General features: G+C 44.4%; 4 protein-coding genes across 6 annotated transcripts; 2 read left to right on the top strand and 2 right to left on the bottom strand.

Moving 5' to 3' along the window:
• Nucleotides 1-2,362: 2,362 nt before the first annotated feature.
• D2HGDH (D-2-hydroxyglutarate dehydrogenase) lies at nt 2,363-35,381 on the bottom strand. 3 transcript variants are annotated; one of them, XM_040348892.1, is made up of 10 exons: nt 35,282-35,381; nt 25,940-26,229; nt 24,453-24,510; nt 21,616-21,755; nt 18,790-18,983; nt 18,533-18,701; nt 16,530-16,673; nt 16,305-16,447; nt 13,717-13,882; nt 2,363-3,013 (listed from the first exon to the last, which is right to left on the bottom strand). In XM_040348892.1, the coding sequence occupies exons 2-10, from the start codon at nt 26,220-26,222 to the stop codon at nt 2,751-2,753; spliced, it is 1,560 nt and encodes a 519-aa protein (XP_040204826.1). In that variant the 5' UTR covers nt 26,223-26,229; nt 35,282-35,381; the 3' UTR covers nt 2,363-2,750. The 3 variants fall into 3 exon arrangements, with proteins under 3 accessions (XP_040204826.1, XP_040204828.1, XP_040204827.1); XM_040348894.1 differs by having other exon boundaries at nt 35,261-35,378; XM_040348893.1 differs by having other exon boundaries at nt 35,268-35,378.
• An 18,186-nt stretch (nt 35,382-53,567) lies between these two features.
• Nucleotides 53,568-74,189, bottom strand: ING5 (inhibitor of growth family member 5). Its single transcript, XM_040348890.1, has 8 exons — nt 73,979-74,189; nt 69,063-69,134; nt 67,435-67,601; nt 58,707-58,818; nt 58,513-58,600; nt 56,360-56,495; nt 56,071-56,132; nt 53,568-54,861 (listed from the first exon to the last, which is right to left on the bottom strand). The coding sequence occupies exons 1-8, from the start codon at nt 74,013-74,015 to the stop codon at nt 54,825-54,827; spliced, it is 711 nt and encodes a 236-aa protein (XP_040204824.1). The 5' UTR covers nt 74,016-74,189; the 3' UTR covers nt 53,568-54,824.
• Nucleotides 74,190-74,327: 138 nt separating this feature from the next.
• DTYMK (deoxythymidylate kinase) lies at nt 74,328-107,786 on the top strand. Its single transcript, XM_040348891.1, has 5 exons — nt 74,328-74,560; nt 77,465-77,573; nt 81,389-81,479; nt 93,509-93,706; nt 106,486-107,786. Exons 1-5 carry the CDS (start codon nt 74,431-74,433, stop codon nt 106,606-106,608), a joined length of 651 nt encoding a protein of 216 aa, XP_040204825.1. The 5' UTR covers nt 74,328-74,430; the 3' UTR covers nt 106,609-107,786.
• Nucleotides 83,488-85,223, top strand: LOC120936497. Its single transcript, XM_040348889.1, has 2 exons — nt 83,488-84,967; nt 85,184-85,223. Exon 1 carries the CDS (start codon nt 83,576-83,578, stop codon nt 84,962-84,964), a length of 1,389 nt encoding a protein of 462 aa, XP_040204823.1. The 5' UTR covers nt 83,488-83,575; the 3' UTR covers nt 84,965-84,967; nt 85,184-85,223.
• Nucleotides 107,787-121,896: the final 14,110 nt, after the last annotated feature.

Genomic DNA, 121,896 nt, shown 5'->3' with positions numbered 1-121,896 from the left:
GACCCCTCATGCTGACACGTTTCAAAGGACTAGCCTTCTTCAGAGGCTCTGAAAAAGGCCAATCCTTCGAAATGCATAAGCCTGAGGGGGTCTCAATCACCAAACCTGGGAGTGGGGGGTCCTGGATGAGACCCCTCATTCTGATGCGTTTTAAGGACTTGCCTTCTTCTTCAGAGACAATTTTGAAAAAAACTATATTTAAATTTTTTTGCTATAATAAATATCCCCCCCCCCCCCAAAAAAAAGTCTTCATCAGTTTAGGCCAATGTATATTCTTCTACATATTTTTGGTAATAAATAAATATCGCAATAAGCGGATATTGATTGGTTTGTGCAAAATTCATAGCATCTGCACACTTCGGGAAAGATTTATGGCATTTTTATAATCGGACACTTTTGACACATTTTTGGGACCATTGACATTTATACAGCGATCAGTGCTATGAATATGCACCGATTACTGTGCAAATGTCACTGGTAGGGAAGGGGTTAACACTAGGAGTTATATATGTGTTCCCTCAGTGTGTTCTAACTGTATGGGGATTAGGACTGACTAGGGGAGGAGACATATCGTTTTTCCTACTTACTAGGAACAAACGATAGGTCTCCTCTCCCCTGACAGGACAGGGATTTGTGTGTTTGCACACACACACAAAAATCCATGTGCTGGCTCTCGTGCACGAGATCGCACGCGGCGATCGAGATCAGGCTCAGGTAAGTATAGGGGGGATCTGGAGGGGAGAGCTGCACTAAGCAGGTTTTTTATATTATATAAGTAAAAAACATTTCAGCCTTTAGAACTACTTTAACCACTTGCTGACGGCCGTACGACTTTGTACGGCCTCAGCGCGGCTCCCAATTTCTAACAGGCCGTGTTTTTACGGCCTCTCCTTTACACGTTCCCCGCGCGCGCTCCCGAGCGCGCGGCGGGGAACTTCTGTACTGGCCGTGTCCCTTGGACACAGCCAGTCACAGATCGCCGTGAACGGCCAATCGGAGCGGCCGTTTCCTAGGCGATCTGTGCGGCCAATGAGAGATGATCTCATATGTTTACATATGAGATCATCTCTCATTCCCGGCTCTCGCAGACAGCGGTGCTGTCAGGGGAGAGAGGAGACGGATCTGTGTCTCTTCTACATAGAGACATAGATCGGTCACCCCCCCCCCCCAGTCACCCCCCCTCCCCCACAGTTAGAACACTAATTAGGGTACACATTTAACCCCTTCCTCACCCCCTAGTGTTAACCCTTCCCTGCCAGTCACATTTATACAGTAATTAGTGCATATTTATAGCACTGATTGCAGTATAAATGTGAATGGCGCCAAAAATGTGTCAAAAGTGTCCGATGTGTCCGCCATAACGGCGCAGTCCCAATAAAAATTGCAGATCGCCGCCATTTCTAGTAAAAAAAAAGCATTTATACAGTAATTAGTGCATATTTATAGCACTGATTGCAGTATAAATGTGAATGGCGCCAAAAATGTGTCAAAAGTGTCCGATGTGTCCGCCATAACGGCGCAGTCCCAATAAAAATCGCAGATCGCCGCCATTTCTAGTAAAAAAAAAGCATTTATACAGTAATTAGTGCATATTTATAGCACTGATTGCAGTATAAATGTGAATGGCGCCAAAAATGTGTCAAAAGTGTCCGATGTGTCCGCCATAACGTCGCAGTCCCAATAAAAATCGCAGATCGCCGCCATTTCTAGTAAAAAAAAAAAATTATACAGTAATTAGTGCATATTTATAGCACTGATTGCAGTATAAATGTGAATGGCGCCAAAAATGTGTCAAAAGTGTCCGATGTGTCCGCCATAACGTCGCAGTCCCAATAAAAATCGCAGATCGCCGCCATTTCTAGTAAAAAAAAAAAAAATAAAAAAATAATAATTCTGTCCCTTATTTTGTAGGCGCTATAACTTTTGCGCAAACCAGTCGCTTATTGCGATTTTTTTTTTTTTTTACTAAAAATATGTAGAATACGTATCGGCCTAGACTGAGGATAAAAAAAAAAACGTAAAAAAAAAAATTGAGCTATTTATTATAGCAACAAAGTAAAAATATTTTATTTTTTTTCAAAATTGTCGCTCTATTTTTGTTTATAGCGCAAAAAATAAAAACCGCAGAGGTGATCAAATACCACCAAAAGAAAGCTCTATTTGTGGGGAAAAAAGGACGTTAATTTTGTTTGGGAGCCACGTCGCACGACCGCGCAATTGTCAGTTAAAGCGACGCAGTGCCGAATCGCAAAAAGTCCTCTGGTCAGGAAGGGGTTTAAGTGCCCAGTAAGGAAGTGGTTAAACACTAACTCAGCTTCCTCTAAACAAAGCTTAATGATACACATTATGAAATTCACAAAACAAAAATGCAAAAAAATATTTATTTTACACAAAATAGTAATATAATCACATTTTCGCTATACATGTCTGATATTTTTTCTTTAGCAGTTAGCATTAGGTTGGCTTTACACTGCTGTGAAATATCAAACAATTAGAAAAGCATTGTGTTTCTGATAATCAGACTTTGTAGGAGTTCACATGTTGAAAACAATTTTTGCATCTAGGTGTTAATCGTTTTCTATAGAAACACACACATACTGCATCTACCCATCGGTCCACAACCAGTTGTTTCTCAGTTAAATTCTGGTGTGACAACTTCCACAGGGAAACATTGCCCATTGCACTAGATCCCCTAACAAATTTACATGAATCACATAAACAGCAGCTGGAAGGTAACAAAAGGACACCTGTCATCTGTCAGTTGTAGGAATGGTCTTGTAAGGGTTCATTATGCCTTTTGGATCCAGCATGTGTTTAATTTTCTGCATTAACTGCACTGCTTCTCTAGATTTGCTGTAATAAATGTGGTCCCTTTTCTTAAATCCCAAACCATGCTCAGCGCTGATACTGCCATTCTGTTGAGAGGTCCATTCATATACAAAGGGCTCCAATGCAGCCAGTATGGTATCACTGTGTGCCTGTGCTGTGATGTTTAAATGCAAGTTCCCATCACCTAAAACATTCAAGACAAAAAAGGGAAATGATTGTTGGGAAAACATCTATATATTTTGCAACCATAATTTCAGAAAAGTTGGGACGCTGTGTAAAATCTACATAAAAACAGAATGCAATGATTTGCAGATCTCATAAACCCATATTTTATTCACAATAGAAACATAAAAATGTTTAAACTGAAAAAATTGTACCATTTTCCTTATCGGTAGGTTGATATTGATAAAATTCTCTGCCCGAGTTGAGGGACCACTATACAGATTTGTGATCTTAACCACTTCCCATCCAGGCCAATTCTGATACTTCGCTCCTACATGTAAAAATACCAATTTTTGTTGCTATAAAATTACATAGAACCCCCAAACAATATATATGTTTTTTTTAGCAAAGAGAATACAATGGCAGTCATTGCAACTTTTTATCCCGCATGGTATTTGCGCAGCAATTTTTCAAACGCATTTTTTTGGAAAAAAAAACGTTTTGTGCTTTAAAAAAAACAAAAACAGTAAAGTTAGCCCATTTTATTTACATAATGTGAAAGATGAAGTTACACCGAGTAAATAGATACCTAACATGTCACACTTCAAAATTGCACACGCTCGTGGAATGGCGCCAAACTTCGGTACTTAGAAATCCCCATAGGCGACGCTTTAATTTTTTTTACTGGTTACATGTTTTGAGTTACAGAGGAGGTCTAGGGCTAGAATTATTGCTCTCGCTCTACCAATCGCGGCGATACCTCACGTGTGGTTTGAACACCGTTTTCATATGTGGGCGGGACTTACGTATGCGTTCGTTTCTGCGTGCGAGCACACGGGGACAGGGGCACTTTAAAAAAAAAATTATTGTTACTTTTACTTCAAATATTTTATATTTTGACACTTAAAAAAAAAAAAAAAAATGTGATCACTTTTATTCCTATTACAAGGAATGTAAATATCCCTTGTAATAGAAATATGACATGACAGGTCCTCTTTACAGTGAGATATGGGGTCAATAAGACCCCACATCTCACCTCTAGGCTGGGAAGCCAAAAAAAAACAAAAACGATCACCACTTCCTAGTCGAATCAGCGCATTTTTTTTTTAATGCAGAGGCCAGGCGTGATATCATAACATCACACCCAGCCTCCGACGATCATAGAGATTCCCACGACAATCTGGTCCACCAGAAATCTCTATGATCAGCATCTGGGGCCGGCGGATCCCTTCACCAACTCACTGACCACACAGGTGAGTCGGTAGAAGAACCAGAGGGCGACGTCCCCTTTCGCCGCCCGTAAGAACAATCAAGCGCCGAAACAGCCGCTATGATCATTCTTATGGTGTAGGGAATCGCCGGCTGAAACCGGCAATATCTGAATGATGCCTGTAGCTGCCCCAATCATTCAGATATACCACCACAAAGCCCAGGACGTATATATACGGCCTGCGGATATGAAGTGGTTAAGAACGACTGACTTCTTTGTTATGGTTGTACGATTTTAATAAACATATTGAAACGGAAAATGTAAAATTTTAAGAAAAAAATAGGTTAATTTTGAAATTGATGGCAACAACACGTCTCAAAAAACTTGAGACAGGACAACACAAAGCTGCCAAAGTAAGTGGTACCAACAAGGAAGAGCTGGAAGAACACTTTGAAACTAATTAGGTTAATTAGCAACAGGTCAGTAACACGATTGGGTATAAAAAGAGCATCTTGGAGGGTAAAAGTGTCTCAAAAGGTAAAGATGGGCAGAGGTCTAAAAATTGTAAAACAATGCACTGCACAGCCACACTTATTTTAAAATGTGACAGTGGCTGTGGGGGACAGGAACCCCACGCGCTTGTCACAGGGGGTGAGAGGGGATACTGCATAGAAAACATATTACACCCTAAATACAAGTGTAACATGTAATATGTTACTAAAGCTGAACCTTAAATGATATCCTTTAGTGGTATGTACTGTAGAAAAAGATCTCCCTGCTGCAGGCTACAGCTGCCGGTTGCGAAGTAGTCCCAATTATTTTAATGAAGTTCTTTGTTTTGTTATAGCTGTTTGATAAGTGCAAAAAAACTGATCCCGACAGAAATTCAGTGAGCGGATACCTTCCTGTGTTCTCTGCCTGTATTGTACTAATCAGTCCTGTATAGATCACTTCTGTTGATTACAGTACACCTATTTTGTTATTGAAACAAAGAGGGGGTATTCTGTAGGCCTAATGTTCTTTTTATTTTAGGGTGGCAACACTGCTCAATATATTACAGTGCTTGAGCACTGTTACCCTAGGACAGGAATTGTGTTACTGGCCAGGAAACAAGTCTTGAAAAAACAACACTAATGCAGCCACCACATCTATAGCGTGGTAAGCTGCAATATTTGACCTATTTGTTCTTGGTTTTAAATACACTTTAAGCCAATATGAGAAATCAGAGTTACTATAAAGGCCCATACACACGGTCAGACTTTTTGACAACAGCGGTCTGACGGACGGGTTTTAATCGGACAATCTGACCATGTGTATGCTCGATCGGACAATTGTTTTCGGTTTTTCAGCGGACAAATGTTCGCTGTGAATGCTCTCAAACTTTCCGGCAACAAATGTCCGATGGCGGATAATCCGATCGTGTGTACTAAAATGCAAAGTACAAACACGCATGCTCAGAACCAATGCTAAAGATCAGACAACAATAGCAGAAGTTGCCCAAAGGGTGGCGGTAAAGAGCTGAAAAACCACGTGATTTGGTGAAAGTTGGCTGAAAATGTTCTGCCGTGTGTATTGCAGAACAAATCACGGCCAATGCCCATTCGGACAAAAATCCACGGAAAAGTCAGATGGAAGTCCGATCGTGTGTATGAGGCTTTAGTGCAGTGGCCTAAAGAGAAGACCAGCTGAGTGGTTCCCATCAGGTCACATAATGAGGCCCTCAGAAAGAACCAGGAGGAGATGTAGATACAATTAGCTAGATTCACATAGATGGCTGCAACTTTAAGGCGGCGTAGCTTAAGGCATTTAAGCTACGCCGCCGTAAGTTAGCGAGGCAAGTACATGATTCTCAAAGTACTTGCCTGCTAAGTTACGGCGGCGTAGCCTAAAGCGGGTGGGCGTAAGGGCGCCTAATTCAAATTTAGCTGAGGGGGCGTGTTTTATGCTAATGGAGCTTGACCTGACGTTTTTGAAGTTTTTTTTTTCAACTGCGCATGCTCCGTGCGCCTACATTTCCCAGTGTGCATTGCGGCTACGTCCGCCGCACGGGCCTATTGATTTTGACGTGGACGTAAACGACGTAAATCCCTATTCACGGACGACTTACGCAAACGACCTAAAATTTTCGAAGCGGGACCGGCGGCCATACTTTAACATTGGCTACGCCACCTAGGGGGCATCTTTAACTTTAGGCGGCCTATCTCTTACGTAAACGGCGTAAATGTACTGCGGCGGCCGGGCGTACGTTTGTGAATAGGCGTATCTACAGATTTAAAATATTCTACGCCGACCGCAATGGAAGCGCCACCTAGCGGCCAGCCGAAATATTGCAACCTAAGATAGGACGGCGCAAGCCGTCGTATCTTAGATATGTTTAAGCGTATCTCTGTTTGAGGATACACTTTAACGTAAGTCGTCGCAGATTCTGAGTTAGGTCGGCGTATCTACTGATACACCGACCTAACTCTAGCTAAATGTTTTCTAAGATGATGGTGGTTTAAATACAATGAGAGGGGGTTAGAACTTTGTGAGACGCATGAAATAAAAAAACTTTATGGAGGACAGCAAGATCTAAACAAAGGCTATAACACTTAAAATCCAAGCTGCAAAAGATAATTTTAGGAATGCTGCTGGTGAAAGATATTATGGTTCTATTCAGGGATACACAGTTCAATCCACTGACTGAACAGCTATTCCTTGAGTGTATTTAGCCAGTGCAATTGTTGCTACTAGAAATACAAATATGTACTTTTTACAGAAAGCCGTTGTCCTGTTTAATTCAAGGCCCCATTATGGTAACATTTTAATAAAAATGGAAACTTTGCTGAGTTTTCTAATTCCATCTTTGTTTGTACTGATTTTTTCATCATATGCTGAAATACTTGTAAACCTTAAGGAAAAACTTGCAAACAGACAGGCTTTTTATTACAGAAGAGACATACTACGAGGGGCGTTCAAGTCAAACCTTTTGAGTTTATATAATAAAAGTAATTACTGCATTTATTTTTCGATATAATCCCCTGCTACATTTATCTACTTAAAAAACAACGTTTAATACCTGGAAAGCTTCGTCATAGAAATATTTGTCAGTACGCCTGAACCATCCTAGGACAGCCTGCTTCACTTCATCATCAGTGCTGAAAGGCTGACCTCCGAGGAACTCTTTGAGGGGGCCAAACAAATAGAAACCACTCAGAGCGAGGACAGGGCTGTAAGGTGGATGTAGCAATACCTCCCAGCCGAGTTGCTGTAATGTGCACATAGTTTGGTGAGCAGTATGAGCTTGTGCATTGTACTGGAGAAGCAGGTCACCCTTAAAGTGGATGTAAACCCAAAAAAATGTATTTTTTTTTTGATGTCACAATGTAGAGAATAAGATTTCCTATCATCTGTGCCCAGTCTTGCCACACAGAGTTAATCCAGCGCTGAGCAATCCTCTTTTTATTGTTCAGTGAAATAAAACGGACTTCCAGAGAAAAAGCAAAGTCCTTGCTTGAGTGACAGGTTATTTACATATCTCGTGCACTAGCTTGCAGACATACACAGCTTTTGTAAAAAGTGCACAATTCACATCCCCCTCCCCTCTCCCCTCCAGCTCTCCCATGATTGGCTGCCTGTCCTGTGTTTTGATTAAATATTTTCAAAATATGGGGAGATCCACAGTTCAGTGTGAACAGCCATCAGAATATACATAGACAAGTTATTAGAGGAGATATATTTAGTCCAAGCTTAAGTGATCTTCTTATTATTGTTATATTGAAGTGTGTGTGTCTGAGGTCACCTGATCACATATGCAAAATTCCTATATTACCAGGATGTGTTGTGTGGGGGAGGGGTGGATTTCTCACTTTTTATACTTACACCCAGTAAGGCTGAATAAGCTTAGGGCTGGTTCACATCACATGCGATGTCTGTCGAGTGCGATTTAAGCCATACAGATAGTATGGCTGATATCGCACCGCATTTGGACCAAACACGCACAGGACCCTTTTTTTGGTCCGCACCAGAATCGCATAGGTGTTCACACCTATGCAATCCGATTAATGTATTTTTTTTTTTTACAGTAAAAATCCGATTAATGTCTTAACTGTCCGTTTGCAGTGCGAGCGGAAATAGGGGCGTCATTACCATTGTATGACACTCCCCAGCAACTCGCATATGGCAGTGTGAACTGCCGTGCGAGTCAGGTGCGATGTGTGAACCCACAGTGGGTTCACAGGGTTCCCGAATCGCACCAGTGTGAACCCAGCCTCAAAGCATACAGCCTACAAATGTCACCTGACTGCTACCACCAAGGCTGGGTTCACACTGGTGCAATTCGGGAACCCTGCAAATCCACTGTGGGTTCCCACATCGCACCCGACTCGCACGGAAGTTCACACTGCCATATGCAAACTGCTGGGGAGTGTCATACAATGGTAATGACACCCCCATTTCAGCTCGCATATCGCACTGCGAACTGACAGGACATAAATCAGATTGCATAGGTGTTAACATCCATGCGACTTTGGTGAGGACCAAAAAAAAGGATCCTGTGCATGTTTGGTCCTAATGTGATGCGATTTCAGCCATACAGTTTGTATGGCTAAAATTGCATCGCACAGACATCGCATGTGATCTGAACAGCAATGCGGTGCCAATCACAGGAATGCGGAGTGTACAGTGTAGGTAGTACGTGCAGGATGGTGTCAGGCTAGTGGACAGTGTCAGATAATTTTTTTATTTTACAATTTAATATTTTTTTTTCCAAGGTTTTTTGGGACCAGTGGATTTTTTTTATTTTTATAAATTTTTACAATAAAATTGTTTTAATTATTTTTTTACTATTTATTTTTGTACTATTGATGGGAGGGCAGGGTTTTATTTTTTAAATATATTTTTTCACAGTGCTTTTGGGAAAGGGGGTGGGGGGATGGGGTATTGGTTGGTGTAAGTGGGGTAGTGGTTGGTGTCAGTGGACGGTGTCAGTGGGATAGTAGTCGCTGTGAGAGGACGATGTCAGTGGGGTAGTGGTCAGTGTCAGTGGACGATGTCAGTGGGGTAGTGGTCGGTGTCAGTGGATAGTGTCAGTGGGGTAGTGGTCGGTGTCAGTGGGGTAGTGGTCGGTGGACAGTGTCAGTGGGGTAGTGGTCGGTGTCAGTGGACAGTGTCAGTGGGGTAGTGGTCGGTGTCAGTGGACAGTGTCAGTGGGGTAGTGGTCGGTGTCAGTGGACAGTGTCAGTGGGGTAGTGGTCGGTGTCAGTGGACGGTGTCAGTGGGGTAGTGGTCGGTGTCAGTGGACAGTGTCAGTGGGGTAGTGGTCGGTGTCAGTGGACAGTGTCAGTGGGGTAGTGGTCGGTGTCAGTGGGGTAGTAGTCGGTGTCAGTGGACTATGTCAATAGGGTAGTGTCAGTGGGGTAGTGGTCGGTGTCAGTGGACGATGTCAGTGGGGTAGTGGTCGGTGTCAGTGGGGTAGTGGTCGGTGTCAGTGGACAGTGTCAGTGGGGTAGTGGTCGGTGTCAGTGGACGGTGTCAAAAGGGTAGTGTCAGTGGGGTAGTGGTCGGTGTCAGTGGACGGTGTCAGTGGGGTAGTGGTCGGTGTCAGTGGACGGTGTCATTGGGGTAGTGGTCGGTGTCAGTGGACGGTGTCATTGGGGTAGTGGTCGGTGTCAGTGGACAGTGTCAGTGGGGTAGTGGTCGGAGTCAGTGGACAGTGTCAGTGGGGTAGTGGTCGGTGTCAGTGGACAGTGTCAGTGGGGTAGTGGTCGGTGTCAGTGGAGTAGTGGTCGGTGTCAGTGGAGGTGTCAGTGGGGTAGTGGACGGTGTCAGTGGGGTAGTGGTCGATGTCAGTGGACGATGTCAATAGGGTAGTGTCAGTGGGGTAGTGGTCGGTGTCAGTGGTCTTGGGGCTCTGGAACGTGACGGTAGGGGGGGGGGTTGTGGTGCGAGTTGTTTTATTTTTTCAATTTCATTTTTTATTTTTTACAATTTTGGATTTTTTTTTTTTATCAGCCCTGTTGGTGGCATGTCAGGGGTCTAAACAGACTTCTCTGTCTCCCATTTGAGACAGAGAAAGGGACAGAGGACATTCATTCCCCAGTCCTTTTCTATGCACAGAAGATGAATGGAGAGAAGACAGCGTGTCCCCTCCATTCATAAACTGAGCAGAGTAACACACAGGTTACTCTGCTCAGTTGTCACAGGACACACAGCGCTCGGTAACGAACGCTCTCTGTGTCCCATTCAAAAAATAATGGGGCCGGTAATTGGCCCCTTTCTCCGCTCTTCATCCTGACAGATTATCACCTGGGGTGGAGGGCATATCTTCCATCAAAGTTGTTTAGGGGGAGGGGGGGTGCTGCCGCGGGACCCCTATAATCCATGTTGTTCAGCGGGGGGTTGCTGGTGCTGCCGCGGGACCCTGTTTTTTTTAAACCCAGAAATCAAACTTGTTGGGGGGGGGGGGGGGGGGGCGACGCACAAAACATGCACAGAAGCCATGCTTGTTGGGAGGAGAACTATAAAGGGGGCTCTGGAGGAGGCAGATGATCGGGGTCGGGGATGATCTGTGTAGCAGGGACAGCTGTGAACACTGCGATCCCCCATACATGGCTTGAGAGAACGAGAAGCGGCTGATGAAAACCATGCATGGGGGATCGCGGTGTTCACAGCTGTCCCTGCTGCACAGATTATCCCCCGGGTGTCCCTGGACATACACATGTGTGCAGAAGTGACAGGGGGCGTTAGCGCGCTATGCTTCTTCACAGAACGCGCTCAGTCACACATGCACCCCAGTCTCAACAGGCGCGAGGCTCGTCCTCGCAACACTGGCTGGCCGTGGGAGTGTAGTGGTGGGCGAAGGAGTCCTGTGACATCACAACATCACGACTCACCGAGAGCCAGGGAAAAAAACGCCCACAGATTCTGCAATTTTGTGGGGCTTCTGACAGGTGAGGGGGTGACATTTAAAATATATAGATACATGCAGGAGGCATGTATAGCATTATAGATTACAGCAGTATAAATAATTTAAATTTGATGACAGTGGGTTTACATCCACTTTAAGGATCCAACCAGGCCGTTTTTTTCTGCAGACACGTATACACATCACGTAGCACACACAAGTAATATTCACTGTTGATAGTGGCACCACGGAGGAGAAAATCCACATGAATAAAGCCACGTCTGTCCCAGAAAACACTTCCCATCACTTTACCTGCAGATGCAATTGATCGGAAAAAAAATTGTGGTGGCGAGTCCGCATAATTCCACTGCTTTGACCCTCGTTTTGTTTCCGGAGTGAAATGATGTGCCCAGGTTTCATCACATCTTTTAATGAAACGTTTACACCATTCAAATGTCTTACTGCGGCTGAGGGTCTCATCACCGTACCGTGCATGAAGTCTTCAGTAGATATCCGTGGGTTTTACACCTTCATTCACAAGAAACTTCATCACCACACGCTGGTTCCATGCACGCACTAAAAAGGCTGTCTGCGATCTTAATTAACAGTCTCTGGACTGGACTGCGACATGTGCGCCGCCTATCAGTAATAGCACACACTTGCCACTTACTACTGCATGTAGTACAGCCACGCTAGCATTCCTTTTTATACCTATAAAATTAAAAATCACTGGTTGACTTGAAAACCCCTCGTATACCTCTTCTGCAATAAAGGATTCTTACCTGTCAGTTCGCAATCTTCTTCTCAATGTACACAGAGCTTCACATACGCAGCCCAGTGAACACTTTTGGCATCTCCCGGGATGAAAGAACTGTACTGAATGAGTGTCATCTTGGCACAGCCAATCAAGATAGCCTTAGATACTGTACCTGGTAGACAACTGGGTGAAGTTGCCTACATTGACTAGGGAGCTGGCAGACATTGCATAGAAAAAGAGGAGATTTCACTTTAAGAGCATTCATGTTGAACGGCACGCCAACACACCTGCATTGCAGAGTACAGCAATGCACTACCATGCGTTGTTTTGCTGCATTGCTTAAAATGGTGCAAGTATGTGTTCTGGTGTGTTTGTATTCCATTTAATTGAATTGAGTTCCTTAACAGAATGCACCAGAAAATGGAAGTGTGGGCCGTCAGGGACTCCACTATCAGGAGGTATAAATGGTTAATTCTATAATGGTGATCACAAACACTGACAAGCAGGCAGCCCCTCAATGAGTTTAGCTTCAGTTTATATAACAAATGACTAGGAATAATACCAGATGTGCCTTGTTCATTCTACCATTTTCAAATGACTTTCTAGAATCTCATATCAATTCAGAAGGTGGGGAAGGACTTATCTTCTGCAGATGCTGCCTGCTTGTATTACAGAACATACTACAAATGAGAGCCTTACATTTGCCTGCTTTGTATACAACACAGGGTATAATACATTTACAAGCACAAAGCAGCAAAGTAATTACAGAGAAATATATTGGTAATGGTAAATTGTAAACCTAGAAAGATATTGTATAATATAGGAATGCTACTCAAGTACAAAAGACACTGTTAAAGTGGAGTTCCACCCATAAATATAACATTACATCAGTAGTTTTAAAAAAATGTCATTAGTCCTTTAAGAAAAAAATATTTTTTTTTAGATGCCTTCAAAGTGTTGTTGCTAGGCAGAATAGTTAATCTTCCCACTTCCTGCACCTAGGTGCTTAAGCTTCCTAACCTACACCGCACAGACTCCTGGGAATGTAGAGGGTGTAACTTTCCAGGAGTCTGTGCACTCCCCAGTCTCGAAGAATCATGTGACTTGGACAGTACAGGTGCTGAAACCTGATCTGAAACCTATTACACTGCTTGTGCAGCACTGAGCATGTGCGAGATCTGCAAGGCTGAAATCCAGGAAGTCATACAGTCTGGCTTCATGATGCCCACACTTAAGATGGCCCCAGTCAATTTCTATTTTATAAAGTGTCTAAATGCTGTAACAACCTAACAAAACAGACCTTAGTTTACAGACTAACTTTACTAGAATACATTAAGCTTGTGTATTACAGGGGTATTTATATTTAAAAAGTGAAATTGTGGCCGGAACTCCGCTTTAAAGTGGAGTTTCCATCCCAAAAATATTTTTTCATTACTGTGCTCATTAGACCTAAAAAAGAAAAAAAAAATGTTTTACTCATCTGGAAATGCCTGTTGCTATGCAGTCCCACGAAATCTGCCTTTGGATCCACCTAGGATTCTGACATCATCTCCCTCTAGTGCTCCTGGGAAATGTGTGTCATCATTTCCCAGGAAGCAGTGCGCTACCCAATTATCACTCCCCATCCAAGATTTCCAGGAAGTAAGTGCTTGTGAGCTTCACAATGCCCACAAGCAAAATGACAACGGTGTGGACATAGTTTTATAAGCTATCTTTTTTTAATAACTATGCGGAGCGGCGGCGGATTGTAAAATAGTAAGTGACCGGATTTATATTATAAAAACGCATGATGAAAGGACATACATTCAAAAAATGCTAATTGTGGTTGGAACTTCTACAATAAAAAAAATAAGAAAAACTTCACTATCCTCTTACCTAAATGGCCATAACCAACCACAGATTCAGCAGAGGATCCCAAACGAGCCTTTGTTTCTTCAACCAGGGTATAGAGTTTCTCTACAGGAATGGATAAGTCATATTTGTAGACGTAACCATCATGTGCCAGAGCCTCTGTGATGCGCTCCCGAAGAGACCAGAGGGACTAAGTGGCAAAATACAAATGGTAAATTATACAATTAAGATGTGCTAAAAGGAAAACCCCACTTCAATAAAATCTCATAACAATACTTGCAAAAGAAAATTGTAATATTAAAAGTATAACTAGAGGCAAACCTTGTTTTATTTTTGGATAGTGAGGAGAGGGATTAGAACGCTTGTCAGTTTTTATTGCTGTATGTGTTTAGGTGATTCACCCTCTATTTGTCACATTTACCATTATCAATGAAAGTAAAAGAAAATCCCAAATTTTGGGTCACCCCCAGAAAAGTAATAAAGAGAGGTAATCTTCCTATGGGTTAAATAGTTCTGGAGATCTGGGAGCCCTAATGAATTCCCTTAATTTGCAGGGGCTTCCCCTCACTTCCTGTTTGGCTATGGGACAGGAAGTGAAGGGAAATCTCTGCAACAAGTCACAGATGGCGAAATAAAATCTGACAGGGGTTATAACCCTCCCTTATGCCATACAAAATGAAAAAAAAAAATGCCATTAGTTCTACTTTAAATATTTAGGACCAGATCAATTATACCGTATAGTATTTTGAGAATATCTTTTTTAGGGGTTTTCTGTCAGTTATAAAATTATATGAATATCAGCTTATTTTTATAAGCTTTTTATTGAAAATTAAAGTAGAGTTTGCATGAAACTTCAAGCTTTGCAGGATTCCACAAAAACACTAAGTAATGTCATCCTGGCCTAGTTGAAAGGACTGGAAGATGAGTGTAAGGGCCCTTTCACATGGACGTGTCCGTGTACAGGCTCCGCATTGCTCAGCGGGGATCGCTCTGTCGATCCCCGCTGAGCAGGCAGATGACAGGTCTGTCTCTGCACACTGTGCAGGGACCAACCTGTCAGAGCGCCGCTCTCCTCTATGGGGGAATCGGATGAAGACGGACCGTAGAGTCAGTTTTCATCCTATCCGATCCGCCAGACGGATGGAAAATAGGGTTTCCATCCGTCACACTTTAGCGGATTGGAGTGGGTCAGATGTCAGCGACATGTCACCGCTGACATCCGTCGCTCCGTGCACGGAGCGTCTGTTCAGCTCCGTCTAAAAACTGACAGGCGGACTGAACGGTCTGCCCGTGTGAAAGGGGCCTTAGTGGAGTATTTTGGCCCAGATTTTTCTGTCACTTTAAATAGTTTGTTTGGGCCATTTACGAAGAGATACAGCTGTGGTCAGCACTGTATCATACTGTGTGTAGAATCAGATACACACAGTATGCAGCACTGTGCTCCAGCAGCATCTAGTAAGACTTCCTGTCTGCTGCAACAAAATCGAGTCGGGCAGAGCTCTTCTCAGAAACTCAAAGGAAGCCTTGTATTTGTATCCATGAATACAAATCTTCATCTCATTGGCTGAGGTGGAGAAATGGGCGAATGATGTCACAGTCTCCACCTGTACAACTTTTCAATGCAGGGTTGCCCTGTCCTCTTCCTGCTGCTGAACTTTTGTTGCTGTGGGGGTTAACAGCTTTGGGTCTCCAGGCTTAGCTGCACTAAAAATTATCCAATGGAGATACACCCCATATTGCCTTTACTGAATTTTGTGACTAATCAGACTCTCCCCTATTCACAGATTGTATTACAGACAGTGTAGTCTGTGGATTATAGGTCAGGAGAGGGCATATGCCCCTTGAATTATCTTTAGTGTGGCTGAGCCTGGAGACCCAAAGTGCCAAAAGTTTAACAGCAGGAAGAGGACAGGGCAGCACTACAGTGAAAATTTCTATAGAATCTCTGCGCTAATAAACACAAAACCTACCCACAATGTGTGAAACTGTTATAAATCACAACCCAGCATTAAATAAAATGTAAAACGGAAAACTGCCAACATAAATACCCCCATACAGATATTAATAATAATATAAAACTATACAAGTAAAGTGCTTTACATGTTATAAATGCTTACGAAAGAAGAAGAAAGAAAGAAAGAAAGAAAGAAAGAAAGAAAGAAAGAAAGAAAGAAAGAAAGAAAGAAAGAAAGAAAGAAAGAAAGAAAGAAAGAAAGAAAGAAAGAAAGAAAGAAAGAAAGAGAAAAAGAAAAAGAAAGAAAGAAAAAGAAAAAGAAAGAAAGAAAAAGAAAAAGAAAGAAAGAAAGAAAGAAAGAAAGGAGGAGCCTATTCTGTTATGTCTGAATGTAATTTTACGACTTTCTTTTAAAATGCAAAGATTTAAAGTGAAACCGCAATAAATACGACTGCCGAAACTCTATTGGCTTTCAGTCAACCTAGAAGACTAGCAGTATCTGGTGGTGAAGAGAAAAAACTACAGAAATAGTTCCAGTTTGAAGGTGAGTTTTGCAGCATCGGATATCTCTTTATATTTTTTATGTTAAATGGGCTATACATTTTTAGCTGGAGTTCTCAAAACAAAATGAAGAAGCACTTATAGTTAAAGGACATACCGCTATTTTACCATGGTCTGTAGCCACTGTGCCAGAAGTCACACACCCCAAATCCAGAGCCTTCTCTAAAAATGCATTAAGTTTCTCTTCATCATGCTTTGCACAAGATCCAGATGTTTCCACCAAAACATAGAATGCATTCTCTGCAGTTAAAGGATATTATCAGGGTGATTATCAGATCGGCAATTACTTGTAATCAATATATAAATTAGTGTCAAGAATTACCTGACAGAGGGTTAGTGAGGTTCAAATGAGTTTCCACAAGCCTCATGCATTCAGAGTCCAGAAATTCACAGGCAGAAAGGATTTCCCCAAGTTCATCTCTGCACATGGTGAAGATCTGCAGCACTTTGTTGAAATTCTCACATCCTGCCACATATGAAAAAAAATCTATTTTGAAAGCCCTCATTTCGCATTATTGTAAAGATTAAAATGTCCTCAGAAAAGTCAGGTCATGATGTATTGAGACCAGAGACTATTTTCTCAGAAAATAGGTGCAGGAACTCAACCACGACCCTGTTCAGATTTCACAAACAGTAGAAGGGTCTTAAAGGGGCATTAAATACCAGAATTGCATTACATACAGAGTGCAGAGTTCAGGGGGGTTACACACAGAGTGCAGAGCTGTCACTTGTAAACACAGAATCCAGACTTCTATGTTCACAAGTGAGCAGGCATCAAAGGGTCTGAGCCAAAGGTGGTGGAACTAAGTTCCCCCAAGTTCCCCCTGAAAAAATTTGATTAAAATCTTCTCTGAGGCTAAATCTTGCCACAGATAGATAGAAATTCAGCTGGTTATGCAGGGGCCAGCCTAATTTCAATCCATCAATGGCTATTTATGTAAAAGTAGATCCAACGATCAATTTCTGTCGAATGGGAATGTTGGAAAACATAGTGATAAGCTGCTGATCAGTGTATTCTGACGTCAGAGGATTCCCTGCTGAATAAAAAAAACGATGGCACGGCAGGGAGGATTCCTTCACCCACCTCTAGGTGTGGATGGGACAATCCATTTTTTTTTTTTTTTTTTTCTTCCGTTTAGCCAATGAAAAAATGATTACTCTTTGGACAGCTTTAGTTTTAGTCTTTTTACACTTTTCTTTTTTTACAAAGCTCCAGCAGTAGGAAAATGTTACATTTCTAACAAACAGGATCTGGGAGAGAGCCTTCAAAAGCCGATATCTGTATCTGCAGATATCAGAGACTGAACAGCCCACTGGCCTCTATATCTTGTGTGGACACCACTGACAAGGGGCCAGATTCACGTAGCGGATTGTAATTTTAGTCCGGCGTAGCGTATCGTATCAACGATACGCCGCCGCAACTTTGAGAGGCAAGTGCTGTATTCACAAAGCACTTGCCTCTAAAGTTACGGCGGCGTAGCGTAAATCTGCCGGCGTAAGGGCGCGGAATTCAAATGTTAAAGATGTGGGCGTGTTTTATGGTAATTTTACTTGACCCAACGTAAATGACGTTTTTTCTGAAAGGCGCATGCGCCGTCCGTGGGGGTATCCCAGTACGCATGCTCGAAATTAACCCGCAACAAGCCAATGCTTACGACGTGAACGTCATTCTACGCAAAGCCCTATTCGTGAACGACTTACGCAAACAACGTAAAATTTTCTAAATTCAACGCGGGAACGATGTCCATACTTAACATAGGATATGCCTCATATAGCAGGGGTAACTATACGCCGAAAAAAGCCTTACGGAAACGATGTAAAAAAATGCGCCGGCCGGACGTACGTTCGTGGATCGCTGTATCTAGCTAATTTGCATACTCGCCAGCATAACTACTTTGTGGATCTGGCCCAAGATCTCTGTACCTGTGTTTCCAGCTCCTTCCACAAACCAAGTGTTAAAATTCTCTATTGTCTATTTATTTTTAATGATGTAGAATAGGTGTGCTAAGGATTTAAAACTAAGTACTTCTGACAAAGAGATCTTACTACTGTGAGATAACCAGCAAATCATTTGTCCAACCGAAATCAAGCAAATATTGAAAATCAGTTTTAGATAGTATTAGCTTTTAAATGTTTACTAATGCAGCCATGTTTCTTTCTTTCTTTTTGCAGATAAATAATTGTTATATATAATATAGCAATTTGTGTGAAACAGGAACGAAACTGAACTTTACATTATGTTAAACAAAATAATAAAATTACTTGCTTCTATATTTTTTAATGATATATTTTTAATGTTCACAAAAATGCCAGAACACCCCTTACCCAGAAAGGCTACATTGACAGTGCTGGGTTTGCGTGGACACAGTATAGAGATTGCAGTTATGATACCAAGAGTTCCTTCAGAGCCAATGAACAGCTGCTTCAGGTCATAGCCTGTGTTGTCTTTGCGCAGAGAATTCAGACAGTTTAGAACAGACCCATCAGGAAGTACCTGATAAAAGGGGAAAAAAAAAAGTACAAAAACAGTACAGAAACCTCTGTATACACAAAGACAAAATGTGATAAAAAAAATCTCTCACTGCTTCCAGTCCTAAAACTGTCCCACGTAGAGAACCATATCGGAGAAGCCTCAGGCCTCCAGCATTTGTAGCTAGGTTGCCTCCAATGTGACAGCTTCCTTTTGCACCAAGATCTAATGGCATGATATATCCTCGCTCTCCCAGATATTGGTTCAGAGATTCCAAAATGCAGCCAGCCTGGCAAACCAAGGCCCCTGTAATTCACAAAAGCACAATTAAACAAAAACCTGTCAAAAGAAATATGTGCAATGCAATGCTGCACTGCTCTCATTCTGATGCCCCATTTTTTTTTTAAAGCGGAGCTTCACCCTAAAGTGGAACTCCCGCTGATCGGAAACCCTCCCCCCTCCGGTGTCACATTTGACACCTTTCAGGGGGGAGGGGGGTGCAGATACCTGTCTATAGACAGGTATTTGCACCCACTTCCGGCCACACAGTCTCGGGCAGACTGCGAGCATGACGTCACCTCCCGTCGTCCCCCCTGTTGTGTTCTGGGAACACTCGGCTCCCAGTACACAGCGGGAGCCAATCAGCAGGCGTAGCGAGACTCGCGCATGCGCCGTAGGGAACCGGGCAGTGAAGCCGGAGCGCTTCACTTCCTGGTTCCCTCACCGAGGATGGCGGGGGGGGCAGCAGAGTGATGAGCGATCACTTGTCCTCTGCTGTGGACGGCGCTGGACTCCAGGACAGGTAAGTGTCCTAATATTAAAAGTCAGCAGCTACAGTATTTGTAGCTGCTGGCTTTTAATTTTTTTTTTCAGCGGAGCTCCGCTTTAAGTCGTTGACCCAAAACAAGTATGCAGGACTTCTGAACGTTCTGGATGCATGCTTTTTTCTGGGTTGATGACTGAGGATAAGCATGTCGGACAGATAAATAGCTTTTTCAGAAAAATGCCCTTATCATATGTGATCTGTCACAATTCGAATAAGCACAGGTCACCTTTAGAAACTGCTTTTAAAATAAATAATTCATAGGAAGCTGAAGCTATACAATATGCAAGTGTATCATGACTGGTAATTTTTGTTGTACTTGAATATTTGGTTTAAAGCTTTCTGGCAGAAAGGAAATTTTTTTTTTTAAAGACAAAAAAAGTTATAGTAGCCACACACTTTACATTGTGATAGTACCATATCTATATAGCGTATATACTTGAGTATAAGCCGACCCGAATATAAGCCGAGGCACCTAATTTTACCACAAAAAAAATAGGAAAACGTATTGACTCGAGTATAAGCCTAGGGTGTCCATCTCCATGCCTCACTGTGTCCATATGCATGGCTCACTGTGCCCATGACTAGACTGACGTTTAACATGGAGTATATGGAAGGGGTGCCCGGGTTTCAAAAATCGGTACTCCCCAGCTGTAGGTTCCCCAGATTACAAACTTTGCACACTTGTAGAGGAGAAATGGGGCTACATGTGTTCCAAGTTCTGGGTCCAGCGGACCTACGACCGGACAGTACCGGGTCTCCAAAGTCACCGGAGAAATTACCGTTTAACATTGGAGTCTATAGAAGAGGTGCCCGGCTTTGAAAATTTGGTGCTCCCCGGCCGTAGGTCCCCTGACAACAAACTTTGCACACTTGTAGAGGGAATGGGGGGCCACATGTGTGCCAAGTTTGGGGTCCAGGAGACCTACAGCCGGCCGGTACCGGGTCCCCAAAATCTGGGAGATCAGGCGCAAAAAGGTGACTTGAGTATAAGCAGAGGGGGGCATTTTCAGCACAAAAAAAATTGCTGAAAAAAATGTGCTGAAAAACTTGACTTATACTCGAGTATATACTGTACGGTAATGCCCATTAAGTTTACCAACAACTATGTAGTATTATGACGTGTACACACTCCATCGGAGTAAAATAGAACATGGAATTCATCAGAAACTCCGATGGAATTTATCAGAAATTCCAATGGAATTTCTCCAATGGGGCATACACATGGTCGGAATTTCCTATGGAAAAAGTCTGTCTGTCTGTCTTTAGGGCCTGCCTAATAAAATAAAATGAACAGTACAGCAACAAACGTGAGTTCAGACAAACACAGACTTCCACTACTCTAAACCAATTTTAAGAAGGTTCATGTACTAACACAGTGGTTCTCAACCTGGGGGTCGGGACCCCCTCGGGGGTCAAATGAGGATTTACCAGGGGTCACCGAATCCTGGGCTGTTCCTGAAGCCCACACGTCCTTGGAGCCCACCACCAAGGAGTAAGAGAAGGAATAAAAATAGAGAATACATGGAAGGGAGAGGAAAAGGGAGAGGAAAAGGGGGAGGAAGGGAGAGGAAAGGGGGAGGAAGGGAGAGGAAAAGGGGGAGGAAAAGGGGGAGGAAAAGGGGGAGGAAAAGGGGGAGGAAAAGGGAGAGGAAAAGGGAGAGGAAAAGGGAGAGGAAAAGGGAGAGGAAAAGGGAGAGGAAAAGGGAGAGGAAAAGGGGGAGGAAAAGGGGGAGGAAAAGGGGGAGGAAAAGGGGGAGGAAGGGAGAGGAAAAGGGGGAGGAAGAGAGAGGAAAAGGGAGAGAAGGAATAAGAGAAACAACAAGAGAGGGATGGGGAAAAATGGATAGAGAAAGATACAAGGGAAAGAAAGGAGAACAAAGAGAGTGTGGTACATCCTAAAATGTACCATAAGGGGTTTTAACACTGTACGAGTGGGAGGGACTCAGGGAGCGCTAAATGTCTGTGGGTTAGGGGAGCAAATTACTTGTCTTGCCACGCAAAATAATTTTAATGTTAGGGGTCCCCACAACTTGGGAAATTCTATCAAGGGGTCACGGCGCCAGAAGGTTGAGAACCACTGTACTAACACAAAAGAGAAATCCAGTCACTTACCTGAAATATTATCAAAGCTAATCACCTGGTCCATCAATGCTGTTGAAACCAGGATCTCATCAAAGACAGGGACACTGCCACCAACTAAGCCTGTGTTTCCACCTTGGGGAGTCACAGCCAGGCTTCTCCTGTTACAGTACCTGCAGGAACAAGCACAAGATATAACAACCTAAGAGAAGTAGGCCTTGTTCACACAGGCTTACTTAAGCGTACAGCCATGTGAGGGTGTGCAGCCGTGTGTTGCATGCATCCGTGTGCAGGCCGCCCCATGCAGTCTGTTTCCATCTGACTGCCCCATATAGAACAATGGGTTGTGTCCGTGTCTGCTCTTCATAGCAAAGTGGACACGGACCTGTCATCTGCCTGCTCAGCAGGGATCAGCGGAGGAATCCCTCATTGAGCAGGCCGATCTGCTTGGACAGATTCTGCCCCGTGTGAAAGGGGCCTACGACTATTACAAAAGAAGAAAATAATCAAATGCTATAGCAGGTAGGACTGTAAAGGAGTTAAAGGGCAAATGAATAAATATAAATATTGTAGATATGTTTATGTACGCTCTTATCTAAACTTTCAAGCCCTGGGGCTGCACATGTGACATGGCTGGTGTCACATGTGCAGCCCCATGGCAACTGTAGATCTAGATTGAGTTTAGGATGGTGCTGTGTTTGACTGCAAAGGATATGGGGTTTAGTTAAAAAATGTTTTGCTGAAATGACTGTTTACAGGGTATAGAGACATAAAAGTTAACTGATTCCTTTTAAAAATGATTCAAAATAGATTAAATTCAATCATATAATGTGCCTCTAGTTTCACTTTCGTTTTTAAACTGGTTTCATGTTTCATGTTTCTGTGAATTAAAGAGACCCACAGAACAAAAACAAAGAAATCAAGGGCAGTGTTTTGTTTTTAAAATGAATCTGACGGAAAAAGATGACGCTGACCCGACGCCATACTTAACATGCATACGACGGACCTTCGTAAACTAGCCCCTCATATAGCAGGGGCAAGTTTACGCTTACGGAAACGTCGTAAATTCACTGCGTCGTCCGCGCATACGTTCGGGAATCGGCGTAAATAGCTAATTTGCATAGACGATGGGGAAAACGACGAGGCGACACCTAGCGGCGGGAAAAAAAATTGCACCTAAGATCTGACAGCGTAAGAGCCTTACGCCTGTCAGATCTAAGGGATATCTATGCGTAACTGATTCTAAGAATCAGTCGCATAGATACGCCGGTCCAGATTAGGACTTACGACGGCGCAAATGGTGTTGCGCCGTCGTAAGCCTTTTAAGAATCTGGCCCTAGGTGTATATGTATTTTAGGAAAAGGTGCACTTTTAGAAGCGTCAGTTCTGTTTGATTCAGTAGTAAGCCTCTGTTGGCCAATTAGGCTGTGGATGGGCCTTCCATTGAAGTATAGCCACTTGACCTCATGAAGATTTACCCTCCTTCATGACCATGCCATTTTTTGCTGAACGGCACTGCATATTTTAACTGACAATTGTGCAGTCATGCAGTGCTGTACACAAAAAAAATGTATGTCATTTTTTTCCCACAAACAGAGCTTTCCTTTGGTGGTATTTGATCACCTCTGTGTTTTTTATTTTTTGCACTATAAAACCAAAAAAACCCTGACAATATTTTTTTACTTTCTGATATAAAACATATCATTTTTTCATAAATTTAGGCCAATATGTATTCTGCTACATATTTTTGACAATTTTTTTTTCCTAATAAGCAGATATAGATTGGTTTGCACAAAAATTATAGTGTCTACAAAACTATGGTATATATACTGGATTTTTTTTTTTTTACACTAGTAATGGCAGCAATCAGCGACTAATAGCGACTGCGATATTGCGGAGACAATCTGACACTGACACTTTGCGGGAACCAGTGACATTAATACAGTGATCAGTGTTTTTGTGTTTACTGTGTGGTGCTTTTACTAAGAGATGTGCTGCTTTTGTCCCCCCCTGCTTAGCAGGGAAAAAAATCCAGCACACCCCCACTGACAGGACAGAGCTGTCAGAGGCCTTGTTTACATAGGTAGAGCTCTGTTCTGTCTTTCTCCTCACAGATCGGCGGGCGCCAGCGGTCATCCACTGGCCGGCACCAGCTGATCGGCTTGTGTTGTGACCAATTACAGCACAAGTGGCGCGCACGTGCGTGCCCCCTACCCGGAAGCACCGGATCACGTACTAGGTTTGTGATCCGGCAAAGGAGAGCCACTTCAGCCATATAACAATGTTATGTGGTTGGCAAGTGGATATGGAGGCTACAGTGCCTGATGGCGGAGGTTTCTGAGGATTTTCAGCATAATCTGGGCAAAGCCTGACAGTAAAAATCTCATAATAGTAGGGATATATGCAATTATTACCTATTATAAAGTCATGTGGAGAGACGGTTAAAAAAATTAAGCCTGCATTAAAAGTGAATTTATCGTTGAATTTACCCTTTAAATGGGTCATTTCCATATCTTTCAACTTTTTATACCAAATCTTTATTTTACCAATAAATATTTAATACAGGATGCCCCCATGTCTAAAAAGACTGACCCGTGATAGTGACTCCTTTTGTGACTGTATCTCTCTAATTAAAACTCCATACAGCCCATTAGGAGCAGAGGAGGGAGAGAGTGACTACTTCTCCATCTCATTCAACTGCACAATTTTTTTTTTACGACAAAGGAGTTAAAGTTAGCCTAATAAACATTATAAGGAGCCTAGCCAGACATGCATAGTAATTATGAAATATTTATATGCAGCATTTTATAATTTTCATGTCAAATACATGACTGAAGTAAACTTTTTAGGTACAAAGCACAATGACTTACTTCAGAATTTGTGACACTTCTTCTGTATTTCTAGGCTTTAGAAGAACTTTGCTACAACCTGAAGTAAATTAAAAAAAAATAGTAATGCAAGTATAGAAAATAGCGAGTATAGAATATACAGTACATGCAGTGCTCTAATCTAGGGTTTGACAAATTTGCTTGGAATCTAGGAGCCAGCTAAAAAAGTTAGGAGCCAGAAAACGCGCCCCCGTCCCGCCTAGCTCGCGCGCAGAAGCATACGCGAGTAGCGCCCGTATATGTAAACGGTGTTCAAACCACACATGTGAAGTATCGCCGCGATTGGTAGAGCGAGATCAAGAATTCTAGCCCTAGACCTCCTCTAACTCAAAACATGCAACCTGTAGAATTTTTTAAACATCGCCTATAGAGATTTTAAAGGGTAAAAGTTTGTCGCCATTCCATGAGCGGACACAATTTTGAAGCGTGACATGTTGGGTATCAATTTACTCGGCGTAACATTATCTTTCACAATATAAAAAAAAATTGGGCTAACTTTACCGTTTTATTTTTTTCCCCAAAAAAGTGTGCTTGCAAGACCGCTGCACAAATACAGTGTGACAGAAGGTATTGCAACGATCGCCATTTTATTCTCTAGGGTGTTAGAATAAAAAATATATATAATGTTTGGGGGTTCTAATTAGAGGGAAGGAGATAGCAGTGAAAACACTGGGGAACACCAGTAGCATTGCTGGTTTACTTGTCAACGGCCACCACAAGATGGTGCCAGGTCACAGAAGGAAGCATAGGCCTGCAAAAGGCCGCAAAGCCGCGGCCTCAATTATGGGCCCAACGCGATCGCGCGGCAGAGGAGGTGGGGGACGCACAGAGACACAGGATTGGGTATCCTGTGTCTCCGTGCGCCCCCACCTCCCCTACAGCTTTGCGGCTTTCTGCAGGCCTATGTTTCCTTCCCCCGGGCGCCAGGTCACGAATTCTAGTCACAATTGTGTCCTGCTGCCCGGATTTTGTCGAGCACCTGCTCTAATCACAGCACCCTGAATATCGCTTTGAGCAATGGTCCAAATCTACAGCATACTACCTGGATAAGTCAACTTAACCCTAGCTGCAACACTTTAGTACATAAAAAAAAAAAAAAGATGCCCACGTCTATTATTGCATTTGCAATCTAAATACAATGCACTGGGGCCGATTCAAAATTGGAGTAAGGGCAAAAAATATTTTATAAATTTTCCCATTGCAAGTTACAGGTTACTAAGGCCAATGAACAGTATTCCAGTGTTCATAAGTCAGCCCCAATACTGTATTAATACTACCATGCTGGGCTGTCTGAAAGTCCAATTTGAAAGGCACACTATCAGATACTTAAAAAAAAAATCTGCACTAGCTAAAATTGTGAACAGCGAGGCCGCTCGGGATTTGTGGGATTTGATTCACACTTTAAAATTAATTTGCAAGTATTTTTATTACACACAAATACAGTTTTATCCAGGAAGATGAAATATTACCTCTCACTGTTTTCAGCCAGTCAATGTTATGTGATCTCAGGTCACCTTCATCCGTAATAACCCGACCAGGAATTAATTTCTGGAAGTGACTGAGATCCTCAGCTGTGACTTCTGAAAATGGAAGGCGGGACACGCTGTACCTCTCAGTGGTGAGAGGAGGGTCTGCAGGGGAGCTCATAGATCTACAACACGTTCTACTTCTCCATCTATGATTTGTCAGGCAGAGAACTCTGCCCGCTGCCTGTGATGTCCTCATATACAACCGGAATCCTGATAGACTCATGTCCAGCCTAATGGGACACATAAAGAAACAGATGATGCTTTGAGTTTCACTTTGTAATGACCAATGCAACTAGATCTAGGATGTTACTAAAAATCCATTATTACCTTTATACAGTTAGCTCGTGTATGAAAATATTTCACTTAAAGTGAACTTCATCCTAAATTAAAGTGGTTGTAAACCCATTTTAGTAAAAATTACACAATCCCCCTGTCTTTCATAATACTAAATGTCCTGTATATGTGCCTTATTTAAAAAAAAACTGTTTTACAGCTAATTTAATACCGTTGCACGACGCTCACGTGACCGGCCATCTCTCCTCTCTCCCGATCGGACAGCTAGAGCAGGAGGGGCAGAGATTCCCCTTTAACATTAATTTTCCCCCTCTTTTCTTTTTTTGATTTTTATTATTATACACTTAATGTGGTTGTAAACCCTTACAATCCACTTTTTACTACAGGTAAGCCTATAATAGGGCTTACCTGTAGCTACCCCGGTTATCTCTAAACCTGCACAGTTTAGGAGATATCACGTTTGTGCCTTTGCTTCAGCTAGTGTGTGGTTACCGGCAGCTCCCACGCACCTGTGCGGGGAGTGACGCCATTGCAGCTCCGGACAATCAGAGCGCCGGAAGTAACTCTGGGAGGGATGTTGCCGGCTGGAGCATTGTGCAGGGACCACAGCAGGGGCTTCGATCTAACGTGAGTATATCATAGTATGCTGTGCATACTAGCTCATTATGCCTTTGTCTTGCAGGTTTTTTTTTTTTTTGTGGGTTTACAACCCACTTTAAGACAGTTTTGTGCTTCTTTGTTTTTTTTTTGTTTTTTTCCTTAGGTGGATGTAAATCATCCACAAAGGGAAATATATAAAGAACACTTCAAACACTAGAGACACAGGTTAATATACACATAATAAACACAGATATATAGATAGCACAAATAAAATAAACCCGTATGGGTCTTTAAATTAATATATATGTAGGGAGGTACGTAGACATGTATGGGGGTGCGTGTATATACATACCAGTACACAAACCCCCCCCTTCTTTTTTTGCTTTTTTTTTTTTTTTCACTAGGAAATAGGAAACACTATCATGATAAAACACGATATAAACACGAAAAACACGATAGGGACACAGGAAGAGAAGAAAGGAGGGAACACCCAAATAGGGAACAGTTTCTATGGAGGAAGGTATATTAATTGATTTACTCCATTTCCCCCCCCCCCCTTTTTTTTTTCCTTCCCTTTTTTGTTTTTGTCGTGGTCTTTTTTTTTTTTATGTATCTGTCGTGTTTGTATTTATAAATGTAATGTTTATTGTCTTTGATGGAAGTTGGTTTTATATGTAAGTGATGTTAAGCAATATACAGAAAATGAAAAAAAAAAAATAATTATAAAAAAAAAAAAGACAGTTTTGTGCTACAACATAGCACTTCCACATTTTCCTAGGTGAAAATTATGTTTGAACTCAGATACCTGTATGCTGCAGGACTTCAGGTCCCTGCAGAGCACTACGAGACATCTGCGCATGAGCAAGGTTCCTGTACATGTGTGAAGAAGGGGCTTGTATGCAAGTCCCCCACATGTATGCAGGTGTGCTGCAGGGTTCTGTCCACATCCAAAGGCTGGACAGAGCCCTCTGGCATATCTGCACATGCACCAGAATGTGCATGTCCAGCAGCGATCACTGTACATGATCGCTGGCTGTACAGAGAGCCGTGAACAGCTGTTGCCGCAGGCGACCTGTCATTATATTGAACAGAGCCAGCAGCTGCACCTACCCGCTGACGCTGAGAGCCGCAGCAGGAACTGCCGCTACAATTTGCAGCAGCAATAATCGCCGGTGCGAATGTAGCCTAAAGCTGAACCCCAGGTATGATCTGTATTGCATACTTGCATTGCTCCAGCGCCCAGCGTTCTGTACAAAAAGACGAATGGGTCTCCTCAGCAGGAATACCAACTTTGCAGAGGGTCTAACCCTTCACTATACAAAAATGTTTTGCCTTTACATTCTCTAAGGATCACCATACAAGTTGTAATCTGGCCATACAATCAACTTTATATAATTTCCAAATCTACAGTATGTAATAGAAAAATCAAATCGTTGTTGGTAGATCTAAAGTACAGTACATTGTACGGTCAGATTGTAACGTGTGGTGAGCAAACGGGCTCATTTAAACACAGTCCCCTAATTTTTGTGGTTCCGCAAGTACAAAAAAAAAATCTATATTTAGTATGCAAACTTTTTTTCCCTAACCTTTGTGTACAATCTGTTGCATTTATGGGCACTTTTTTTAAAGAACTGGAACTGAACGCAACGGTGTGAAATAGGGTTATCTCGTGGCCCCGGTTGTTTTTGCTGTATGCTAGCCGGCAAGGAATTTTACACGCTAAACGTTTTATCTACGTAAGTGCAACCCTTTAATATTTAATAAAGTCTACTAAAGGGTTTTTAACCACTTGTCCACCGGGCCTATTTTGGCACTTCTCTCCTTCATGTAAAAAATCACAATTTTTTTGCTAGAAAATTATTCAGAACCCCCAAACATGATATTTTTTTTTAGCAGACACCCTAGGGAATAAAATGGCGGTCTTAAAGGGGTTGTAAAGGTACATTTTTTATTTTTTTTACTAAATAGCTTCCTTTACCTTAGTGCAGTCCTCCTTCACTTACCTCATTCTTCCATTTTGCTTTTAAATGTCCTTATTTCTTCTGAGAAATCCTCACTTCCTGTTTTTCTGTCTGTAACTCCACACAGTAATGCAAGGCTTTCTCCCTGGTGTGGAGTGTCGTGCTCGCCCCCTCCCTTGGACTACAGGAGATTCAGGACGCCCACTAACACACAGCTCGTTTCTCTTTCTGCAACAAAGAAAGCGTCCTGACTCTCCTGTAGTCCAAAGGAGGGGGCAAGCACGACACTCCACACCAGGGAGAAAGCCTTGCATTACTGTATGGAGTTACAGACAGAAGAACAGGAAGTGAGGATTTCTCAGAAGAAATAAGGACATTTAAAAGCAAATGGAAGGATGAGGTAAGTGAAGGAGGACTGCACTAAGGTAAAGGAAGTTATTTAGGGGGAAAACATGGTACCTTTACAACCTGTCCTTGAACAAACATCTTTGAGGAATACCCTGGCTGGGTTATTTGGCCAAATTGGAGGGTCCTAGAAAGTCGTAAGCGTGTTACTTGTTACTAAAGTGGTGGTTGTGCGGCTTGGAAGGTGCAATGGTGGTGATGGAGCTTCACTGCTTTTGAATTATTTATGAAGAGAATACAACTTTGAACCCTTACTTTGCACAATTTTTATTTTCTGCATTTGGACTTTTTATAAAGTATCCCTAAATAGGGAAATTTTGTATGGATACTTGGATCACCAAAACATATTTTAATATCACGGTTTTGCAGTGTGGCTCTTTTTGATATCTTAATGCAGTTTAACATGTTAAAAAAACGGAAATAAATGCCTCTGGTAGGGAAGTCGTTAAAATGATTATAAACGATCACCTTGTACAATTCAGGTTAAAATTGAAATGAAAAGCAAAACATTTGTGTATAGATAGAAAAAAAAAAGGTATATATAAATGATCTCATTCCCTCTTTTCTCAGCTGCATAAGAACTGGGGAGAGAGAGGCAACAGCACACTGAGCTTCCCAGTGAAAGGCTGTGCAGCAGGGGGTGTGTCAGGACAAGCCTGATCATTGGAGGAGAGAGCAGGCTGAGTTTCCAGCATAGCTAGAGAACTGACCAGCTGTGTTCTTCTGGCTAGTGCGGTCAGTTTTTAATAGGAAATCAGAGGAACTGACAGGAACACCAGTGATTTCACATGAAGGAAGCAATACAAAAAGAAAAGGGGACTTGTTCATACAAGTACATGGTACAGCAGGGCACATATCAGGACTATGAAATACTGGAGTAACACACACTTTAAAGTAGAACTACACTGCATTTGAGCACCACTTGTTTTTAGTTAATTAAAACGGTTTCAGGAGTTTAAATGGAGTTGTAGAAAACTGTACTTTATCAGAAGAGTCCCAGACATGCAGATCTTTCAGGCAGCCCCCAGCTCTTCTCTTAAAGGGCCCCTGTTATACTTACCTGATCCCTCGAATGTCCCGCACTCGGCCCCGACATCCTCTTCGCCGCTCAGCCTGGCCGCTGATTGGCTAGAGCGGATGGATTGAAAGCAGCGCAGCCATTGGCTGGCGCTGCCGTCAATCACATCCAGTGACGCGGCGCGCCGAGGGGTGGGGTCTAGTGATACAGTGAGTGGCCATGGATTATCCGACGGATGATCATACGTCTTTTTCCTGCATACTAGTCTCATATCGAAAATAAAGAGTTTACTAAAGTGATATCAATTCTTGTACGACAGAATAAAAAAAAATCGGAAGTGATGTAATGTGTTGTAGTGTATTTGTACTGTATTTTCAAACAATTGTACTAGTTAAACAAAAATCGGACGATCGGGTATCGTACAAGAATACATTTTGTACTTGTCCCATTTGGATAATATCGGATCAACTGTTGTGATCAGATCTCGAAAGCTGTGTAGAAACGATCAAATTATGGAATGAAAGCAGTATTTTTTTTCTCCGATTGTGTGTACGGGCCATAAGGGATGACTGTTTAACCACTTAAGACCCGGACCAAAAAGCAGGTAAAAGACCAGGCCCCTTTTTGCGATTCGGCACTGCGTCGCTTTAACTGACAATTGCGCGGTCGTGCGACGTGGCTCCCAAACAAAATTGGCGTCCTTTTTTTCCCACAAATAGAGATTTCTTTTGGGGGTATTTGATCACCTCTGCGTTTTTTATTTTTTGCGCTATAAACAAAAATAGAGCGACAATTTTTAAAAAAAATAATATTTTTTACTTTTTGCTATAATAAATATCCCCCAAAAACATATAAAACATTTTTTTTCCTCAGTTTAGGCCGATACGTATTCTTCTACCTATTTTTGGTAAAAAAAAAAAATCGCAATAAGCGTTTATCGATTGGTTTGCGCAAAATTTATAGCGTTTTTCAAAATAGGGGATAATTTTATTGCATTTTTATTAATTTTTTTTTTTTTTACTACTAATGGCGGCGATCAGCGATTTTTTTCGTGACTGCGACATTATGGCGGACACTTCGGACAATTTTGACACATTTTTGGGACCATTGTCATTTTGACAGCAAAGAATGCATTGTTTCCTATGAAAATCACATTTGCAGTTTGGGAGTTAACCACAAGGGGGCGCTGAATGGGTTAAGTGTGACCTCATGTGTGTTAACACACAATCGATGACAGCGCCACAGTGAAGAACGAGGAAGCCATGTTTACACGTGGCTCTCCCTGTTCTTCAGCTCTGGGGACCGATCGCGGGACTCTAGCGGCGAACGGGTCCGCGACCCACCGCTGGGCTTTATACAATCACGTACAGGTACGTGATTGTGCCCAGCGGTGCCATTCTGCCGACGTATATCGGCGTTAGGCGGTCCTTAAAGCGGGAGTTCACCCATTTATTAATTGTTTAATCTTCTCCCCTTAGATTCCTGCTTGTTTTGTCTAGGGGAATCGGCTAATTGTTTTAAAATATGATCCGTACTTACCCGTTTTCGAGATGCATCTTCTCCGTCGGCTTCCGGGTATGGGTCTTCGGGAGCGGGCGTTCCTTCTTGATTGACAGTCTTCCGAGAGGCTTCCGACGGTCGCATCCATCGCGTCACTCGTAGCCGAAAGAAGCCGAATGTCGGTGCGGCTCTATACTGCGCACCGACGTTCGGCTTCTTTCGGAAAATCGTGACGCGATGGATGCGACTGTCGGAAGCCTCTCGGAAGACTGTCAATCAAGAAGGAACGCCCAGTCCCGCAGCCCATACCCGGAAGCGGCGGAGAAGATGCATCTCGTAAACGGTAAGTACGGCTCATATTTTAAAACATCTAGCCGATTCCCCTAGACAAAACGAGCAGGAATCTAAGGGAAAAAAGTAATATAAACGGGTGAACCTCCGCTTTAAGTGGTTAAGAAGGATCGCTCCAGGCACTGACCAAGTGTATTCCCCATCTGGGCTGAGCTTACAAAACATGTGTTTGCCTATTCTGGAAAAAGATGGAAAAAAACATCCAGCGAGTGCAATTCTTGGAGTGTGGTGAAGGGACACCAGTGGCATAGTTTACACTGGGTAGACGTTGGAAGCTTTAAACAGTATATTGTCCCACATAACTTCTGGCTTGGACACTGATTTGTAATTTGTGTGCTTTTATGGACATAAAATCTCAATATATATTTTTGGATTTTGTTTTCATCCGATCCGCCAGACTGATGGAAAAGGTACATTAAAGCGGTGTTCCGCCCCAAAAAAAATATTTAAAAATAAATGGACACTTACCTGTCCTGGAGTCTAATGATGTCGGCACCCACAGCTCTTGCGGGTAAGGGAACCGGCAGTGTAGAGTTTCGGCTTCACGCCGGGAACCCTACTGCACATGTGCAAGGCCTGCTCCTCTCTCCTACTGGCCCGGCGGCCGGAGGAGGGAGCCCCGCGCTGATGTCACGGGCCGCGGCCCGAACTCCCGGAAGTGTCAAAGTCAGGTATCCTGTCCCTCCTCCCCCCGAAAGGTGGCAATTGTGGCACCGGAAAGGGGGGGTGGGTCCGATGAGCGAAATTTCCAATTTTGGGTGGAACTCCGTTTTAAATTAGCCTCATAACCTGTGTAATTCACATTCCTTCTCCACTCTATCCAAAATTAAAGAAAAGAGTGTTGAGACAAACCATTTGCCACTTACATTACAATGACCAGTTTTTATTTACCGTATTTTATCGGGGTATTGCGCGCTCCGGCGTATAGAGCGCACCCCTAATGTGGACCCGCAATTCCTGTTAAAAAAACATTTTAGTACTTACAGTTTTGGTGTCTTCGTGCGGCGTCCATCGGCGGCCTCGTCGGGTCTGGCGTCCGTCTGCGGCTTCGGTGGTGTCCTCCCGGCTTCTCCCCTGCTGTCTCCCCGTCTAATCGCCGCTTCCCGCACTCAGTTTGAATGCCTGCGCCGACATACACCGAGTGCAGTACACTCGGCCAGGCTCGGCTTCGCTCGCGCTCTGTGACGTTTATGCGTGAGCACGAGCGAAGACGAGCCTGGCCGAATGTAGCCGAGTGTACTGCACTCGATATATGTCGGCGCAGGCATTCAAACTGAGCGCGGGAAGCGGGTATCGGCATATATATTTTAAGGGGAAAAAAGTGCGCGGTATACGCCGATAAATACGGTATTTATTTATTTTTTTTCATTTTGGAGAGAGCAAGGGAGGGTTATAATTCCTGTCAGATTTTGTTTCCGCCATCTGTTTCCCAATGCAGAGATTTACCTTCACTTCCTGTCCCATAGACAAACAGGAAATGAGAAGAAATTCCTGCAAATGAAGGGAATTCCTTGGAGAACCCTGGGTCTTCAGAACTAGTGTGCCCATTGGAAGATTTCCCCTCTATTACTTTTCTGGGGACAACCCAAATTTGGATTTTCTTTTACTTTCAATGATAATGGTAAACGGGACAAATTGAGAGAGTGAATCTCATTAATGAGGGCACAGATAAGGGTTGCCACCTCATCCCTGTAAAACTGAACACATATTCATTATACAGGCTCTGCGGCTGTTTAAGGTGGTATCTAGTATCTTATCTACCGTATTGATCGGCGTATACCGCGCACTTTTTTGGCCTGAAATTCAGGGCAAAATCGTGGGTGCGCGATATACGCCGATACCCGCGCCGAGTTTGAACTATTGCGCCGGCATATACCGAGCGCAGTACACTCGTGTATAGTCGGGCAGGCTCGGCTCCTCTCGCAGTCACGTCCTGGACGTACAGGACACACAGGACGTGACTGCGAGAGGAGCCGAGCCTGCCTGACTATACACGAGTGTACTGCGCTCGGTATATGCCGGCGCAGTAGTTCAAACTCGGGAAGCGGTGATCGAGCGGGGAGGACACCACCGAAGCCGCAGACGGACGCCGGACCCGACGATGGACGCCGCGCAAGACACCAAAACTGTAAGTACTAAAATGTTTTTTTTACAGGAATGCGGGTCCACTTTAGGGGTGCGCGCTATACGTCGGAGCGCGCAATACCCCGATAAATACGGTATGTACAAAAACTGTTGTAACTGCTTATGCCCCATACACACGATCCGAATATTGTACGACAGATCTTACGACTTTTTTCGCTTAATAGTCGCAAGTAGAAATTAAATATGTTGTTAAAGTCACGAAAATTCTCGTACGATAAAAATCGGAAGTGATGTCATGTGTTGTAATGTATTTTAGGATGACAACTGTACTGACTAAACGAAAATCGTACAATCTGGTATCGTATGAAAAAAAAATTGTGCATGTCCGATAAAATAATATCGGATGAACTGTCATGATCGGCTCTCGAAAGCTCTGTACCAACGATTTGATTATCATACGATTGTTCCTCGGACGACATTTTTCGTACGATATTCGGATCGTGTGTACTTTCTGGCCAATGCCAACACGCCAAAGCTCATCGAACAAATGCAGCCACCACATCTAATGATTAGTAAGCTGCAATATATTACATTTTTGGTTTTAATAGCACTTTTGTAAAGCTAAGCTATTTATTTTTTTGAATGGACACAGCACAGTCGTCCCCCATCCCCCCAACAAACTACTGCAAGAAATCTGCCCTGGTCTCCGGCAATTGGTTTTATATATGATCTGGCTGCTATAGGATGCCAATGCTGTCATTATAACCAAAGCACATTCACTGGCCTGCACATATACATGCCAGTCATAGCAGTGTGGGCTCTGAGCAAGCTAGGAGTAGATGAGAAGTTATGAGGAATGCATCACACAGGACAGCTATCAAAGTCATATAACTTTGTGCTGTGTACAGACTGCAGTGCCAGCAAACACTCTCCCCCTATATTATATCATCATCTATATTTTCTGTAACATATTTATTATAGACTGCAGTCTATAGAGACTCCAATATAATAGTATAAGATCCGCACACATACACAATACAAACACACCTATAACCTGGCTGAGCTTACTGTCTCCGCAGCTACTTCCGGGGGGTGGGGAGGGGGCGGAGACAGAGAGCTATGACATAAGGCATCCCTGATATCCCTTCAGCTGTGCAGGCTCCTTCCTTGGCTGGGTGCTGGAAGGAAGAGAAAGCAGGACCAGAACATTACAAGTCCTCCCACAAAACATTTCCCAATGGTGAACACTATCTTTAACCCTGCATTGTGCGAACACCTAGAAAACAAATGTAGTTACTAGAACAAAAATGTGCAAACATAGGGAGGAATTAATAAAGTTTGGCACACCAATAAGAAAATGTTTTGAAACAAATATATCTTTATTTTTCAAAACAAATGAACAACAATAGAGGGAAACCCTCCCATCAATTGCCAGAGGAAATTATTAAATGCATACTTGTTGCACGACAACCCATTATGTTGCATAAAAGCGGTGCACTGTTCGTGCATACACATCCACCTCCTCTCCCTCCTGCAGTGCAATCCTTGCTGCCCATCCATACACATCCACCTCTCCTCCCCCTCCTGCACCCTGTACATTACACACTCCTGAACCCTGCATCTTGTACATTACACACTCCTGAACCCTGCATCTTGTACATTACACACGCCTGAACTCTGCATTCTACATTAAACACTCCTAAACCCTGCATCCTGTACATTACACACTCCTGAACCCTGCACCCTGTACATTATATACTCCTGAACCCTGCATCCTGTACATTACACACTCCTGAACCCTGCATCCTGCACATTACACACTCCTAAACCCTGCCCCCTGTACATTATATACTCCTGAACCCTGCATCCTGTACATTACACACTCCTGAACCCTGCATCCTGTACATTACACACGCCTGAACTCTGCATTCTGCATTAAACACTCCTAAACCCTGCATCATGTACATTACACACTCCTGAACCCTGCATCCTGTACATTACACACTCCTGAACTCTGCATTTTACATTACACACTCCTAAACCCTGCATCCTCTACATTACACACTCCTGAACACTGCACCCTGTACATTATATACTCCTGAACCCTGCATCCTGTACATTAAATGACTCCTGAACCCTGCACCCTGTACATTATATACTCCTGAACCCTGCATCCTGTACATTATATACTCCTGAACCCTGCATCCTGTACATTACACACTCCTGAACCCTGCATCCTGTACATTATATACTCCTGAACCCTGCATTCTGTACATTACACACTCCTGAACCCTGCATCCTGTACATAACACACTCCTGACCCTGCACATTATATACTCCTGAACCCTGCATCCTGTACATTACACACTCCTGAACCCTGCACATTATATACTCCTGAACCCTGCATCCTGTACATTACACACTCCTGAACCCTGCACCCTGTACATTATATACTCTTGAACCCTGGATCCTGTACATTACGCACTCCTGAACCCTGCATCCTGTACATTACATACTTCTGAACCCTGCATCCTGTACATTACACACTCCTGAACCCTGCATTCTGTACATTACACACTCCTGAACCCTGCAAATTACATACTCCTGAACCCTGAACATTACATACTCCTGAACCCTGCATCCTGTACATTACACACTCCTGAACCCTGCATCATGCAAAGCAGCCCCAGACCATCACACTACAACCACCATGTTTGACTCTTAATATGATGTTCTTTTTGGCAAATGTGAGATGAGCCTTTATGTTCTTTTTGGTCAGCAGTGGCTTTCGCCTTGGAACTCTCCCCTGGATGCCATCATTGTCCGGTTTCTTTCTTGTTGTTAAATAATGAACTTTGACCCTAACTGAGACAAGTGAAGCCTGCAGTTCTTTAGATGTTGCTCTATGTTCTTTCATGATCTCCTGGATGCGTTGTCATTGTGCCCTAGGAGTAATTATGGTAGGCCAGCCACTCCTGGGAAGGTTCACCACTATTCCAAGTTTTCTCTATTTGTAGATAATGGCTCTCACCGTGCTTCGATGGAGTCCCAAAGCCTAAGAGCCCTTTCACCTTACTAGCGCAGCTGCTAGTTTTAGTGGCGCTTTTAACTCCTGCTTAGCGGCCGAAGAAAGGTTTAAAAGCATCCGTGTAGTGCCGCTGCTGAAGTGCTTTGCAGGCGCTTCGGCAGTGGTGCCTATATATTTCAATGGGCAGGGGTGGTGGAGGAGCGGTGTATTCACCACTCCTCCACCTTCCCAAAGATGCTGCTTGCAGGACTTTTTTTTAACGTCCTGCCAGCGCAGTGCCCCAGTGTGAAAGCACTTGGGTTTTCACATTGGGGTGGCAGGGGAGGCGTTTTTCAGGCGCTTTACATGTGCCATTTCTAGCGCTAAAACGCCTGAAAAACACCTCCAGTGTGAAAGGGGTCTTAGAAATGGCTCTGTAACCCTTTCCAGACCAATAAATGTTAATTACTTTGTTTCTTATCTGTTCTTGAATTCCTTTAGATTGTGTCTGAGATCCTTTAGCGTGCTTCACTTTGTCAGACAGCTTCTATTTAAAGGAGTTGTAAACGAAAACGTTTTTTCATATAAATGCATTCTATGCATTTAGGTGAAAAAACGTCAGAGTATACCGGTCCCCCCCCCCATTATACTTACCTCTTCGCCGCTCAGCCTGGCCACTGATTGGCTAGAGCGGATGGATTGAAAGCAGTGCAGCCATTGGCTGGCGCTGCTGTCAATCATATCCAGTGACGCGGCGCACCGAGGGGCGGGATCGAGTGATACAGTGAGCGGCTATGGCCGCTCGCTGTATCACGGGAGCGCGCCCACAAGGACTACACACAATAAGAGCTCTCTCGCATTAACGTGTGTAGTTTGTGCGGGAAGCACCAGAGACAGCCGCCGAGGGATCCCAGAAGACATGGACAGTGAATGAATGAATGAATGAATGAAAAACGTATAAAGCGCGGCGCATGCGAACTGAATCGCTTCTGGGCGCTAGTTGTTCGTGTCTCATGACATCAAAAGAGCAGAGTTTTGATCTGTCTTCTGAAAGTCAGGTGGTTTTCCTCCAACCGAATGCTGGTTGGTAAAGCGTTCCATAGTCTAGGACCCTGAAAAGCAAACCTTCTTTCTCCTTTGGACTTGTATTTGGTTTTTGGTACCCTGACCAGATTTTGGTCGGTGGATCGCAGAACGCGATTCGAATTGTGAGGTTCTATCTTGTCGCAAAGATATTGCGGAGCCTTCCCATGGATGCACTTATGTGTCAGGCAGAGTGCTTTAAATGCAATTCTGTCTTTTACTGGCAGCCAGTGAAGGGTTCTCAACGAAGGTGAGATTGATTCCCATGTTTTTTTCCCAGTCACCAGTCTGGCGGCCGTATTCTGAACGACTTGCAGACGGGAGATTTGGTACTTTGGGAGTCCGAGGTACAGGGCATTTGCATAGTCCAGTCTGGAGTTCACGATTGTTCCCACCACGACTGCTACGTCTTCTTTGGGGATAAATGGAATAAGTCTGCGTAGTAGGCGCAACAGATGGTGCGCTCCGCTGACTACTGACCCTATTTGTGCGTCCATTGTCATGAAGGTGTCGAAGATGACCCCGAGACTTTTGACTTTGGAGCTAGGGGTGATGATTTGGCCCAGAATGGGCGGGGGTGTCCAGGTTGTTGCCAGTTGACTCTTTCGGCTGGCGTGAAACATAAGGAGTTCTGTTTTTGAACTGATGAGTTTAAGATAACTCTTTGTCATCCAGTTTTCTATCAAAGAGAGACATTTCTCTAAACTGGGATGATGATCCTTTTTGTTGCAGATGCGAAAATACAGTTGCGTATCGTCTGCATAAGAGTGATAGAGTAGTTCTTGGCTACTGATAATATCAAAGAGAGGGCGAAGATAGATGTTGAAAAGCACCGGTGACAGGGGGGATCCTTGGGGGACTCCACATGACACCGTGCGCTTTTCCGACGTGAAAGAACCCAATTTAACTGTTTGTGATCGGTTTTCAAGAAAGGAAGAAAACCATGGTAAATCACCTTCTGCGACTTCTGCTACCTTGGCTAGTCGCATCAGTAACAGTTTGTGGTCTACCGTGTCAAAGGCTGCGCTTAGGTCCAGCAGAACCAGGAGACAAGATTCTCCTTCGTCTGCGGCCTCGAGGGCATCGTCCCATATTTTGAGTAAGGCCGTTTCTGTCCCGTGTCCGGGACGGAAACCTGATTGTAATGGATCCAGTAGATTGTGGGTATCTAGATGCTGTTGCAGCTGTTGTACCACTACTTTCTCCATTATCTTGGAGAGAACATTTAGGCCTGTTATGGGACGGCGGTGAGTTGGGTCCTTGGGATCCAGGTTAGGTTTTTTCAAGATGGGCTGGATTGTGCCCTCTTTCAACAGGGATGGCACTGTGCCTTCCTTAAATGACTGGTTTATAAGCTGTGTGATGGGTGGTGCCAGGATGTCGGCACATTCCTTCAGCAGTTTGGTGGGGATGATATCATTGGGCGATGTGCTGTTCCGCAAAGCACCAATGATATTTTTTGTGGTATCGATGGAGATCGGTTCCAGAGTGAACTTTGTTGATTGTAGAGCGTTTCTGTGGGTGTTTTGTGGTTGATTGACGGTGGGGTTGAGGGGGGTATTGTTTTGCAAGATGATTTCCCGGATTCTTTCAATTTTGTTGATGAAGAAATCCGATAGTTCATTACAGAACTCTTGGGTGTCTGAGTTGGGGACTTCAAGACATCCTGGATTCATGGTCTGGGTGACCATCTTGAAGAGTTCGCGGGGGCGGTTTAGGGCGCTGTTAATCGCCATAGAAAAATGATGTTTCCTGGCTTTAAAGATTTCTTTATGATATCGTGTTGTTATTGCCTTGTAGATGATGAGGTTATCCTCTGCAGGGCTTCTTTTCCAGGCGGCTTCCGCCCTTCTGCGCTCTTGCTTCAGAAGCGACAGCTGGTTGTTAAACCAGCCAGACTTTCTTTTTCGGATGCAGGCTTTGCGTTTCGGTGCTACTAAATCGGCTGACTGTAGCAGGGCTGCGTTTATGGCATCCAGTGTATCTGCGGCTGTTTGATGTGGATGGATTGTTTTGATTCTGTTTCCCAAGGTAGATTTGAAGAGTTCCGAATGGAGCTTCTTCTGAGATCTAGCCCAGTGTATTGTCACCGGCTTGGGTGCTTTTATCACTGGGGGAATTTTGGAGATTATGAAATTAATTGCATGGTGGTCTGTCCATGGCAATGGTTCATTTTCTAAAATGCTTATTTTCAGATTTTGTCTGAAAATTAGGTCGAGTGTGTGACCTGAAGCATGTGTTGGCCCGCATATAAGTTGCTGTAGCCCTAATCCCTCCAGGTGATCGATGCAGGCGTCCGCAATGGGATCCTGTGCGGAGTTGGCCCACAGAATAAAGTCCCCGAGCAGCAAAAGATGTTTGCTGTTAAGGGTATAAGTGGATATGAACTCCGTTAAAGATGGCAAAAACTGCGATTTTGGCCCAGGTGGCCTATAGCAGAGGAGAATGTGAACAGTCTCCTGGGGGGAAGTTTGAAGTTGAAGAGTAAGGGTTTCCATGAATGGAAGAGGATTTTGAAGGGCTGGCTTAGTGATTGTAATGTGATTCTTGTGGATCACCGCCAGGCCTCCTCCTCTTTGCCCTATTCTGTTTTCCGTTATAATGCGATAGTTTTCTGGCACCAATTCTCCGAGAATGGTGTTGCAGTAGTCTGAGAGCCAGCTTTCTGTAATAAAGAGGCAGTCTAGATCATTTTTTAGTAAGAAATCGTGGATTTCTAATAGGTGTTTTACTGCCGATCTTGTGTTGATCAAAGCACATGATATGTGCTTGAGCTGGGTTAAATAGTTTACATTTTTGATGGTCGATCGTCGATCGAATCTCAAAAGTTGCTCTATTTTTAAGGCCTTTTTGGTGACGGCTGGTAATGCTGTTGCGAATTGTCTCAGACCCCGAATAGAGTCAGCAGAGTATCGCAGATTAGCCATTGTCGTCAGTCTTTCCTAATTGCGGCGGCCGCGAATGAGGCCTGGTCTGGCGCGGATGCGGGAAGAGCCGCGAGACGCCGGACGTGATGGGTGGAAGACTGTCCAAGTGAGCCGTCACTCGTTGAGTCTTCTCTCCCCAATTGGTCCAGAGGAAGGCGAAAAACCCCAGGCGTGCTGTGCCAATCTGCAGCGATCGGGGAAAAAATTCCTTCCTGACCCCTTAACGGCGATCGGTGCAACCCTGGATCAATTGGCTAGGGGGGTGTGGGGGTCTTAGTCCTGTTTTTTTGTGCTGTGTCTGCAGCAGCCGAGAGCTGGGAGGACCCTGCCTGGCTGCACTATCCCTGGGGAGAGCCGACTCGTTTGAGAGCGTCCTGCTCTCACTATCCCTGGGGTGAGCAGACTAAGGTGAGAGCGTCTGCTGCACCGCTGAATCTATATAGCAAGAGTTCCAACTTTATTAGCTGCAAGCTTGTTCTGGATCAGTGATTGAAAAAAAAATAATGAAGACTCCTGTCTTACCTCCTGTTTCAAACTCCTGGTTTTTAACTCCGGCACTCCGACAGTGGAGGTAAGTATAACATGTTTGTTATTTTAAACAACATTTTTTTTTTCCTTTAGTGACTCTAAGTGATTTCTTGATGCAACATGTCTGGCAGTAATCAGGCCTAGGTGTGGCAAGTAAAATTTAACTCCTCTTTCCAAAAAATGTTGTTAAGCACAGTTCATTCATGATTTAGCAAATTAAATCATCATTTAAAAACTGCATTTTGTATTTACTTGGGTTATCTTTGTGTAGTATTAAAATTTGTTTAATGACCTGAATTATTTAATTTAGAATTACCTTATTTTACTTTTTGGATTTTGGGGGGACCCCCACACCATTTTTTCAGCGTAGGGGGTTCCCCTTAAAATCCATACCAGAACGAAGGGCCTGGTATGCTCTTGGAGGGGGAACCCATGCCAGTTTTTTATTTAAAATTTGGCGTGGAGTTCCCCTTCAAGATCATCAGAGCACAAGTCACATGCCAAAGTCGGATCATGCAAGACGGCAATCCGACTTCAGTGATATTCAATAGGCTGAAGTAGGAACAAAGCCGGACCAAAAGTAGTGCAGGGAGCATTTTCAAAGTCGGACCAGTTAAGACGGCTCCCATAGGGAAATATTGATTTTCACACATCATGCGACATGAGCTCCCAATGTCAGAGGGTTTGTCGTACCAGTGTGAACCCGGCCAAAAGGCTTTTATCCTGTATGCACAGATCCTCCCCCTCCTGCATTGTCTATCTGGTGAAGGCCAGCTAACACAGGCAGAGTAGCCCATCTGCACATGCTCAGTTTTGTCTTTGATGCTGGAAAGAACATTTACTTGTTCTCAGAGTTAGCCAGGTCACATATCGGCATCACACATGTGGGTGTGTATACAGACTGGAGTAGAAATCCCCTCCTACCTGAACTCCCAGCACTGAAGAAACTGTGCAGTTTATCATGTAACCGTGGCATACAGATCATCCAAAAAGGTATATAGTGGCAGTATTTTAATGTAAAAACAAGATTTATAAGCTATTGGCACTATAGGGGGGGGAGGGTGGATGAACTATTTTCATATTACTGGGTTTAGCAACACTTTAACTCACCTTTGTTGTGACCTTGAGGCCGGGAAGTCTGTCCTGGATTAAATTACATTGTCCAGGTGGCTAGTTGTTTAATCAACTTAATAAGATTTGATCAACTCTTGGAGGATCCTCTGTGATAGGATTAGCCATGAATCAGCTCTACCTCGTTACATAAACCATTGTGTGATGTTTTGGGTAAACATTTGGTTTTATTGTTCATATGGTGACTGCCATACTTTAAGTGTAGAAAAAGCTTGTATTTCTGTTCATTAACCCCTTAGTGCCGACCGTAAGCACATATCGGCTTTAAGGGGTTATACCAGGATGATGCCTGCAGCTGCAAGCACTGGTCGGTCAGCTCTTCAGGGATAACTGATGTGGCTAAAAGCAGCTCAGCTGTTATCCCTAGAGGAGATGCCCGCCGCTGTTCCCATGCTTACTGTCTTACCAGGAGACCCGATGCGCGATCCGCCGGCTAGAATGAGACTGCAAGGAAGCTGTAAAATGACTTTCTTCTAGTCTCCTTCGTGTAAACGACATCACAACGTCACTTCTGGTTTACTCGGCTGCCAATGGCGCAGTAAAAAACAAAACAAAAAAAAAAAAACAGACAGTTTTGAGAATCGCAGTTTTTTTCCGATCTGAATATTTTGAAGTGCAAAAGAGGAATTTGGGGTCTTTTAGACCCCTGATCCCTCCATAAATAGTACCTGTAACCACCTTCCTTGTCTTTGTGACAGCAATAAAAGTGATCACATTTTTTTTTTTTTTCAAAAGTGACAAAAAAAAAAAAAGGAAAATACATTCGTAACTCTAACCTGTTAACCGTTTTTTTTTTTTTTTAAGTGCCGCCTGTATAGATTTTAAGGTACCGAAGTTTGTCGCCATTTTTTAATTCATGAAAGTGTTTTTTTTTTCCTAAAAAATTGTGTTTGAAAGCCTGCGACATAAAATATTGAAACGATCGCCATTTTATTCTCTAGATGATTCTCTGCTAATATAAATAAATATATATATATATATATATATATATTATATATATATATATTATATATACACAGTACAATGTTTGGGGGTTCCAAGTAATATTCTAGCAAAAAATATGAATTTTAACTTGTAAGCAACAAATGTGAGAAATAGGCCTAGGAATGAAAGCAATTCCTTTGCTTTTTACATCACATCTAGTCTGTGTACGATGTTTGGGGTGAAAAGGACTGGCATTAGCTCTCGATTTGCTAGGAACGGTTTGGAGGGTAGGAGGCGCTGGTTGGCAGACGAAAGCACCCAAGCAGGGGTGCCCTAGCCCAAGTAAATGAGAACATGGGCGGGGATAACACAATGCTGATACAGTCCTGATACTACATATCCCATGATCCTTTGAGCCTCTGTAGTTTCAAGGCAGGTGTTCCGTCAGATATGACGACCCATCAGAATTGGTAACGGAAGTGACGTTCCGTCGCTGCCATCTTGCTACACCCCGCACTCCACAGTAACGATACACCGAGAAGGGGGCAAGTGGACATCTTGTTACAGCCACCAGAGTTTTGCATTTCACAGTTATTTTTAACAGTAAAACTGAGTTTATAAGGTTAAATACAGTATTTAGAAATCCGGACGGATGGTTTACATGTTTAATTTTAAAAGCAGGGGCAAACTTGCTGATCTCACAGGTTTTCCAACGTGACAGAACAGCACTGCTTTTATAATTCAACATGTAAACAGTTCGATGGATTTCCAAATCCTGTCTTTCACCATATATGCTGTTTCCTGTTAAAATTAACTGTAAAATACAAAACTCCAGTGGGTGCAACAATATGTCCGCTTGCTCCCTTCTCGGTGTATCGTTACTGTGGAGGACTGCGGGGTGTAGCAAGATGGTGGTGACAGAACATCACTTGCATTACTAATTCTGACGGGTCGCCTAATCTGACAGAACACCTGCCCTGAAACTAGAGAGTCTCAAAGGATCATGGGATACGTAGAATCAGGACTGGCAGAGAGAAGGGTTCTGATAGAGAAAACTAATGCAGGTGTGCCACATCCCAATGGATATAGAATAAAGAAATGGGGGAACCCCAGGGGGCGGGACTTTAAAGGCACTACCATATGGTAGTGCCTTTAAAGTCTCGCCCCCCAGGGGTTCCCCCATTTCTTTATTCAGGACTGGCATAGCAAGGGAATAGGAAGTCAGATTTTAGAAATTCAGCCAGGAGTGACATCACAGACGCAGAAACCTGCTGTAGACAGCTTAATGAGGTAAGATACAAAGAAACTGATAATGGGGGTTGCGATTCATTTACATGCATATTGTATTGTAACTGTACTGTCTGCCCTCATGTTGTAAACTGCTGTGCAAACTGTCAGCGCTATATAAATTCTGTATAATAATAATTTGGTTTGGGGAGGAAAAGCTGGAGTTCTGTTTAAACCTGCCATAAATGGCCCGAACTAGTTGTAAAATGGTTGGCTAAACAGTGACTGCAGCCCATCAGATGCAGTCTTTGTTGAGTATTCAGACAGCTGTGGGTACAGTAGGGGAGATCCCTCCATGCACACCATTTAGTGTGGATAAAAATATCTAAAATCTGTATGTATGGCTAGCATAAGGAGCTTTTATATACACACACACACACACACACACTCTTGACAAATTGCTCCTTAAGATGATGTGGATAAAGTAACTTAATAAATGTTTATTATAAAAATGAACAAAAATCAGTAAAAGAAGAAACATCAATAAGGTATGCGAGTTTATGTAATTCATATTAACATTTATTAACTCCAAAGTTTGCATTAACGTTCCAGGTAAAATATGAAGTGAAGTGTTCTTAGAACTGCAACATGCAGCACTATTTAAATAGAACATTTACATGGTTTACGAAGTCATAAATTAAATAACTCCATTATACAGATCATTATCAGTTTCATACATCAACAGTTTGTAACCATCTATAAAACCTGGAGAAAATAGAATACCAAAATACACATATAATACATTCTGTTATCTGAGCTACTAGAAATGGACAAACCATCACACCAGTACTTTGGTCACAGTTAAATCGGGCTTATATTGATAACTTTAAATATATATTCATATTCACAATCATGGCTACATTCAATAAAAACAGTTCATAGAAGAAAAAAAAAAGTGGATTCCCATAAATTAGATTTGACTAACCACTTCATGTCCAGCTCAAGGGTACTTTCAGGTAAACAATGGCCAGCTGCTCCTTGCACTCCCTACCTTTTACCTTACACAGCCTTTTAGACCCCTTTCACACTGAAGCGTTTTTCAGGCGCTAAAGGGCTAAAAATAGTGCCTGAAAAATGCCTCCCCTGCAGCCCCAGTGCTTTTACACTGGAGCGGTGCGCTTGCAGGAGTTTAGAAAAGGTTCTGCAAGCAGCATCTTTTGGGTAGTCGGGGAGCGGTGTAAACACTTGCTCGTCCACCACCCCTGCCATTGAAATCAATGGGCACTGCTGCCGAAGTGCCTGCAAAGAGCTCCTGCAGCGGCGCTTTTAATCCTTTATTTGGCCACAGCAAACACCCCAGTGTGAAAAGGGTCTAACTGCTCTTGCAGCGAGTTAACTAGCTGTAAAGTACTGTGCATAAGTTGGCTTCCTAGAATAAAACTAAGCAGCCACCCATTCGTTTGGCCCAAGCTCTGACCAGAGCAGGTTTCAAATTCTGAAGAATGGGCAGTTTGAGAAGTGCAATTTTGTTACCTACCTAAACAAGGTTAGTCGATTTTTTTCTTGGGGAGGTAGGCAAATGGGGCTTTTACGATTTTTTTTTTTAAAAAAAAGGGGGGGGGGGGAGAAGGACAAAAGAGCGAGGGAGATTTACCAAAACTGGAGCGTGCAAAATCTGGTGCAGTCCTGCATAAAAACGAATCAGCTTCCAGATTTTGTCAAAGCTCAATTGAACAAGCTGAAATTAAAAGCCAATTGGCTGCCATGCACAGCTGAACCATATTCTGAGTGCACCAGTTTAAGTAAATCTCCCACTATAGGTCTGACATTTCAAAAGGACATGTAATGTAGCTTACAACAATTTGTGTAAGCATACCACGAATGGACATAAAAGTGGTTAACAAGTTTGTAGTTAAAAAATAAAAATATTAGGACTTTTCCAGCCCTTATAGGAACAATCTATTGTCTTGTGCGTACATACTACAGCTTTCACAACCTGCAGCATCCTTCTGTACATTTTAATTGAAAACATCCATATTCAGGTTTGTCTGGGATACAACAGCTCTGATTCACTGTCTGCATAGTTCTCTAGAATCCAGAAATCATCTTTGTGCTCAAGACGCATAAATATAAAACAGGAGGAGGCAGATAAAAAAAAAGAAAGGGGGGGGGGTGCAACCCCATAAATCTTGTGAGCTTGTGGTTCAAATGATAAAACATTAGAAGCTGCAAAAGCATAAGAGATTGCACTAAGGTCTTTATTTGAAAAGGTCAGAGCATGGTGCAATGTGTAGAACCTATTACCACCCTTTTGGTAACCCTACTGGTCCAATTAACTGCTGGAAGTCTATTTTGGGTTGCCAAACTGAGTGTCTTTATGGTAAATATTGGGAAGCAGTCAGCCTTCCTTGCGGAAAACAAAAAAATGATTTAATTTGATATTCCTTTGGAGGGAGAACACTTGCACTCCTTGAAGTGTATGTAAACTAGAACAATATATTTCACTAATTTTCTCCTTCTTGCTCTGTTAAAAATAGCATTTTAAATATATTTGTTCAACAAGTGCAAAAATATATAATAAAAAACCACCTCCCCTCTTTATGGAGAAGAGGAGGACGTGTTACATAGTCCTAACACACTCCCTGTGATAGAATGACAATGCTGCTCAGTATGCTTACCACCCTAGGATAAAATGCAAGTTATTGCCAGAATTATCAAGTTAAAATAAAGGCTTAAAAAAAAAAAAAAAAAAAATGCAGCCACCACATCCCAAGGACAATACAATATATATATATTTTTTATTGTAGTTTAGATACACTTTAATAGTATAGGCTACCCAAATAGGAGTATATGCACTAAAAACGCCTGTTTTGATCAAAACCCGGCTTAATTGTTTTCTCTTTGGCCCCGTACACACGACCGAACAGGTCTGCTGAAACTGGTCCGCGGACCAGTTTCAGCAGACATGTTCTGTCGTGTGTACGGACGAACGGACAGGTTTCCAGCGGACATTTGTCCAGCCAACTGTTTTCCAGCGGACAAATGTTTCTTAGCATGCTAAGAAACATGTCCGCTGGAAGCCTGTCCGGTCGTCTGTACAGACTCACCGTACATGTCCGATCGGCCGCCATCCCTCGCATACGTCTAAGTGATTCGACGCATGCGTGGAAGCTTTGAACTTCCAGGGCCGCGCACGTCGCGGCCACGTCAACGCGTATCGTGTACGCGCGGATTTCTGTCTGATGGTGTGTACAACCATCAGACAGAAATCTCTGGGCATCTGTACGAGGCCTTACGCTAATATGCCAGATTGGTTGCTATGAGCAAAAGGCATGTTTTCTTCCATTTGCTTTAATAAAATAGGCCAAATTCTATACTACAATCATCAGCAACCACATATTTAAGTGTTCAGTTGAATCCTAATAAAGGAGATTTATACTTTGTTAGAGGTTACTACATTTTGCACATTGCTCTTGGCCGTATAAAAGTGACCATGGTAGTCAGCAGTTAGGACCTGAAACTTGGTTTGAGAAGGCAAACTGCATAGCCATGCCTTCTCCATTCTGCCTGAATTTTGTCACAATAGGATGTGATGCACTGCTAGACATTTACTGCGACTTCTGTTAGGATGCAGTTTACACGCAACACAAGAGTCATCCTCCCCTAAAAAAAAATGTGAAAAAGCAGTGGATTATCACAATGAAAAGCAATAAAAATGTTCATCTGTGTTCACCCATTGAACTAGGTTCAGATTACCTCTGTTGTATTTTCACTGAACCAGAACTCTGTGGCTGACTCTAAACTGGACAATACAGATACAACATACAGTGAGAGCAAAGCGGTTTTCCTGGTAACACAAAAAATTACTATAAGCATGCATATATTCTGAGTAATATAATAAACTGTAGCTGCTATGCTGTGTTTTAAAAAAGAGTAGTACAGCTCTTATAACTGTTAACACAAAAAGGTGTGGAAGTAGAATCTGGACTAGAAAATGGCTTTTGTGACTAGACACCTCCTCTGTCATATAGAGACATAATATATTCTACTATATAATCATCATATATATTAAAAGTATTTCTTTCTATAGCGGATTCATATAATTTGTGGAAGATCTACAAACGTTATTTATTTTTTATAACAATATTGGGTTCCGAAATTTGACATAAGTGCATTTTTTGCAGCTTGATGTCCTGAACACCCCTGTGCTCTGAACCATGTAGGGAGGAGCGCCATTTATCTCTCTGGTGAACAGTAGATACCACCATAGGGAATACAAGCGCAATGGACTTTCACAAAGCATTGCTGTTCTGCTTTTAAAGACCCAACTTAAATCAATTGCAGGTAAAAGCACTGAAACATCAAATCTTTAAAATGCCTACTTGCTGGGTTTTTCCTTCACCATAAATTATTTGTATTCACATGCAATGTGCCTTTAAACTTGATAGAAATGTTGACAATTCCAGGAAGAGTCCATTTCCTAGCACAGCCCCCTTCCTTGTTGCACATCATAGCCCTCATCTTCTGGGAATGTCTAAGGCCCCTTTCACACGGACGGACCATTCAGGTGGACCTGAACAGACGCTCCATGCAGGTCTATGGAGCGACGGATGTCAGCGGTGACATGTTGACATCCAATCCAATCTGCTAAATTCAGACAGATGGAAACCCTATTTTCCATCCGTCTGGCGGATCGGATAAAAACGGACTCTACGGTCCGTCTTCATCCAATCCCCCATAGAGGAGAGCGGCGCTCCGACAGGTCCGTCCCTGCACAGTGTGCAGGGAGCGATCTGTCATCTGCCTGCTCAGCCGGGATCAACGTAGCGATCCCTGCTGCGCAAAGCGGAAACCGTACACGGACACGTCTGTGTAAAAGAGCCCTTAGTCTCTGCTGGCCAAGCGCCTTTTCCTCTACCCTCATTACATAGCCTTTTATGTAGTGCCAGGAAAAGAACGAAGGGGAATACTGTAGCGTCTGTTGACATCACATTCAAGATGACAGCACCCTGCAGCTGTTTCAAGGCTTTTGGGTGTCTACACAAAAGGGAGGCTTTTACAGGTATAGAACATGTAAAATAATTTTAGACATGCCCCGAAATTTTGGCGGCTGAAAATGGCATTATCGGCATTTTGCCGATAAGAGAAAAAAGGCACTGAAAATGCACACAATTTTACCATGCTTATGGTGTGTTTTTCATAGGAAATGGGATTCAAAAACGTCATTAATCCTTTATTAGTGGATTCTTTCTGCGTGGGATGGGGGTATTACTGATCACAAATGCAGAAAGCAGGATTTTTTTTTAAAAACACAATGGAAGCGAAACCAACCAGTGTGAAGACATACATAGACTTTAAAAGGGATGCATTTTTCTTGAACATTTCTTGCGCTAAAAAGTGCCAATAATGGCTGACAAATATATATTCATTTGAATTTGTGATATTAAAATTAAAATATTGAATATATATATATATATATATATATATATATATATATATATATATTTTTTTTTTTTAAACTGTCATTTTCTAACAAGTTTATCCTACCTTTTTGTTTTCGGTACCAAAATTTCCATTCGGTGCACCCCTACTTTTAATGCACATATAATCTGCTGGAAAAGCATAGGGGAATACAGGGCTTCAAGATGTCCCTTAGAATATGCCTTGATTCCCACACATGTGAACTATTGAATTTATAGATTAGAAAAATACATTGCTACATTACTGAGCATCTGGAGCTTTTTGAGACAAAAAAAAAAAAAAGTCAAAATCTGACTTGTGCCTCCGTCTGATATAATAAGGCTTGCCAGTATTCTGGGATGGTAATCTTTAAAACGCCCAGAAGACCACAATCTGCTGTCAGGCACAAGTGTGCAACTCATGGCTGTGCAGCCAGCCCAAAATTTAACTGGCACCTCTAAAAAACGATTAAACATCTATGCAACCAATCCTAAAAATTCATATATTAAAGTTCTTCATTCAGTAGGATTCTCTCAATAACACCACATTTATACATATAATCAGATCTCCATATAGTTATACTTCATTTTATTTTATTTTTTTATGTATTTACATTTAGAAGTAAAAATTGCCACTTTAAAAGGGCAATTCAACTTAAACCCCAGCAGCAAAGAGAATTATTTGAGGATTTGTAGAAACAAAACATAATCTGTATTCATCATCTTTTTCTCTATATATATATTTTTTTGTTTAAAATATATCTTGAATTGGATTTATTTTAAGTATTCTTTGGCTCTAATTCTATAGTTAACTATACCAAGTTGTGATCATCTACGTCGGTTATAATTACATCATAACATAAAAAAGGGACACGGTTATGCTATGTAAGATCCATTATGCATATTTTGACATGGTTATAATATGCATTTTATTGCTGTCTGGTTTAGTTTCGACATACAAGCACTGAAAGAAAACAAGCAGTGCTTAAGCTTTACAGAGCAGTTATATTGCCCAGCAGAGCTAGGTCAACAATAGCAGCACACATCACTTGTTAAATTATGTCATGGGTTTACAATTGAACAGTTATATGACCATGTACCCACAACACTCTGCGATATACCTGGGACAGACATTTTTGGCTTTAACTGGATAATTCTAAAGCCTCGTATACACACACACAGACACACACACAATGAGAATATCGGATGAATTATATGTTTTTGGGGTTTTTTTTGCACGTTAGTCTCATATTGAAAAACCAATATAGGTTACTAAAGTGACGAAAATGATCAAACAACAGAATACAACTTTGGAAGTAATGTAATGTGTCATTTGTCACTTAATTTTGCATGAACTGTCATGTTCAGCTCTTGAAAGCTGTGTACTATCAGATTATCGTACGATCACTTTGAAAGCGATATTTTTTAATCGGATTTTCTCATCATGTGTACCAGGCATTAGAAAAGTACACTAAACAACTTACCAAGAATCAGCAGAAAGGCTTATATATGCTGGGTATGGCAACTGTACACTGACCAAGCAACTTATTTTAAAACGTGTTAGGCTGGTAGCTTGTCTTTTAAATGAACACTCAGAATTCATACACAAAATTAATCTTAAAATTAGATTATAGAGGACGATTCATAGAACAGGTGGAATGAGTACACCTTTTCCAAAACAGATTTTAGAGCCAAAAAAAAAAAAAATGTAAAGCACAACTTAATTTAAAACTTTTTTCACCATTTATTAGTTTTGGACAACCGAGAAGGAATAAAATCTCTGCCAGGTATGTGGTTTCTGTAACCATTTAGAAGATTGTTCCCTCTTCCTGCACAGTCACCAGAACAGGGTATGTGCAAGCTCTCTCAAATAGGGTAATAGAAAGAATACTCTTAAGTAGAGTGGTGAATATGGAGAATTTTTTTCAGGTTTTTGTTGTGGTCTTTTGTCTCTGCTGGCCGATCTCCTAATTTCCTGTTTGGTCACCAAGACAGAAAATGAGGTGACATCTCCCACAAAGAGACACAGGTGGCAAAAAAAAAATCTGACAGAGGCTATAATCCTTTCTCAAGTTAACCAAAAACAAGTTTTAGATGGTGTTGGGCTTTAACATTTTCTTGTAGCAGAGAAAGACTTTAAAATTATGCTTTAGATTGAAAGGACAACTGTACATACTTAAAAGTGAAAGAAAAGTCAAAATCTAACATTTTTTTTTTTTTTTTTTTTTAAATGTCCCCCCTCAATTATCTTCATGTAAACTGCTGCTGGTAAACAGACGTTTAGGAGCATTTGGGTGTTTTTTTTAGCTGCCCCTGAACTCTCCTCTGTTATCTTATCAGTACATGTACACAGGGTCGTTTATAGTCCTTTCTAGGCAATTGAGTTTAGAAGCTTTTTTTGGAAAGAAAATAAAATAAAAAATAAAATGCGTTCAGGACGGATGTTCAGAGGCATTTGAAATGCCAAACGCCTGTAACAGCTTGTAAACGTGGTAACTTGTGTTTAGCCGCACTTCGTTTACAGGCATTTTTGACCATTTGAGAAAAAAAAAAAAACAACACACACACACACACACACATTCTTCTAAAAATGTAAATGCGGCACGACAGACTTCCCGTGTAGATTAACAAAAACGTCTCGTGTACATTAAGCCTTACTTGTATAACATTAATCCACCCTGGTTACATGATCTCAGAGCTCTAGCCGCCCTGCATCAGCGAGCGGCTGCTGCAGGGAGCACTGACAATGGCTGGGCCATTGAACCACATCGAAGATGTCACAGCTCCCAGAATTCCTAGCCATTGTAGACCAATCCCTGAGCAAGAGCTGCAGGATCACAAGACCAGAGCAGATAAAAAAAAAAAAAAAAAAGGTAAATAAACTTTTTTTTTTTTTTATACAGGTTAGATAAGGGGGGGGGGGGCATTTTGAGGAAGAGTTAGACTTATGCCCTGTACACACGATTGGACCCTTGTCCGACCAAGTTCTCATAGGAATTCCATCGGAGTAAAATAGAACATGCCCTCTATGTAAACTCTGATGGAATCCATCGGAATTTCCGATGGGGCATACACGCAGTCGGAATTTCCGATGGAAAAAGTCAGTCGGACTTTTTCCATTGGAAATTCCGATCGTGTGTACAGCACTTGAGGCTTTCATTCCACTTTGAAATGAAATGAGAACCTTGCAACATGCAAGGTTTAGCAAAAGAGGTAAATCTAAAAAAGGTACCTTCCAGAAGATCAACTTCAACCCAAGTAGACTGCCAGGTACCCCCTACTTTTAATTATTTAAACACACTGATGTAATGGCTGCACCTGGTTCATACACGTGGGCTGAGGATACAAAATGGAATCTTCCGATTAGAAGTACCTGCTTATATTTACATTTTTTTAAATATAATTAAATGTACAGTACAACTGTCATTCAATGAATATGTGGATTAAGGGACAGGCGTTTTTTGCCATCTTAAAATTTCAGCACATTGCATACATTTTCCATACATTTACATTATTAACACCTTTCTACACTGGAAGAGGGGAATCTGACAACTTAGTTCTTAAAGTGGAACTTTATGCTAGATAACGAAATTGGGTGGACAGGCAGGGTTTTTAATGCAGATGAGACATGCTTTGACTCTTCTGCATTAAAGCTACTTACCCGCCTGCTCGGACCTGTACAGTTCACTTCACAAATTTGGCCATGCTGAAGCCGACGGAATTCCCATGCACGCCAGGTGAGGTTCACTTTAAAGCACATCTCCAAGCTAGATGTGTTTCATCAGAAAATCAACACTGAACGCACTATAGGGGTCTGCTGGAGGTTGGGTCCCCTTTGTGTTACTAACTTGTGGAATCCTAATAAAACAGGAGCTTCAACTCCAGTAGAGAGGTACATCTTAGAAATGATATTAGAGCACTAAACTCTTCCCAGAAATGGACTGTTAAACTAATCATATCAACCAAGTTGCATGAGCAGCACTCATCTAATATTTCACACAACGAATGTACACCAAGTTAATTTAGTCCATCCAGTATAAGTTAATGTAAAAACATTGTTTGGGGGGGGGGGGGGGGGGGAGAGAATAAAAAATGGGATAACTGAAACAATGTATGTAAAATTAAACTTGTACAAACAACAGTACCAATCCCAAAGTGCAATCAATACTCCCCCCAAAATAATGGTTGTACACTGAGCACAACCTGACTTGCTGCCTTCTGCTTTTGAAAGAAGGCAGACCAGTAGCAAGACAAATGGCAGGGGTGATACATGAAACATAGAACACAAAAGTAGACACATTTTATAACGGATACAAGTGCTGTAATCATTTCCTCCGTTCCTGGGTACAGCGGGGACAGAACCTAGAAATGTAAAGTTATATATTGTTAAGCTTTCCAGATATACATTGTTATTAAAAAAAAAACATTAGGAAACTGGTTTAAAAGGGAAGGTACAAAGCTCCTTGCCTCCCCTTTCTGAGGTATAATGCGTCATTCACACATTTAAAGAAGAAGTTCACCTTTTAGAACAGGTTACACTTATATTCAGTGTTTAACATAGAATGAATGCACTGGCCCCTGCAACGCGCCCCCTCAAATCCCCGCTGCGACAGCAAGCCAGGAATTTTATGCCGTGTCTGCTGCTACCAAAAAAAAAAAAAAGAAGGAGGTGGCCGTGCGGGGCTCTGCCCACCTGGTCACATCACTCATTTACAGTCCTCTGTAAATGGAAAACTACAAGGTCTGGCAGTCTTTGCGGCTGTCGGCTTGTAGTTTTCAATAAACTACCATGGCGCTGTAAAGCTCCTAAAAAATTTAAAGACTTAAGTGCACTAACTTCACTAAAACCAGTTAACAATTTCACAAACTAATGTTCAAAGGGTGGTGAGCATTTATAAATATTGCAAGTATCTGACAAATCAAGAACTGGGTAGGTCTTTTTCCACCCCTTTCAGATATGCCAGGGGTCTCCAAACTTTTCAAGCAAAGGGGCAATTTTTTGTCCTACAGACTTGAGGAGGGCCAGATTGTGACTAGCAGGGGCAGAAAATGTCACAGACCCGGCATGAGTGAGAATAAATATGGCCTTAGGGTTGGTGGTCAGTAGGAGTAGTGTCCCAATTAGTAAGAGGAATAGTATCCCATCATTGGTATCAATGGAAGGAATAGTGCCCCGTTTTTGGTGTTCGTGGGAGAAATAGTGCCTCATATCAGTGGGAGAAATAGTGCCCCAAGGGCCAGCAAAAGGCCACATCTGGCCCTCGGGCCACAGTTTGGAGACCCCTGAGCTATGCCATTACGTTTTTGCATATTGTATGTGTTTGGCAGTCAGAGTAACATAGCTTTGTTTTACAGTAGGCCTTTGTCTCCATTATATGCACAATAAGCTAAAAACCGAGGAAATGGTTTTCTTAGCCTAGGTGACTACTTATTTATGGGAGCTTTCAAATTTGAATGTCATTAGACATTATTAGATACATACTGTAGGTAGCTAGTCACAGGCAATTTACAGAAATCTATACAACAATCTATAGACAATCCTATACCAATTAGTGAAAACTTAGTACACACCATTTTCCTTTGGGTTTAGTGGTGAGATCCACACATGCAAAATGAAACCACTCTATGGGACACTAGGAGAAAAAAAAAAAAAAATTATTACCTGGTTGTACTTTACAAAATAACAGATTATAAATCACACAAAAAAGCCAGGATTACAGCTAAAAATAAATTAAAATTAAATAGAAATAGCTTCCAGGATTAGTCAGTAGTCAGCAACCAAAAAGGTAGACCTTTCAAATGAATACTGAAACAATTTTTTTTTATTGAAAAAGTAATATATTTTAATAAAAACACTTACATCTGGATTGTCACAGCCAATCATTTCTCCATAGGACACCTGGTGACACAAGCAGTAGGTGGGTTCGTTGGGGTCTACGGGCATATCAAGGACATCAGAAGGATGAACAGACAATACTGCCTCTGAGAATGCTGGACTGCAAGATAAAAAAAAAAATATATATATATAAAAAATAAAAAAAATTACATGATACAAAATAGGTGTTTAGTGGTCGTAATAAAAGAATAAAAAACAAACAAACAAAACACACACAGCTGATCTTTACAAAAGGGGGGGGGGCTTATTTATTCCATCTGTTGGAATCCTATGGGCTCTGTCTTTATCTCCTGAGTGAGGCTATTGTACACCGAACCGATGGTGAGATTATGGATAAATGGCATGATCTCGGGAAGCCCTTTCAAATTTTCTGGGGGACTAGACAGGGGTGTCCACTGTCACTCTAGTCAGAGCCCCTCGCTGCCAGGTTGCGGTCAAGTACTACCTTTTCCGGCCTTCGGGTGGGGCGATTGGAGAAACGCGTCTCATATGCGGATGACATGCCATTATACTAACAGGACCCAGGTCCCTCACTCTCGGTAGCCTTTGGGCGGATCCAAGAATTTGGTGACTACTGTGACGGTTTATGAAGATTGCCCCATTCCATTGTCTGGATCTTTCAAATATTTGTGGATCCTAGTGCAGCTCCCCATTTCTAAGTTTTTGGAGGCAAAGATAAGGTCTCTATGGTCTATGGTGACCAAATTAATAGCTGACAAATATATGCTCCCCCTTGCGTTGCCTATTGGGAATTTTTGACCAAGAGGAGTGGGATGTGTATACCAAATTATTCCTGAGGATTCTCTTTTTTGGGGATCGGAAACTCATAGCTAGGAGGTGGATCCATAGGGAACAACTGATGTTAGGGATGTGGTTGAAGATAATGATGAGCTCCGGCGTGTTCACACACCCCACATGCAGAGCCCACCAGGAAGTCGGCATTGCGCTGCCCCAATCACAAGCGGCAAGATATTTTACGATCTCTGCAGCCGTGCATCGGGATAAGGTCTCACTGCCTGTGATTAGAGCAGCGCAGTGTCGACTTCCTGGCGGGCTCTGCACGTGGGGTGTGCGAACACACCGGAGCTCAGCCTTAGTTGAAGATAGTGAATGCCAACATTCTTCTATACCGTATGAAGCCCGGGGATCCCCCAACAAGTTTAGGAAGGTGTGGTTTCGGTGGGTGGACTCATAGGATATGTTGGAGGATGTGGATCACTGACTGGTTAAGGGTTGAGGAGAGGCTGCAAGATCAATGTTTTCAATATCACTCAACTGAAGTTTGGGGGGTACAGGTACAACACACTGTTATAAAAGATGGGGTTTTAGAGTAACATACTCCATCTGCAAATGCCCATTGTTTCATGTATATAGCTGTCACCTGAGGGGGAGGTTAGCAAGTGCCTTTGTCTTGCTGGGGTTTCGGGGGCCTTTGTGGGAGGGAAGGGCATTCTGCTAATGTCCTACTGTTGTCATTGTTGGGATAAACTGTCTTGTTGGTTCATAATTAAATGCACAATAACAGATTTCCTGGATTACCAGGTCTGGATTTGGAACTCTGGTTGGAGTATATGACTGGTAGTGTTGGCCCTATTGGCCGGTTTACTGTGAAATGTATAAGGTGCTACAGGTTTTTCACTTGCCTGCCATTTTGTATATGAATTTTTTTTTTATGCTAAATGAAAAACAATTCAAAGAAAAAGCTCTGAAAGCTGAAAATTGGCTTGGTCGGGAAGGAGGTGAACGTGCCCAGTAAAGTATCTTAGTCAGAAAAAGCTAGGCATTTTCAGGAGCCAAAAGGCCTCCACTGGCTGTTTCCCAAAACAGTTTTTTTTTTTTTACACTTTAGGTATGCTCATATATCAGTAAAAAGTAACATTCAATGCAATCATGTTGATTGTCACACATCACCCACTTCATACTAATGTCTGGTAAATGGTTTAAAGTAATTACATCAGAACAACCAGGCACCTAGTATGTCCAGAAGGTGGTCAGCAATAGCATCCTCCACATTTCTATTGGTAAAGAGGTATGCACTAGATCTTTTCACTTCATACATGGCTAAATATTTTGAATTCATTTGTGTGCTTGATTTGTTGCTCCTGACATCTCCTCACCCTCCTTTTAATTTCTTCTTCTTTACAGTGTCCTCTTCTGATACCCTACGGCCTCTGGAACCTCGTTTGTCTTTTTGTGATCGATTCTCTGCAAAAGGAAAAAATAAACATTTTATGTACTGAAATAAGAATAATCCATCATGCAGATCTGGTAATAAGACAAGGAGCATATTAAAAAAAGAATAAACACTTGCTTTTTATTCCACGTCCAGATGGGCTGTCAAACTCTGCTCCTTCCAATTTTTCTTTGAGATCAGCTTCAAACCGTGCCAGGTCTGCATCTAGCCGTCTGATGTGTTTATCCACCTTTTAAAAAATAAAAATAAAGAGAATAAAGAATTGTAAATGGTGAAGGGGAAAGAATCAAAATTGATCATACAAGTATCCAAAGCACCCCCAATTAATCATGCATGCAACACCAAGCTGGTGACGATAATGCCAATATCACACAACTTTTATTGCATTTATTAGCCACTTCATCTGTTTGTTTGTTTTTTATATGAAAAACACATACTTATTAACCAATTGGTCATGCTTCCTTTACTTCAATACCAGGCACTTCTACACCTTCCTGCCCAAGCCAATTTTCAGCGCTGTCGCAATTTGAATGACAATTGTGCGGTCATGCTACACTGTACCCAAACAATGTTTTTATCATTTTGTTCTTACAAATAGAGCTTTCATTTGGTATTATTTGATCATCTCTGCGTTTTTTTGTTTTTTTTTGAGCAACAAATAAATACAATAAAAAAAAAAAAAAAAAAGACTGAAAATGTAAAGAAAAAATAAAATGTGTTTCTGTAAACAAGTATTTTTTCTTCAACAACAGGCACTGATAAGGTAGCACCGATGGGGTGGTAATGATGAGATGGCACTGATGGGTACTCATAGGTGGCACTGATAGGTGGCATGGGTGGGCACTGAGTGGTGGCACTGTTTGGCATCACTTGTTTGATCTGGACCATAATGTTACCAGTCAGTGCCCATTTTTGGAAACTGACTGGCATCTATTGTGCATATTTTTTCATATGTGGATGGCCATGGGGTACATACCTGGCCATCCACATGTTGGGGGCTTCCTTGGTGGTCCAGTGTAGGCATCCGCAGGGGGGATGTGCTGATAAACAATCAGCGCAGACCCCCCCGTCAGGAGAGCCACCGGCTGTTTAATGCTGGACACCATAGGACGTCATATAACGTCCAGTCAGGATAACTGAACCACCGCCCGGCTGTCATTTTTCTATAGGACGGGCGTCAAGTGGTGAATATCCAAGCCAAGACCTGATGAGACTACCTTAGTGGTCACCAAGGGCCTTCAGTTGGTGGACCCAGAATCAGGCTCTTAGTAACAAACTCAAAATACTTTAACCACTTAAGAACCGCAAGGATTTGCCCCCTTAATGACCAGGCCATTTTTTTGCAAAACAGCACTGCGTCGCTTTAACCACTTAAGGACCAGGCCTATTTGTCAAAATTGTTGTTTTCAAGTTGAAATCAGACACTTAATAAAATATATATATATTATACTTATATAGCGCTATCTATAAAGATAAAAAAACACCCTAGAGAATAAAATGGCAGTCATTGCAATACTTTATGTCACACTGTTTTTTGCACAGCGGTCTTACAAGCGCACTTTTTTTGGGAAAAAAAACACTTTTGAAAAAATTTAATAAATAAGACAGCAATAAAGTTATCCCAATTTTTTTTTTATATTGTGAAAGATGACATTACGTTGAGTAAATTGATACCAAACATGTCATGCTTCAAAATTGTGCCAGCTCGTGGAATAGTGATAAACTTTTACCCTTTAAAAATCTCCATGGGGGACGTTTAAAAAAAAAAATCTACATGTTGCATGTTTTGAGTTACAGAGGAGGTCTGGGGCTAGAATTCTTGCTCCAACGACATGTGTGGTTTGAACACAATTTCCATATGTGGGAACTACTCATGTATGCGCTCGCTTCTGCACGCGAGCTCAGCGGGACGGGGCGCGTTAAAACATTTTTTTTTTTTTTTTACAGTTCTTTAAAAATAAAAAATAATGTCAATTTTATTCTTATTACAAGGAATGTAAACAGCCCTCTACCGCCCCGATAAACGTGATCTCGCGGCAAATGAATACTGGGGTTATGGCAGCTAGCTATTCTACTTCAAAGAGCCGGTGACTTGTCCTCAATGTTCCCCTATGGGGGAAGTTCCACAACCGACTGCGCAGTCTCCGGGCATGCGCAGTAACATTCTACGGGCAGGCTACGGAAATAGCCGAACAAAACAGCTGATCGTCAGCTGTGGAACACGGAATCGGCAGCTAGCTGCTGAGACAGGAAACCCGGCTTGTGGAGCGTACCAAAAGTCAGCAGGGGAGGACGGAAAGCTTCACTGCACCACACCGTAAACATTTCCTCCAGACATGTATATTTATTACATCATTTACATTTACATTATCATTTACATCATACATTTACATCATAAGCACGTTGGGTTTGAAACGGATCGTAGAGGGGGGGGGCTGTGTGCGGCTCTATGGGGCTGACGGAGCAGGAGGAGCTCACTGACTGACAATAGAGCGGCCCATCCAGGGCACCAGTCAGCGAGCACCCGGGCGGGGGAGGCTTCAGGGAGGGAGGAGGAGAAGATGACCATCGCCGAGCTTCTTACACAACCGACTGCGCAGACTCCGGGCATGCGCAGTAGCAGGCTACGGAAATAGCCGAACGCAACAGCTGATCATCAGCTGTTAAGTGGAACAAATACCATAGGTGGAACCAGCTTGTTAAGTCACCGGCGTATGGATGTTGTACCCAAGCAGAATTTATGTCCCCTTTTTCCCCACAAATAGAGCCATCTTTTGGTGGTATTTGAAAAAAATAAAAAAGTTTTATATATTATATATACACACGAACACACACACTGCGTCAGACAGAGCGGACACTTGACACTTTTTGGGACGATTGACATTTATACAGCGATCAGTGCTATAAAAATGCACCGATTACTGTGTAAAGGTCACTGGCAGGGGAGGGGGTTAACACTAGGGGGCGATCAAGGGGTTAAGTGTTCCCTAGGGAGGTGTTTTTAACTGTGGGGAGATGGAACTAACAGGAGGAGGAGAGAGATCACTGTTCCTAATCATTAGGAACAGTCAGTCTCTCTCTGAACATTTTTTACTTAACCGTTTACATTGACAGATCCCCGTTCTGGCTCTCTGTGGAGTGATCGCGGGTGTGGCAAACAAAGCCCTCCAGCTGCACGGGCTCCCGTTGTATGAATGGCCAAGCCGCAACTACCTCACAACCACGAAACGGAGCTCTGAAGGGATGGCACGTTTATGATGTCACCAGCTGCATTCCATTTGGATATCTCCTAACAATGCATGTTGAGGAGATATTCACAGTACCTACAGGTAAGCCTTATTATAGGCTCACCTGTAAGTACTGTACAAGTTAAAAGTTGGACTTTACTACCACTTTAAGATTAGTTGGCTCCATCCTAAAATTCAACCTTAAGAGACATGGTAGAAGTTAAATTGGTTAGTAAGGCAAGAACACATCCTCTGAGAGTCTGATATTAGGAAGGACTTTTTATGAATATTTTATATACCCTATATACGCCGAGTTTTTCAGCAATATTTTTGTGCTGAAAATGCCCCTTCGGCTTACACTCGAGTCACCTTTTTGCGCGTGATATCCCAGACTTTGGGGACCCGGTAAACTTGGCACACATGTTGTCCCACTCTTCCTCTACAATTGTGCAAAGTTTGTTGTCTGGGGGGGACCTACGGCCGGGGAGCACCGATTTTTCAAAGCCGGGCACCCCTTCCATAGACTTCCATTAGGGTTGTCCCGATACCGATACTAGTATCGGTATCGGGACTGATACCGAGTATTTGCGGGAGTACTCGTGCAAATACTCCCGATGCCAGAATAGAATACTTTTTTTTTTTTCCCAGTGCGGGTGGAGAGGGGGTGGAGTGCAGGCGGAGAGGGGGCGGAGAGCGGAGCAGAGCAGTCCTCGTATGGGGGAGAGGAGAGCTGCTGCCACCTTAGACAAAGCCGAGTCAATCCCCCTCCCCTCCCCCCGCCGCTGCCGACATCTACTGTAGTTACTATGCGCAGGGGGAACACAACAGCTGACATTTGCATTTGAATAGCTGGGTGTTCCCCCGCCGTCATGTATAGCCCCTCCCCCTTGCCCGGGCACTTTGATACGACGGGTGAGCTGTCTATCAAATTTCTCGGCAAGGGGGAGGGGCTATACATGACGGCGGGGGAACACCCAGCTATTCAAATGCAAATGTCAGCTGTTGTGTTCCCCTAGCTGGAAGTAGTGAGAGAAGAGGAGAGCCTGGGCTGGATTGTCTGTGGATGGTTGGGGATCAGGGGTTCTGCTGCTGCTGCATACATTGTGCACCTATGTCACCTATACTACCAGGAGGAGGAATGGGTCACATTGCGGGATCACTGCTGCTGCTATCACTGACTGTCCTCCACACACAAGGTATGGCTAAGGAGCCTGGACTCAAGAGCTAGCAATCTGATGCTGGGTGACCGTTGTGCTGATGTTGTAACATGTCTGTGGGACATGAACCTTGAGCTGAGGAGGAGGATGAGCAACATTGTAGAAGTTTGATGGAAGATTTGGAAACATTTTCTAGTTGTTTGTAAATAAGTTATAAAGTGGCAACATCTCATCCAGCACTGTGTGAGATGGGGAGAGGGGGCACACTGCGACCTGGAGAAAGGGGCCACACTGCGACCTGGAGAAAGGGGCCACACTGCGACCTGGAGAGAGGGGCCACACTGCGACCTGGAGAGAGGGGCCACACTGCGACCTGGAGAGAGGGGCCACACTGCGACCTGGAGAGAGGGGCCACACTGCGACCTGGAGACAGGGGGCACACTGCGACCTGGAGAAAGGGGGCACACTGCGACCTGGAGAAAGGGGGCACACTGCGACCTGGAGAAAGGGGGCACACTGCGACCTGGAGAAAGGGGGCACACTGCGACCTGGAGAAAGGGGGCACACTGCGACCTGGAGAAAGGGGGCACACTGCGACCTGGAGAAAGGGGGCACACTGCGACCTGGAGAGAGGGGGCACACTGCGACCTGGAGACAGGGGGCACACTGCGACCTGGAGAAAGGGGGCACACTGCGACCTGGAGAGAGGGGGCACACCGCGACCTGGAGAAAGGGGGCTCACTGCCCCTTGCCGAGAAACTTTGATAGACAGGTCACCCGTCGTATCAAAGTGCCCGGGTAAGGGGGAGGGGCTATACATGACGGCGCGGCAGGGGAACACCCAGCTATTCAAATGCAAATGTCAGCTGTTGTGTTCCCCTAGTGCATAGTAACTAGATGTCGGCAGCGGTGGGGGGAGGGGATTGACTTGGCTTTGTCTTAGGGGACACAAGGCTGCATTAGGGACATGGCTGAATTCAGGGAGATGGATGAATTTAGGGACATGGCTGCATTAAGGGACATGGCTGCATTAAGGGACATGGCTGAATTAAGGGACACAAGGCTGCATTAGGGACATGGCTGAATTAGGGACATGGCTGAATTAAGGGACACAAGGCTGCATTAGGGACACAAGGCTGCATTAGGGACATGGCTGAATTTAGGGACATGGCTGAATTTAGGGACATGGCTGAATTAAGGGACACATGGCTGAATTTAGGGACATGGCTGAATTTAGGGACATGGCTGAATTTAGGGACATGGCTGAATTAAGGGACATGGCTGAATTAAGGGACATGGCTGAATTAAGGGACATGGCTGAATTAAGGGACATGGCTGAATTAAGGGACATGGCTGAATTTAGGGACATGGCTGAATTTAGGGACATGGCTGAATTTAGGGACATGGCTGAATTAAGGGACATGGCTGAATTAAGGGACATGGCTGAATTTAGGGGCATGGCTGAATTTAGGGGCATGGCTGAATTTAGGGGCATGGCTGAATTTAGGGGCATGGCTGAATTAAGGGGCATGGCTGAATTAAGGGGCATGGCTGAATTAAGGGGCATGGCTGAATTAAGGGGCATGGCTGAATTAAGGGGCATGGCTGAATTAAGGGGCATGGCTGAATTAAGGGGCATGGCTGAATTAAGGGGCATGGCTGAATTAAGGGGCATGGCTGAATTAAGGGACACAAGGCTGCATTAGGGACATGGCTGAATTTAGGGACATGGCTGAATTAAGGGACAAGGCTGCATTTGGGGACACGTGGCTGCATTTAAAAAAAGTATCGGTATTCGGTATCGGCGAGTACATGAAAAAAAGTATCGGTACTTGTACTCGGTCCTAAAAAAGTGGTATCGGGACAACCCTAACTTCCATGTTAAACGTCAGTCTAGTCATGGGCAAAGTGAGGCATGCAGATGGACACCCTAGGCTTATATTCGAGTCAATACGTTTTTCCATTTTATTGTGGCAAAATTAGGTGCCTATTTTTTTATTATTATTTAACTACTTGACATCCAGCCGCCGCAGTTATACGGCGGCAGGTCGGCTCCCCTGCGCAAGGTCACGTAGATCTACGTCACCTCGCAAAGCGGCCACTAGGGACGCGTGCGCGCCCCCCGCTCGCCCCTGATCCCGACACGCATGCCCGGCAAGTGTGATCACCGCCAGGCTCCCTCGATCGCTCGTTACAGAGCGAGGACCGAGAGCTGTGTGTGTAAACATACAACATACAATGTATGAACAGCGATTTGTCATTTCCACATGTTAGTCCACCCCCCCTTCAGTTAGAACACACCCAGGGAACATGATTAACCCCTTCCTCGCCCCCTAGTGTTAACCCCTTCACTGCCAGTGGCATTTTTATAGTAATCAATGCATTTTTATAGCACTGATCGCTATAAAAATGCCAATTGTCCCAAAAATGTGTCAAAAGTGTCCGCCATAATGTCGCAGTACCGATAAAAATCACTGATCGCCACCATTACTAGTAAAAAAAAAATATTAATAAAAATGCCATAAAACGATCCCCTATTTTGTAAACGCTATAACTTTTGCGCAAACCAATCAATAAACGCTTATTGGGATTTTAACTAAAAATATGTAGAAGAATACGTATCGGCCTAAACTGAGGAAAAAAAAAAAATTGTTTATATATTTTTGGGGGATATTTATTATAGGAAAAAAGTAAAAAAAATATTCGTTTCAAAATTGTCTCTCTATTTTTGTTTATAGCGCAAAAAATAAAAACCGCAGGAGGTGATCAAATACCACCAAAAGAAAGCTCTATTTGTGGGGGAAAAAAAGGACGCCAATTTTGTTTGGGAGCCATGTTGCACGACCGCGCAATTGTCAGTTAAAGCAACGCAGTGCCGAATCGCAAAAAGTGGCCCGGTCATTGACCAGCAATATGGTCCGGGGGTGAAGTGGTTAAAAAAAAATAAAAAAAAAAACACACACACACACAAACACATTCACGGCCAAAAATATTGGCATTTCTGTTAGAAACTTGATGCAATTACAAACGTTTAGGCATTCCCATGTATATTTCGTAGGTTTGTGTTGGTATAGCACAAAAAGCCAAATCTGACACATTCAACGTAAAACTCCAAAAATGGACTGGACAAAATTGGCACCCTCAATTTAATATTTGATAGCACACCCCTTGGAAAACATTTAAATCAATTGCTTCCTACAAAGAATGGGTTTCTTTTCCCTCTCTATTGGAATTTTGGACCACTCTTTCGCCAACTTGATTGGAAGGGTTTCTTTTCCCAGCTGCTGTTTTGAGATCTCTTCACAGGTGCTTTATGGGATTTAGATCTAGACTCATTGCGGCCAGTTCAGTACTCTCCAGCGCTTTGTCTTAAACCCTTTCTGGGTGCTTTTTGACATGTTCTTTGGGTCATTGTCCTGCTGTAGGACCCATGACCACTGAGGGTGACTGTATATTTGTTATTTAAAAGGCCTCATTTATTTTTCTGAAAACAGTAGCATGATGGGCTTTACCAAAAATCAGTGATTTTGTTTAGTCTGTCAACAGCATATTCTACCAAAAATATTTTGGCTTCCTCAGGTATGTTTTGGCAAACTCCAATCTGGCTTTTTTCTGTTTTTGTGTCAGCAGTGGGGTCCCCCTGGGTCTCCTACCATAGCGTCCCTTTTCATTCAGGTGAGATCTGAAACAGTTGTACCCAGTGTCTGAAGATCCACTTGAATTTGCCTGGAAGTTGATCGAGGTTCTTTAGCCACCATTTGAACAATCCTTTGTTGCATTCTTTAATAAATGTTTCTCTTTCATCCACATCCAGGGGGATTAGATACAGTGCCACGGGCCGTAAGCTCATTGACAATGTTGCGCACAGTGGACACAGGAACAGCAAGATCTCTGGAGATGGACTTGTAGTCTTGAGATTGTCAATTCTTTTCTTCAATATTTGCCCTCAAATACTTAAAAAAAATATTTGCTGCTCTATTTTTTTTCCATACACACACACACACACACACACACAACAGAAAGGAGGTCGAGTCCATTTTTCCACCTTTTTAAACGGTGTTGTCAATGTGATTTCCATATTGTCAGTTAATTGACACAGGTGAGTTTAATTAAAAATTACAGGACCATCACATTGCGTGAATTTGGAATGCAACGATTTCTTACAATTTTGAGAAGGTGCCAATAAATTTTGTCCAATCCATTTTTGGGGTTTTGCGTGGAATGTGTGAGATTTGGCTTCTTGTTTCTCCACCTTTTTGTTTATACCAATACAAACAAAAGAAATAAACATGAGAATGCCTAAACATTGTAATTGCAACAATTTTCTGGGCGAAGTGGTGCATTGTTTGACAGAAACGCAGGGTTGCCAATATTTTTGCCCATTAATGTATATTAAATAAAATAGTGACTACCAGAATTCTAATAGCCACAGCACTTTAACAGCATTGCTCTGATACTTACCATCTCATATGTCTGCATGGCCAACTGCACTTTATCATCACTGTACTCCTTGCATTTGCTGTAGGCATTTTGAATGCGCTGTAAATGTTGCACTCTCTGTTCAGGGGTAAAGTCTCGTACTTTGTTTATGTATTCGCTAGCCAAGGCATCAATCTCTTTCTTTTTATCTGTTCCAAAAGAAAATAACCTTCATACAATGCATAAAGTCCATGATATCACCACAAATATTCCAATAAACCTGCCTAATATCATACACCTGAATAACCCTGCAGTTTCGCTGTCATTGTGCCCTTGCTGGACATCACATGCCATGCCATGCCATGTGAGATGGCTCCCTCTAGGCATACCTGCCCTTAATCTATTTTACGGCTATATGTGCTCCTACTTAAGACAGACACTCTGGAAGTGTTAGGACTGCAGTTTACTGGCAAAGTCTTGACGTGGACACAGCATCTTTTGCATATATATTTGCAAATGTGTGAAAACAAAACCCTCTGTTTTTAACGTGAATTGTTAAACAGGTTCAATTTGGTTGTTTTCCAGGCTGGCAAGTGTGCAGGGAAATCTTGAGTGTGATGTGTGTTGCCCATCTATGTGCACCTTACTGTAAAGGCTATAAATTGGGGTGGTTGCCACTTTTTGTAAAAAGTGTAGGGCCAACACTCACCTATGTTTAGGCTGAAGAAACTGCTGCAGAATGTCACTTGCCAGCAGATCAACACTCCTAAAAGTGTATCTTTTCCTGCTCAACTTCAGGGGACCTCTTCAGAGCAGTATTTACATACACACAGGGGGCCAGATTCTCGTAGATCAGCGTATCTACGAGCGGGGCGTAGCGTATGCCATTAACACTACACCGCCGCAACTTACTGGAGCAAGTGCCGTATTCTCCAAGCACTTGCTCCGTAATTTGCGGCGGCGGAGTCTAAATGCCCCGGCGTATCCCCGCGTAAATCAAAGGGGGCGGCTTGTATTTAAATTAAGTGCGCCCCCGTGCCGAACGAACTGCGCATGCGCCGGCCTTAAACGTAGGCCACTATGCATGCCTTGTAGTACGCCGCAAATACATTGGTTGCGAAGTGAACGTAATTAACGCACAGCCCTATTCGCGACGAGTTACGTAAACGATGGAAAAACCCGACGCTGTCCCGACGGCCATACTTAACATGGCATACGGCGGACCGACGTAAGGTTACCCCTCATATAGCAGGGGTAAACTTACGCTTAAGGAAACGACGTAAACTACGGCGAAGCGGCGCAAAAACGTTTGGGAATCGCCGTATTCGGCTCATTTGCATATGCGACGCTGAAATAGACGTAAAAGCCACCTAGCGGCCAGCGTAGTATTGCATTTAGGATCCGACGGTGTAAGTGACTTACACCAGTTGGATCCTGGCGTATCTTGTTTTGAGAATACAAAACAATGATACGCCGGCGGGATTTTCAAATTACGCCGGTGTATCTGTAGATACACCGGCGTAATTCTTTTGAGAATCTGGCCCAGGAAATCCACTTATGTACTTTTTTTTTTTTTACACTCTTCAGACTAGTAATTACAAGGTTAAAAAAAATCCTAGGTGTAGTTGTGGCCTTCGACACCAACATGAATGCAATTGCAGACCACATACCCTCAGTCCTCTGATCCAGATCACTCATGAGTTGGAAATTTCGTTGAAGCTCACATGGTAGATTTTCTATGCCTTAAGAAAAAAATATAGATATATAAAAACACACATATACAAAAGATAATTGGTCTTGTGCCACTAGCTATGCCAAGTGGTGTTTTACTTATACAGCCATTCTCAGGTATGAGGTCAATCAACCACAGCTCATGGAACCACTAGCAACCTCTAGAACCTTGGTAGAGAATGGCTACTCTACAATCTTAGGCCCCTTTCACATTGAGGAGTTTTTCAGGCAGTATAGCGCTAAAAATATCGCTGCTATACCGCCTGAAAAACTCCTGCCCAGCTACCTCAATGTGAAAGCCGGAGGGCTTTCACACTGAGGCGATGCGCTGGCCGGAGACAAAAAAAATCTCCTGTCAGCAGCATCTTTGGAGCGGTGAGAGGAGCGGCGTGTATACCGCTCCTTCCCATTGAAAACAATGGGAAACCGCGGCAAACCGCCCGCAATGCGCCTCTATAGAGGCGCATTGAGGGCGGTATTAACCCTTTATCGGCCACTAGCGGGGGTTAATACCGCACCGCTAGCGGCCGATTCCTGCGGCAATTCCGGCGGTATAGCGCCGATATTTTTAGCGGCGATATACCGCCACCGCGGCTACAGGTCCAATGTGAAAGGGGCCTTAGTAAGAATTGAACAGTATATATTTTAAGAAAATTTCCAACAATAGAAAGCAATATCTTGACAAACATTTGTAAATAAAATGCCACTTCACTGGTGTTACAGCCAAACTTTCACATTACAGACGTTAGAAAAAGTGTAAACAAAAAATTACGTCTGGTCAGGTACAGAATCATGGCACCCCGTCGCCCCAAAAGAAGCTTGTTTGGGGTGCTATTGAAATTGATGGGCAACGCACGGGCATCCCACTATTAGCCACTATTGTGAATTGCAGGCAGAATAGTGGCGCTTCTGCCCGTGATTTGGAATGCGGAGATGTGAACGGAGCCAAAATGTGCAGATATCTTCTCTTTATTGTACAATTTATCCATGTGAATAAACACTGTACTTTCAGCTGCAGCCGTCATATAATCACTAGTGTTGTTTATTTGCAGCCTCCTCCTTTTTCCCATTCAGAGAACCCTGTGTATTCTGTGAACAGAGACTTTATCAAAACTGGAGCAGCTGTGTATTGCCAACTGTCACATTTGTTTGTTTCCTCGACCAAACTGTCAAACCATCAAATGACTGGAGTCATAACTGATCACATGTGCAGCACCATGGCAGTTGCAGATCAAACAGAAGCAGTTTCCTTGGTTGTAAAGGATAGGAGGGTTTAATTCCACTATAAAGCGGAAGTAAACCCATCAATTTAACAGGTTCAAAAGACTGTTACATTCCCGTCACATGTCGGGAATGTAACGGTCACATTGTCTGTGCTCGCAACCAAACTGTCAAACCTTCCAATGGCTGGTGTCATAATGTGCAGCACCAAGGCAGTTGAAGATTAAACAGAGGCCAGGATGGCAGCCTCCTTGGCTGACAATTATAGAAGGGTTTAATTCAGCTTTATGGCTGTCAGCAGATCAGTCTCTACAAATATGTCAGTGCCTACAAATAGAGAGCAACTGAGCATGTGCAGAGCAGGGCATTACTGGATTTTAAACAGTATAGGTACTTATTCTTTTTAATGTTTTACATAGCTATACTTGTAAAAAGGACCAGCCTGAAGTGATCTATCAGGACACTTTAAAGTGATACTAAAATCTCGTTTTTGTATCTCTTTAAAAATAACAAACATATTATATTTACCTCCTCTGTGAAATGGTTTTGTACAGGGCAGCCCCTATCCTCCTCTTCTACGGTCCCCCTCCAGCACTCCTGGCCCCTCCCTCCCGTTGAGTGTTCCCACAGCAAGCAGCTTTCTATAAGGGCACCCGAGCCAAACAACAGCTGTGTGTCCATTCAGACATGGAGTTGTGGGTCGGCTGCGTCCCCTCTTTATCCTGATTGGCTGACTTTGACAGCAGCAGGAGCCAATGGCACTGCTGCTGTGTCTCAGCCAATCAGGAGGAAGAGTCCCGGAAAGCTGTGCCACTGGTGCACATTGCTGGATAGAGATGGGGCTCAGGTAAGTATTGGGGGGGGGGGGGGGCTCTGCTGCACACAAAGGGCTTTTTATCTTAATGCAAAGAATGCATTGAGATAAACAACCTTCTGCCTTTACAACCACTTTGAACTCTCTTTTTACCTTAAGGCATTCTATGCCTTAAGGGAAAAACACCTGTGCTGCAGGATCCCCCCCAATCCTCCCTTATACTTACCTGAGCCCGACCTAGCATTGTGCACAAGAGTGTCATCTCTCTCCCTCCTCACTGAGCAGACTGATAACAGCAGGAGCCATTGGTGGTATTCGTTTAGAGTGTGCGCACTATACCTTGCATAGGTGTCAAACTGGCGGCCCTCCAAGTCTCATGAGGCCATGAAAGGCTGACAGTTACAAGCATGTCTGCCACAGGCAGACGCATAATGGGGCTTGTAGTTCCACAAAAGCTGGAGGGGCATCAGTTTGACACCCCTGCGACTTAGAGAATTTTTTTTTTCCCCCAGTAGCAGATTCTTTAAAGCGGAGTTCCACCCAAAAATTGAACTTCCGCTTTTCATATTTCTCCTCCCATCCAGTGTCACATTCAGCACCTTTTACAGAGGAGGAGGGAGCAGATACCTGTCTAATACAGATATTTTCTCCCACTTTCTCCCACTATCCACTGCGATCTACGCCATGTCCTCCTCTCCCCCATCTTGTGGGAGACCCACAGGTCCCACAAGACAGCAGAGATCAGCGAGATTGTGCAGCGCGATTCACGCATGTGCAGTAGGGAACCAGGCTGTAAGCCGCAAGGCTTCACTTCCTGATTCCCTTACCGAAGATGGCGGGACCACCACCCGGGAGCAGATCGGGTTCGGGTGCCGACATCGCTGGTGCCCTGGACAGGCAAGTGTCCATATATTAAAAGTCAGCTGCAGTATTCGTAGCTGCCGATTTATACTATATCCCTACTATATCCCTGACTGGTTATCAGTTTTTCCTACGGTGCCATTAAAGTCCACCTAATCCGTTTTCTTTCTTACAATAGCTGACAATTTATTTATTTTTTGGCGGAAATCCACTTTAAGTCCTGTAGACTTTGAGGTGGGACATCCATGAATTGGACTTCCTATAGTGTATCCTGGTGGCAGGGCTGCTGTTAGAAATCACGTGGCCCTGTACAGCCTACTTGGCAGGCCCCCCCCCCCCCAATATATTTAAGACCATATTTTTACTTAAAATATCCTAAAATAATTATTTTGTATTTGTTTTTTTACATAAAAAAAAAATATATATATGTTCACAGTGACGAGGGATCAGAAGCGGGCAGAACAGGAAGGGGAATCAGTTACAGGAACGATGCCCTGTGTCTCTCCCTGCAGCAGCTGAAAGCTGGCAGGAGGGGGAGAAACTGTCTTTCAGCTGCTGCAGAGAGCCGCACAGGGCATCCTTCTGTAACCACCCCTCTGCCGAACTGCACTAATTCCCCCTGCTGTTTGCCCAGGCCCCCTACAGGAGGGCTGGTGGTCCCCCCCTATCAGCGGCCCTGCAGGGTGGCATGTCTTCTCCAGGTATGTGACATACATGCACCAGGCCATCCACACAATGTAAAAGAACCCCAGGCCACCTTCTCCCATTACTCCATGGTCCAGTTCTGATGCTGATGTGCCCACTGACACCTTTCTATCAGAACCAGCATTAAAGAGGAGTAAGGATGAGCTCTGGCGTGTTTGCATTGAACATGTGCAGAGCCCGCCAGGAAGTGTGCACGGCGCTGCGCTAATCACAGCCAGGGAGACATTGTCCCGATGCTTGGCTGCAGAGATCGTGAAATGTATCCCTGGCTGTGATTAGCGCAGCGCCGTTCACACTTCCTGGCGGGCTCTGCACGTGTTCTAAGCGAACACACCTGAGCTCATCCTTAATGAGGAGGTCCGGAAAAAAATAAAAATTAAAAGCCAGCAGCTAAACATACTGCAGCTGCTGGCTTTTAATAAATGGACCTCGATTTCGGCAGTAGGGCTCCCGGCGTGAACCCTAAAGGCTACATTGCCATTGCGGGTAAGGGAACCCGGCAGTGTAGCCTTTCGGGTTCAAGCGGGGAACCCTGCTGCGCATGCACAAGGCCCTGCTCCTCTCTCCCATTAGCCCGGCGGCCAGGGGAGGAGGAGAAGGGAGCCCCGCGATGGCATCACTGCCGCGTCATTCCCGGAAGTGGGAAAGGATATCTGTCAAAGACAGGTATCCTGACCCCCCCCCCCCCCCAAAAGTGCCACCGGAGGGGGGGTGCGATGAGCGGAAGTTCCACTTTAGGGTGGGGCTGCGCTTTAACTTATCAATGTAAACTAAAGGTAGCTCACGTACATCAATGAGCCTTGGTCACCCATGACCCTGTCACCGGTTTTCCTTCCTTGGACCACTTCTTGTCAGTGCAAACCTGGATCATCCCCCCTTGTGGAGATATTCTGACCAAGTAATGTAGCCATTACAACAGGGCCCTTGGCAAAGTCACCTAAATCCCTACACTTGCTGTTTTTTCTGCTTTCAAACACATCAACTTTATCATAGTCATAATGTTATAGCTAATCGGTATACAACCAAGGTAAGTGAACATCGTTGTTATTTTAAATAAAGTTTCCATTACTCAAAATAGAGTTACGTAAACTATTTACGTCAGCACGTCGCACTCTAAGCTGGGAGAGCGCGCTCACGGACTGGTGACGCAGTTTTAATTATACGCTCGGCTGATTCTTACTAGAACCGTCCCCGTACCGAGCGATAACAGCCCCGCCTGCCCTGCCCGTTCGCCTCCTCTTAGCCCACACTCACTGTCCAGGTAGTGTTCGAGGTACATCGCAGTCGCCATATTCACAAAGTCCGCCTGTTTCCTCCGCCAGCCCTCAATCCCGCTCAGCCGCTCGCTTGATTATTCATGAGCTGCTCGTTTCCGGCGCGGCGGGTTGGACGGCTGTTTGATTAATATTCATGAGCCGTTCCGCGACTAGCAACAAGCTCAGGCCGGTTTGCTTGGGATCCGCCTACAGGCTTACTAAATTCTAGAAAGTCGATTGGAGCATTGCTTGCTCGGCGCTCTCATCCTATTGGTAGAGATCCCAATCTAGTTGGTGGGCGGTTTTCATGAGGGGAGGCAGTAGGGTGTAGGTTAGAGGGCGTGGACGGTTATACGAATCGGTGATTGGTTGGCTAGTCAGAGCGGCGCGTTTGACTGATTTCCGGGTGTTTATAGAGCGCTAGTCTTCGTATTGTTAGCGCTGGCTGTCATGGCGGGACGTCGTGGGGCTTTGATTGTACTGGAGGGCGCTGACAGGGCCGGGAAGAGCACGCAGGCCAAGAGGCTGGTGGAAGTATTAAAAGAGCGGGGCTACCAGGCTGAGGGCATGCGCTTTCCCGGTAAGAGAAACATGTCATCCCTTCCCTAGGCCTCGTCCATACTGAGAGTCTGTCCAGCTCCTCCATATGAGCATTCCTTTCATTGGCCAGTATATTCCTCTATTCTGGCCATTGATCTGAGTGCTAAACACATACTCCCTGTTCATAAGACCTTCATTGTTAAGTGGAAGTAAACTTCCATCACTAAGCTGTGCCTCTAGGTAAGCTTATAATAAGGCTTATCTATAGGTAGTGTAAATATCTCCTAAACATGCTGTTTAGGAGATATTTACATTGCATGCAGCCAGTGACATCACAGATGCATGCGTTCTGAAGGAGCGGCCACCTGTGCTGTTTCTTCAGAGTCCTGTGCTGTGAGCGACAACTCAGGAGTGATGTCATTGTGGCTCTGGCCAATCACAAAGCTGGAGTCTGTGAGGCCGGTGATCTGCCGAGCTGGTTCCAGCTATGGTATTTGTTCCTCTTAACAGCTGACGATCAGCTGTTTCGTTCGGCTATTTCCGTAGCCTGTTACTGCGCATGCCTGGAGTCTGCGCAGTCGGTTGTGGAACTTCTCAGATGGTGGAACAAGAACTTGGGTCACAGTTTCATCTCCTCCTCCCCCCTCCCTGAGGCAGCTATGGGGCCTCCCCCGCCCGGGTACTCGTTGACTGGTGCCCTGGATGGCCGGGTGACGCAGGCCGTGTGTGTGAGAGGAATGGCAGCCGCTCTATTGTCAGTCAGTGAGCTCCTCCTGCTCCGTCAGCCCCATAGAGCCGCACACAGCCTCCCCTCTCCGGTGCTCCGGGATCCCGCATGCCGCGGACACAACACAATGTTTAAAATAAATTAATGCAAACTAAAAAAAAAAAAGTAAATAAAAGCGCCTTGTGCATGCCTCTCAGCAGCTGCCCATTCCACCGGTGATCTGCCGAGCTGTGTTCCTTGACGATCAGCTGTTGCGTTCGGCTATTTCCGTAGCCTGTTACTGCGCATGCCCTGAGTCTGCGCAGTCGGTTGTGGAACTTCTAAGATGGTGGAACAAGAACGTTAAGACACCGGAAGCAAGATGGGTGAAGATGAAAGCGGTTGTATTGCTTTTTCAGGCAAGTTTCACATAATGTGCTAGTGTGCAATGCATACTAGCACATTATGACAGAAAAAAAAATGGTTTACAACCACTTTAATGTTTGTGACGCCATTTTTTTTTTTCTATCGTTCCTTCTGATATAAGCTCCCCAGTGCATGTCATTTCTAAAAATATGTGGTATAATGGCTTACTTCAGAGTGCTGTTTGGTGCTCAGAAGTAAGCTATTATACCGCATATTTTTATGCGGTATAATGGGTAGCATGTGTGTGTGTGTGTGTGTATATACACACATACATACGAGAAATTTTGTGTGTGTTTGAGGAGCACATAAGAGGGCAGACAAAAACATACTGGGGGGGGGGGGTGAACACCCTAAAAATGCTATACATCCAAGATGGTGCTGCTATAAGACCAAAAACGGTACAAAATGACGTTTATCCTGCAAGGCTAGTTAAAAACACCTGACCATATTCAAAAATACGGGGGTTTGGTCACGCTATATGGTCATATAGTGCTAAGCTCACTTACTGTGACAAAGTACCCAGAATTAGGCACTTCTCTCCTTCATGTAAAAATCACAATTTTTTTTTTTTATTTGCTAGAAAATTAATCATAACCCCCAAACATTTTTTTTTTTAGCAGACACAATAGGGAATAAAATGGCAGTCATTGCAACTTTTTTTTCTCGCACGGTATTTGCGCAATCATTTTTCAAACGCTTTTTTTAGGGAAAAAAACTTTCATGAATTAAATAACAAAACGGTAAAGAAGTTAGCCCAATTTTTTTGTATAATGTGAAAGATGTTACGCAGAGTAAATAGATACCCAACATGTCACGCTTTAAAATTGCGCACACTCATGGAATGGCGCCAAACTTCGGTACTTTAAAATCTCCATAGGCGACGCTTTAATTTTTTTTACAGGTTACCTTTTTCGAGTTAGAGAAGGTCTATTGCTAGAATTGTTGCTCACGCTCTAACGCACGCGACAATACTTCACATGTGGGGTTTGAACGGCGTTTACATATGTAAGCGGGATTTGCATGCGTGTTCGCTTCTGCGTGTGAGCTGACAGGGGCGTTTTAAAATTATAATTTTTTAATCACTTTTATTCCTATTACAAGCAATGTAAACATCCCTTGTAATATGAATCAGTGTGACAGGTCCTCTTTATGGAGAGATGTGGGGTCAATAAGACCCCACATCTCTCCTCCAGGCTTACAAGCATGAAATCGGTGAAAAATAATTCAACGATCACATGCCGACAGCCGCAATTGCAGCTTTGTTTACGTTCAGGTACCGGGCGTGACGTCATAACGTTGCGCCGGGCCTCCTACGGTCATAGAGATGACTGGTGACCATCTGGTCACCAGTCATCTCTATGCTTCCCAGACAGCACCGGCGGGAGGGGGGACGATGTCCCCTCCCATCGCCTATAAGAATGATCAAGCGGCGGAACTGCCGCTTTGATCGTTCTTATCATGCACAGAATCGGCAGCTGAAGACGGTGATATCTGAATGATGCCTGTAGCTGCACCCATCATTCAGATATCACCGCACAAAGTTGAGGATGTTAAATAACTGCTTTCGGTCGTCAAGTGGTTAACGGAGAGGTCCAGCCTGAGCTATTTAGGCTGGCAATCTCCTCTGGGTCACAGGAGTGCAATTTTGTTTTGCACTCCTGTGAGACTTGTAAGATGAGTGCTTGACATTGCAAGGTGGTATATTCTTCCCTTCCCCAGGAAAGCCCACTGGGTAGGTTTTTCCCCCTACCAAGACTAGATTTTACCAATGTTTAAATCGCACTTTATTTCATGAATGCGTCTGTTTTGCAGAGAGAACAACTGAAATTGGCCAGCTGGTCGGCTCTTATCTTGAGAAGAAAAGTAACCTTGAAGATCACACTGTTCATTTACTCTTCTCTGCAAACCGCTGGGAACAAGTGTAAGTACAGGAGAGCTAAAGTGCTTCCTTACAGATGAACCAATAGAAAAATAACCCCAAACAAGAAGTACAACAGTGAGGTTGGTTTACTAAAAGCAAATGGGTTGTTTTGCTAGAGAATTTCCCCTTGACTTGGTGAATAGCAAAGCATACCCAAGCTCTTGCAAGGAAAGTTTTAGAAGTCTTCTTGCACGTGATTGGATGAGTCGGCTAAGCTTTACCTCACTTACTAAGCGAAATGAAAATTTCCTTGCAAAGTGAATAGACTACTTGCCTTAAAGTACATATTATAAAAGGTTAGTGCAGCGCATACAATTCAAATGATGCAATAAAGGTATCCGTGAAAAAATCCAGCGAAAAAACAAACTGAGCCAAAAAATCAATCAAAAATAAACGTGAATGCTAGTCCAAAGAATTGTGTGACGAACAAATTCCAGAATCTGCTAAAGATTCACCAGTGACGTAGATTCAAAACAATAGGTGATCCCTCCACCACTATAGGATTGGCCACTCTTACCTTAAGGCATGGACTCCTGTGTTACCAGGTAGTTGTGCAAGCAGATGGCATAAATGCAGATACACCCAATGGCAAATTGTCTTATCAGGTCCCTCCGTAGTTCACAGCAGGATAATATACCATGTATGCAAGAAAAATGGATCCAAGTGCTCTCCGTTTCAAAAATGCTAAAATATATTGGATAAGCCTAAGTCTACTCACAAAGTTCTGAACGATCAGTAGCGTAAAACAGACAGGTTTGTTTCACGAAAGGACGGCAGCGAGCGACGTCTGTGTGCTCCTACCTTAATTGCATCATTTGAATTGTATGCGCTGCACTAACCTTTTATAATATGTACTTTTCTGGATTTTGTGAATTGCCTTAGTGGAGGTTCACTCTAAAAACAAGTATATACCATTCAATCCAGCATACTGCCGACATGTACAGTATGTTTTTTTTTTTTCGGTTTACATACCATAGGTATTTTACCCCCCCAGCTTCCGGGGAGTGAATCCCGCGGGAGTGGGCGTTGCTATTCAGAGACTAGTGATTGACGTATGATAAAAGCTTCACCACGGCGCATAATGCGCGTCACCAGTTTACGAAAGAACACGAACTGCGAGTTGGCGCTACACGGTGCCTGCGCACCAACGTTTGGCTATTTTCGGAAACTGGTGACGCGCATTATGCGCCGGGGGGGGAGCTTTTGTCATACGTCAATCACTCGTCTCTAAATAGGTATGCCCACTCCCGCGGGATTCACTACCCGGAAGCCGGGGGGGGGAATACCTATACTACAGTATGTAAACCTCTTGCTATTTGCCTTAAAGCCCAGCTCTGAAATAAATAAAAATTCCCTTGCTGTAGGGCTATGCCCACACTGCAAGGGTAACTTCTTGGCTCTTGATGGTACCACGATGATGTAGTGTGTAAAGTAGTGATTGTGAAACTTGTATAACAGTGTAAATTTGCTGTACCCTCCAAAATAACTCCACACACAGCCATTAATGTCTAAACCGCTGGTGACAAAAGGGAGTACACCCTACATGAAAATGTCCAAATTGGGACCCAATTAGCAATGTCCCCCCCCTGGTCTTGTGACTCGGTGTTACAAGGTCTCAGGTGTGTTAAATTTGGTATTGCTCGCTCTTACTGGTCACTGGAAGTTCAATGTGGCAAAGAACTCTCTGAGGATCTGAAAAAAAGCATTGTTGCTCTACGTAAACAGGGCATAGGCTATAAGAAGTTTGAGTGCTGCCAGCATTTCTGCAGAGGTTGGAAGGGGTGGGGGGGGGGGGGTCAACCTGTTGGTGCTCAGACCATACACCGCATCAATATAGTCTGCATGGCTGTCGTCCCAGAAGGAAGCCTAATCTAAAGATGATGCACAAGAAAGCCTGCAAACAGTATGCTGAAGACAAGCAGACTAAGGACATGGATTACTGGAACCCATGTCCTGTGATTTTATGAGACCAAGATTAAACATATTTGGTTCCGGTGTGTGTGTGGCGCGGCAACCAGGTGAGGTGTACAGACAAGTGTCTTGCCTACAGTCAAGCATGGTGGTGGGAGTGTCATGGTCTGGGGCTGCCTGAGCGTTGCCAGCACTGGGGAGCTACAGTTCATCGAGGGAACCATGAATGCCAACATGTACTGTGACATACTGAAGCAGAGCATGATCCCCCTGCCCTCCTTTCAGAGACTGGGCCACAGGGCATTATTCCAACATGATGACCCCAACACACAACTTAAAGATGACCACTGCCTTGCTAAAGAAGCTGAGGGTAAAGGTGATGGACTGGCCAAGCATGTCTCCAGACCTAAACCCTATTGGGCATCTTTGGGGCATCTTCAAACAGAAGGTGGAGGAGTGTAAGGTCTATAATATCCACCAGCCCCGTGATGTCATGGAGGAGTGGAAGATGATTCCAGTGGCAACCTGTGAAACTCTGAACTCCATGCCCAAGAGGGTTAGGGTAGTGGAAAAATAATGGAGGCCACACAAAATATTGACACTTTTTCCCAATTTGGATATTTTCACCTGGGGGTGTACTCACTTTTGTTGCCAGCGGTTTAGACATTAATGGCTGTTATTTTGAGGGGACAGCAAATTGACACTGTTGTACAAGCTGTACACTCACTACTTTGTAGCAAAGTGTAATTTCTTCAGTGTTGTCATATGAGAAGATGTAACAAAAAATATATTTACAAAAATGTGAGGGGTGTACTCGTTAAACTTATATACTGTTTTCCCAGCTGTGGTTAAAATTTCAAACAAATGCAGCCCAACATGATTATATGAGTGAGTTGTTTATCTTGATAGGCATGATGTGGTAATAGGTCTCCTTTTTATTTATTTTTTCAGTCACAAATATTGGTTGACAACTGTTAGTATTGATGTCAAAGCTGAACTTCAGGCAAACTGCACACAAACACCTTCAGTATATGGGAGCAGTTTTACTTGCCAAAGGATTTGCATTTCCTCTTTTGGTGGAGTAGAAGACCCAATCTGTCTCTACTGGAGTTAAAGGGTCACTAAAGGAAAAAACATTTTTTTTGTTGCTGAAATTACTGTTTACCGGGTATAGAGACATAATAGTTAACTGATTCCTTTTAAAAATGATTAAAAATAGATAAACAATCATATAATGTACATACAGTTTAGTTTCGTTTTTGCTGTTTCCTGGTTCTCTGATGTACAAAGCCAATAGAGAGCAGTGAAGGTTTTGCAAAACGAAACTGGATTGGTGCTGAGGGGTTTTAAACACACCTCCTTGATTAGTCACCACAGTGAGAAATCTCCCAGTACTGTGGTGATCAGTAAACAGACAACCAGGAAGTGTCCAGAACAGAGGATTTACATCAAAGCAAAAACGAACAATGAGGACATGAAACCAGGACTGCAGTAAGGTAAAGGAAGCTATTAAGCAAAAAAAAAAATTCCTTTAGTGACCCTTTAACACTTAAAGGTCTTGTCCCTCCTCCTGCTGTCACTACACAATGGATGAGCTGCAACAAGTTAATGAGCAAATCTGCTTCTATCAGCATGTTTGCGCATAAGCACTGCAATACAATACAATACAACTGCTTCTTGTGATGCTTTTCTCTCCTAGTTGGAGCTCTGCTGTACAGGGACTGCAGGAAGTTGATACCAGTCATAAATATTTACAAACTGCTACCATTTAATAACAAATTATGTATACAGTATTTTATATCTGCCTGGAATTTGGCTTTAAATATTTTTCTAGTACAGTTACAATATTCATTAATTATTTATAGATCAATATTAAGTAAGTGTTTTTTTTTATTTATTTGTAGTCCTTTGATGAAAGAGAAGCTAAGGAGTGGTGTCACCCTTGTGGTGGACCGATATGCTTTTTCAGGAGTTGCATTCACAAGCTCCAAAAAGGTAATATTTAAATAAACTAAATATTAATGCCAAATTACCGTAAATTTGTGCTGTTGCTCTTGTACTGTACAATGTGGATTTGGATACAAATCGAAGCACTTCAGAAGCCCCTATTACCATGCACCCAGCACCACTTCCTCCCCTGGTGTCGGAATGAAGATCAGCCCCCCCACCTGCATTCTTCTGGGACATGTCACAGATCCCAGAAGATTGCGCTTCATGCACAGTGCGTTCGGGGCTGTGAAGTTACAATGGCGGCGCAGCGGAAAGGAGCGGTGCTTCGTACGCCTGCATCGCTGGTGAGTGTCTTAAGTCAGCAGCTACACTTTTTGTAGCTGCTGACTTTTAAATGGGTGAAACTCTGCTTTTAAATCTGTGTCAGACTATTGTGGTCAGCAATGCCCCTTAAAATAGCCCCTATAGACCTGAGGTAATGCAGCCCTCTTTTTGGCCAGACCCTGCCTGCCCCCTAAGGCTTGTTGGCTCTGCCCTAAGAGCAGCTCATCTTTGCGGCTGCTGAGTGCTTGTCTGTGACTTACAAATCTGAGGGCCCTGCCCTTTGGGCAAATCGCTCCCTAGCTTGTGCGCTGTTGCAACATTTTTTAATGTTGCTTTTGGTGCTGTGAGTGATGCATTACTGGCAGAACTGTTATCAGGAAGTGTGGCCTGCTCATCCATGCGACTTTTAAAAGCAGGGAGCGTGCCTGTACAGGGCAACATGGGGCTCACTGGTGCTCAGCCACTCTAGATTAAAATGGTAGGCCAGGTCCTCTCTGCATCCTTTGTTATGGAAAATGCTCAATAGGACCGTTCATCTTCCAAGAGCAGGGGTTGACAAATTTGCTTGGAATCTAGGAGCCAGCTAAAAAAGTTAGGAGCCAGAAAACGTGCCCCGTCCCGACAAGCTTGCGCGCAGAAGCGAGCAGCGCCCGCATATGTAAACGGTGTTCAAACCACACATGTGAGGTATCGCCGCGATTGGTAGAGCGAGAGCAATAATTCTAGCCCTAGACCTCCTCTGTAACTCAAAACATGCAACCTGTAGATTTTTTTTAAACGTCGCCTATGAAGATTTTAAAGGGTAAAAGTTTGTCGGCATTCCACGAGCGGACGCAATTTTGAAGCGTGACATGTTGGGTATGAATTTACTCGGCGTAACATTATCTTTTTATAATATAAAAAAAAATGGGGATAACTTTACTGTTTTCCCTATCCGTCTTTCAGGACAGCCACAACTTGAGAGATAGGCTCCTCCTCTTCCTTAGGAAACACTGCCCAGCCTTTAAAATCTCTCCTCCCCCTGCTAGACCTCAGTTCTTAGTGTTTCCTCCGGTGGGGAGACACTGCTAAGGAACCAGGCAGAACAGTCAGGGGACTGTGGCCATCATTATTTTTCCTATGGTGGAGGCAAGGGCTTCCTAAAGGAGATTGGGCGAAAGAACTTACCGCCAAAAGAAACGCACCCCAACCAGGTCGAGCGCGACAGACGGTTCGTGGGGGGGTCCCTATCGTGTCCACAGGACCGCGGCGGGGGGAATTCAGCTCCGGGCACCCTGATTACAGGCCGCACATTGTTTTTTTCTTTTAAAAAATGCGGGCCGAGTGGCGGGCGACGTCATTTCCGGTGCGCCTCGGAAAGGATTCCCTATGACCCGCGACTTCCGGTTCCGGGTCGCGGCGCTGATAAGAGACCCACGCGTCCTGCTGGAGGTGTCGGATAATACTCGTTGGGACGAGTTAGACACAGCACAACCACCCCGCTATGTCGGTGACCTCTCCGGAACGGGACCCGACTAGGGACGCTACCTCCAGCCAGTCCAAGGTAAGGGTTCCTGGGGAGGGTTCCCAAAACTTTAGACTATGTCTCTTTTCCTTCCTCTATTTTTCCCTTGGTGGTTGGGGGAGAGGAGGGAAAGACAGCAGGGCACCTAGCAGTAGTGTCTGTCTAGTGCTTCCCAGAGGGCTGTAACCAGGTTGTTATTTAAAAAAAAAAAAAAAAAAAAAGAAAACAGTACAGCGGATTTCCTCAGTCGAAGTCAACTGAGGGAAGACGAGTGGTCCCTCAATCAGGAGGTCTTCCATCTTTTGGTCAAGAGATGGGGGTCTCCGGAGATAGATCTCTTCGCTTCCAGGGAGAACACAAAAACACATTGGTTTTTCTCTCGGGGCAGGGGAGAGGGAGCAAGAGGGATAGATGCCCTATCCCAGAGCTGGCGATTCGGGATTTGTTACGCCTTCCCACCCCCAGCTCTTCTACCACTGGTCCTGAGAAAATTTCAGCTGGAGAACACCTCACTTATCCTTGTGGCACCCCACTGGCCCAAGAGGGCCTGGTTTTCGGTTCTCAAGCAACTGACCACAGAACCCCCTCTTTTTCTTCCTCTTCGAGAGGATCTCCTCTTGCAGGGTCCAGTACTGTGCCCTCAGGTACACAGATGGAACCTCGCGGCGTGGTTACTGAGGAGTCCTTGCTGAGGTCCAAAGGTTTTTCGGACAAACTGACTGCCACCCTTCTTGACAGTAGGAAGAAGGAGACACGTTCTATTTATAGGAAAGTTTGGATTCGTTTTAATACTTGGTGCCAGGAATTTTCCTTTCCAACACAAAGCCACAAGTCCGTTCTGGAATTTCTCCAGTGCGGAGCAGATAAAGGCTTGTCAGTGAGTACCCTTAAAGGCCAGGTCTCAGCACTCAGTGTGTTTCTAGAGAGCCCTCTAGCATCCAATCCCTGGGTCATCAGGTTCTTTAGGGCTTTGTCCAGACAGAAACCTTCCCAGGGACCTTCCTTCCCCAAGTGGGATCTATCATTAGTTTTACAGGTGCTAACAGGGTTGCCCTTTGAACCCTTAGACAAGTGTTCTTTAAAGGATCTAACATTTAAAACAGTCTTTTTAGTTGCAGTGACTACTGCCAGGAGGGTCAGTGAATTGGAAGCCCTGTCCATTCGTCCTCCTTTTTGTGTAATTTTCCCGGATCGAGTTGTTTTTAAAACCGATCCGGCCTTCCTTCCGAAAGTGGCTTCCAAGTTCCATAGAAGCCAGGAGGTGGTATTACCCTCATTTTGTTCCAATCCCTCTGGTGAAAGGGAATTTAAGTTCAGTACACTAGATGTTAGGAGATGTATCCTACAGTACTTGGAGCTGACTCGAGCTTTTAGGAAGTCAGACTCTTTGTTCGTTTTGTTTTCTGGGACCAGAAAGGGACAGAAAGCGTCTCGGCGCACTATTGCTAGGTGGCTCAGACTAGTTATTGGGCAGGCTTACTCCTTATCTGGTAGGGAAGTCCCTACAGGAATTAAGGCACACTCTACTCGGGCGGTGGCTACTTCTCAGGCTGAAAGGGCTGGAGCGACGCCAGATCAAATATGCAAAGCCGCAACTTGGTCCAGCTACGCCACTTTCATCAAGCATTACAGAGTAGATCTGGTGTCAGCAGGTGAACAAGCCTTTGGGAGAAAAGTCTTGCAAGCCGTGGTCCCACCCTAAATTGTAAGTACTCGATTATCCTCTCAAGTTGTGGCTGTCCTGAAAGACGGATAGGGAAAAATGGAGTTACACTTACCGGTAACGTCCTTTCCAGTAGTCTTTCAGGACAGCCCTAGTTACCCTCCCGAAAAGTAAGAAGAAGGGGTTTCTAATCCAGGAACATAGTATGATATTGATGTGTTAACTATGGATTACTAACATGTTCTTGTGTCTCCCCAGCGGACCGGAGTGCTCGTATAAAAACTGAGGTCTAGCAGGGGGAGGAGAGATTTTAAAGGCTGGGCAGTGTTTCCTAAGGAAGAGGAGGAGCCTATCTCTCAAGTTGTGGCTGTCCTGAAAGACTACTGGAAAGGACGTTACCGGTAAGTGTAACTCCATTTTTTTTTTTTTTTGTTTTTTTTTTTATTAAAAAAAGTGTAATTTTTTTTCACAAAAAAGTGCGCTTGTAAGACCGCTGCGCAAATACGGCGTGACAAAGTATTCCAACGATCGCCATTTTATTCTCTAGGGTGTTGGGATAAAAAATATATAATGTTTGGGGGTTCTAATTAGAGGGAAGATGATGGCAGTGAAAATAGTGAAAAATAACATTAGAATTGCTGTTTAACTTGTAATGCTTAACTTGTAATACGGCCACCACCAGATGGCGCCAGCTTACACATCTGGTGGTAATAACTTGTAATACCAACGGCTCACCACCAGATGGCGCCAGCTCACACAAGCCAAGTCGCCAGGACCCTATTTCTAGTCGCCCTGGTGACCGGGATTTGTCGAGCCCTGTCCCAAGAGATCTGCTGCATCGGTGTGGTCAAACTCCTCTGGTTGGGGGGAGGGGGGCAAGTCAGAATCTGTATGCATTGTTTAACTCCTTCCTGCTGAGCGTATGTAGATGAGGCCTCAGCTTTAGGGAGTTATAACGGGGTACCATTTTTGGAGCGGGCAGTTGGCTCTTCAGGGATAACTGATGTGCCTAAAAGCCACTCTGCTGTTATACTGGAGGAGCAGGGGGGGGGGGGTGTGGATGTCTCCTTCTGCCGCTCTTTTTGGGCCTCCCGTCCCACTGGGAGACCCGGTCCGCGATTCGGCACTTCCACCGGCTAGAGAGACTGCCACAAAGCCGTAAACAGCTTTGTTCCAGTCTTTTGGTTTACTCGGCTGCCAATCGCGCTAACTTTTAAAAAAGTGAGTTCAGAATCGCCATTTTGACAATCTGAATACTTTGACGTGCAAGGGAGGGATTTGATGTCTTTTAGACTCCAATCCCTTCATAAAGGATACCTGTCACCACCTATTACTGTCGCATGGGATGTTTACTGTGTGTGTGTGTGTGTGTGTGTGTGTGTGTGTGTGTGTGTGTGTATATACTTATATACTATTTTTTTTATAAAGTAGCAAAATAAATAAAATACAAATTTAAAATTAGGGGAATTTTTTTGAAGCGTCCCGCGAGCTTGCACAGCAAACAAAACGGACCCGCATGTGTAAACTGTGTTCAAATCACACATGTGAGGTATTGCCTTGATTGTAAGAGCGAGAGCAATAATTCTAGCACTAGAGCTCCTCTAACCTGGTAATGGTGTGTGTGTTTTTTTTTTTTGTGCCATTCCACGAGTGTGCAATTTCAAAGCTAAAAAATCTGCGCGAACGGCTCAAGCACACTTCCTGAGGGACGGCACAGCACGGACAGCACTCTGGTGCAGACAGCAGCAGTACAGCCTGGTCGGGTGGCGAGTCCTCTTGGGGGTCCCCTGTTCTCTGCTGCGGCCGGGAGGGTGGCCTGTGGGTCTTCCCTTGCAGTCCAAAGGCGGCAATTGGGTGGGTCAGCATGGCGTCCGAACCGGATGCTTCTCCCCCAGACATGCCAGAGTTAACCCTTAGTGCCCCTGCGGCCTCTGTGGATGCTATGACGGCAGTCCTTGAGGCGTTTGTTGCCGGATTGAAGCGGCGTGTGGCCAGAGGGGGGGGGGGGTAAAAGCGCCCCTCCCCCCGCCTTCTTCTGGGGATGCCTCTGACACAGAATCAGGCCTGCTACTGCTCCAGGCCCTGGTTCCAAGGTGTCAGAGGATGCAGGCCTAGTCCACACGGACAGTGAGGATGACTCTGCATCAGGGTCAGCGCATTATAGGGCGCTAGTGGGAGCTCTTATCACTGCGGTGCGGGATACTCAAAAAAAATTGAGGATTCGGCAGAGACATCAGATGTCGGTCCGTTTTGGGTTCCGTAAGCCGCCCCGCACTGCAAACAAGTTTGTACAAGGAATGGGATCAGCCACAAAAGTTTTTTTTTTTTTTTTCTATTCCAAAATGCTTTGCAGTCCGTTATCCTTTTGAGGAGGTCTTCCAAAAAAAAAAAAAAAAAAAAAAAAAAGTGGACCCCCCCCCCCCCTTTGTCCTGACTGAACAAGGTGACCACGTTGTCTGTGGAAGGGGCTACCGCTTTCAAGGACCCCGCAGATAGGAGAGCTGAGGCTGTGGCCCGCTCCATGTTCACGGTGGTGGGGTCGGCGGTGAGACCGGTCTTGGCCGGGGCTCTAGTGTCACAGACACTTGCTGAACGGGCAAAGTTGTTGTTTCAGGAGTTGGAGGTGCATCATACCCCTCCGGACTGTGTGGCGCTGGCTGACCAGTTGGTGCAGGGCCTAAAATTTGTCTGAGTCGGCCCTGGATATGCTTCCTTTGCTCACCAGGGCCTCGGCCTACGCGGTGTTGCGCCAGCCTTGTCTGGCTGAAGTGTTGGTCTGCGGACCAGTCTTATATGAAGGCCTTGGTGGATTTGCCCTTTAAGGGTGAATGGCTTTTTGGGGCTTCTCTGGATGACATCAAGGATGCCACGGGTGGTAAGGGCTCTCTGCTCCCACAATCTGGTAAAGAGAAGGAGCCTTGCCGTAGGCAGGGGCCCCCCTTTGCCGCCCCCAATCGTTTTTTTCGTCCGCCCGGTGCGGCAGGTAAACGTTCCCAGTGCGCAAGCGCCCCTGGTTCCGCAAGCCTGCGGAACAACCTGCTTCCGCATGAAGGTCTGCCCCCGCCCATCTCTCGGGTGGGGGGGCGGCTTCGCGGCTCGGTGGAGGTCTCTTCTTTCTGACCGGTGGGTTTGCGAAGTAGTAAAAGATAGTTTCTCACTTGTCCGCCTGACAGATTTTTTTTTTTTTTTTGGAAGGGGTCCGTCCAATCCTGGATCTCCAAGGCCCTCAACTGTTTTGTCAAAGTGCTAAAGTTCAGGATGGAGTCGGTTCGCTCTGTGAATAGCGGCACTCCATCAAGAGGATTTCCTGGCGTCCTTGGATATCAAGGACGCGTACTTGCATATCCCCATATGCGTAAAGCTCCAGAGATTTCTGCGCTTTGCGGTCGGGGAGGACCACTTTCAATTTGTGGCCCTCCCTTTCGGCTTCGGCACCAAGGGTTTTCACTAAGGTGCTTGCTCCGATTCTGGCATTGCTGAGGCAGCGTGGGATCACTATTGTAGGATACCTGGACGATCTTCTTCTGAGAGCTTCTTCAAGCTCTGTTAGAGGTGGATGTGTCCATCACCTGCCAGACCCTCCGGGAATTTGGTTGGCTGCTAAATGCTCAGAAGTCTGTGTTGGTACCGTCTCAGCGCCTGGAATACCTGGGGTTGGTTCTGGATTCCTTGGAGGCGGGAGTTTTTCTTCCCACAGAGAAATTACAGACACTGCAAACTGCGGAGAGGCAGTTGGCGACCCAGAAGTGGTCATCGCTTCTGTCGCGTTGGGACAAGCTTCCTTCGTCTCTGGATTACCAAGTCCGGGTGAGTCGCCTGGTCAGGTCCTCCCTAGTGTGGTGGCTGACATCTCCGGTACTTTGGGCCGGGAAGTCTGTGACGGTATCGGTATGATATCCCCGTCAATGTTCCCTTCTTCCCATAACGAAAATCACCCCAATATTCCACAAGGAGGGATATCCCTGGAATCGCCCAGAAAGCCACACATGAGACCAGCTTACTGCTTGAACAACACAGACTTTAATGTTATAACACACAGCTTATATGTCATTTCCAAAACTGTTACAATGACAAATCTCCGCACCCCTCACACTGGGGCTTCCATTCAGATTATAGGCAGACACGACGGGGCCGATGCTGAAAACACATTTTCTTTAGACAATGACATCAATGACGCTGAGCACTAGCTGTACTGAATACATCAACCAGACCGCTCGACCCCGCATATAGAGAGATAATTACCACAATGAAGCAATCAGAATAATTAACCCAAGCCACTTAAACCCAGCTCTCCTTCACACAACACAATAGATCAATTAACCTTTAGAAATAGTGAGGGGACATTAGCACATCAATAACCTGGCTAGCAGGGAGCAGTAAACTGAGACATATAGGCAAATGTATCACAATGGCCCCCCTTTTGCTCCCTGCTCCGGCAAACCCGGTTGGACCTTCCCTGGTCCAGTAGGGTTGACGGGTTCAGAGCTGTCAGAGGTTAACTCCGTTTGGCATGACTGACCTCCCTTGGCAACTGCTTCAGACTCAGGTATGTCACCGGGTCGTCAGATCACACGCCGGTCAGTCCCCAAGTCTTTGTGCGATCTGCAAAGTCACCAGAAGTCAGTGTGAAGACAGCGAATGGGTCTGTGCGCCGCCGTCTAGGTGTCCCGCTATGGGAGGGGGCAGGTTATGGCTCTGAAGTGACAATCCCAGGAGATTCATAAAAAGAAAAAGTTATATTTGTTGAAATGCTGTAGCACTGGTGCTCAGAGTCCGGGGGGGGGGGGGATCAGAGCCCCATAAGGTCAGCCACCCCCTGCTCCCTCCGCAGCCGCCGGTTCTCCTCTTGGAGCTTCTCCAGCTCCATCTCCAGTTCATGCTGCTGTGACCTCAGGTGGTTGTTCTCCTCCTCCATGCGGCTTATGCACTCCTCCAGCTCTATGTACTCACGGATCAGCTCCTGCTTGCTCATGTCCTGCAGGCTCTCCACGTGGTCCTTCATCATCAGGAACTGGGTGGTGGTGTAAGGGGCCACCGGTGGGCCCTTGGCGAACATCTCGGCACGCATCTGGGACGCCCGCTGCGACTCCCTCTCCTCCAGTCGCTTCTTCTCCTCCCAGGTCAGCTTATTATACGGCTTCCAGGACCTCTTCTTCTTGAAGGGTGGCCGGCGGTGCCTCTTTCTGCCCAGCTCCCTCCAGGGCCCCTCCGGCTCAGGGCTGTCGCCCATGACCAGCTGACAATGGTGTTCCCTGTTGTCCGTAATAACAGATTGTACCATGAGGGCTTCGTAAGGGGTGCCCAATGGTTCTTCCTGACCCAGCTCCTTTGGATCCCAAGCCGAGTCTACACAATGGGCTGCTGCTGGTGGGCGGTACCCAGGTTGAGACCAATTTGACCTGGTGTTGTCATTCATGGGGCAATTCTGCTTGAAGTGACCCAGCTGTTTGCACCGGAAGCAGCGTTGTTCGTTGCCCTCCTGGCGATGATAGCGAGGGCTAGATGTCACCGGTCTGTTAGGAGGTTGGTATCTAGCGGTTGGTGGGTGTGAGGGCACCGTTTGTGGTGGAGGTTGTTCCTGTGGTGTGACCTGGTTCGTCTTGCGAGTATCTGCATATTCATCCGCCAACTTCGCGGCCTCTGGTAGAGTCATGGGCCTGCGATCTCTCACCCAATCCTTGACGTCCGTCTGGATGTGATTGTAAAATTGCTCCAGGAGCATTAGTTGCAAAATGTCCTCTGCGGTGGTGGCCTGGCTGCTGTTAGCCCAGTTAGAGGCCGACCGGGACAATTGGCATGCCCATTCCGCATAAGAGTCTTTCGTGGTTTTGCGTGAGTCCCTGAACTTCTGTCGGTGGGACTCTGGGGTTACTGCATAACGAGCCAGGAGCACTTCTTTAACCCGGGCGTAGCTATGAATATCCTGATCTGGCACGGTCCGGAAAGCATCAGAAGCTTTGCCTGACAGTTTGCCTGACAATATTGCAACCCAGTCTCCTCTAGCTATTCGGTGCAGGTTACATTGTCGCTCAAAATCCGCCAGGAAGTTATCAATCTCACAGTCCTTTTCATCAAAAGCTTTAAAAGCGCTAAACGGAATCTTCCTTGCGTCTGCTGTGCTGTACTCACTGTTCGTAGAAGGTGCGGCTGCTTGTTGGACTGCTGCCAGTTTTAACTGTAGCTCTGCGTCCCTTATTTGTTTATCCTCCTGTAGCTCTGCGTTTACTAACATGTCCATCACTTTCAGTACCACATCTGGCGTTGGGTTCGGGCCGAACCACGCTAGCTTCTCTCTCATTAGCTTGTTGGCTGGCGATTCCTCCTCCTGAATCACTGGTGTCTCCATCTCTTGTACTGCTGGCGTTGCTGCAATCCCGTCCTCCTGGTCTAGCTCCATTGATTCTGCTATGATGACCCGCTTGGTTTTGTTGCTAGCAATCCTTCCACGAACTTCCAGTAGTTCTTCCAGTGTCTGCTTGGAATCCGGGTGTGAAGGGGAATAGAAGGGAAAAATCCCACTGCTGCCAACCAATTTGTGACGGTATCGGTATGATATCCCCGTCAATGTTCCCTTCTTCCCATAACGAAAATCACCCCAATATTCCACGAGGAGGGATATCCCTGGAATCGCCCAGAAAGCCACACATGAGACCAGCTTACTGCTTGAACAACACAGACTTTAATGTTATAACACACAGCTTATATGTCATTTCCAAAACTGTTACAATGACAAATCTCCGCCCCCCTCACACTGGGGCTTCCATACAGATTATAGGCAGACACGACGGGGCCGATGCTGAAAACACATTTTCTTTAGACAATGACATCAATGACGCTGAGCACTAGCTGTACTGAATACATCAACCAGACCGCTCGACCCCGCATATAGAGAGATAATTACCACAATGAAGCAATCAGAATAATTAACCCAAGCCACTTAAACCCAGCTCTCCTTCACACAACACAATAGATCAATTAACCTTTAGAAATGGTGAGGGGACATTAGCACATCAATAACCTGGCTAGCAGGGAGCAGTAAACTGAGACATATAGGCAAATGTATCACAAAGTTGTTCCTGCCGTACCACTGGACAGTGGTCACAACGGATGCCAGTCTCTCTCTGGCTGGTGGTGAGTCTGGGGTGTTCAGTCAGCCAAGGGGGGCTTGACTCGGGAAGAGTCCTGCCTGCCATTCAATGTCCTGGAACTCCGGGCGATCAGGCTGTGCATCTCCAAGTGGTCTCTGAGACTGCAGGGTCGCCCGGTCAGGATTCAGTCGGACAACACCACGGCTGTATCAAGGGGGCACACTGAGCTCGGCTGCGGCGGAAGTCGCTAACATTTTCTGGTGGGCCGAAAAGAACGTTCCGGCTCTTTCGGCAGTTTACATTCCGGGCATACAGAACTGGCAGGCGGACTACCTAAGTCACCAAACGCTAGACCAAGAATAATGATTGCTACATCCAGATTTGTTCCAGAGTCTGTGTCTGAAATGGGGCACTCCAGACGTGGATCTTCTGGCGTCCCGACTCAATCGGAAGGTGTCACGGTTCGTGGCCAGGTCAAGAGACCCGTGGGCAGACGCGTTGGTGGCTCCGTGGGGTCACTATCGCCTAATCTACGCCTTCCCTCTGAAGCTTCTTCCTCGTCTGCTGTGCAGAGTGGAAGCCGAGGGGATACCAACAATCCTAATTGCTCCAGATTGGCCTCGCCGCCTCTGGTACGCGGATATGGTGCATCTGGTGGCAGATGTTCCGTGGCGCCTGCCACTGCGAAAGGATCTTCTGTCGCAGGGTCCTATATTGCATCCTGCTTTAGTCGTTGGCTTTAACGGCGTGGCTATTGAGAGCCAGGTACTGAGGGACCGGGGTCTGTCGGATTTGGTAATCTCGACCATGCTGCGAGTGCGTTGTCTACTTCCCGGAAGATTTAACATCGTACGTGGAAGGCTTGCATCTCTGTGTGAGGAGATGAATTGGCACCCTCCGTACATACGTGATTCTGCTGTTCTTACGGCGTGGAGTGGATCAGGCTCTCGCCTTAAGTACGATAAAGGGTCAGATTTCGGCTTTGGCTGTTTTCTTTCAGCGACCCTTGGCAGCGCACTCGCTGGTGCATACGTTTGTGCAAGGGGTTCGGTATGTGGGCCCCCCCTGTGCGTCCTCCACTGCCGCCGTGGGACTTGAATTTAGTCCCAAGCGTCTGTTTTACATGTAAGGCAGCGACCTGGTCGTCAGTCCACACCTTCTCAAAGTTTTACGAGGTGGATGTGAGTGCATCTTCAGATGCCTCCTTCGGCCGCAAGGTTTTGCAGGCGGCTGTTTAAGGTTGAAGTTCCTCCGTTGAGGAGCTCTGGTTTGTTTGGGGTGAATTTGGTTTGGTGTGTGTGTGTGTGTGTGTGTGTTTGCTTGGGGACATTCCTAAGGTCAATTGCTGCTGTGTCAGTCCATGAACTCAGAGATGGATTTTACGGTGAGTACAAAAATCCTATTTGGTTTATGCCAGAATTTGAAAAAACATGTACAAACCTGAGAAACTTTCAAGCTGTTGCAGAATGTTAATTGTGGTTTTCTTTTTATACAGAACTTTTCCCTTCACTGGTGCAAGCAGCCAGATGTGGGACTTCCAAAGCCAGATATTATTATTTTTTTGGACATAAGTCCAGAAGCTGCTGCTAAGCGTGGAGATTTTGGAAATGAACGTTATGAGACAAGTGCTTTTCAGCAGACGGTGCAGAAACGCTATGCTGAACTTATGGAAGACAGGTCTCTTAACTGGAAGGTGAGATTATTGCATAACCTGAACAGTCTACATATTAAGTCTACTGCTTGAATAAGAATGGTTAAAGCGGGAGTTCACCCATGTATTAAATTTTTTTTTTCTCCCCTTAGATTCCTGCTCGTTCGGTCTAGGGGAATCGGATATTTGTATTAAAATATGAGCAGTACTTACCCGTTTTCGAGCTGCATCTTCTTCCGTCGCTTCCGGGTATGGGTCTTCGGGAGCGGGCGTTCCTTCTTGATTGACAGTCTTCCGAGAGGCTTCCGACGGTTGCATCCATCGCGTCACTCGTAGCCGAAAGAAGCCGAACGTCGGTGCGGCTCTATACTGCGCCTGCGCACCGACGTTCGGCTTCTTTCGGAAAATCGTGACGCGATGGATGCGACCGTCGGAAGCCTCTCGGAAGACTGTCAATCAAGAAGGAACGCCCATTCCCGCAGCCCATACCCGGAAGCGATGGAGAGGATGCATCTCGTAAACGGGTAAGTACTGCACATATTTTAAAACAAATAGCCGATTCCCCTAGAGAAAACGAGCAGAAATCTAAGGGAAAAAAGTGCCCTCTAAGGGTGAACCCCCGCTTTAATATAATGTAGTTCCCGGGTAGTCTGCAGCTGCTTCTGCATTGGAAGACTATTTTAATTCTAAAGGGTTGGCTTTTCATGTTTAAGGTTAATATTGAGTAGCCTCTCAACCACTTCACCCCTTTTATGCCCAGGCCAATTTTCAGCTTTCTGCGCTGTCACTTTGACCATTGCACGGTCGTGCAACACTCTACCCAACTTTTTTTTTTTTTTCGTGGTAAATAAGTCTCTTCTCGGGCTCCATCATTTTTACTATAGGACAGGTGGCAAGTGATTGTGAATGATCACCTTGTAAAACGCTTTCAGTTTAAAATGCAAGGCAAAACATTTGTGTGTTAAGTGATCACATTCCCTCTGTTCTCGGCTGCATAGGAGCTGGGGGAGGAGAAGCAGCAGCACACTGAGCATGCCTGTGTGGCTGTGCAGCAGGGGTGTGTCAGGAAAATCTCATCATTGGAGGAGAGCACACTGTTCGAAGGATCGCTGGAGAACTGACCATGGTGTGTTCTGCTTAGTGTGATTAGTTTTAATGGGAAATCAGAGGGACTTGCAGGTACACCAGCAATTTCAAATCAAGGAAGCAATACAAGGAACAGACAGGATTATTTCTCATAAAAGTACATGGTACAACAGGCACATATAGGGAATATTAAATGTTGGGCCAACAAATGCTTTAAGGGATCTTGTACCACCACAGATAACTAAAGGAATCAATCTGGCGTTGAGTTTGAATGCAACACCTTTTCAGCTTTCGGATCCAACAGACTGGTGTGTACTTGGGCTTCTGGATTAATTGGGCTAAATCCAAAGTTCTCAATCTCATGTAACAAAGAACATAAAGCAGAGGGGTCGGCAAAGTATATAAGGGTGTCATCTGCATACAGTGAAATTCGCAGCTCCCTAGTGTTGGTGATTGGGTCTTCTATAGAGGCTGAAGCTTGTATACGGACAGCCAATTGTTAAGGCGAATAACAATGGTAATGACACTCCTGGCACGTTCCTCTGGGAATGTAGGAGCTGTATCCAAGTAATCTGAGGTCCAAACCTGTAAAGCTGTAGCACTTTAAACAGATGGCTGCTCCACACTGTCGCATGCCCTGCAGGTATCCATCGAGACTAACGCAAGTAGTGGAGTGATCATGGGGGTATTGTAAATTTTGAAGGAGTCTACATATATTCATTCTTCAAGACCACATTAAAGGTACGCAAAAAGTAGGGGCTCAATAGGTGACTAAACTTGCTATACCATTCAGTGTTGTGTGATGGCATCTGAGTGTTGGCTGATTCTATTTCCTCAGTGAGTGTGGGGGGGGGGGCATCCAACTTGTCTACTACTTACTCATGGAGGGAAGGGATATGTCTGCCAAATATGCAGACAAGATCATCTGAATACTGCAGTCAACATGGGTAGCATGAAAAGAATGAGACACCCAGGCCTTTTGGAGTGATAAATATTTAGGGGCTGTGAAGTGGGTCTCTTGGAAGCAGACAATATGCGGTTTGTATTTCCTAATAAAACAGAATATCGGGGACTTCAAGGTTTTCGAGGCAAATTAAAATTCCTAGATAACATTTTCAAAGTATTAACCATAAGGACAACTGTGCATTAGTAGCAGGTATAAGATCTCTACAAAATATACACCATTTTACATCAAATGATTAGTGCCGAGACCAATATGAACCACCAGTGAGGCCTAGGCAACAAAAATAAAATAGTGAGGGGGGGGGATACCAAGTCCCAAACAAGAAAATACTAATCGAAACCCACAGTGCTGGTACCGCATACAGGTAGGGGGTAGCAGTGTAGTTTGTGAACTAAACACCAGAGCGCAGATCCCTGTTGATGGTATGTGGGTACATGAACAGGGGTAACAAGTGCGCCATAACAAAAGCAACCATTGGCAACCATCCGCAAAGTATCGCCAACCATGGAGTAGTCAAATGAAGAAAAAAGGTGGGTCAACTATTGGCAGCAGATGTTTTCATATATAGCGGAGAGAAGACAGTCCACTGCAAGTGTTGCAGAAAGGGTCTCTCGCTGTCTCCAAGAGCATTGGGTACATCCAAAGGTCTTATCCAGCCAGGAAGAGGCACCTGCAGAGGTGAAAAGATGGGCATTGAATCTTCGCCGGGTATAGTATGGAATACTAGAGCGATTGGTCCCTCAGCCTATACATGACAGATGTTGTACTTCAGGGCGAATATCTTTCTGGATTTCTCCGCCGAAGTCGCGCAGTATGGCCACCTTATCTTAGAAGTTAAGGATGCGGGCTATGCGGGGTCGTAAAGAAGAACCTGGTGGAGGGGGTTGCAGGGGTGTATGATGTGCACAATCTATGGCAAATGTAGCTGTAATGGCTTTGGTGCTGAGGGTGTCCCTTAGCCAGGTACATAGAAATACTTTCAGGGGAATTCCGTACTAGTTTTTCAGGGAAGCCCACAAAGCTCAAATTACGCTGGTGTCGGTTTTCATGGTCATCCACCTTGGCCTGGAGTGCTGACAATTTTCTGGAGGTTTCACACATAGAACCAAAGGACCCAGGGAATTCTTTACAGTGCTGATCCTTTCCTCTGCAGCCCAGATGCAAGCATGTAAATTCTGTACATCTTGTGTAAGGAGGGAAAAGTCTTTATGCATTTCCATTTGTGTGTTCAGGGATGCCTTACAATTTTGTTTGGCAGATGTATTTGAGCCAGTGTAGGTGCAACGGGAGGGGATTCAGACTCTTCAGTAACAGCTAGATCACAAGCATTGTGTATATATACTGTCATACATGCTGTGAGGTTGATGCAGGAAAGGTGACCTGGGACAGCGAGGGGAAAGTCTTCCTGTGTGGCCAGTAGAGGGAGCAGGGAGATAGCTGGGAAGGAAAGGCTGCCAGTGCCATCTTGCTTTAAAAGGTTTTTTCGCAGCTGCAGGGTGGTTTAGGCTGGTTTTACTTCACCATTTTAGGAGCACGGAGGGTGCACACAGCAGATTAAGTATTTTCATATTACTGGGTTGTAACACTTTTATTTCCCTATTTTTGTTACTCCCATTAAGAATCCTGGCTTTTTTTTTTTTTTTTCCTCTGCTGTTTCTAGTAATTGGAAACATGTGTCATTGTAATGAAGGATGTACTGGGACTGCCATTTGCTTGCCTCCTAAAGTAACTGCTAGAAGCCTGGTTGTCTGACTCAATGTGGAAGTTCAGCAAAATTGCTGGAAGGCTTTTTTTTTCACTGCATGTACAGTGTCTGCATTCTTTGGTTCTCAGATGAATTCACTCCACGTGCATGAAAATTTCAGCAGTGGCAAGAAGGCTTGCAGAGGGATGATGAGTAAGTGGACTTTAGTTCTGCTTTAAAGCGGGGGTTCACCCTATGGACGAAAATTTTTATTTTTTTTTATTTTACCATAAAATCAGGCATTGTAGCGCGAGCTACAGTATGCCTGTCCCGAATTTTTTACCCCCGTACTCACCTTGTTCTCGTAGATTGAAGATACCGGGGAATGGGCGTGCCTATGGAGACGGAGGATGATTGACGGCCGGCTCTGGCGCGTCAAGCTTCTCCGGAAATAGCCGAAATAGGCTTGGTCTTCACGACGCGTGCGCATAGCCTGTGCGCAGGCGCCGTGAAGAGCCGAGACCTACTCCGGCTGTCTTCGGGGAGAGTGACGTGCCAGGGCCGGCCGTCAATCATCCTCCCTCTCCATAGGCACGCCCATTCCCCGCGGGAGCCGAAAAATACGATCTCAGATTACAAGGTGAGTCCGGGGTTAAAAAAATCGGGACAGGCATACTGTAGCTCGCGCTACAATGCCTGTCTCGATGGTAAAATGTGTCGGGGGGGGGGGGGGGGGGTGAACTACCGCTTTAAGTACTTCTAGGTCAGACCCAGAAAAGGCATGCTGGAAACTGTCTTGAGTCAGCAGCTCATAGTATTGATAGCCAGGAAACTGCCATTGCTAAAATATATTTGAGAATCCTTTTAAATTCACATTACTGTTAATTGTTACAAAATGTGTGTTTTTGATTTAAAAAACAAACCTTTTTTTATTGAGTATGTAGAATAAATGAACAGACGGATAAGTGCAACATACACTGCAAGTACAAATCAATCCATTTGACATACTCGGACATGCAAAAAGGAGAACGGGGAGAGAGGAAAAGTGTTTGCGTGGTATGTGCTGCGGGGCACCAGAGCAAGGGAGGGGGAGGGGGGGGGGAGATTTCATGAGGATCATGTGTTCACTGAGCAGAACCACAACTAGTCCACCACAGTGCACGTGGAGGAGTCCTCCAGCCACCTGTCCCAAATCTTATTGTACTTCTTTGGGCAGCCCCTGCGGGTATACATTACTTTTTTTGTAGGGGAGAGTAGTGTTGACGGCTCTGATCCATTGTTGAAAAGTGGGGGGAGCCCCCCTCATCCACATCCTGGCGACTTGCATCCTGGCAAGGAATAACATTTCTTGCAGAAATATATTTAGATACTTTTCGCTTTTAGGGAGTGAGAGAGGCCCCGGCACACATTGACGGGGGTAGAGGGACACGGGAGCCCATGCGATCATGAAGGAACCGGACCACCTGGTTCCAGTACCCTTGAATGGGTGGACAGGTCCAGAGCAGGTGAAAGGAGGCGTTGGGGTGGCCGCAGTTGGGGTCGTGGTCTCATCTGTATTTAGAGATGCAGAGATAGAGGAAAAGAGATTTCATCTCCAAATACAGAAAGGTTTCTTCACAGTAAGAGCTGTGAAAATGTGGAACAGACTCCCTCCAGAGGTGGTTCTGGCCAGCTCAGTAGATTGCTTTAAGAAAGGTCTGGATACTTTCCTAAATGTACAGAATATAACTGAGTACTAAGATTTTGTAGGTAAAGTTGATCCAGGGTAAATCCGATTGCCTCTAGGGGGATCATGAAGGATTTTTTTGCCCTGCTGTAGCAAATTGGATCATGCTCTGCTCGGGTTTTTTGCCTTCCTCTGGATCAACTGTGGGTATGGAGTTGGGTGTATGGGATTGTACTGTGTGTGTGTGTGTGTGTGTGTGTGGGTGTGTGTGTGGGTGTGTGTGTGGGTGTGGGGGTGTGTGTGTGTGTGTGTGTGTGTGTGTGTGTGTGTGTGGGTTTTTTTTTTTTTTTTTTTTTTTGTGGTTGGATTGGATGGACTTGTGTCTTTTTTCACCTTGACTAACTATGGAAGGGCGTCGGGTACGATCTGTGGAGGATAAATGTGGGTAAGGCGGGTAAGCTTGGGAGAAACATTTTTTTTTTACAATTAGTGAGGGCTTCCTCCCAATCCCCGTCGGTCACAGCGCCCAGGTCAGGCTCCCAACGGGTTTTCAACTGATAGGCAGTGGTGGTTGCCATGGGCTGCAGAAGGTACGTGTAGAGTTGGGAGATGAGTTTCTTGTGGTCTGTTCCCGACACAATGTCAACTAGCAGGGTACCTCGAGGGCTGGGATGGAGTTACCGAGCTGCGTGTTGAGTGAGTGTTGGGGTTGAAGGAAGCGGAAGAACATGTGGTTGGGTAATGCGAAGTTGTCTGAGTGTTTGGAATGGCCTGACCGATCCCTGAGCCACAACTTGCGACAGGTGTATAACGCCCTTGTTGATCCAGAAACCGTGGTCGGGGATAGAGGCAAGTTCGGGGAGGAGAGGGTTGTCCCAGAGGGGTGTGTGGGGGGAGGGTGCCCTGGCGAAGCGCATGGCAAGCTGCCATATCTTGCAGTGGTGAACCAGCATGTGCCCTCCATAATTGAGGCGGGCCAAGGGGTCTGGAACAGGAGCTGGAAGGGGTGGCACAGAGGGCCCGTCGCATGCGATCAAACCAGGGCGGAGTATTGGTCCCTGTCAGAGTGATTGTAGTGGAGGAGGTGCGAGAGCTGGGACGCCATGTAGTAAAGGAGCAGGTCAGGGAGTGCGGCGCTGACCAAGTCGGCCGGGCACTTCAGGACCTGCCAGGACAATTTGTGCCGGGAGGAGCCCCAGGCAAGTGAGGATGGCCTCCATGGCTTTAAATATACGTAGAGGGAGATGGAGAGGGGCCTGCCAAAAAAAACAGAGCAATTTGGGGAGGAGGATCATTTTGACCAGATTGATCGGGACCATATCTGAGTTTTCAATTTTAGGAGGGCGAATAGGGGTTCAACATTGAGGGCGGTGTAGTCGAAGAGGGAACTGGAAACGGTGACACCAAGGTATTTAATGGTGCTAGCTCTAACTAGGGAGCACGGCCTGATTGGCAGTGGGGGCGCCCGCGTCTAGAGGGAGGATTTGTGACTTAGTCCAGTTTATCCGAAGCCCCGAGTATGTCCCAAAGGCTGTGAAAACCTGGAGGGCCGCCTGGAATGAGGGGCCCGCGTCGGCAAGGTAGAGGAGCATGTCGTCGGCCTAGAGGCTAACGACCACAGCGGAGGCCCCTGATGTTGGGGTGGGCCCTTAGAGCTATGGCTATGGGTTCCACTGCCAGGGCATAGAGCAGGGATGAAATAGGGCACCCCTGGCGCGTACCACGGGAGAGAGGGAAGGAGGTGGAGACCCTGCTGTTGGCCTGGATGCGTGCCGAGGGGAACTGATAGAGAAGTTGAAGCCACTTGATGAAATTTGGGCCAAAGCCGAACCTGCGAAGGCTTTCCCACAAGTAGCTCCATTCGACTGAGTCAAACGCCTTGGCGGCGTCTAAACTGACTACCACCCTGGAGCCCACATCCACATGTTGGGCCTGGAGGTTCACGTGGAGCCGCCTAAGGTTAAAGGCCGTATTCTTGCCTGGCATAAACCCGGACTGGTCGGGGTGTATGAGGCTGAGGATAACTTTGTTGAGGCGCAAGGCTAGGATTTGGGCCAGAATTTTGATGTCGAGCTGGAGTAGAGAGATGGGTCTATATGATTCTGGGAACAAGGGGTCTTTGCCCGGTTTGGGGATGAGTACAATTGGGGCTTTGCCCATGGATGCTGGGAGGGAGCTCGTATCAAGTGTGTGTGTGTATAATTTGCATAGCCGTGGGATAAGGGTCTCGCCGAATTGCTTATAATTCGAGAGGGAGACAGTCTGAGCCGGGCGCCTTGGATGTGGGGAGCAGTGCCAAAGCCTCCGACGCTTTCCTCAGTGATGGGCGACTCCAACTGGGCCACCTGGGGGGTGCAAGTGTGGGGGAAGTTAACGTCGCATAGGAATGCCGAGAGCTCGTCTTGGGTGTGTTGGGTGGTAGAGGAGTACAGCTCTGAGTAGAAGGACCTAAACTCCGCGGCCACCTGATCAGGATCCGTTATCCTGACTCCGGAGGCCAGCTGGAGAGAGACCACCACCGGGGGGGCTTGTGATCCAAGTGGGCCAGGTAGGCGAGGAGCTTACCAGCAGGCTCGCCAAATTCAAATATGCGCTGTTTGCTAAAGAAAATGCCCTGCTTGGCTTTCTCAAAGTGCAGCTGGTCTGCATACGAACACGGGCGGCATTGGCTGCAGTGGGGTCACGTTGGAAGGCCTGCTCAAGGATGTCAAGGCTCTCCTCCGCCTGGCAGAAGGGGGCAGCACAAGGGCAGTAATTGTAGCATAACACATAGCATAGCAAAATTGAGGGGGGCTAATCCCATAGGCAATAACACATCGTAGCATGTCAAAATGGAGTCATGAAAAAAAAAACACATAAACCAGTCAAATTCAAACAGTCTGCATAGACACTGGACCAGCAATGCAGATTCAACACACTGCCATTTACCGCAGAGGCTGGCCAGGGAAACATTGGTTGAGGAATGGTACTTCTGGATGGCACAGGTGCCGTGTTAAGGTGACCAGTGATGTCAGGGGGGTGACCAAACTGAAGAGCGCACAACGGTGCAGGGGTGGTATCCAGTCTCGTGGGATGCAGGTGAGCTGCCCGAGACGCACAAAGTAATCAAATGGGGGGGGGACACTGTCTCACATCTCAGACCGGGGGGACGGGGGACGTGGCACTCGCCGGGAGCGAGGGGGGGGGAAAGAGGATGGGAGAAAATGTCATGGGCTAACTCGCGGTTCTGTAGGAGGCTTCAAGTAAGCAGGTCGCCCATACAGTGGGAGGCCCCAACTGCAGCGAGTTGATGGACGGGGTGGCGAGGGTCTAGGTGGGAGCCTGCTCGGCTGCGGCGCGATGTTCCAGCCAGGAAAGAACGGCCTGCGGGTCTTCAAAAAACGGTGCCTTGCCCTCGCTCACCACACGGAGCCGCGCCGGGAAGAGCATTGCGTATGGGAGATGGAATGCGCGGAGCTGTCATTTGGCCTCTGTGAAGCGTGCCCTCTTCTTCTGGACCTCGGCCGAGAAGTCAAACACCGCTACATTTACGTTGCAGATGGGAATGTTGCCTCTTTCCCGGGTAAGCCTGAGGACTGCGTCACGGTCACGATAGTTGAGGAACTTGGCGATAAATGTGCGGGGCTCCAGAAGGGGGGGGGGGGGTTTGCAGCGATGCGAGCGCTCCACCACGAACGTTGAGAAGGCCTCCCTGCTGAACGTCTTGACCAGCAGGTTTTCAAGGTTGGTAGGGGGATCCGCCCTCTCGGAAGCGCAGGTTACATCTTCGTAGGCGATTCTCCATATCGTCTTGCTTGGATAAGACCCTTTTCAGTTGGTATTGCAGCTGTTCTGTGGTAACCTGGAGGGGATGCAGGCCCTCCTCCACGTGGCCGACCTGGCACTCCGTCTCAGTCACCCGCTCGCGGAGCTTGTGGATATCCTGCCAGATTAGGGAGATATCGATCTTTACCTCTTCGATTCTGGTTGTTAGAGTGCATTGGCAGAGAGCGATCACCTCCTAGCACTCTGGCTGTGTCTCCTGAGGCCTGAGCTTCATCCACACGAGGGGGGTTGGTGGCATCTTCCTCCTCAGGATCTTGCTTGTCGTGGCGGAATTGAGCCAGTTTGGCGATGTCCCCAACTAAAAGGTCTGGGGCTATGGTAGCCTGCGAGTGAGTAGTGTCCGGAGCTTTCAGGTGGTCTTTGGCAGGGAATAAATCCCCCAGGATCGGTTGAAAAGGATGAGTCTCAAGCGGAGCTCTCACTCTGCATGTCCTGCTACATGCAGCTCCAGACCATGGCCCCCCCGTTACAAAATGTGTTTGAGCCCTGGTTCACACTGGGTACGATTTGGAACGATTTGAGATGCGATTTGACATGTCAAATCGCATCTCAAATCGGCGGCAATTGTCGGCAATGGCACTGTCCTAATCAGTGCGATGCCGCATCTGCGATTTCAAAAAGTAGTTCCTGTACTACTTTTTGCGATTTCGGGCCGCGATTTACATTAAATTGCGGCCAAAATCGCAGCCGCGAAATCGCGGTAAAATCGCGCATTTTACCGCGATTTTTAATTCGCAGCAGTGTGAACCTAGGCTAAATAATTTTCCTCAATGTTTTATAGCGGATTTTATTCCTCTAATGGAGTTATGTTTTTTTTTTTTTTTTTTTTGCATGTCTATTCTTTCTCGGATAAGAAGGCATGTACTTTTACTTGGGTATAAAAACAATGACATTTTAAATCTGGGCTTGATCCCAGGTTGCATCCTGGCGCCTGGGCTTTTGTCGGCTATCTGCCTCCCACTTGCTCACCATGCTATGGATGAGATGGCTACAGCTCTCATCCAGTTCTGGTTCTCTTTACATGTGATCAGCTGAGATTGGAAAGAGCTGATCACATGATGAACAAATGCCTGTTAACGGCATGTCCTTTCCTCAGCCCTGGCAAAAAGCCAATTACTGGTTACCCTGTGACAGCGGACATATACACTGATAATCGATGCAGCATATTAAAGAAAAATGTCCTTATTTGCAAAATGTTACACAAAGTGTGTGTGTGTGTGTGTCCCCCTTGTCGAAACGTGGATATTTCAGACATTGCTCTGTATTCATAGTATAGGAAACCTGTATGAAGATCAGCTACCTGACTGTGATGCTAATCCAATAGGTTTGAAGAGTAACTTCATCTAGCATTTTAAAAATTAAATTGGCAACTTTAAAGTATTATCCTGCAACTGATTCTTGGCACTGCTGCTGGATACCTGGTGTTATGTTGGATTTGGTACAGGGGCTGAACAAGGTGATGTCCTCCTTCCCGAAGTGGGAATGGATACTGGGGACAAAAAGGCACCAACATCAAATGAACCCCCCCCCCGCAAAACGGGCTGGGGGAGGGAGATGGTTAGGGGTATTGAGAATCGTTGAGTGAAATTTCACTTTAATGCCTTCATGAAACAAGTACAAAAAGAAGCATGCTTTCTTGTTGCAAATTTTACATGAAAACTCGGGCAACTGTTTTCAGGTCAGCAATGGTGGTAGGTTTCATTTAGGAACTATTAAAACCTATAAGTTGTGTTAAAGGGTCACTAAAGGAATTTTTTTTTTTTTTTTGCCGAAATGACTGTTTACACGGTATAGACATAAGTTAACTGATTCCTGTTAAAAATGATTACAAATAGATAAATCAATCATATAATGTGCCTGTAGGTTTCACTTTTAAACTGTTTTCATGTTCCTGTGAACTAGACACACAGAACAAAAACAAACAAATCCAGGGCAGTGGTTTTGTTATTAAAATCTGGTTCTGTTAAGTTTTAGACACACAGTAATGACAGCTTAGACCTACAGTGAAAAGCTCCCAGTATAATGATTATAAGGAAAAAGACAACCACGAAGTGTGGAGATCAGAGCAGAATTACAGCCACTTCAAAGCAAAAACGAACAATAAGCACATGAAACCAGTACTGCAGTAAGGTAAAGGAAGCTATTGTGAGTGAGAAACTTATATAGCGCAACAAATGCGAACTTAATCGCCTCAAGGCGCTTGGCATCCAGAGTTGTACAGGTCTTTCAGAAGAGGTGGGTCTTCAGTTTTTTCCTAAAAACCCGATGGTTTTCTTCCAAGCGGATGGTCGTGGGTAGAGCATTCCAGAGCCGTGGTCCTTGGACCGAGAATCTACGTTCTCCCTTAGATTTGGAGAAGGTTTTGGTTGGTTGATCGGAGCACGCGCTTGGTGACGTAGGGTTTTATTTTCTCGCTTAAATATTGAGGAGCTTTTCCCTGTGTACATTTGTGGGTGAGGCAGAGTGTCTTGAATTTAGCTAAAAAAAAAAAAAAATTCCTTTAGTGATCCTTTAATGCCTACACTGCAGTGTGCTGCTGTGCCATTAATTTGAATGGCAACCACACACTGCATGTGGACTGTCAAAACAAATGGTGCATGTACAGTAGGTGACCGTGATATTGTCTTAATCTCGCCCCTATTATCGGCGAGTTTGACGCTTACAAGCCCAGTCGCAAGAGCCAGCGCCGAGCTGGCTTGCTCATCGGGAAAGGAAAAATTTTGATTTTCGTTTCCCAAAGCCGACATACGTCCAACTTTCAATGAACGGGATCTGACTTGGATTCCCACCAATACCAGGCACTGTTTGGTATGAATCGTGAGGGGGAGCTCCACGCCAAATTTTAAATAAAAAAATAAAACCATTTTATTTTCCCCTCCAAGAGCATACCAGACCCTTATCCAAGCATGCAGCCTGGTCGGTTAGGGGTGGGGGTTTGTCCTCAACATGGGGACAAGGTGCCCCCCAAAGCACCTTGTCCCCATGTTGAGGACAAAGGCCTCATCTGACAACCCTGGCTTTTCTTCTTTCAACGTTGCCGGGAAGAGGCCCTTTTCCTCAACATGGGGACAAGATGCTTTGGGGTGGTATGGATCGGGTTGGGGGGGGGGGCGCTCGCTCGCTGTTTTTTTCGGCGTAGGGGGTTCCTCTTAAAATCCATGCCAGATCAAATGGCCTGGCATGCTCTTGGAGGCGAACCCATGCTGTTTTTTTATTTTAAAATTTGGTGTGGAGTTCCCCCCCATGATGCATACCAAACAGTGTCTGGTATTGGTGGGAATCCAAGTCTGATCCCCGACCATGTCCCCTCCATAGAGGGCTTCTTTCTCGCTCTCTGCACAGTACCCTGTTGCCGAGAACCAGCGTGATGGGATCGTGCTGAAAACACATTCTCGCGGGCAGGTAATGTATGTTTTTTGCTTACGTTTTGCAGCTTGTTCAAATGAATGAATTGTCTTAACACAATGCAAGTTTACACAAAGCATAATGTTTACAGCAAAGAACCGAATGGGTCCTTCAAGATTTTTCATTCAAGGATAAACTACTTTTTTTTTTATTTTGCTTATTTCAGTAATGTTTTTGTTTTTTACAAACAGGTAATTGATGCAGCCCAAAGTATGGATGAAGTCCACAATGCAATTCAACAGCTAAGTGAAGCCATAATACAAGAAGCCAAAGATCAGCCAATTGGAAAACTCTGGGTTGAGTCTGATGCATGAATCTAAAATGTTGATCACTTGGTCTTAGACTGACCACTTTCTTGCTCAGAATGGAGTTGTTTTTAATGGAAAATGTCTCTTCACCTTCCCAGCACCATAATATAATATATTTTGCAGAAATATGTCCAAGGTTTTATGTATTTGGGTGTCTCTCAAGACCACCTAAACATGTGCTGTACTTTTTGTGTTGCTTTAAAATAGTTTTTTAGCTGCTTTTGGTACACACCTAAAATGTAGGTTGTTCTAATATGCAATGTATATGTAAATCTCCACAAAAGCAATGCAGGTATTTTATTAACTTTCCAAACTGTATATGAAATTTTATCTTTTAGGCTGTACATTGCTTGATGTAAAAACGAAATGTATCATAGTCCAGCATTTCCTAAAGTGTGTTCCTTACAAAGTCTTGAATTTTTCAGTAGTACAGTAGAGTAAACCATTGAGGGCAGGTACTATAGCAGCGTTTTGAACCGTATAACTGAAAATGTCTGCTAGTACAGGGCCTTCCTCACAACATCCTCACAGAAGCAGACGCATGGCCTAAATCTGGTATGGGCTTCATCCTCCCTCCTACTCTTTATGCCTAAATCAACATGTGTCTGCATGACACTACAATAAGTGAACTTGGGTGTAAATTATAGATGAGGCACAGTGGCAGTCATTGGTGCTAAAACACGACCAGTTATAGGGTTAAAACCTGCCATGTTTATTGCTATGTCACTTATTGTGGAGGTTTTCAGTCCCTGGTGGTGCATGTCACAGGAAGTGAGAGGAAATAGTCCTGGGACCCAGCAAGCAAAAACTGACTTCTCGCTTACCCACAGTGAAAAAAAAAATGTAATTGTTACTTTTCTCCTTTTCTCCTATCAATGGCATCAAAGTACAGGAAAACCTTTAATTTGTGGCCACATCAGCAAAACCCTGACAGATGTTCTAATCTTCACTTTCTCCAAACCTGGGAAAATGCTAAGTTATGGCAAACCACCTATAACCAGCTGGATATTGGTATAGATGTATCATGAATACTGTATTATATGTTCATATGTATTATGATTTTCTTGTGCAATGCTGGTATATGCAGTTGCCATCCAAAGTGCAATCAAGTCTGTAGGAGAGTTTTCTGTGAAATGTGTTTTTTAAATCTAGACCACTTTTAAATAAATATATTTAAATCTAAATTATTGTGATCCTTCAAAACTGACTTGGGGCTTGTTTACTACATCTTTGATGCACTGCAGATTACTCTTCAAAGGGCACTGTGCAGAAGGTGGTGTCTCCTCGCTGGCTGTTTTAATTCTCAAAAGCTTGCACTACAACTGTGTGCATTTCATGCTGTCCACATTAAATTCAATGGGCAACACCCATAACTGTAAACTAGGCCTTGTGCTAAAAATAAGACTCCTTTTTAGGCCCGATTTACGCCTAAGCATTTTTTGTAACTTGGAGCCCAAAGCTCGCAACAAAAATTCTCCTGTAATAAAATGAGTTCAGATGCCTGTAACTCACTCAATACCTGATGCACCAAAAGCTGCAAGAACTCATTTACATGCAGAATCGGGTGTTTTTAGCCTCAGACTTTAATGAGTGCCTGTAAATGTCCAAATCAAGTGCGTTCAGCCCATAAAGAACTGGTTTCCTTCCACCTAATGCATTCCAAACACCTGACACTTTTTAATACACAAGTTAAAGGGGCGGCGGTAAAGCCTCATGGTTTTCACCTTAATGCATTCTATGCATTAAGGTAAAAAAAAACGTGTCACTAACCAACCCCCCCCCCATTTTACTCACCGGAGTCCTGGAGACATGCTCTTCTCTCTGCTTGGTTCTCGCACTTTGGATAGATTGATGGCAGCGCAGCCATTGGCTCCTGCTGCTGTCAATCAAATCAATGACTGGGGGGGCCGCAATGCTGTATGTGGGACTCAAACTGCACAGTGGAGGCAAGTATGACATGTTTGTAAGGCTTTATTTTTAAATGACAATCGCTTTAAAATCCTTCCCATGCGATTCTAAAATGGTTTGTATACCCACACAAAAATGCTTAAATGAACTCCTGAGAATCACTTTATTCAGGCGTGGACATTGATCTTCCAGTTTTGTTTTTTAATCCCTCTCCCAAATTAACTGTACATTCTACTGAGCTGTTTGCAGGAAAAGCAGTAGAATCGCATACTAGCTCATTATGAAATGCTTACCTTAGAACCATGCCCTGCAGCGCCACCTCCACGCCGGTCCCAAGGCTGACCTCTTTCACCGGAGTTACTTCTGGGTTCGTGGGCTCCAGTGCTGTGATTGGCCAGAGCCACAATGACATGGGTGCCGCCAGTCCTGGTACTGGGCTGTTCAGTGCGCATGCGCTGTTGTCGGTAGCAGCGCATATAGTGAATGTCTCCTAAACTGCAATGCGTTTCAGCCATGACTGCCCTTGGGGGTAATGCTTTTATACTCTAAAGTGCATCCACAGCACTTTTTGCACATTTTGTTATCTTGCAGCCTCATTCCAAAATTAAAATTCATTATTTTCCCTGAAAATTCTCAACGATACCCCATAATGACAATGTGAAAATTTGTGTTTTGAAATCTTTGCAAATTTAAAAAAATGTAATTTACATAAGTATTCACAGCCTTTGTATAATCCTTTTGTTGATGCACCTTTTGGCACCAACTACAGACTCAAGCCTTTTTTGAGTAAGGTGCGCCAAGCTTGCAGCGTAAATTTTTGGGCAGTTTCTTTAACCACTTGCCGACCGCGCTATAGACAAAAGACGTCTACAGCGCGGTCAAGTTATCCTGGGAGGACGTCCCGGTTCCTCCCTCCCCTCTACCAATCGATATAGGGGAGAGAGCGGAGGCAGCAGCACTGTGGGCTGGATCTGTGACAATTGCAGTCACAGATCCAGCCAGCCATCCATCCCTGCCCAATACTCTGCAATACCCTGTGCAATACACTACAATACTCCAATACCCCGCAACACGTCCCGCCACCCTCCGGTGCTTTTACCGACTTACCGCTACGATCGAAGCCAGGATTTTTTTTTTTCGGGCTTCCCAGCCTAGAGGTGAGATGTGGGGTCTCATTGACCCCCACATCTCACTGTAAAGAGGACCTGTCATGCCATATTCCTATTACAAGGGATGTTTACATTCCTTTATAATGGGAATAAAAGTGATCAAAATAAATTATTTTTTTTGGGGGGGGGGGGGGAGAATAAGTGTGAAACTAAAAGTAAAATCAACTTTTTTTTTTTTTATAGCGCAAAAAAAATTAAAAACCCAACGGTGATTAAATACCACCAAAAGCTCTATTTGTGTGAAAAAGGACAACGATTTCATATGGGTACAGTGTTGTATGACTGAGTAATTGTCATTCAAATTGTGGGCTCTGAAAGCTGAAAAATTGGTCTGGTTAGGAAGGGGGGTTTAAGTGCCAAGTGGTCAAGAGGTTAATTCTTCGTTCCAGGACCTCTCAAGCTCCATCGGGGGGGGCTGTTGGTGCACAGCCATGTTCAGCTCTCTCCAGAGATGTTCAGTTGGCTTTAAGTCTGGGCCAGTCAAGGACATTCAGAGTTGTCCCATGAGCCATGCCTTTTATCTTGGCTGTGTGCTTAGGGTAATTGTACTGTTTGGAAGATGAACATTTGCCCTAGTCTGAGGTCCAGGGTGCTCTAAAGCAGGTTTCCATCAAGTATGTCTCTGTACATTACTGCATTCATCTTTCCATCGATCCTGACTAGTCTCCCAGTTTCTGCCATTGAAAAACATCTCCACAGCATGATGCTGCCACTACCATGCTTCACTATAGGGATGGTATTGGCCTGGTTATGAGTGGTGCTTGGCTTCCTCCAGACATGACGCTTGCCATTCATGCAAGAATAAAATATTTTGTTTATCAGGCCAGAGAATTTTGTTTCTCATGGTCTGAGAGGCCTTTTGCCAAACTCCAGGCGGGCTGTCGTGTGCTTTAAAAAAAAAAAAAAAAAAAGATTGTATATGTATTTAACTGAAGAGAGGCTATCGTCTGGCCACTCTTCAATACAGGCCTAATTTGGTGGCGTGCTGCAGAGATGGTGATTCTTCTGGAAGGTTCTCCATAGAGAAAAAAAAATAAGAAACGGACTGCTGCACACCCTAAAGAGTTAACTACAAATTTTATTGAAGCTATAGCAAAAACTTTTATATAGGACATAACTGGTCCCCTATAAATAGGTGGACTTACCCAGATCATTCCCCATTAAAAGAACCCCAATAACGGCATGTACTGGTAACTAAACAAACTTGATTCCACCGCAGGAGGGCTGACGTATATGAATAGCACACCCACCCTCCACAAAACAGACCCCCCCCCCCCCTAGATGAAGAGCCTAATTGCTAACTAAATGTACCCATGATGGTTCCCACACAGGACAGTTATTTCCTGTAATAACAGGTGATAAATGTCCACTGTGTGGAAACGCAGCACTGAAAAGACACCTGGAAATAAATATACAAACCATGTGAATGTGGTAAAAAGATATGGTACTCCATTCGGATGGATAGCGTATAACAAGCAAGATTATCAATGGAAATACCAGAGGGACAAGGAACCTGATGGGTTGATTAAAAGTCCTTCCATAGAAATCACCATGTCAAACAGGTGTAACCTCCATATGGGTCTGATCTTATTGGTTCTTAGGGTGCATTCACACCACGATTTTATCATCCTACTTGTTCTCACGATTTTCGGTTTTAAATCGTCCAAATCTGTATGGCAAAACGTATCCATTCACTTCCATTCATTAATTTAGGTCCCCAAGTGCATCCGATTTGATACGATTTAAAATCGCATCAAAAAACGTGTGTGACCACGTTTTTTGGTCCTGATTTGAAATTGTATTAAAATCGTGTCCGATTTTTTTTTTTTTTTTTTTTTTTTTTTTTATATTGTGGTCAATCTAAATCGTACTAAATCGGATGACTGTCCGATTTTCATACGATTTTGTCAGATACGATTCCATCCGATTTAACGGCCTGTTTATCGGATGTTAAAATCGTGATGTGAACCTAGCCTTAGAATTATTTGAGAGACATAGAGGAGATGGCAAAGCGCTGTAGATGTTCATAAATAATAAATTAATTACATTAATGAAATAAATAATTATTAATAATAATATTGTGAACATCTACAGCGCCGCTTTACCAGCATTTTTTGGGCGCTAGCAGGGTGCATTGCAGGCGCTGCCCATTGATTTCAATGGGAAGTGGCGCTTTAGGAGCGGTGTATACACCGCTCCTAAAACGCCTAAAAGAAGCTGCTTGCAGGACTTTTTTTTTTTATGTTCTGCCAGCGCAGCGCCCCAGTGTGAAAGCTATTTTTAACACAAATGCGCCTGAAAAACGCTTTCAATCTGAAAGAGGTCTAAAGGATGATCAGTGTAAACAGGTTGCACCTGAGCTCCATTTTAAATGTGCCATGGCAAAGGCTGTGATTACTTGTGATTTTTTTTTCTAAAGAAATTTGCAAACCTTTCAAACAAACTTCTCTCACATTGTCACTATGGGGAATTGTTTGTAGAATTTTGAGGAAAATAATGAATTTAATCCATTTTGGAATAAGGCTATAACATAACAAAATGTGAAAAAAGTGAAGCACTGTGAATACTTTCCGGATGCACTATGTAGTATAAAAGCATTGCCCCTCCTATTGATCTCAAGATATTTTCAATCAATTTATTAGATGTTATCTGGATGAGACAGCAGAACAGAGAGAGGTAGAAGGAAAGCAAGCCAATAACCAGAAAATATAATAACAAATGGAATACATATACAAATGTGTCAAGAATGTATTAACCACTTGGGATCCGCGCTATGGACGAAAGACGTCCACAGCGTGGCTCTCAAGTGCCGAGTGGACGTCCTTGTTGAAATTCCCCGTGCGCGCCACTGGGGGCGCGCAGCAGGGAAACAACGTGCCCGGCACATCGCTGGGAAGCCGATGCGTGTGCCTGGCGGCCACGATGTCCGCCAAGTGCCCGTGATCGACGGTGACAGCAGGGACGTGAAGCTCTGTGTGTGTAAACACAGAGCTCCACGTCCTGTCAGGGAGAGAGGAGACCGATCTGTGTCCCTTGTACATAGGGACACAGCATCGGTCACCTCCCCCAGTCAGTCTCCTCCCTCCACACAGAACACACCCAGGATACACATTTAACCCCTTCCTCACCCCCTAGTGTTAACCCCTTCACTGCCAGTCACATTTATACAGTAATTGGTGCATTTTTATAGCACTGATCGCTGTATAAATGTGAATGGTCCCAAAATTGTGTCAAAAGTGTCCGATACGTCTGCCGCAATATTGCAGGTCTGACAAAAAAAATCGCAGATCACTGCCATTACTAGTAAAAAAAAAATTCATAAATCTATCCCTTATTTTGTAGGCGCTATAACTTTTGCGCAAACCAATCAATATACGCTTATTGCGATTTTTTTTTTTTAACAAAAATATGTAGAAGAATACGTATCGGCCTAAACCGAGGGAATTTTTTTTAAAAAATTGGGATATTATTATAACAAAAAGTAAAAAATATTGTGTTTTTTTTCAAAATTTTCTGTCTTTTTATGTTTATAGCGCAAAAAATAAAAATCACAGAGATGATCAAATACCACCAAAATAAAGCTCTCTTTGTGGGAAAAAAATAATAAAAATATAGGGCCAGATTCACAAACGAGATACGCCGTCGTATCTCTGTTTCTATCTATGCGACTGATTCATAGAATCAGTTACACATAGATAGCCATAAGATCCGACCGGTGTAATTGTTTTACACTGTCGGATCTTAAGATGCAATACCGCGGCCGCCGCTGGGGGGAGTTTGCGTCGTAAACCAGCGTCGGGTATGCAAATTAGGAGTTACGGCGATCCCCGACGGTTTTTCGCGTTCGCTACGTAGCCGCTAGTCTAGTTTCCCGTCGCAAAGTTAGTCGTTTTTTTTTGGTGCCTTAACTTTACACAGCAATCGTATTGCTGTGTAAAGTATGGCCGTCGTTCCTGCATCGAAATTAAAAAAAATAACGTCGTTTGCGTAAGCCGTCCGGGAATACGGAATTACGCTACGCGCGTCGCCGTTCAAAAAAATTACGTCACTTCGCGCAAAGCACTGCGGGAGTTCGGAAAACGGAGCATGTGCGGTAGGTCCGGCGTGGGAGCGCGCCTAATTTAAATGGCACACGCCCCTTTGAATTGGCCCGCCTTGCGCCGGAGGCCGCCGGCATAGGTTTTCATCGCAAGTGCTTGGTGAATCAGGCACTTGCGATAAAAAATTGCGGCGGTGTAACGTATCTAGGATAGGTTACGCCGCTGCGATTCTACGTGAATCTGGCCCATAATTTTTATACAGTGTTGTATGACCACGCAATTGTCATTCAAAATGCGTCGGCGCTGAAAGCTGAAAATTGGTCTGGGCACGAAGGGGGTTTAAGTGCCCAGTAATGAAGTGGTTAAACAAAATATAATATGAAAACAAAAACACCCACAGAAAAAAGACCAGAGATATACAAAATATGAAAGGTAGGGGGAGAAAAAAAAAGAAGTGATTATATTAAATGCAAATCCAGGTCCTATCTGAGGTTTAACCCCTGTGGCACCTTGGTTTGCAATCAAAATATCCACCAAGCCTCTCTATTCAAAAGTTGCCTGGTCTTATCACCACCCCTGGGCATGGAAGGCAATCTCCCAATGCCGGTAAACCTCAAGGAGCATAAGTCCCCAGCATGACATCCCCTAAAATGACGTTAAATATTAGAGATATGCTTAGCGTTCAGGTTAATGGTGTCACAATAATGTTCCCCTATTCTGGTACAAAGAGCACGTGTAGTGCATCCCACATGCTGCAGATTACAGAAGCAGTGCAATATGAGATACACTACATGTCGAGATCCACAATTAATATATTGTTTAACCACTTGCCGACCAGCTCTGCTAGGCGAAACCCTGTATGGGTACATTGTACCCTTTAAGAGGTGCCAGGGGGCACGCGCCTGCTGCGTGTGGCCAATGGGCGCGATCCCTGCCAGCTACAAAAGAGCGCCAGCACAGGGATTTGTGTGTGTAAACACGAATACCTGTTCTGTCAGGGGAGAGGAGACATATCCTTTGTCCCTACTAAGTGGGAACAGCGATATGTCTCCTCCCCCAGTCAGTCCTATCCCCATACAGTTAGAAACACTAACTAGGGAACACAGTTAACCCCTTGATCGCCCCTAGTGTTAACTGCTTCCCTGCCAGTGGCATTTATACAGTAATCAGTGACTATTTATAGCTCTGATCGCTGTATAAATGTCAATGTTCCCAAAAATATTTTAAAAGTGTCCAATCTGTGTGCTACAATGTCACAGTACCGCTAAAAATCACCGCCATTACTAGTAAAATAAAAATGCCATAAATCTTTCCCATAGTTTATAGACGTTATTACTTTTGTGCAAACCAATCAATATACACTTATTGAGATTTTTTTTTTTTACCAAAAATATGAAGATTATATATTGGCCTAAACTAATGAAGAAATTTGTTTTAAAAAAAAAAAAAAAAAGTAAGAAATATATAAATATTTTTTTTTAAAATTGCCGCTCTTTTTTTGTTTATAGCGCAAAAAATAAAAACTGCAGAGGTGATCAAATACCACCATAAGAAAGCTCTATTTGTGGGGAAAAAAGGATGCAAATTTCGTTTGGGTACAGCATTGCATGACCATGCAATTGTCAGTAAAGCAATGCAGTGCAAAATTGTAAATAGTGGTCTGGTCAGGAAGGGGATACAATCTTCTGGGGCTGAAGCAGGTTAACATCAAATCTCACCTGAATATAAGATAATATATGAGATAAAAGATTTGGTGAGTAAATTCCAGTGACAATATCTACATGTCTTCATGTTACATGGGAAACACTTTGGTGTGAAAAGACTGGGAGACAGGACGGCAACACCTTACGAAGGCCTTTATCCGAGTAAAGAATAGGTAAGTTAATTAATTAATATTCACCATGTTTGAATTCCATGGAAAAAGTGTTGCCTCTCCCCTCTCTTTTATACATGTTTTTTCTTCTTGTCCTTTTTATTTAAAAATCTAGTGGAAACATTTATAAGTAGTGTGTGTCCATTCTTATTTTTTGCATGAGCTAACCCTTTCTGAATCACCGGTTCCGAATTCCCTCTTTGAGTGAGCCGTGTGATAATGTTGTTGCGTTCTTTAGCAAAGGCCACATCTGAGGAATAATTCCCCCCAAGCTCGGGTGAATTCCTCCATAGGGATGGTGTGGGATGGATGACAGCTAGTAGCATAAAGAGGGTATTTGATTACCACTGTTTTTTTATTTTTTGCTATAGAAACAAAAACTGAATTTTGCTGGAAAAAATAAATAAAGTGTTTGTTTGCAAAATGTTATATCTTCATAATTTTAGGCCCAAATGTATTCTGCTACTTTTTTAATTTCAAGGTAATACATTTTTAGTAGAATAAATAGTATACCCGGAGTACAATGGAAAGCAGTAAACCGCCCTGGTGGGTGTCCTCAACTACAGGCGTCCCTCATGAAATCCCTGAAGACATCAGGTATCCTGAAAGGCTAGTGCGCATGTGAGGAAGCTGACCGCCTCAGAGAGGATTGCTGACAAATGTCCATGTGGGGAGGCTTGGCTCTGGCGTGAGTGTTGCAAATGAGACATCCTGACACTCATCCACCAGTCTGCTATCCAGCCAGGTTCTTACTGTGTTAGTGCCTGGAGCCATGCACCTGTTCTTCATTCCAGGTCAGGATCTGCAGAAATCCCCACTATACCAATTCTCAGGCCCTCTCCTTCCAGTCACATTGACGAGCAGTTTCACACTGACAGGAAGATTTAACGAACTACCACAGTGCTCAACAGCCTTGTTAGTTAAGTGAGAGCTACAACTGCTCATGTAAGTATTTAGGAGGAGCTTTTCTTTCACCCACTTTAATTAGATGCATGCAGTGCAGGTCTTCAGGTAAGCTTCCTCACCAATAAGGAGAACAGTAAGCGGCATAGTAGTGACCTCACTAGATCTGGTGAGACCAGAAGTCTTTTTCACGTTGTAGATATACAGCTATAAGGTTGTAGGCACATATATGCTAGAAATTGCATTTTTTTTTTAGAACAGAAACAATTGATTTTTTTTTTTTTTTTTAAGATATTGGCACCACTAAATCTTACAGGACGCAGGTACTTGATCTTACTCACCAAATATACTGCTAATAGGGTACATACCATGATTGCCCAGTCACAAGAAGAACACTGCTATACAGTGGTACCTTGGATTACGAGCATAATTTGTTACAAAAGAATACTTGTGATCCAAAGCACTCGTATATCAAAGCGAGTTTCCACATAGGATCAATGGAAAATCTGATAATTAGTTCCAGTGTCACTGCTCGTGTATGCAGTACCGCATGTGGCCAGAGGTGGGGGGGGCACCAGAGAACACTTGGAGACACTCAGGAACAGAGTGTTTCCTGATGGACACCATGGCAGCATACATTTGGGTAGCCTCACCATCGCTCCTACTCCATAGGACCCCACTACAATAAATTTTCAGGCTGAGCCAGAGGTTACGTTCCATAACTAGCCTACTCATGACACTGCGAGGGAACTGCTGCTGCCATGGAGCCCATCAGGAAAGGAAAATTCCGGTAAATATTTGATAGGAAATTTTTCATTCTCCTGACAGACTCCATGGGAGCATACATTTGGGAACAAACTAGCCCAAAAAGCAAGGGTGGAATGTTGAAAAAGTAGGGTTTCAAACATAGCACTTAGCCAACAGAAACCCTAGGGATTCGGTCAGGGATGGGTTATCATAGGATGCCAAAGCCACCTCATATTGCTACCCAGTATCAATATAAACATTACACATACTAAGCAGAATGCCAACAAGGATCCCTCATGGCAAAAAAGGCCCATATCCCAGCAAACCTCCTGCATGAGGGGAAAAAAAAAAACCCTAGAGAGGCTGCCCTCATGACCGAACCTTTACTCAAAACTGGACTGAAGGAGATCCCATCTGGAGCAGCAAACTGCTAAAGGTCCTGATTCTGACAAACCTGCTGAGGATGTAGCCCTTAGAAAGAAAGGCATCATGGCTCAATCCTTACTCCAACTGAACTGAAGGTGAGCCCTCCTGGAGCTGTGAGTCACCAAAGTATCCTTCCTAGCCTAAAGCTTTGATCTTGGCAAACTTCCTGGCTGAAGCGATAGCCCTTAGAGTACATGTATTCATAGGTCAGTCTTTACCCAAGCTGGACTGAAAAGAGATCTCACTCTGGAGCTGGCAAGGAAGTCTATAGCAAGTAGTAAATCCCACCTAGAATGTCTCGGTTCTCTTTCGAGTCTCAGATGCAGCTCCCCATCAAAGTATTGGATGAGTAATGGATAGTCTACCTGTGAGACATTGGATATGACAGTTCAAGGCCTGAAGAAGGAGCGCGTGCTCCGCAAACACATCGCCTAACCCTCTCATCGGCTTTCTCCTCCAGTTCTTCCAGAAGCTGCTTCTTGCCTTCTCACTGGGCTGCCTCTCAAAGTGGTACTGCATGGTCTACATGGACTTTATTACAGTCTTTTTATGCTCCAGCTATTACCCCACAGTGGAGTGAATGGGGACAGATTTTTAACGGCGTATTGCAGGCACTATTTTTGACGCTATAGCGCCTGCAATACGCTCCAGTGTGAAAGGGGTCTAAGGGCATACAGTTTTGATACCTATCACAGTTTCGAAGGCCATAAAATGCCAAGATAGCACAAACCCCCCCCAAATGACCCAATTTGGAAAGAAGACACTTCAAGCTATTTGCAGAGACATGTATAGTCCATGGAATATTTTATATTTTGCCACAAGTTTCGAGAAAAGTACAAGTTTTTTTTTAACACAAAGTTGTCACTAAATGATATATTGTTCAAACATGGCATTGTTATATACATTCTGCTGCTTCTCCTGAGTATGGGGATACCACATGTGTGGGACTTTTTGGAAGTCTAACCGCGTATAGGACCCCGAAAACCAATCACCGCTTTCAGGCTTTCTAAGGGCGTAAATTTTTGATTTCACTGCTCACTGCCTGCCTATCACAGTTTCGGACGGCATGAAATGCCCAGATAGCACAAACCCCACCAAATGACCCTATTTTGAAAAGTAGACATCCCAAGCTATTTGCTGAGAGGCATGTTGAGTATTTTTCAGCTCTCGCTTTTTGTGACAAAGTATTGAAATTTGAAAAAAGAAAAAAAAAATTATTTCTTAATTTTCAAAAATAAATGAGAGCTGCAAAGGACTCACCATGTCATAGAGATGATTGGAGCCGTTCTGGTCTCTGACCAGCTCTATGATTAGCTGGCAGAACCACCGGCTGCATTCTCGGGTTCCCTGTTGGGGCAGGAAAGCCCGAGAAAACCATGGAAGACGGGTGGGGGGGGGGGACGTTCTCTCCCATTGCTTGTAAAAGCATTCTAGAGGCTAATTAGCCGGTAGGATTGCTTTTACATGATAGCCGACCGCTGGCTGAAAAGAATGATACCAAGATGATACCTAAACCCGCAGGCATCATTCTGGTATAACTACTCAAGGCCCAGCAACATACCAGTACGTTGCTGGTCCTTGTTGGGCATACATTATAATGCTCTTTTTTTCATGCAGCCTGTGGGCCGAACGAAAAAAAGAGATTGATCGGTGGGTATGCCCACCATTAGAATACCGCCCTTCATTCACCCACTTCTAATAATGGGCATACATGCACTATTTTTTTTAACTGTGGTGGTGAAATCACCTTCTACAGCGCTGGAGTTGCTGATTTACGTATCGTGGGAGCAAAGGCTGTTGCTGTCAAGATGAATAAATCAGTGCTGCAGCTGAATGGTGTACCTGCTAAGCAAATGATGGTTAACAATAAAACAAAGTAACATTACAGTATAACAGTAAGACATACATACCTCCTGTGATGGTGAAATCACTGATTTACGTATTGTGGGAGCAAACACTGTTGCTGTCAAGATATATAAATCAGTGCTGCAGCTGAATGGTGTACCTGCTAAGCAAATGATGGTTAACAATAAAACAAAGTAACATTACAGTATAACAGTAAGACATACCATACCTGCAAAGCAAATACAATAAAACATAGTAAAAATATATATATTTTTAATGCAATCTGTGCCTAAAAAATATATGCCGAAGGATGGGGGCAATCCGCCCCTAATGTTAGGGACAAATCGCCCCTCCACCCCTGCCCCCATGCTTTGGCATATATGCTCTTTTTTTTTTTTAAACTGTGATGGTGAAATCACCTCCTACAGTGCTGGAGTCACTGATTTACGTATTGTGGGAGCAAACACTGTTGCTGTCAAGATATATAAATCAGTGCTGCAGCTGAATGGCGTACCTGCTAAGCAAATGATGGTTAACAATAAAACAAAGTAACATTACAGTATAACAGTAAGACATACCATACCTGCAAAGCAAATACAATAAAACATAGTAAAAATAAAACATTTTTTAACGCAATCTGTGCCTAAAAAATATTTGCCGAAGCATGGGGCAATCCGCCCCTTATGTTAGGTACAAATCGCCCCTCCACCCCTGCCCCCATGCTTCGGCATATTTGTTGGGCCTCATGAAAAGGTGGATTATATGACAATCCGCTGATCAGAGCTTCTAAACTAAAATGTGACCCCCCCCATCCCGTGCTGCCACTGCTAATTCACTGACATTTCTCTCCCTGCAGTCACCTAAAATGCATCCCTCTGGCACTCTTGTTCCCCACCGCACCAATCCCCACAGCACCAATTCTCTCTACACCCCCACACCGATCCTGCATGCCCACAGAACTGATCCACTGTTCCTTCCCTGCAGCTTCTGGTTTCCCTCCTCTGACCTTCACCCAGCTTTAGGTGCTGCAGGGGATCCACAGAGAAACAAATAATCAAACTACATCCTCCCCTGCCATTCCAACTCCACCTGTAGTGCCTGCTTCTCATTCTCTCTCTCCTGCAGACATTCAGGGGCTGCAGGAGCAAAATACAGGGCATCAGTTCCATTATATGCCACCACCCCTGCTGCCCCTCTCATTCTGGTGAAGACCAGTGGTGTATTTAGGTTTTGTGCTGCCCTAGGCCTGACTAAACTCGTGCAACCCCTAATTTAAATATGATCCACCCCTTCCTGTCAAGGTACACCCCTTCCAGTTTAAATTTTCCAGTGGGGACACTACTTCTGAGGGCCTTGGGGGGGGGGGGGTTCCCTTAATCTGCAGAGATTTCCTCTCACTTCCTGTTTGGCTATGGGGCAGGAAATAAAGAGAAATTAACAGATGGAGAAAAAAAAATTAAAAGGGGCTATAACCAACCCTTATTTAAAATGGAAAAAAAGTGTTGCTTATAGTTTGACTGATGGGCACTGATGAGATGGCACCAACGAGGTGGCACTGCTAAATTTATGGAGGACTAAGAGGATATAACCATGCCAGTGGTGCAGCAGAAAACATATAGCACAGTGATGAATGTATGTGGTCCAGGCAGTGAGCAAAGGAAGGATGGGGGCAGGAACAAATAAATCCATCTGTTTATTTTTCTCATCAGCAATCAACAGAAATAAAATTAAGACTCCCTAGAATGCATAACTGACACAAGCAAAGGACTGCAAGAGAGTCCTACTACCTACCTGACAGGCATAGGTGACCATATCAGTGTCCCTTGTGTCCGCACCATCTCTATCATACCGGTAGCAGTGTGGGCGCTTTATGGGGGCGCCAGACCGATTTGATCTTTTGGCCCAGTCCACCTCATAAGACTGGTGCCGCACTAAAAGTGTAGCGAAATCTGGCGGGGACTCTTTTCATGCTGTCCCCCTGCAAAGTGCTACCCTAGGCCTGGGACGTTGCTTTGCCTGCCCATGCCATTCTGCCGATGTAGATGTACGTGAGGCAGTCGGCAAGTGGTTAATAGTGCCCACCTGCCCCCTCTTAATACTCCACTGAGCCAGATTTCGATCCAGCGCTATGCACGTCTGCAGCAGCTCTTCTCCACTCTCCCCGCTCTCACAGTCTTAGAGCATTGGGAGCCATTGGCTCTAGCTGCTGTCAGTCAAAAACTGTGAGCATAGCCCGGGGGCAGGGCCTAGTCCCACTGTCATTGTCAATTAAGCTTTTCATATTGATGTAACAATTTAAAAGAGACAGCGCACCCAACCAGCTATAGTGACATTTCTTTGGGTGTTGTTTTAACACAATCGACTAAGTACTTAATACTAAAGT

Source organism: Rana temporaria, chromosome 4 (assembly GCF_905171775.1).
Source record: "Rana temporaria chromosome 4, aRanTem1.1, whole genome shotgun sequence".
NCBI lineage: Eukaryota > Metazoa > Chordata > Amphibia > Anura > Ranidae > Rana > Rana temporaria.
Note: the sequence above shows the minus strand (reverse complement) of the source record. Positions and strands in the feature narration are given on the sequence as shown.

What these genes read in the sequence shown, in the direction of transcription:
- ING5 (XM_040348890.1), bottom strand. Translation starts at nt 74,015, where the DNA reads ATGGCGACTGCGATGTACCTCGAACACTACCTGGACA. An exon ending in AAGAAGAAATTAAAAGGAGG is followed by an intron (nt 56,496 to 58,512) that starts GTGAGGAGATGT and finishes TTTATCTTGCAG; the next exon opens with TCCAGCATTCTCAGAGGCAG. An exon ending in TTGGCTGTGACAATCCAGAT is followed by an intron (nt 56,133 to 56,359) that starts GTAAGTGTTTTT and finishes TTTTTCTCCTAG; the next exon opens with TGTCCCATAGAGTGGTTTCA.
- DTYMK (XM_040348891.1), top strand. Translation starts at nt 74,431, where the DNA reads ATGGCGGGACGTCGTGGGGCTTTGATTGTACTGGAGGGCGCTGACAGG. An exon ending in GCAAACCGCTGGGAACAAGT is followed by an intron (nt 77,574 to 81,388) that starts GTAAGTACAGGA and finishes ATTTATTTGTAG; the next exon opens with TCCTTTGATGAAAGAGAAGC. An exon ending in CATTCACAAGCTCCAAAAAG is followed by an intron (nt 81,480 to 93,508) that starts GTAATATTTAAA and finishes CTTTTTATACAG; the next exon opens with AACTTTTCCCTTCACTGGTG.
- LOC120936497 (XM_040348889.1), top strand. Translation starts at nt 83,576, where the DNA reads ATGGGGGTCTCCGGAGATAGATCTCTTCGCTTCCAGGGAGAACACAAA.
- D2HGDH (XM_040348892.1), bottom strand. Translation starts at nt 26,222, where the DNA reads ATGAGTCTATCAGGATTCCGGTTGTATATGAGGACATCACAGGCAGCG. An exon ending in CTGGCTGAAAACAGTGAGAG is followed by an intron (nt 24,511 to 25,939) that starts GTAATATTTCAT and finishes AATTTACTTCAG; the next exon opens with GTTGTAGCAAAGTTCTTCTA. An exon ending in TAGCTTTGATAATATTTCAG is followed by an intron (nt 18,984 to 21,615) that starts GTAAGTGACTGG and finishes TGTGAATTACAG; the next exon opens with GGGCCTTGGTTTGCCAGGCT.